The 144,179-nt window shown below is 39.5% G+C and overlaps 2 protein-coding genes and 2 pseudogenes across 2 annotated transcripts; 3 read left to right on the top strand and 1 right to left on the bottom strand.

Moving 5' to 3' along the window:
• Positions 1 to 2,161: 2,161 nt before the first annotated feature.
• CCN2 (cellular communication network factor 2) lies at positions 2,162 to 5,354 on the top strand. The gene is made up of 5 exons (XM_003255718.3): positions 2,162 to 2,430; positions 2,551 to 2,773; positions 3,000 to 3,251; positions 3,383 to 3,594; positions 3,982 to 5,354. The coding sequence occupies exons 1-5, from the start codon at positions 2,365 to 2,367 to the stop codon at positions 4,276 to 4,278; spliced, it is 1,050 nt and encodes a 349-aa protein (XP_003255766.1). The 5' UTR covers positions 2,162 to 2,364; the 3' UTR covers positions 4,279 to 5,354.
• A 52,089-nt stretch (positions 5,355 to 57,443) lies between these two features.
• Positions 57,444 to 143,105, bottom strand: ENPP1 (ectonucleotide pyrophosphatase/phosphodiesterase 1). The gene is made up of 25 exons (XM_030809691.1): positions 142,854 to 143,105; positions 103,658 to 103,730; positions 101,424 to 101,540; positions 100,270 to 100,395; positions 99,297 to 99,357; positions 96,505 to 96,602; positions 94,344 to 94,423; positions 92,560 to 92,679; positions 91,363 to 91,472; positions 88,479 to 88,544; positions 88,112 to 88,184; positions 84,917 to 85,025; positions 83,549 to 83,680; positions 80,950 to 80,981; positions 80,062 to 80,189; positions 78,762 to 78,831; positions 77,254 to 77,341; positions 75,960 to 76,129; positions 74,546 to 74,597; positions 73,114 to 73,268; positions 70,562 to 70,691; positions 69,181 to 69,261; positions 67,886 to 68,018; positions 65,661 to 65,823; positions 57,444 to 62,207 (listed from the first exon to the last, which is right to left on the bottom strand). The coding sequence occupies exons 1-25, from the start codon at positions 143,091 to 143,093 to the stop codon at positions 62,037 to 62,039; spliced, it is 2,778 nt and encodes a 925-aa protein (XP_030665551.1). The 5' UTR covers positions 143,094 to 143,105; the 3' UTR covers positions 57,444 to 62,036.
• Positions 122,911 to 125,363, top strand: LOC105739547 (annotated as a pseudogene).
• Positions 131,305 to 131,602, top strand: LOC100604494 (annotated as a pseudogene).
• Positions 143,106 to 144,179: the final 1,074 nt, after the last annotated feature.

The raw sequence follows: 144,179 nt of genomic DNA, 5'->3' as shown, positions 1-144,179 counted from the left end.
CATGAAGATGTTGGTGGTAGCTTTCAGACTCTCCTGAGGATTCAGAAATTCCCCAACCCTTCTCCCACCTACCTCACTCTGCAAGCTAGGAGAGCTCACCACCAAGCCCACATCCCACCTTAGGTGAGACTCGCACTGCACATCCCTACCCTGCCCCAGCCACCACACCTTTCCAACCATTAGTGGTAGATGTAATTGGGAGTTTAGGTCTTGAAAGGTTTCACTGTGGCTTCCCACATATTTTGGACTTTTAAAATCATCCACAAGGGAAGAAAAAGTTGAGGGCCAAGTTGCCTTTAATACACATGTGGCTATTAAGTTAACTTGGAATGTTCCTTCTTTAAATAGGAACTCTTAGGCCTCTTCTTTTTGAGGAATGCTTGGAAAGGACATTAAATAACAATGATGAAAATTCTTCCTGAGCTTCAGAGGGTGCCCCCACCCCTTTGCTGGCCATTCACACTATTGACATGCAACTACACTCTGTAACATGTGGCTGGCTTAACGAGGTAATCGTGCACAGATGATATGCTCTATGCTGAGGTTGGAGTGGTTATATTTCTTCTTGGCTATTTTTCAATAGAATGTACTGAAACTTTAAAAAGTTGATCAGTTTAAACAGGCTGTTTTCAAATGATAAATCTATAATACATTGTTTCTAAAGCCAATCTTTGCACCAGAAACAGATATGCTTATCTTGAACCCACGCTCTGAAGCATCAACAACTTAAAGGAATCTACTCATTGGTAACACCAATGTCAAATGATGCGGCATTACAGAATACGAAAATGGCATGGCCCTAGAATCACTCTCTTTATATAAAATGGGAACTGGAGTTATTAACAAAAAAGCCACTAAACAACATAGATTCCAAATGAAAGCACAGTGAATTAATTGGCTCTTTAGTGAAGCTAAGTAGCATTATATTAAGAAATGGAGATATGCTTAGGTTTATTGGCTATATTTAACATCTACACACACCCAGGGAGAATAAAACCTATTCTTTCCTTGTCTTGACCTCACTCCCTCAGGCTGCATGCTCCTTGGGTATTGAGAAGTCACAATCACTATTAATAGATGTGTGGGGAGTCACTAAAAATATATTCTTCACTGCCAATCTTAGTTCATATCCAGATACAATGGGGTACACTGCTCTTGTTATGGAATCAGACTTCTTATTTTAACAAGACAAACCAAATCCAATCCATATTTGAAGATTATAGGTTTTAATATAAGAAAATGCATTCATTTCTCAAAGACCCTAGTGAAGCTGTGTTTAAATGCTCCTAGGTGAACCCCCTTTGCATCCCAGTGTTCCCACCTTGACACCCAGAGCCCCTACCTACCCAACACAGAATCATTTGCTCTGATAGAACAATGGATCCATTTTTCTGGAAACATTGATGGCCACTCATCCCTTGTCCTTCCCTATATAAAACTCCCACATATATTAAGAGAAAACTAAGCAAGAGCTCTGGAAATCTGCCCCAGGAGACTGCATCCTGAGTCAGACCCCTGGCTTTGTTCTCTTTCTTGTCCCAAAACCGTTACCTCGAGTGACAAAAGATCAAATCTCAAATATAGAATTCAGGGTTTTACAGGTAGGCATCTTGAGGATTTCAAATGGTTAAAAGCAACTCACTCCTTTTCTGCTCTTTGGAGAGTTTCAAGAGCCTATAGCCTCTAAAAGAGAAATCATTGCTAAGGGTTGCGGGGAGAAACCTTTTCGAATTTTTTAGGAATTCCTGCTGTTTGCCTCTTCAGCTACCTACTTCCTAAAAAGGATGTATGTCAGTGGATAGAACAGGGCAAACTTATTCGAAAAAGAAATAAGAAATAATTGCCAGTGTGTTTTTAAATGATATGAATCAGTAGTGGGGCAAAGAGGATAGGGAAAAAAAATTCTATTTGGTGCTGGAAATACTGCGCTTTTTTTTTTCCTTTTTTTTTTTTTTTTTTTCTGTGAGCTGGAGTGTGCCAGCTTTTTCAGACGGAGGAATGCTGAGTGTCAAGGGGTCAGGATCAATCCGGTGTGAGTTGATGAGGCAGGAAGGTGGGGAGGAATGCGAGGAATGTCCCTGTTTGTGTAGGACTCCATTCAGCTCATTGGCGAGCCGCGGCCGCCTGGAGCGTATAAAAGCCTCGGGCCGCCCGCCCCAGCCTCACACAACAACTCTTCCCCGCTGAGAGGAGGCAGCCAGTGCGACTCCACCCTCCAGCTCGACGGCAGCCGCCCCGGCCGACAGCCCCGAGACGACAGCCCGGCGCGTCCCGGTCCCCACCTCCGACCACCGCCAGCGCTCCAGGCCCCGCCGCTTCCCGCTCGCCGCCACCGCGCCCTCCGCTCCGTCCGCAGTGCCAACCATGACCGCCGCCAACGTGGGCCCCGTCCGCGTCGCTTTCGTGCTCCTCCTCGCCCTCTACAGCCGGGTAAGCGCCGGGAGCCCCCGCTGCGGCTGCGGCCGGCGGCTGCCAGGGAGGGACTCGGGGCCCGCTGGGGAGGGCGTGCGCGCCGACCGAGCGCGGCTGACCGCCCCGTCCTCCCCGCAGAAGGCCGTCGGCCAGAACTGCAGCGGGCCGTGCCGGTGCCCGGCCGAGCCGGCGCCGCGCTGCCCGGCGGGCGTGAGCCTCGTGCTGGACGGCTGCGGCTGCTGCCGCGTCTGCGCCAAGCAGCTGGGCGAGCTGTGCACCGAACGCGACCCCTGCGACCCGCACAAGGGCCTCTTCTGTGACTTCGGCTCCCCCGCCAACCGCAAGATCGGCGTGTGCACCGGTAAGACCCGCAGCCCCCACCGCTAGGTATCCGGCCGCCTCCTCCCTCACGCCCACCCGCCCGCTGGAAAAAGAAACCGCTCGGACTGAGTTTCTTTCTCCAGCTGCTGCCAGCCCGCCCCCTGCAGCCCAGATTCCGACTCGCATCCCTGACGCTCTGGATGTGAGAGCGCCCCAATGCCTGACCTCTGCATCCCCCACCCCTCTCTTCCCTTCCTCTTCTCCAGCCAAAGATGGTGCTCCCTGCATCTTCGGTGGGACGGTGTACCGCAGCGGAGAGTCCTTCCAGAGCAGCTGCAAGTACCAGTGCACGTGCCTGGACGGGGCAGTGGGCTGCATGCCCCTGTGCAGCATGGACGTTCGTCTGCCCAGCCCTGACTGCCCCTTCCCGAGGAGGGTCAAGCTGCCCGGGAAATGCTGCGAGGAGTGGGTGTGTGACGAGCCCAAGGACCAAACCGTGGTTGGGCCTGCCCTCGCGGGTGAGTCGAGTCTTCCTCTAAGTCAGGGTCGTGATTCTCTCCCAGGGAGGGAGTCCTAACTGTGCCAAGCGAACGGGGGAAATATCTTATCCAGGCGTTTTACATGGTGTTTGTGTGCTCTGCTCTCGCAGCTTACCGACTGGAAGACACGTTTGGCCCAGACCCAACTATGATTAGAGCCAACTGCCTGGTCCAGACCACAGAGTGGAGCGCCTGTTCCAAGACCTGTGGGATGGGCATCTCCACCCGGGTTACCAATGACAACGCCTCCTGTAGGCTAGAGAAGCAGAGCCGCCTGTGCATGGTCAGGCCTTGCGAAGCTGACCTGGAAGAGAACATTAAGGTATATGTTCTGCTCCTATTAACTATTTTTCACAGGAAAAACAGTGGATAGGACCCAACTTAGAGCTCTTGCCACGCTTGTTAGTATAAGCCCGTTATCTCCAAAACTATCTAACCATTGAGCTGTTTTGCTGGAATGAGAGCTTGTGTAATAGCAACCACCAGTTTTCCACTACGAAATCTTCCACAGGGTTAGTTAATTCAAGACATTCCAAGAGAGGCCCTGGCTATTTTTGGACATAGCAAATGAGACTCAAACTTTCTCCCCTCAAAATATAAACAGAAGTCAGACAACAGAAGACTAAAACACAGAGGGTTGAAGAAAGCCACTCCCCTTGTAGAGTCGTTCATTTTTTTTTTCCTCTCTCTTTTCCCTTGTCTTCCTTAGAAGGGCAAAAAGTGCATCCGTACCCCCAAAATCTCCAAGCCTATCAAGTTTGAGCTTTCTGGCTGCACCAGCATGAAGACATACCGAGCTAAATTCTGTGGAGTATGTACCGATGGCCGATGCTGCACCCCCCACAGAACGACCACCCTGCCGGTGGAGTTCAAGTGCCCTGACGGCGAGGTCATGAAGAAGAACATGATGTTCATCAAGACCTGTGCCTGCCATTACAACTGTCCCGGAGACAATGACATCTTTGAGTCGCTGTACTACAGGAAGATGTACGGAGACATGGCATGAAGCCAGAGAGTGAGAGACATTAACTCATTAGACTGGAACTTGAACTGATTCACATCTCATTTTTACGTAAAAATGATTTCAGTAGCACAAATTATTTAAATCTGTTTTTCTAACTGGGGGAAAAGATTCCTACCCAATTCAAAACATTGTGCCATGTCAAACAGTCTATCAACCCCAGACACTGGTTTGAAGAATGTTAAGACTTGACAGTGGAACTGCATTAGTACACAGCACCAGAATGTATATTAAGGTGTGGCTTTAGGAGCAGTGGGAGGGTACCAGCAGAAAGGTTAGTATCATCAGATAGCATCTTATACGAGTAATATGCCTGCTATTTGAAGTGTAATTGAGAAGGAAAATTTTAGCGTGCTCACTGACCTGCCTGTAGCCCCAGTGACAGCTAGGATGTGCATTCTCCAGCCATCAAGAGACGGAGTCAAGTTGTTCCTTAAGTCAGAACAGCAGACTCAGCTCTGACATTCTGATTCGAATGACACTGTTCAGGAATCGGAATCCTGTCGATTTGACTGGACAGCTTGTGGCAAGTGAATTTGCCTGTAACAAGCCAGATTTTTAAAAATTTATATTGTAAATATTGTGTGTGTGTATATATATATATATATGTACAGTTATCTAAGTTAATTTAAAGTTGTTTGTGCCTTTTTATTTTTGTTTTTAATGCTTTGATATTTCAATGTTAGCCTCAATTTCTGAACACCATAGGTAGAATGTAAAGCTTGTCTGATCATCCAAAGCGTGAAATGGATACTTATATGGAAATTCTGCTCAGATAGAATGACAGTCCATCAAAACAGATTGTTTGCAAAGGTGAGGTATCAGTGTCCTTGCCAGGCTGATTTCTAGGTAGGAAATGTGGTAGCCTCACTTTTAATGAACAAATGGCCTTCATTAAAAACTGAGTGACTCTATATAGCTGATCAGTTTTTTCACCTGGAAGCGTTTGTTTCTACTTTGATATGACTGTTTTTCTGACAGTTTATTTTTTGAGAGTGTGACCAAAAGTTACATGTTTGCACCTTTCTAGTTGAAAATAAAGTGTATATTTTTTCTATAAAGGGCTTGGTTATTCATTTATCCTTCTAAACATTTCTGAGTTTTCTGAAACATAAATAGGAAGTTCTTATTAATCGTAAGATAATTCACCAATAATTTTCTAAATATCTTTTATTATTCTATATATTAATTGATTATTCCATAGAATTTTTATGTAAACATACTTCACACTGAATCAAGTATCACAGACTTGCAGGCATGCACACCGCATTGACTACACAGCCATTTTTTTTGTTATCTTCACAGAACTTTATAGACACTTTAAATTCAATTCTCTCTAGATTACTTCAGTCTCCATTAACCCTGTTGTGTTACACTTGGTCCTTTTGGCATTTGTACCTCTCTGGCCATTATAGGTTAATTTCCAACCCTTCACATCACAAACTAGTCTATGTGCCTTGCACGTGGAAAATGTTTAAATTTTTTAAAAAATTTATGCTCTAGGTCTATTTCTGAACTTCATTACCTTGCTGTTAAATCTGAAAATTATGAAATGAAATCCTCATTTAAATGGAGCTATTTCATACGTCTTGTTTTGTATAATTCTGTTTTTGGTTGCCATGATAACCAATGACAAATAGATGGCATAAATAGAAAAGGGAGGATGAGCAAATCTTCCTTTCATTAACATTAATAGAAATTTATTTTGAAAGTAATTCCTCCATTTGCCCAAGTCTTTGGCTTTATCAGACTTCCAGATTAATGGATCCTACCTTACCAAGTGGTTTATACATGAGAAAACGGAATTGTTCAAGAAGCCTCGTGTGGAAACAATATTGTACCTACCCAGGTAGATTTTTACTAAAGAGTGAACCAAAGTGAATGGTAAACAAAAGAAATACACCAAAGGCAACTAGAACCTTCTCCACATGAGGATAGCTGAGGATTCTAGGGAAAAAAAAAATTGCAGACAGACTAACCTTTCCCAAGGTAATTAGCAACGTTGTAGTGCCAGTGTCATTTGGACAGACAAAAATACACCTGAAAATAAAGACTAGCTTTACAAACAACCGTCCACACCACAAACCAAAGGGAAAACTTCCCGTGTTCAGAATGTGAAAATTTATGGTCCAAACACTGGGCTTTAAGGATACACCCGCATCTGTATATAGCAGTGCTGCTAGGAGCAGCAGCCCACCTCCAAATAAATGTGCATGTACACATACACATAGGCACGCACACAGAGTACACTGTTAGTTCACACCTCCTTTCTGTCAATTAATTCCTAACTGCAAAGATGAAGGGCCATGCAAGACAAATGAGCCTGACTGTACTGAATTAGAGCATTCTAGAAATATAGAAATAGCAGGAAAAGCATAGATTTCACATTTTCCAAATAGCCACAGAAAAAGAAAAGTCACTAGATTGCAAAACAAAAATCCCACAGGTAATATTTATATGAAAATTAGATGGCAATGCACACTTTCACCCCCCAAATATAGGAGGTAGGTGGTGCCAAATCATCAACCACTGTAAGATCTGCACTGTGTCAGCACGTGTGTGAGAAAAGCAGAGAAATAACAAGGTATCTGATGCTTCTGAGAACATGAGAGCTCTCAGTCAGCAGGTAGTCACTAGATATATAGAAGGCCAGGCTGAGAGCAGCTGTTGAACCTAGTAGGGGTTTGGCCTAGCACTCCAACAAAGCTTACAAGCCAGGGTTCCATCCCAGGAGAAGACCCTCACACTCTTGAAAGTGGAATCTAAACTGAGCAGGTCACCAGACAGATGTTTCTCAAAAGAAGACACCCAAATGGCCAACAAGTATATGAAAAAATGCTCAGCATTACTAACCATCAGGGAAATGCAAATCAAAACCACAATGAGCTATCACTTCACACCTGTTAAAATGGCTACTATCGAAAAAACAAAAGATAACAAAACTGTCAGCAAAGATGTGGAGGAAAAAAAACCCTTGTGCATTGTTGGTGGGAATGTAAATTAGTACAGCCATTATGAAAAACAGAAAGTTCCATAAAAAATTAAGAATACAATTACTATATGATCTAGCAATCCCACTACTGGGTATACACACAATGAAAAAGAAGTCAGTATGTTGAAAAGATATCTGCACCTCCATGTTCATTGCAGCACTATCCACAATAGCTAAGTTGCAGAATCAACCTAAGTGGCCATCAAGAGATGGATGGATAAAGAAGATGAGGTATATCTACACAATGGAGTACTATTCATTAAAAAAGAAGGGAATCCTGTCATTTGTGACAACATGGATGAACCTAGAGTACATTACGTTAAGTGAAATAAGCCAGGTAACAGAAAGAGAAATATAACACTATCTCACTCATATGTGGAATCTAAAAGGTTGACCTCACAGAAGTAGAGAGTAGAATGATGGTTACTAGGGGATTGGGGTTAGGGAGGAAAGTTGGGGAGATGTTAGTCAAAAAATATAAAATTTCAATTAGGTAATAAGAATAAGTTCAAGAGATCTGTTTTACAATGCGATGACTCTAGTTAATGATACATTGTGTTCTTGAAAAATGCTAAGAGAATGGTTGTAAAGTGTTCTTAGCACAAAAAACGCTAACTATATGAGGTAATGCATATGTTAATTAGCTAGATTTAGTCATGCCACAATGTATATATACTTCAGAACATCATGTTTTACATGTAAGTTATGACTTTATCTGTCAGTATAAAATAAAATAAAAATTGAGTGGGGTCAGGGACAACAGAGACATTAAAGGATTTAGATTAAAATGAGGAGGGAAACAGAGGTTCAAAATCTCAGAAGGTAAACTGCAATATTTTTAATGCTGCATGAAAACAATAAAAGAGGGAGGTCTGTGAATTCAGAAAATTAAACCAAACCTCCTTCCTGAGCAAACTTTAGTAAAACTAATTTTATATAAATTAAGAAAACAAAATTATTGAAGCCAAATCCCTACAAAGTCACTATATTTAAAAAAAGAAAATATAGAATAACTTTTCTGCGGATAATAAAAAAGGTGAGAAATACATATCTACAAAACACAGCAAAATTATAACCTACTATTTCAAAAGTTTAAGAAAATGATGTTGGATATAAATGATATTAATAGTAAGGAAATGACTAATGACATAAAATAGCAACATAAATCAGAATTAGTAAAACTTAAAAACATAGTTTCAGAAATCAACAGAGATTTAGAAATAAAGGAACTATATCAAACTAGAAGGAGCATAAGAGTGAATAAACTCTTAACAGATAAGAAAAAAATGTTTAAATATAAAAGAAGAAATAAAAATGTTTCAATAAAAAGTAATAAATATTGTGGACAGGCAAAGAAAATCCAATATGTGGAGGGTAGAAATTCTTAAAGAGGAAAAAAAAATCCTAAAAGCTATAAGTCAAAAAAAAACTTCACTAGAATAAAAAAGTATTTGAAAGCACATGTTGAAAGGGTGTGCCATGTGCCTAAACAAATCAACCAACACCAAAACACATTCTAGTAAAACTGCTGGAGTTTAAAGAAAAGGGAAAAGCTATTTGAACATGAAGACAAAAAGAACATGAGCCTTATAAATAAAAAGAAAATTAGCTCATCATTAGATTTTTTTTACAGTAATACTTTATGACAGAAAAAAATGGAATAACTTATTTAAGATACTTAAGGAAAGAAAATGAGAGTCAAGAAACTTTTATCCTCTAAAACTGACTTTCAAGAATGACTTGATTCTTGAAATCAAACCTTGAATGACTAGGTTCATCCATGTTGTCACAAATGACAGGATTCCCTTCTTTTTTAATGAATAGGACTCCATTGTGTATATATACCTCATCTTCTTTACCCATCCATCTGTTGATGGACACTTAGGTTGATTCCGTAACTTAGCTACTGTGGATAGTGCCGCAATGAACATGAAAGACACAGACAAACTGTTAAAAACATACAAGAACTCAGGGCATATTGTTCCTGTGAGCCCTTCCTGAGGAACCTACTAGCAAACAAGCTCAAACAACACAAACGTCTGAGAGATACTAACCTAAGGACTGTAGTGAGAATTGAATATAGCTCACCTTTAGAACTAAGACTGAGTGAAGGTTAAAAAGGAGAAAGTACCGTATACAGTGCAAAAAGTAGAACATTTCTGCATGTTTATTAGCATATATGTATTGGCATATATATTTATTTGCATATATATTAGATAATAAGGAAGTTAACAAATGCCATCAAGAGCAAATCAAAAGGATTAGGGAAACAAAGTGAAGCCAGGCACAAAAGCATACAGAGCAGGGATATCTGCTCTGACAGCATAGAGTACAACCATACAAAGTGGAAGAGAGAATGGAGATAGCATATGCCTTCCCCACCAAAAACAATTTAACTGCTTTTAGTGATAGTGGTGGTATTAATATTGTTATTCCGGGAATGTTAGGTGTGGAATGTGTAAGAAAGCAAATTAGCCATCATGAATAGTCTAACTCTATCCCCAGCATTCATGAGTACTGAAATTTTCAGTGAGAAAGTCAGAAATTAGAGAAATAATGGAAAACTGCTAAGTAAAGTTCTGTAGTCCAGAATTTGAACTGGAAATATAAGCATAAATTCATGAGGTATTTCCTCTTTTAAAACACACACACACACACACACACTTTTTTTTCCCCTACATCTGCCTACAGAAGAGGCTTAGTTAGAGTGACAACTCAAGACCAGTGAATATCCCTAGGCCCAGATTTTACTCTTGAAATACCACTTTCCACTAAAGACACTGGGACTTCTTAGAGAATGAGTGATTCCAAGTCTGGGGCAAGAAATGTGTAAGATAAATTCATTTATGTTTAGAATATCTTTTCACATTAAATAATAAGGAAGTTAACAGATGCCATTAAGATCATATGAAAAAAAACTCTGGAGACAAATTGAAGAGACTCCTACTAAAGATGACACAATTGAGTTTTAATAAGAACGAGAAAGGCAGTACCTTAGGCCTATTGACTATGCTTACCTTCATTAATTTATAATGATCGTTAAAGAAGAACAACTGGCCAGGTGTGGTGGCTCACACCCACTTTGGGATCCCAGCACTTTGCGAGGCCGAGGTGGGTGGATCACCTGAGGTCAGGAGTTCGAGACCAGCCTGGCCAACATGGCAAAACCCCGTCTCTACTAAAAATACAAAAATTAGCCAGGCGAGGTGGTACATGCCTGTAGACCCAGCTACTCGGGACACTGAGGCACGAGAATCGGTTAAACCTGGGAGGCAGAGGTTGCAGTGAGCCAAGATCACGCCACTGCACTCCAGCCTGGGGGACAGAGCAAGACTCCATCTCAAAAATAATAATAACAATGAATAAAAAATAAAAAAGAAGAACTAATTGGTAACTTTCTGGGAGTGATAAGGAACTAATTCAGTATACACAAAATATAATTTTTTCTGATGACTTCAGTGTCATTTCGTGTGTGTTTGTATTACACATCTCTCAGTGCCTCAGAAAAGACAGGCTGAATCTCTACCAACCCCCAACATCACCTAAAGATGGCTTTTTCTAAAAAAAATAAATCTTTTAGTCAATAGTGCTCATCTCATGATGGTTAGTCTAAAGTAATTTTCTATTTCTTTTAATAATTTTTAAACTTTTTCAAATTTTTTGAAATGAACATACATTATAAGAAAGAGATTTTTTAAAAAAACAAATATTCCATCTCACTAAAAAAACAGCAAGGAATATGTGAAAAAGTGTTCAAGTATTTTATGATTTTCCTTTAGATGAAACAATACACAATACATAAATAAGTAAATAACTTAGCTATTCAAACCACTATATCTTAATTAGCCACGTGCCTAGGAGTACGTGCAACACACATCGAATCTCTAGGGAATGCACATATTCATTGTATATTCAGTGTTGTCTTTTACTCTATTTCTCTATACCATAAATAAAATAAAATGGTGAACGATTTTCCTCTGTATAACTATTCCTTACTCATGAATCATACTAATTATATATAGACTGTTTCTAAGACTAAGAACAAAATAAACAAATTAAAATGTATTCTTAAAATACTGCCAGATTCTAAACCTAAATATAGGATTTGAAGCAATAGACATGTAGACGCATCTTCTATATTACATGTTTAAAAGATAGTCAAAGAAGAGTTAGTAAGAAATGAGGAGCATCACTGATTAATTAGAATTTGCATCGCAAGAATATAAAACATTTACATTAGATCAACAAATTCTAACACAATTTTTGTCAGCAAGTTAACATGTATAATTTAGATAACTACAATAACTTTTAGTCTTTGGTATATATTCAAGAGAAGTGAGCAAAAGACATACAAAATTCTCAAAGCAGTTTCATCCATCCAAAAACTGAAAGTAAAAATCTGAATTCTGTAAACAGAAAAATTGATAGAGTATAGAATATTTTTATAATGGAACAATATACATCAATTAAAAAGTGCATTTCCCCAAAACATGTTTTTTTGCATATTTTGAAATGGCCCTGCAAAGTTCTTCTTTGTGGGGGACAATTTGCACCTCTAAAGAATCTCTATTAATATAGCTAGATCTTTTTTCCTCCAGACTCTCCCAATCCTAAAGAGATGAACTAAGATCTGAATAGGAAACATTTGTCGCTTCTTGTCTCTACGGGCAGCCACTATAAGACTTCAAAAGAACTTGGGTTTCCACAGTGTTTATCTTAACCTGAACATTCCCTTTCTATCTACCCCAGGTCTTTTTTTTTTTTTTTTTTTTTTTTTTTTGATACAAAGTCTCTCTCTGTCGCCCAGGCTGGAGTGCAGTGGCGTGATCTCGACTCACTGCAACCTCCGCCTCCCAGGTTCAAGTGATTCTCCTGCCTCAGCCTCCCGAGTAGCTGGGATTACAGGCATGCACTACCACACCACGCTAATTTTTTGTATTTTTAGTAGAGACGGGGTTTCACCATGTTGCCCAGGCTGGTCTTGAACTTCTGAGCTCCGGTGATCTGCCCGCCTCAGCCTCCCAAAGTGCTAGGGTTATAGGCGTGAGCCACCGCGCCCAGCCTCTATCCCAAGTCTTGAGACAAATTCAACCAACTGTTAACCAGAAAATGTTTAAATTCACCTATAACCTGGAAGCCTCCCCTTCCCCCCACCACCCACCCCACATCTAGACCAAAGCAATGTATTTCTTAAATGGATTTGATTGATGTCTCATGCTTCTCTAAAATGTATAAAACCAAGCTGCACCCAGACCACCTTGGGCATATGTTCTCAGGACCTCCTGAGGGCTGTGTCATGGGCCATGGTCACTCATATTTGGCTCAAAATAAATCTCTTATATATATATAAAAAAGCACTATTATGGTGAGTGAAAGAAGTCAGGCACAAAAGCATACACACTGCATAATGTCATCTATATGAGATTCAAGAGCAAGCAAAACTAAATAGTGATAAAGGCAGGGTAGTGGTTACTTTGGAGGTGGGGGGCATGAGAGAACTTGGCACACGTTATTAAATCTATATTATATTTCAATTAAAAAGTTTAAAAATTAAATATATTCAAGCACTTTTTTTTTTTACTTTAAGTTCTGGGATACACGTGCAGAATGTGCAGATTTGTTACATAGGTATTTGTGCCATAGTGGTTTGCTGCACCTATCAACCCGTCATCTAGATTTTAAGCCCTGCATACATTAGGTATTTGTCCTAATGTTTTCCCTTTCCTTGGCCCCCACCCCCACAACAGGCCCCCATGTGTGATGTTCCCCTCCCTGTGTCCATGTGTTCTCATTGTTCAACCCCCACTTATGAATGAGAACATGCGGTGTTTGGTTTTCTGTTCCTGGGTTAGTTTGCTGAGAATGATGGCTTTCAGCTTCATCCATGTCCCTCCAAAAGACATGAACTCATTCTTTTTTATGGATGCATAGTATTCCATGATGTATATGTGCCACATTTTCTTTAGCACTTTTTAAAAAGAATTTTGCCAAAACATTAAAAGTGATTATCTAGGAGTTATCTTTTTCATCTTTATTATATTCCATACTTTCCAAATAATTTACAAAGAGTAGTTATTTCTTGTAATTAGAAAAAAAAACCTTATTTTTAAATATTTAAAATGAGTTCCTGAAAAATAACACATAATGTTCATTACAAGTTTCATTGCATAGTTCTACAGCAGCATATAAATGTGAGATTGGAAGGACTATTTAATGAGGATAGAAACTCAAAAATAGAAGTACCTATAAGAAGAAATTGCCTCAAAATGTACGAATGTCTGGGAGTCACTGAATTTCCCTTTTAACATCCAATGTGTACTCATGTCAATTTTCATTTAAATCTGAGAGGATGGCTTGCTGTCTTTCAACATTCACATATTTATTAACTTATCAGCAAGTTTATTCATTAAGTCATAGTTCCAAAATAAAACTAATGAATAGAAACTGTTGAAACTATATATATATATATATATATATGTAATGGGACTCAATCAACATCATTTAACTGTAGAGCATGACAAGATTTTAAGGTTTCTGGAGTCCCATGAGGAAAATAACATCTCACTATGTATGTTCCACTTCAGCAATAAGGATTATCAACACATTACATCATGTGTGCATGCACTACAGCAGGATACTGACAGGCAAATAAATAGAAAATACCACCTTTATGAAAAGCAAAAATTGCTCTTATTTACTCTGCCTTTACCTAGTTAAAAGAAAAATACAAAAACTAACAAAACCGAAAACTAGAGACACTAGTTCATGAAATATACTGGAACAGGGCAGGAGAAGCCAAAAGAAGGGAAGAGATAACACTTTCAGTCATTTTTACTCACATGTGAATAAATATTTTAAAGTAAATTCAGCTTTTTTTTTAAGTTACTCTGCATAGACTCACTTTCATACAAGAAACTAGGTTTGATGAATGTCACTTATGGCATGAGGTCCCTTCCCTGCAAAAGCTGGGCTATAAATACTGTAGTAATTACATTTTTAGTCCAAGATGCAATAAAGATGAAGAGAATCATAATAATAAGGCCCATGAATCTAACTGATTGAGGACCATTTTGTATTCATTGTCTTGTATTTTCAAATAACCTGCAGTCTATCATAATCTTTATAAAAACAATACACAAAAACGTGTAAAGTGTTCCAATATAACTGCTTCTGTGCTCCATTAAAAAATTGGAATTTAGAAAATACAGACATGTAACACAAACCACATGTAATCCAAGAGTCAAAAAAGCAATTTGAATCAGGAAATTTTGATCAACATTTTGAACTTAAAAATCTTCATTCACCAACAATGTTGACTGTTCTCCATTTTTCAATCCAAATGTATACTTGGGATGGAAGCCCTTTAAAATAGAAATACTTAGCATTAAAAAGGAAAAGATAAATTGCCATTCTTTTAGTCTTTTTAAAAATGTTCTTTTATGTCATTCCAGAGGGATTTATTTTTTAATGAGAATAGGCCCAACTCCTTATTTTTCTCCCCAATCTGAATTCCTCCCTAGCTAAATTCTTTCTGATCTGTGTCATCCTTGTTCAGTATTTGTTATACCCTCTCTAGGGAGGTATCATCAAACTCTAAAAATGACATTAAATCCAAGGGCTTAGGAAATATTTTCTACAACATAAGACTGGTTTGTGTGTGATTTTTTTTTGCATTTTATTTATTTGTTTGTTTTTAACCTTTAACCCTAATTTGGGCTGATGACTCCCACTGTGAAGATTATTTTATGTCACTCATAATTTTAAACTCAGGATTATTAGGCAAGCTTTCATATTTATGTTAAGGAGCCCTGGGAGGTCTGGGCTATTTTCCAGGACTCTGTTTACATAGATGCCTCAATCTGAATATCCGGATGTGGTTAGAGAAAGGAGGCATGTGGAGCATTAGCCAATGCCATGCTTCCCTTGCTTTTGCTATTTGGGGGAAGAAGTTATGTGCTTTCTAGTGTGACCTTTGGAAGACAACTTATAGGGAGGACAGGAGCTCTGCCTGAGCACTGGGAATGTACGTTCCTGTGTTTGGCCTTGGTGAACAGCAAAAGAAAGTGGGAAAGACAACAAGAAATGGGACCCTGGATGATATGACACATATTCGTAGTTCACTCATAACATTCCTTGTTGGCGTTCATCCTTTTTAGTTTGAGTCTGTCAATTTTCTATCTGTGGTATTAGTCTTTCTGTTGTACTGACCCTAACATGGTAGTTTAGTGACCACCAATATGCAGAAGTTGCTCAGCTAACCGGAGTACATAGAGGACCTCCTTGATGAGAAAACACTCACCAATATTTCAAGCCTGAAGCCCGGAATGCCTGTCAATGGGACTTTTCTACCAGAGGTATGAATAGTAACCGATGGAGATAAGAAAGGACTTTGAAAAAACAGTGTGGCATTCTAACTGATCCCCAGGGCTTCGTGAGGAGCCTATTGAGACCTGGCTTGAGGGTGCTGCTAGAAATCAAATGCTCCCTCTAGCTATTGAAGAAATCCAGACGTTTTGAGAGAAGGTGTTTGGGATTGAGGTCCTTTAAAGTTGAACATTTTAGAATTCCCTGAATGAGATCCTAGGGGAATGGAAGTCATTAATCACTTGGAGCAGCATTCACCAGCAGGAAGATCTGCAGGGAGGTGCTGCTGGTGGTAAGGACCCAGGCCAATAGGAGTGGCTGCTAGAAGCTGCTGCTATGGAAACCCATGCTAATTACTGTTGGAAGGAGCAACCAATGGAACCTGCCATGGCCAGGAGCAACAGCCAAGAGACTCTACTGGGAGATGTTTGAAAGCACCATTGGGTGTATCTAAAAGAGCTCGGTCAGGGGATCATCTGCTTGAAGAATCTTTAGGGTGGAGGGTGTTATTTTGGTTCTGTTGAAACATGCTTAGGTGAATCATCTTTGATTTTGGAGAAAAAGAAAAAGACTATTGGTCTTATTACCCTCCACACTAAGACAGCATCATAATTTCCCTCAAAACCAGCTTCTCTGTGTGATTCTGCATTTCTATTACCTGCAGTACTAATCTACTTGTTACCCAAATAGAAACACCCCATTGCCAATGAATCCTCCATTTCCCTTTTTCAGTTTTAATAAAAGTTAGATTTTATTTCATTACAAATCTATCTTGAGGAAAATATAAATTATAAAAGATCATAGACATTCTTTCAATAAAGGCAATTAACCGATTAATTCAAACACCTGTGGTATTGGGTTGCCATTAGTAGTAACAGTAGTCAAATTTTTTAAAAGCCAGATTAAAATAGAGATTTTATTCAAAAAGGCCACAGCTGGCCCTTGAAGAACATGGGTTTCAACTGCACAAATCCACTTATTCATGAATTTTTTTCAATAATAGTTACGCCAAGGGACAGCAAGACCAACCCCTACTCTTTTCTCTTCTCCTCAGCCTGCCCATCATGAAGACAAGGAGGATGAAGACCTTTATGATGATCTACTCCCATTTAATAAGTAATAAATATATTTTCTCTTCCATATAATGTTCTTAATAGCATTTTTTCACTTTATTTTCTCTTACTTTACTATAAGAATTCAGTGTCAAATATATATAACACACAAAATATGTGTTAATCTATTGTTTGTGTTATTGGTAAAGCTTCCAGTCAACAGTTGGCTAGTAGTAGTTAAGTTTATGGTGAGTCAAAAATTTTATGTGAATTTTTAACTGTGCAAGGGGTCAGCACCCCTAACCCCTGTGTTTTTCAAGGATCAACTGCATTGCAATATGGGGAAGGGGACTTTGAAATAGGGAGAATACTCTATTGCAGAAGTGGTAAAGTCTAAATGTCGAACAGAAAAAGACCTTTCTTTTATAAGGAGAAGTAAATAGGGCTAGCAGGAAGTTTGTGAGAGAGTGGGGCAAGCAAATGGAGGTAGGCAGATGGCATGAGAGTGACTTTGACAGTAAATTTTAATTCTCTTTGGTCACCAGATTCTTGGAGTGAGCCATTGAGAAGATATTCTGTAACTTAGCACTTGCTGAAAACCTTGGGAATAAGATAAAGTTCTGGGGCCTTTAGGGAGAAGCCTGACTAACATTTGGTCAAGCCAAGTCAATGGGTAAGTAATGAGCAATTGTGAGGGCTTGGGCATAGCACAACTCATGGTTTTAATGCCTGTATAGATATACACAGACATAAATATAGAATGGGTTTATATATGCACCTAGCTGTATGTGTATTTTCTGTCAACTGAGCTGTGATCAATCCTAGGTGATGTCACACCCCAGAGCAATTAACATATGTAGAACCCAAATTTGAATAATGTCCAATAAAAGGAACTAGGGCTTTTTGGAAAAATGGCTGATTTCACAGCTCAGGCAGAGAAAATACAAGATAAACCTGCAAAAACTTGTGGCACCAGCAAGTAAGAAATTGCTGAAAAAATGTTAGTTTCATACTGAAAAGACAACTTGAAGGAGCTCCCAATAATTAAACCCGAGACAATTTAAGCAAAAAAAAAAATAGTAATGAGTCACAAATATCAGAATAACTCCATTTCTTTTTCACCAACCCTCAAATATTTGAACTTCAATTTAGAGATTCATTTATATAAAAAGTGGTCTCAGATACAGTCATGGGCCCTCTGTCCCTCCACCCACACATGTTTTGGGGAGTTTTATCTCCCAAAATATTGGAGAAAAATTTACTTGCTCTTCCAGCAGTGGGAGGAGGAAAGTAACCATTTTGAAATACATCTGAGTACTCTTCTTAGCAGGGCCCATCCTCGGGAGAAAGTATTTTACTAGAGCTTAACTTCTGGGTGTTTTGTCAGAGTCTAACCTATTTAACGTGGGTTTCTTACAGACAGTAATTAGTTGGGTCTTGATTTTTTGTTTGTTTGTTTTTCTTTGAGACAGGGTCTCCCTATGTTGCACAGGCTGGTCATGAACTCCTAGGCTTAATATCCTCTGCGCAAAGTATCCCAAGTAGCTGGGGTTACACAAGTGCACCACCACGGCTGGTATGTTTTTAATCTACTCTGACAAGCTCTGTCTTTTAATTGGCGTATTTAGACCACTGACATCTACAGTGATTATCGATATAGTTGGCTTAATATCTACCATATTTGTTACTGTTTTCTATGTGTTGCCCTTGTTCTTTGTTTCTTCTTGTGTTCCACAGGGCTTTTGTCTTTTGTGGCATTAATTGAGCATTTTACATGATTCCATTTTCTCTCCTTTCTTAGCATATCAATTCTACTTTTTTAAAAACTTTTTTTTAACGGTTGCCCTAGAATTTGCAATACACATTTACAACAAACCCAAGTTCACTTTCTTTCTTTCTTTTTTTTTTCTTGAGACAGAATCTCGCTCTGTCACCCAGGCTGGAGTGTGGTGGTGCAATCCCGGCTCACTGCAACCTCCGCCTCCCACGTTCAAGCAATTCTCCTGCCTCAGCCTCCTGAGTAGCTGGGACTACAGGTACCTGCCACCACACTGTGCTAATTTTTGTATTTTTAGTAGAGATGGGGTTTCACTATATTGGCTAGGCTGGTCTCGAACTCCTGACCTTGTGATCCACCCACCTCAGCCTCCCAAAGTGCTGGGATTACAGGCTTGAGCCACTGCACCCGGCCCAGCCAGGTTCACTTTCATATAACACTATACAGCTTCATGGATAGTACAAGTACTTTGCAACAACAAGTAATCTGAATTCCTCCCTCTTGTCCTTTGTATCATTGTTGTCATTCATTTCACTTATACATAAGCATGCATATATATATATATATCTACACAGAGAGATATACGTAAACGTACATAACTGCCCTAAAATATAGGGTTTATTAGTTAAAAAGTAGTCTCAGGCTGTAGTACTAACAAAGCAACTGGTGGGAGGAAATGCAAACCATCTCTGGAGGAACTTACCCTCATCTCATATCCCACCTCCTTCCTCTTGTACATCTAGTTCCTAAGGGTTGAAGGGAGCTCCTGGAGGGATGCAGAAGCAGGTTTCTCTTACGTATCCGGTCACATGTAACTGGGAAGGAAGTCATCCCTGGTTTCACTTGGGCTGATGCGGCTGCTGCTAATGGCTCCTACCAATGGGACTGTGAAAATGTTGTGCCTAGTTTCCTTGGGTTGGTGATCAACTTTCTTCCTGCCTCTTCAATCACTGGGAAACCCTTCCCAGAGGGACAGTCATGCCTCTCTTTAGCCCCACAATCTATCCAGACAGCCAAGTGTGGCTTCCTAAGGGGTGCTGATCACTGGCTAGTCCTATCACTCCTGCCCTTCTAACCCCTCATATGCTTCAGTTAGCAGTAGATACCAAAGTCTTCTTCCCTTTTTTCTCAGAGAGCTTCCTGAAAGTGAGACTGAGTTGGACTTTCCCCATCTTATTCCCAGGCACGAGGTCCCTTCTTGCCCTGATGGTGGAAGTTACCACTGCAGGCCATCCTTTCTTCAGAAATGTCTAGACAAAAAGCAATCGCCAGTCTTTATTCACATATTCACATAACTCCAAACTCAGAAAATCTAAATCATCTCCAACTTTCCATTTCCATAATTCTCATTACAGGCCTCACTATTTTTGACAGCAAAGTGTGTATAAGTTGGTTTCATTAGTTTTCCTGTTCCACCCTGATTCTCCTTATTCTCCTTCTTAATTACTGTTGCCAGATTAATATCTCTGGTCACATAAGTTTGTTGCTCAAAAAAAAAATCTTAAATGGCTTCTTAACTATTATCAAGATAAATACTAACTTTTCTGTGTGGTATCGAAGACTTTCTGCAAAATAGCCTCGAAGGAACTACAAGAATCTCAAATTACTCTTGGACATACCTTTTATGCAAAAACCAAACTGGACTTACTCATATTTCCTAAATAGTTTCCACATGTAACTTCACTTAATCTAGTCTCTCTGCCTGAAAAATTCTTTCCTTGATCTGTTCATAATGTGTGTGTGTGTATATGTATATATATAAGCACATATACATTTATATCTAAGTCAACTTCACTCATCATTTAAAGCCCTTCCCAGAAGTCACTTCCATGATTTTTGAATACTACCCTGAATCCCATAACCTCCTAGCAGCCCTCTTTCCTTTAAGATGCCCTAACCAATACTGTTCATACTTTATTTTATCATTTATATCAGTTTTACCCATATTCTAGTTTTTTGCCGTCCATAGTAGCCGATAGACAAATGTGGCTATTACATTTAAATGAATTAAAATTAAGTACAGTGTAAAAGTCAGCCTCTCTGTCACAGTAGCAATATTTCAAACACTCAGTAGTGACATGTGGCTAGTGGCTTCCATACTAGACAGCATGGATATAGAACATTTCCATCATCACCAAAAGTGACATTTGAAAGCACTGTTCTGGTTGTTTATTGAAGTTACTTTATTCCTCCTTCTTTCAGCTCCAGTTAACAAGGAGAGAGTGTTAACAGATGAGGCTGGGAGGGTTGAGGAAGTCTAGGTCATAGGGACCTTGTAAACTCTGCTGAGGTTTAGTTTTAAACATAAGGAAGCTGTGCATGGTGGCTCATGCCTGTAATCCCAGCACTTTGGGAGGCCGAGGAGGGCGGATAACCTGAGCTCAGGAGTTCGAGACCAGCCTGGCTGACATGGTAAAACTCCCTCTCTACTAAAAATACAAAAATTAGCCACGTGTGGAGATGCATGCCTGTAGTCCCAGCTATTAGGGAGGCTGAGGCAGGAGAACTGCTTGAACCTGGGAGGCAGAGGTTGCAGTGGGCCGAAATCATGCCACTGCACTCCAGTCTGGGTGACAGAGGAAGACTCCCTCTCAATAAATAAATAAATAACATAATGAGAGGTCACGGGAGGATTTAGATGTTAGAAAGATCATTCTGGCTGCTGAATTGAGAAAGGACAGTAGAGGAGCAAGAGGGAGGAGGGAGACTGGGGAGGCTACTGGAGAAGTCCAGGAGAGGCGCATGGTGACACAGGTAGGAGCTGTGTTGGTGGAGGTAGACAGAGTGGTCAGATTCCGTGCATATTCTGCACACAGGACTTGCTGATAGGTTGGCTGGAGGATATTAACAGGAAAAAAAGTATATCACCCCAGCTTTTTGCCTAAATGAATGGATAAACTGTGGTTCTGTTATCTGGCATTGGAAAGACTAGGGAAGAAGTAGATTAATTTTTCTGAGGAGAGAGGTTTTATATTTCAGCATGTGAAAGTGTTATATCTAGAAACAAATTATTTGATTCTGGGGCTGCTACTCTCTATAGGCTTGCTACCATGAAGGCTGTCACCTTTCCTCCTGGATCCCAAGCATTTGCAAAAGCCACCACCTTGACACTCAGTAGACCATTTTAATTTGAGGTCAGGCGAACTTTGGAAGAAAAAGAGCCTCCTAAAGTCATCAGTTCTGACTCTTATTACAAAGAGAGAGAAAAGCTAAAGACCCAGAGAAGCAGGAATATCTATATTATTCTATGCATGTTGTGGACATCTGTTGCTTGTTTTTATAACCTGACTTCCAGTCTGATAACTGTACTTAATCTCTCTCTAGTGCAGGGATTGGCAAACTATGGCCTGTCATCTGAATCTGGCCTGCTCTCTGATTTTGTAAATAAAGTTTTCTTGGTACACAGTCATGCCCTTTTTAAAAAAAAAATGTAGTATCCATGGCTGCTTTTGAGCTACAGTGGCAGAATTGAGTGACAGATTGTATGGCCCACAAAGGCTAAAAATATTTACTATGGGGCCCTTTTCAGGACAAAAATTGCTGATCTTTGCTCTGGTGGAACTGTTATTCCCCAAGTTTCAGCCCATGTGCTTTGGGTAAAGCTGACCCCACTCACGGCCTCTAAGGCTTGCCTGGGCTAAATCAGTCTGCACATTCATTCCCACTGTCATGAGTGATGGGTTCAGAGGTAAGTGTTAGCCTCTGCTTGTCTAAACCATGAAAGCTCAAGAGTTTTGTTGGGACTTCTGTGACAAAGATTGCAGCTTTTTGTGCTGGTTCTGAATCCAGAAAATTCTAGCTCTGGAAGTGCCAATAGTCACCTTGGAACAGCTTATCTGAGGCTGAAGGTAACACACAGGAGAAAGAAGAGTTATGCAGAGATACAGAAAGTACTAAATCCTGGTGATATGTCTTCAGCTTCTTTATCCATCTCTGTCACAGTAGCAATATTTCAAGCACTCAATAGTGACATGTGGCTAGTGGCTTCCATACTAGACAGCACAAATATAGAACATGTTCAACACCAAAAGTGAGATTTGAAAGCACTGTTCTGGTCGTTTATTTTATTATCACTTTTTTTTTGAGACAGGGTCTAGCTCTGCTGCCCAGGCTGGAGTACAGTGGCATGATCTCAGCTCACTGCAAATTCCGCCTCCCGGGTTCAAGCAATTCTCATACCTCAGCCTCCCCAGCAGCTAGGATTACAGGCGCCCGCCACCACGCCTGTAGTTATTACAACTAATTTTTGTATTTTTAGTAGAGATGGGGTTTCACCATGTTGGCCAGGCTGATCTCGAACTCCTGAGGTCAAATGATCAGCCTACCTTGGCCTCCCAAAGTGCTGGGATCACAGGAGTGAGCCACTGTGCCTGGCCCGTTCTGGTTGTTTATTGAAATTACCTTATGCCTCCTCCACATGGGATAATATGGAAATGTTCAGAATAGTGCAATAATCCCAAGCTTCCAAAGAAAGACAATCTCTCTGTTTAAAGTTTCATTGCCTGGTCAGATCGTTGCACTAAGAACACTTAAAAGTAGCATTCAATCAATCAATCAATCAGTCAATCAAAATAAACCAGAAACAACAACAGCAACAACAAAATCTTAGCAATTTCTACTTTTCTATAATTAATAAAAGGTTGTGTTCTTCTGAGTCAAGTTACTTCATTTAAGCTCAGAGAAGAAAGAACAGATTCACACCATATGGAAATAAGCAGTGTGTTAAATGAAGCCTTTGGGAACTGAATTGATTTATTTTATGCTGATTTTCCATGAAGTGCAGAAAGTACCTTGCAAAGAATTCCTAACACTAGCAAAATTGGCAACAAGAATATTTCACACTTGTAATTGAAAAATGCAAATTGCCTACCTCAGTAAATCCCAGGAGGTGTCATTAGGGACAAATAAGTAACATTATTGGACACTCAAATACCTCTATGACTTCACTCCCAGCATCCTGACATGGAACCTTGTGACATCGTGACAAGGATTAACTTTATGTTAACTCTCTAATTCTGTTAAAGTGCTAGTTACTGTAAGGTATGCACAACACTATTCTAGGAGAGTGGAACATGCTGGTTTTTGTTTTGTTTTGTTTTGTTTTTTGCTGATTAATGCAAAAAGCCCCATTTTCAAATTGAATCAATAGAAGAACTACCAGGGAGCTTTCCTCCTGAACAACTCTATTAATCAGCGTTCCTGTAGAAACAAACAGCCCCCAAATCACAGTGGCTTGTAACAACGAATGTTTATTTTCTTGCACAATTACATGTTGGCAGTTGTACCTCTGTTGCTGTGGCTTTACTCTTTGCACCTTCTCACTCCAGGAACCAAGCTCAAAGAGTAGCCCCTAGTGGGGACATACCATCATTCTTGAGGCAGAGGGAAGAAAGTAAGATGCAGAGCCAAATCACACAACTCCCCTTCAAGCTGCTGCTTGGCTGTGGCATTGTACACTTCCAATGGCTGAAGCAAGTTACACGGCCAACCTGACCTGGTGCAGAAAGTGTATGCTGCCAAAGGGGGGTGCTCTGCAAGGAACATGGCAACGGGTGGAAATGCATGATTATCTCACAGGGCCGAGAATGAATCCTTGGAAGAGCAATGCAATCTACCACAAGACCAAATTTGTAAAACCACCTTAAGTGTATCCGTCCCCCAATAGACTATACCAAATTTCATCTTTTTAAATTTTAAATTGACACAGCATTTTGTTACGTTGCCCAGGCTGGTATCAAACACCTGGGCTCAAGTAATCTTCCTGCCTTGGCCTCCCAGATTGCTGGATTACAAGGGTGAGCCACTGCTCCTGGCCACACCAAATTTTATAAGGATAAGTATTCGATCCTATGTTCAATTCTACTCTTATGTAGAATTGAACAGCCTATTCTTCCACCATGTACAAAGACTTAACCCATGTTCTCTTTTTTCCAGACTATAGGACCAACCCACTAGGTAGCATCATCTGTAATCCTCCCAGGAATATCTGCATATTCAAATAAATGAAAGAATGGAAAGGCTAATGAAGCTGCCAAAATTCTTATTTTTTTTTAGGTGGAATTTTGCTCTTGTCCCCAGGCTGGAGTGCAATGGCACCATCTCGGCTCACTGCAGCCTCTGCCTCCCGGGCTCAAGCGATTCTCCTGCCTCAGCATCCTGAGTACCTGGGATTACAGGCATGCACCATGCCTGGCTAGTTTTTGTATTTTCAGTAGAGACAGGGTTTCACTATGTAGGCCAGGCTGGTCTCGAACTCCAGACCTCAGGTGATTTATCTGCCTCGGCCTCCCAAAGTGCTGAGATTACAGGAGTGAGCCACTGCACCCGGCGATGCCAAAATTCTTACTGCTAGAAATTCATATGTTCCACTGACTCTTTTTGACACACCATGCTAGCTACAATGTGCAATTGTCCTGTCCGGGAAATGGAACGGCCAGGTATGGATCGGTGGAAAGGGGTTTTCAGTGTCATTTTAAGGCCTTAATAAGCTCTGAGAATTCTTACTATGGAAGTTCCTCTCTACAGCATATTAAAAAATCAAAACAAACCCCCATCCCACATTAAATATAATTCAAGACTGCAATTTTTTGAAAGGATGTTTATAATTTTGCTTTTGAAATTATTTGCTTACAAGTGGCATTTGATTTATGATTAGCTATGATTTGTTAGCTATCATCACCATGTATACTTAGGAATTCTTTCAAAGTAAGAAATCCCAACTTCCAAAATTATTTTCGAATATAATGAAATCAGTATGCATCCTAAATTTTACAATTAATACAGTTGACATAGTGTTATAGTCATAAGATTTTAATTTAACATTTATTACTTTCAATTTTCCCATTTCTGATATTATTTTGAGCCTACGCATTATTTTTTCAGGACTCAGTCATTTCATGGCCCTCTGAAAAGCCTCTGTGCCTATACTGCCCAAGGAATAAAATAGCCCCAACGATGCATTATCCCAAAACTATTCCAGATGAGAAAAAATGCATCCCAAAAATGGATCTCAGAAATAGAACCTTAAGAAGAAACTAAAATAAAAAGTCATTTTGCAAAGGCCAAAGAATAGAAGCCATGTGTGAGATAGCAGGACAAAAGCTAGAAACTTGAAATTAAAACTGAGGAACAGGAGTGAAGGGGAGAAAGCAAGTGAAAGGATGCTTAAGTAGTAAGCAGCAAACATTGCACCCCTGTGGCCTCATGGAAGTGGAGCCTGTTGAAGAGCTTGATTTTAAGTATTACACATTTTTAACGTGATCTGGAGCCAAAAATATGCCTTCATTTTCTCGCTCCAAATAACTGCTCCCCCGACTCCAGAACTCTTGCCCTGACACCATTCTTTCTCTAGTTTTCCGAGAGGCCTCTTAGCTCCCAGTCCAGACTCCTTGCATGCTGCCTTCCCTGAGTGGGTCTTAGAGGTTCCTCCTTAGACAATGGGCTGTCCTGAACTGATCTACCAATTAAGAGTCTCTGACTCTTATCCCAGAAAAGCCTGTATTTTTTCAGATGTGTTTCTCTCCTCTTGATTTGATTTGTCTAAAGCAAATTGTCACCCCAGTTGTTAAGGCAGATTCCTTCCTTAAGGCAAGTTGCACTTCTGCTCCCAAGATTCAAAATGAAGTCTTGCTATCACTCTTTTATACTTATACTTCTAACCCCATTACTCTTAGAGTCAGGTGACCTCAGTGATTAAAGGATTTCTCTGACTGTGATGGAGCATCTCAGTCCTTTGACTTTTCCCATTTCCCACCGAATTCATGTTTTCAGTCTGAAGGCCACTAAGTTTTAGGTTTTGAAGCATAGACAATTGTTATATCATCAGTAAAATTATTTCCATAGGTTCTAATGATAAAATCAGATCTCTCTTCATTCAATCTCAGAAAGAGAAATTCTGGAATCTAATTACTGCTTTTTTTTGTGAGTTTCATTGTTGCTGTTGTTGTTTTTTTATTTTTAGTAATAGTGGCCTGATAGATGAGAAGCAAAAGTGTAAGTCTGACCTTCAAGCCTAACCTCGTCCCATCTTCTTCACGGAATGAGCAGGCAAGACACAAGCAGTCTCCGATCATGGAACCATTGAGGAGCTGCTCGTTCATGGTAAAGAGCTCTTGGGGAAAGAAGTATCACCAGCGGAGCCCTGGCTGCCCGCCACAATCTCGGGAGGGTTAGGAGAGAAGTTGAGGTGATTGAGCAGAACACGTCACAAAAGAGGCTGATGGAGAAAGAGGCCTGTGGTTGAGTGTGCTGGATGCCCCAGCACACCTGCTCACTTCTGACCTGATGGTATTTGCTGGTAACAGTATACGACAGCGTGAGTGCCATCCCTGGAATTACAGCGTGTGCCATAAGTGTCATTGCTCACACGGGGCCTGACACAGGGAACTGAGCCTGATGACAGAAATGATGTTGAAAGCAAGACAAGCTGGCAGGAACCGGAAAAGCCATCCTCTGGATCTATACGTGAAAATGCAATTTGAGATGCTATGGAAATCCTTTACCACTGCAATATCCAGAGCCGTCGCCACTAGCCACACATTGTTACTGAGCATTTGAAATGTGTCTAGTGCAACTAAGGAACTAACTTTTAAACTTTATTTAATTTGAATTTATTTAACTTTAAAAAGCAATACTCTGTTCAGTTATTGAAAAAGTTTAATATATGACTAGAATAACTTAAGTATATGACTATGTTTTCAGTCATAAATTTCATAAAATCTGTACATAAATCAGATATTTTCAATGGAAATTTAGTATCCGAGTTGAGATGTGCTTTCAAAGACTAAGTATAAAAAAGTGTAAAATATATCAATTTTATAATGATTATACATTGAAATAACAACATTGTATTGGGCTTAAATAAAATATATCACTTTTAGTATGCAGCATTAACATATTATTAATATAGTACTAAAACATATTATTAATAGATTAATTAATATATATTTAAATATAAATATACTAAACATTTGTATATCTTATGTAAAATATATAACTATATAAATGTATAAAGTAATATATTTAAGAATATATTAATGTATCATTGAAACGAATTTTACCTGTTTCGTTTTAGTTTTTTAATGGGACTCCTGAAAATTTTTCAATTATATATATGACTCATGTATTTCTTCTTTTTTTTTTTTAAGACAGAGTTTTGCTCTTGTTGCCCAGGCTGGAATACAATGGCATGATCTCGGCTCACCGCAACCCCCGCCTCCTGAGTTCACACCATTCTCCTGCCTCAGCCTCCTGAGTAGCTGGGATTACAGGCGCCCGCCACCATACCTAGCTAATTTATTTTGTATTTTTAGTAGAGACGGGGTTTCACCATGTTGGCCAGGCTGGTCTTGAACTCTTGACCTCAGGTGATCTGCCTACCTCGGCCTCCCCAAGCACTGGGATTACAGGAGTGAGCCACCGTGCCCAGCATGACTCATGTATTTCTATTGAACAGCAGCACTCTATTACACGTTGGTGTATATATATACATTTAAATTGTTTAATAAATATAATTTTAATGGTTAAATACTGTACAAACTATTTGATAACCATTTTTTCCACTTCTCAATATGTCAAGAACATCTTGCCATAGCAATAGATAATCATCTACAACCTTGCAAAGACTAAAATGAATGAGAGATCCTTATTTGCCAGTATGAACTTATTGCTGAGCAAATTATTTGTGTTGGACCTCCATTCCTTAATTAGAACACCTCCTAAAATACTGAGGGCAGAGCAGAGAGGTAGCAGGTAGGAGAGCCCTGGACCATGCAATGAGATGTGTTTCCAAAAATCTAAGTACAGACTTGGATGAAAGGAGTATTTAAGAGCTAAACTTTTCATATTACATCTGCCCTAGTTGTAGTAACAATAAGAGACAATCATCTGTCAATAGCTTCTGTGGGCTATTCTCTCATTCAGGCTTATGCTCAAGCAATAAATACCATTTTTAGGAGGTGACTGCATAGTTGACAAACCATACAGCATGCACAGACTGCCTCTAAGCAACCAATACAAAACAGATTGATGAGACTTGCTGTACTTCAAGTCTTGTAAGAGAACAGGCAGTAATAAACTCTCAAAATAGATTCTCTAATAAAATTTTTCCTTAAATGTCAACTTTTGAACTTCAGCTCAACTATAGCAAATCTGTATTTCTCATACTTAAAGAATAATTATTCTTAGATGGAAATATACTGTATTTGATATATTGAACATACTGGCGCAAAAAGACTAAATTATTTCACAAATTTTCAGATCCCAAAGGAATAGTTAATGGCACCAATACTCCTTGCACAGTAAAAATTGTCTAGAGACAATATTCATCATCAACGCTACTTCTCAGAGATGCAGCATGGTATTGGGAAAAAATTACGGGTTTCTAGTGTTTCAACAACCTGCATTTAAATCCTGGATTCGCATTTACCAGTTGTGTGATCTTAGAATGTAATTTAACCTTCCTAAACCTTTCCCCATCTTAAAAGGAAGCAGTAATAAATGCCCTGTATGTCAATGTAAATATCAACATTTAGTATTTCATTCAATGGATCCTTTGAAGCATTTATTTTGTGCTAGGTACATAGTAGCTCATATATAAGTGCTAAGTAAAAATTCTTTTTTTTTCTTTTCCCCTTGATGTTACTTAAACATCTAACCCAGCTACATTGGAGAACACACAGGTAAAAAAGCAGAGATAGGAAGAAAATAAAAATAAAACATGACCTGCCATAAAAGACTAATGGGATTATATACAGTTTGTTTTTTTTTCCCTCCTCATTTCACTTGCCCCTAGTGATTTTGTTTCAAAAGACATCGCAATGGAAGTCCACTGCAATAGAATCATTTGCTCTTTCTTTTGTATTACACTGACATCGTGTGGCCATCTGAAGACGTCTCTAGAAATTGACAACTGTCATTCCCAGATTTTTAACCTTCAGCTGCAGAGATGCCATATGAGTAGTTGAATCTCTACATTTAAGAACCAAATTACAAAACAAGTCCCTTTTGGAGGCTTAAAACATATTATATACATAGATAATTCTAAGAATACAGATTAGTTGAATAATTTGACATATTATTCTATTGTGGTTTAGATAGTTAATAAAATATTTTTTTGTTTGTTTGTTTGTTTTAGGGAGACAAGGTCTCACCCTGCCACCCAGACTGGAGTGCAATAGCATGATCATAGGTCACCACAGCCCCAAATTCCTGGGCTTAAGCTATCCTCCTGCCTCAGCCTCTGAACTAGCTAGGACTATAGTTACATACCATCATGACTGGCTAATTTTTTTTTTTTGAGACAGGGTCTTGCTATGTTGTCCTGGACTGGTCTCAAACTCCTGGCCTCAAGAAATCCTTGAGCCTCAGCCTCCCAAAGTGCTGGGATTATAGATGTGAGCCACTGCTGTCAGTCCATTAGTCTTGATTTACACTTCAGTAATTTTCTTTTGTAATTTGGAGACAAAACTTTACAAACATTTTTGTAGGCCTTTAAAACTTTATATCCATAAGCACTGTATCTGGAGTTCCTAATAGATGAAATATTGTTTTATGACAGGGCTTCCCAAATCATCAGAATCCTTGGCATAGGGTTTGTTAAACAAAGATTGGTGGTCTCCATCCTCAGCGTTTTTGACTCTGTAGGTCTGAGGTGGGATCTGAAAATTTGCATTTTTAACAAACTTCCTGGTGATGCTGATACTCCTGGTCGCAGCACTACATTTGAGAACCACTGGTGTTGTGTTTGCAACTGCTAGGATTCAGAGCAGACCATGAGTGAGGTGAATTCCACTTAGAGGAGCAAGGGTATGTGCAGCTGTATAGGAGATATTTGATTTTTACCTCAAACTGCTTATCATGTGGCAAGAGGTACTGTCCGAAAGACATGGTGGTGGTGCAGCAGGCAGTGGAGTTCCAGTTTTTCTATTAATTTGTAGAAATCCCCTGGGAAGGTCATTGCCCCTCTCTGGGGTTCAGTGCTGCCTGCATAGAGTGGGTTTTGAGGATCAAAAAATTATGAGATAGCAGGGCACTGTATCCATGAGAGTTAATACTTTATCGGTATTAAATGAGAAGTGAAAATAATGTGGAAGCATAATATTCTTGAAATAAATATATGTAGTCTAAATACTAATGCAATGCAAGAGAACAGGAAAACCTAAGTGAGAAAGAAGTGGTTTGGCACACCATTAGCTAAGGCTAAAAGGCCCTCAGGACCAGCTACTCTCCCATAGCTTCACATTACAATTGCTAAAAACCTGGAGTGAACTTTTTTTTTTCTTTTTTTAAGACTGTAACCTTATTTTACAAATAAGAGTACCAGCACGGATGAAATTGCAGTTACAAACAACTGGCATCTGAACCCAGCAAGACCCATGTCCAACAGCGACACGTTGTGGCAATGACTTAGATAGCTGCACTGAGGGACAAGACTCCAATGCTCTCTGTCTGGGGCTTGGAAGAGGACCAACTCCCTTTATATTGAATAATCCTGAGGAGTTCTTCAATAATTTGGGGGAGAAAGTAAGACCTTAAAAGAGAGACACTGGATTCTTGCATAAAGAATAAAATCCATGCATCTGGATTTTTTTAAATTACACAGAAAAATTGTGACCATATTTGTATATTAAAAATCAGTAATATGGGTCATGCGTGTAATATAATATTTGTTTCTGCTGTGGGAGAGTCAAGCAGGACTCAGTCTTCTGTATCTAGATCTGTAAAGGGCTCCAATAATCAGAGAAGGAGCAGCTGTCACTGGTCCTACTCTGTTGTTAAATATAACTATGGGTGCTAAGGACTGCGTGAATGAATAACCTCAGGTGTTAAGAATTTCCCAGATGGATTTATGTTTCTGAGCTGTAGATAAACTGAACATTCTCTCACTACAAACCTAGAAACTGTGGGTAAAATATAGCCAACATTATTTTAAATGCATTGTTGAGCTCTCAAGAAAAAAGAGGAATTCTATAGGGCCTTCAAATAATAATAAATTTAAAACTATGACTATGAGTGCCAAATAACACGGAGGCCACCTTGGGAGGGAGGAGGGTTTCCAGTCCCAGTAACCGAAAGCCTGAAGTTTTAGCACCCATATGAGCACACAATGCAAAACACTGAACCCAGCTGATGAAGCTGAAACTACAACCATCACCCCATGACCACCCCCCAATAAAGCCAGAACAGTTACTGAAGCAAAACCTCATTGAAGGGGTGGGTTAGAAAAAATCCACTCACTAGCACAAGGAGAAAGAGTTTCATCTGTTTGGATAGGAAAACAATTTTCCCCACCATTTATATATGTGAGTCTTCCCATAAAACTGCTTGAGGTTTGAAACAGCACTACCTATATAGTCTGAGAACCCCCAAGCCGGGAGATTAATATAAAAGTTAGTCCCAATATACAAATATCTCTAGGGTGTCTGACTAAATCAAACTAGAAACCTCTTCAGAGGGGCATAGCTCCAAATCAGGTCATAGAGGATTTCTACAGATGAAGCCTAAGATGAGTTTGCGATTCAAAATTACAAAACATAATTTAAAATAATCATCCATGAGAGAATGTTGGGATACAAAAGCAGGAATTGTAGACCACACCCCAAGAGTTAATAGAAAGGAGGAGCAGAACATCAGTTAGGGATGGGGATGGGATAAGGAATAGGTCTCCACTCCATTCAAGTAGAAATGACTGCTAGTGGCTCTCCAGAGCTCTGTGTTGAGAATATTCTGAGGCCATGTCCAGGCTCCATGGGAAAGCTTCATTGTCATATTTAGTGTTCTCTTCCTATTAGAAAAATGTGTTTTTTTTCTCCCTTTATTTGTCAATCTTCTCAGACAAATGAAAACAATTTACTTTACCCAAAGCACTAAAAAGAAAAAAAAAAATCGACACACATATTTATCTGTGTGTCTTCCCTCCCTGCCCTCACCAGCACCTGTGACTGTTCTTGAACCATAGAAGGCACTCACCTGATTTTTATTTTTATTTTTAATTTTTGTGGGTACATAGTAGGTGTACATATTGATGAGGTACATGAGATGTTTTGGTACAGGCATTCAATGGTAACTAAGCACAGAATGGAGAATGGGTTATCCATCCCCTCAAGCATTTATCTATTGAGTTACAAATCATTCAATTACACTCTCTAAGCTATTTTAAAACACACAGTTATTATTGACTATAGTCACCCTGTTATGCTATCATATAGTAGGTCTTATTCATTCTTTCTTTCTATTTTTTTGTACCCATTAACCATCTCCACCTCCCCGCCAGCCCCCCACTACCGTTCCCAGCCTCTGGTGGCCATTCTTCTACTATCTATGTCCATGAGTTCAATTGTTTTTATTTTTAGATCCCACAAATAAATGAAAACATGCAATGTTTTTCTTTCTGTGCCTGACTTATTTCATGTAATATAATGATCTCCACTTTCATTCATGTTGTTTCAAGCGACTGGATCTCATTCTTTTTTATGGCTAAATAGTATTCCCTTGTGTATCTGTACCACATTTTCTTTATCCATTCATCTGTTGATGGACACTTAGGTTGCTCTCAAATCTTAGCTATCGTAAACAGTGCTGCCACAAACATAGGAGTGCAAATATCTCTTCAATATACTGATTTCCTTTCTTTTGCATATATATCCAGCAAAAGTGGGATTGCTGGATAATATGGTAACTCAATTTCTAGTTTTTTGAGGAAACTGAAAACTGTTCTCCACACTGTTTGCACTAATTTACATTCCCATCAACAGTATACAAGTGTTCCCTTTTCTCTACATCACCACCAGCATTTTTTATTGTCTGTCTTTTAGATATAGGCCATTTTAACGGGGGTGACATGATATCTGATTATAGTTTTGACTTGTATTTATCTGATGATTAATGTTGAGCACCTTTTCATAAGCATGTTTGCCATTTATATGTCTTTTTATAACTTTTATTTTAAGTCCAAGGGTACATGTGTAGGTTTGTTACATAGGTAAACTTGTGTTATGGGGATTTATTGTACAGATTGTTTAGTCACTCAAGTATTAAACCTAGTACCCATTAGCTATTATTCCTGATGCTCTCCCTCCTCCTATCCCCTACCCTTCGACAGGCCCCAGTAAATGTTGTTCCTTCACATGTGTCCATGTGTCCATGTGTTTTTGTCAGGTTTGTCGAAGATCAGATAGTTGTAGGTGTGTGTCATCATTTCTGGGTTCTCTATTCTCTTTCATTGGTCTATGTGTCTGTTTTTGTACCAGTACCATGCTGTTTTGGTTACTGTAGTCCTGTAGTATTGTTTGAAGTTGGGTAGCATGATGCTTCCAGCTTTGTTCTTTTTGCTTAGGATTTCCTTGGCTATTCAGGCTCTTTTTTGGTTCCATATGAACTTTAAAATAGTTTTCCCTAGTTTTGTGAAGAATATCAATTGTAGTTTAATAGGAATAGCATTGAATCTATAAATTGCTTTGGGCAATATGGCCATTTTTATGATATTGATTCTTCCTATCCATGAGCATTGCATGCTCTTCCATTTGCTTGTATCATCTTTGATTATTTTGAGCAGTGTTTCGTAGTTCTCCTCATAGAGATCTTTCACCTCTATGCTGAAGACTGGGTGCAGGGTCCTGCTGGATGTGGTGTTGGCTTGGGGGCAGGGCACTGGCGTGAGCAGGTCTGGACACCTTCTCTGTGCCCCGCAAGCAGGAGTGATCACTCAGGGTGGGAGGAAGGTCCACTGTTCTCTGCACAGTGTTAGCACAAGGGCCAGGTGTTGAGGTGGGGGTAGGGGTGGAGCTGGCTGGCTCTGTGCCCACCAAAGCTCTGTCTTCAATGGCAGCCAGAAGGGGCAGGGGGACAGACTACACTCCCATGCACTGGCAGGGCAAGGAAGGCAAAACCTGCCTGTGCAGACTTGTGCCAGCAAAGAGATGTGAGGAGTTTCCTGGGCCTAGGGAAGCTGCAGTGTGGGGAGGGGGTGGATGGGCTGGTGTGTGGCCTAGGGGCAAGCTTGCTGGAGCTCTCCACCAGTCGGATACCATCTGCCAGCACAGAAGCTATGGTGTGGCCTCCAGGGCACCCAAGACTGCCCTGCAAGCAGGTCTGGCCAGGCTGGGACCCCAGAAAGGCCAGCAGACCAAGGGGTGCTTGGGTCAAATCAGCCCTGTCTGATGGACAAGACCACCCTGCAGAGTTCAGGATGGACAGTTCTCCTAGGGCTAAAGTCTCCTATGGGAGCAAGTCAGGCCTGGGGAGATGGCCGTCCCTGGCTGTGCTCCACTGCAGGTGCTCCCACATCAAACCCTCCTGGCTCCACATCAGCTTGCTTGCCCTCCCACGACTTCTCTAAGGAGCTCTTCTTGCCAACTTGAGTGTCCATGGTGATCAAGAGATCTTCTCCTGCGGGGGTTCCAGAGGCCCGTGGAGAGAGCAGGTTGCTCCTTGCCAGTTCAGTTCACTCATTCTCCTGGAGCTGTTGTGGTCCAAAAATTAGTCCCAGTGAGCAATATCCCCAGGCAGCATTCCCAGGTTTCTTCCCCTCCAGCCCAGTTTCTGTGTCTTCCCTCCATCCACTCTCAGTGCCTTCCCTCTGAGGATCTGTTAGAAGCATGCCAGTTATCTGGGTCCCTCTGTGGGAGCTGCTCCACCTGGCTGTGTCTATCTGGCTATGTCTAGCCAGCTATATTGCATTCCCCCACTTGCCCCCATATCCGTATGTCTTCTTTTGAGAAATGTCTATTTAGATCCATTGCCCTGTATTTTAATCAAATTATTAGATTTTTTCCTATAGAGTTGTTTGAGCTCCTTATATATTCTGGTTATTAATCCTTTGCCAGATGTTGATTGGTAGATCAGCTTTCATGAAACAAACCTTCTCTTCCTCTTTGCTAAGCTACCTGTCTTCCTGAAATCCTCGGCCTGAGTAGTGACACCAGCTGGTTAGAGGCATCAAAGGCAGCAATCAGCCCTCAGAGGACAGTCCCAGTGGGACACAGGAAGTCAGCTAATGAAAGGGCTGGCCACTGAACCTCCTCATATGCCACTTAAAAGCCACTATTTTTACTCTTTGCAAGATATTTTCCACTTCAAAGCTGCTGCCTTTCCTCCCTTGATATACCCTTACTTTCCAATTAAATTTCAGGCATGCTTTCTTCCAGTTTCAAGCCAAAATTCCCTCTGAAAAGCTATCTCTCCAAACATGGTTTTATGAGGAAAGCTAACAGACCTGAACTGTGGGGTGTTGAGGGCACCTTTGATATGGCCCAGAGCACAGACAGCCCTGTCTCCTCCAGGGTGCACTGCCAAACAGACAACTACTTTAAATAGACAGAACTCCACCTCTGCCAGCCTTGCCCTCCTCCCCTTCGCAACCCACATCCAAAATCTCTATCATCCACACTCCTGTTTGGTCTGGACAAGGGAGTGACTTTGACAAGGCTCTCAGAATATTCTTCATGAACGCCAGCATTCCTCTTTGTGGTCTGGTTAACCACAGTAGATGAGTTTAGTTTCTCCTTTTCACAGAATTATAGAAGTTAGTGGACATATGCAAGACTGTAGAGATCTGATTACTTAAAGTGGCAGAATCAAAAGGAAAAGGAGAAAACAGCTTCACAGAGAAAATGGCATTTGAGCAAGACCCTAAAGGCAACATGAAAGGCCGCCCATGAGGAGGCCATCACAAAGGAGGAGAAAGAAGATGTGAGGTGGATATGGGGCAAACCAAGGGCCACAGCTTGAGAAAAATCTAGCAAATACCATGAAGATGCATAATAAAAAAGTAATGTTAATAGGTTGCTTGGGGTCAGATCATGGAATAAAAAAGAACTGGAAAGTTATTCTGTGGTAAAAACAGAAACCACAACCATTTAATAAGCATCTATCTACCATGTGCCAAAATCTACCATAGCCACTGAGGTTACCATGAAGTCTCAGACACGGGCCTCAAAGTCCCCTCTAGGAACACAGAGGCTAATGTCTAGCCACTAGGTTCTTGAGAAACACATGTTATAAAATAAGAGTATTTTACCCTGTGACAGAAACAAAGTGCTTTAGGAAACCAGAGGCAAGGGAAGAAAAGGTGATGGTGGGAGAGTGGCCAAGTTCAGCGTCACTGCAGGGGAAGAACAATTTGAACTGAGCTTTGTAGAGGGAGATAATGAAAGGTTTGGGAATTGATGGTGTATTAGTCTGTTTTCACGTTGCTATAAATAACTACCTGAGACTGGGTAATTTATGAAGAAAAGAGGTTTAATTGACTCACAGTTCTGCAGACTTAACAGGAAACATGACTGAGAGGCCTCAGGAAACTTACTGTATTAGTCTCTTTTTGCACCACTAATAAAGACATACCCAAGATTGGGTAATTTATAAAGAAAGGAGGTTTAATTGGCTTATAGTTCCACGTGGCTGGAGAGGCCTCACAATCATGGCAGAAGGCAAAAAACACATCTTACATGGTGGTAGATAAGAGAGAATAAGAGCCAATCAAAAGTGGAAATCCCTTATAGAATCATCAGATCTCATGAGGCTTATTCACTACCTCAAGAACAGTAAGGAGGTAACCGCCCCATGATTCAGTTATCTCCCACTGGGTTCCTCCCACAACTTGTGGGAATTATGGGAGCTACAATTCAAGATGAGATTTGGGTGAGGACATGGCCAAACCTAATCACTTACAGTCATGGCGGAAGGTGAAGGGGAAGCAAGCACCTCTTCACATGGTGGCATGAGAGAGCGAGAGAGCTAAGGGGGAAGTGCCACACACTTTTAAACCATCAGATCTCATGAGAACTCACTCAGTATGATGAGAACAGCAAGAGGGAAATCCACCCCATGCTCCAATCACCTGCCACCAGGCCCCTCCTCCAAGTCGACATGAGATTTGGGCAGGGACACAAATCCAAACAGTACCAGATGGGATATATGGGCAGGAAAAGGGATGTTGTTCAGGGAGAAAGCAAGTGTGCTTAGATCAGTGTAATATTAATAAATATTGAATAAACAGCTGGAGGTGAGGGGAGATCTTCATTAGTAGAATTACACGACTTCTATTGTAAATGCTACCATTGTGGATAATTTCAAACTACCAATGTGAAGTTAACCAGCTTGCAAAACCTCTGACAATTTATCAATGGACTCTTCTAAGTAGGTGAAGGCTGGCCCCTGCACACCACTGCTTGGTTTGAATATGCTGAATATGCTGAATTCAAGGTGACTAGTAAGAACTACAGGTCTGTTGATCCACTGAGAAGCTGAGCCAAAGCAGGATCTTCAAAGACTCAATGGTCTGCTGTATTTGGGGAAGATGGCGCTGAGTAGGTAGCCTCCAGGTCTTATGGCCCTATTCAACTGAAGCAGCTCTGCTGTAAAATCTGTTTACGCTCAAACAGTATGCACCACTTCACCAGTTTAGAGGCACCCAATAAAACAGTATTACAGTTGATATCCAAATTGAAAGCTAAATTCAGATTCGCGGAATGCTGAAGAGTTAATCCTTCCAAGTAGCCCTGAGTATACTCAAGTCTCTTCGGCTGATGCTTGTTACCATATTTCTCGTAATCGCTTACTGCCACCTGCTGGGCAAAGAGATGTAGCACTCAAGGACAAATTGCATCTCAAGAACAAATTTAACCCTAAGCAGCTGTAACATCCAGTTCTTGGTCCTGCGGTGTCACTACAGTTGTTAAGACAGAAGCTGTTAAAAAATGACAGTCTAGACAGTTCAGAGAAATGTCCCCAGTGGCAGCTGCAGCCATTGCCAGTCATTCTGAGAGCTTCCACGTGACCGGTGAAGGTCCCATTGATTGGCCCAGACTTCAGTGATCCCTGAGGTACAAGGGAGGGCATTTCTCCCCATATGATGCTCCTCTCAGTGTTCAAAGATCCCAATGGACACTCCAACACCCAAGCCAACGTCTTGGTTCCCCAAAAATTCCCATGGCATCTGCATATCTAGTTCATGGGCACTCCTTACATCAAATACCCCTAACATTTCCTAAACTAAAAATATCCAAGGATGATACTTCACTGAGATCTAATATTTAAAAGACTTTGCATTGTCTATTATACAAAAACATAATTACAAGAGCTAAATATAGTTGCTGACTTACTTTTCTTACTTCACAAGGAAGAGGACTTCATTATGAGAAGAAAGAAAAAACACTCAGGGCCGGGCGCGGTGGCTCAAGCCTGTAATCCCAGCGCTTTGGGAGGCCGAGGCGGGCGGATCACGAGGTCAGGAGATCGAGACCATCCTGGCTAACACGGTGAAACCCCGTCTCTCCTAAAAATACAAAAAATTAGCCGGGCGAGGTGGTGGGCGCCTGTAGTCCCAGCTACGCAGGAGGCTGAGGCAGGAGAATGGCGTGAACCCGGGGAGCGGAGCCTGCAGTGAGCCGAAATCGCACCACTGCAGTCCAGCCTGGATGAAAGAGCGAGACTCCTTCTCAAAAAAAAAAAAAAACACTCAAAAGAAGGCACAAAAGATATTTTAAAGTTATTGATGAACTAATTATTAATGTAATCACCACTTTCCATATGATTACAACAAGGTGAAATTTATAGCTATTTATGAACATGCTAATATGGGTATTAAAAATTTTTACCAGGAGTGAAATTTTTCTTTGTATTATTTATTATTTTTTCTAGGTGTGTGTGTGTGTGTTTTAATAACTACTATTTAGTATGAATCTTTTGTGAGTCACCTGCTCAACATCACATGTGCTATGGTTTAAATGTGTATCCCAAAAGGCATGTATTAGAAACTTAATCCCTAATGCAACAGTGTTAAGAGGTGAGACCATTAAAGAGGTAGTTAGGCCAGGAGGGCTCCACCTTCACGAGGGGATCAAGGCCATTATCTAGGGAGCTGGTTTGTTATAAAAGGACAAGGTTAGTTCATTCCTCTCTCACTTGCCCTCTCTTCACCTTCCTCTATGGGATGACATAGCACAAAAGCCCTCATTAGCGTTGGCACCATGATATTGGACTTTTCAGCCTCCAGAAATGTGAGCCAATAAAAATTTCTGTTTCTTATTAAAAATTAAAATAAAATAACTACTATTTAATACAAAAATAGAAACTTCGTAAACATAACAACTAACATTCTGATTTAACTTGATTGAGAAAAATTAAATAAAGTGGAGTTTCTTGCACCTTAGAGTGGTGGACAAATTCAGATGTTATATTTGTTTCTAAAAACAGAGAATACTAATATCAACCCCCCCAAAAGAAAACCCTACAGCTAACATCATTCTTCAGGATGAAAGACACTGCATTCTTGCTAGAATCAGGAACAAGGCAAAAATGTCCACTCAGCACCGCTTTTCAGCATGGTATTAGAAGTTCTAGCCAGTGCAATAAAGCAAGGAAAGGAAATAAATGGTATGCATATTGGAAAGAGAAAAATAAAACTGTCCCTTTTTGTAGAGAGCATGATTGTCTATCTGCAAAAGTCCCAAGGAATCCACCAAAACACCCTCCTAGAACAAACATTAATTGTATTTCTACATACTAGCAATGGAAATGTGGAAGGTAAAATTTTAGATACAGTAGCATTTACAATTGCTAAAAATATTCTTGAGTGTGAATCTAATAAAAACATGCCGAAAACTACAAAACAGCAATGAAAGAAATAAAAAATCTAAATGAATGGAGAGACATACTGTGGTCATGGATCAGACAACTCAACACTGTTAAGATGTCAGTTCTCCCCAAATTGATATATAGGTTTATTGCAATTACCAGCACAATCCCAGCAAGAAATTTTGTTGACAAGGACAAAGACAAGATTATTCTAAAATTTGTATGGTCCTGGGCACAGTGGCTCTTGCTTGTAATCCCAACACTTTGGGAGACCAAGCTGGGAGGATGCTTGAGCCCAGGAGTTCAAGACTAGCCTTGGCAAAGTAGGAAGACCCTGTTTACTTATTTATTTATTTATTTATTTATTTAGAGACAGAGTCTCGCTGTCTCCCAGGCTGGAGTGCAGTGGCGCCATCTCGGCTTGCTACAATCTCCCACCTCCCAGGTTCAAGCAATTCTCCTGCCTCAGCCTCCCGAGTAGCTGGGACTACAGGTGCATGCCGCCATGCCCTATTAATTTTTTGTATTTTAGTAGAGACGGTGTTTCACCATGTTGCCCAGGCTGGTCTTGAACTCCTGAGTTCAGAAAATCCACCCGCCTTGGCCTCCCAAATTGCTAGGATTACAGGGAACTGCGCCCAGAGCAAGACCCTGTTTCTAAGAATTAAAAAAAAAAAAAAAAATTAGCCGGGTGTGGTGGTCCACACCTGTGGTCCCAGTCACTCAGGAGACTGAGGCAGGAGAATCTCCTGATCCTGGGAGGCTGAGGCTGCAGTGAACAGTGATCATGCCACCACACTCCAGCCTGGGTGATAGAGTGAGAACTTGTTTCAAAAATAAAATAAGATAAAATGTATATGGAAAGGCAAAGGAACTAGAATAGCTAAAAACAATTTTGAAAAAGATGAATCAAGTGGGAAGACTCACTCTACCCAATTTCAAGACTTACTTTGCTGACACAATAAACAAGTTACATGGTATTGATGGAGGGACAGTGACATAAATCAATAGAACAGGATAAAGAACCCAGAAGTACACCCAGGAAAATACACTGAACTGAGTCTTAACAAAGGTCAAAAAGTATTGTAATGGAGGAAAGATAGCCTTTTCAATATATTGTCCTGCAGCTATTGTATATTCACAGGTAAAAATGTGAACCTTGACCTAAATCTCACACATTATATAAAAATTAACTCAAATTTTTGAATCATACATTTTAAAGTAAAATGTAAACTATAAAACGTTAGAAGAAATCATAGGCAAACATTTTCAGGACCTGGGGTTTGATGAAGAGTTCTTAGACATGACACCAAAAGCATACTTCATAAAAGAAAAAAAAATGATAAATTAAACTTCATCCAAATTAAAAGTGTTTGTCCTGCAGAAGACCCAGTAAAGATGTGAAAAGACAAGCTGCAGACTAAGAGGAAATATTTGCAAACCACATATCTGATAAAGGAGTCATGTCTAGAATTTATAAGCACTCTCAATCTGCAACAGTAAAAAGTTAAACTATTCACTTAGAAAATAGGCAAAAGACGTGAGGAAGTATTTCACCAGAAAGCATATATAAATGTCAAATAAGCACACGAAAACATATGCAACATCTAATCCAATTGTGAAATGCAAATTAGGATCACTATGAGCTATCACTGCATGCCTATCAAATCAAATCAATGAAAAATAATGACAATAATGTAAAATAATGCCGGTGAGAATATGGAAACACTAGATGTTTCACACATCGCGGATGGTGATGTTAAGTGTTATGGCCACTCTGAAAAATTGTTTGGCAGTTTCTCAAAAAGAACTAAACATTCACTTACTAATCAACCTAGCAATCATCCTCCTGGACATTTAACTCAGAGAAATGCAACTTTAAGTCCATAAAAGAACCTGCATATAGTTGTTCATAGCAGTGTCATACGTAACAGATAAGAACTGGAAATAACTGAAAATGTCCTACAATAGGTGAGTGATTCAACAAACTGTGTACCTCCAAACTAGAAATATAACTCGGCAGTAAAAAAGCAATAAACTATTGATACACTCAGCAACTTGGCTTGATTACAGGAAAGTGTACTAATTGGGGGGAATAAAGTCAATCTCAAAGGGTCACATACTGCATGATTTCATTTATATAACATTGAAGCTACAAGCTATTACAGGTACAAGCTTAGTTTATTCTCTGCATTAGATTTGCATGATTTACTTGTCTATGTCTCTTTATTAGATGTCATCTCCTGTGCCAATGTCATCCTTTAATAGATGAACATTTGCCAGGGTTTAACGATGCTAGAGGGAGGAGGTTAGTAGTATTGTAAAGCGGTAGCCTTGGAAGATCCCTGTGGTAATGAAATAGCTATATATCTTGATTGAAGTGGTGCTTATCAAATCTAAACATATGGTAAAAGGACATAGAATTATGCATACGCTTTTTATCACTGTCAATCAACTCCCTGGTTTTGATGATGTAATCACTGGGGAAACCAGGTAAAGGATATACAGAACCTCTGTACTATCCATCTCTGCAATTTCCTGTGAATTTGTAATTATTTCAAAATGAAAGTCTTTTTTAAAAAAAATCCAACTAACAAAAATAGAGAGAGGATGTGCTTTGACAATTAATATATTTATGTGCTATGCATGATCGAATTACCTCTTCTTGGTAAATTCAAAGGGCAAGAAGGCCAGGCGTGGTGGTTCACGCCTGTAATCCCAGCACTTTGAGGGGCTGAGGCAGGTGGATCACCTGAGGTCAGGAGGTTGAGACCAGCCTTGCCAACATAGTGAAACCCCGTCTGTACTAAAACCACAAAAATTAGCCGGGTGTGGTGGCAGGTGCCTGTAATCCCAGCTACTCAGGAGACTGAGGCAGAAGAATCGCTTGAACCCAGGAGAGGGAAGTTTGCAGTGACCCGACGTGCCACTGCACTCCAGCCTGGGCAACAGAGCGAGACTCAGTCTCAAAAAATAAAATAATTAAATTTTAAAAAAGACAGGAATCCAATATATTAATTATACTCCTGCTGAATCCCTTTACTGCTTCCTTTATGCCCCAATTCTTATACTCTAGTACATAGATGGTTTCTGTTACACTTACAACTCTTTACTAAATTTGATTTAATGATGTACATGTCTATATCCCTCTGTCAGGTATCAAACCTGGGTCCGCACAAATGTCATCTTTGAAATCCCAGTGTTTAGCACAACAGTGCATATTAAGAGTTAAATACAGGTTGGTGAATGAATGAGCTATAGTCAAATAAGTCGTACATTCATTTTAAGAAGTGGAAGAATTGGATTTAATCATTCCACAATGTATACACATATCAAAACTTTACATTGTACACCATAAATATATACAATCTGTCATTTGTCAATTAAAATATTTAAAAGAAATAGATGGAAGAATGTATAAGTGAATGACTTCAGATAATAGCTATGGGAGTTTGGTGTCTTTCTAGGAAATATTTTGATGAATGAAAGCACCTACATTTTAATGACAAGAGCATCTTACTGAGAACGTTCTCTCTCTAGCTGTCCTGGTTCCTTCCCCAAACTGAACAATTCCAAGACTTGCCAGCAGGGGGAGAGCAACTCTTTAGAGATGGCCTCTAACTGTATACTACTCTGCAGCTGTAGGAGTTTGCTATGTTCAATTTTGTCTGATATATAGAGTTAACAATGTTTCTAAAGTAACAATTGTATTTATTGCTGTTGTTTTTAGTATTGCTGTGAAACATAGTCATAAAAAAACTTGTAAATTCTCCATCTACAATCAGGATTTACCATTTATGCTGTCAACACGTCCTCTTCTTCCTCCTCATTAAAAAAAAAAATTGTGGTTAACCACAATTTAAAAAAAACCCACATAACGTAAAATTTACCATGTTAAACACTTGTAATTATGTGGTTTAGTGGTGTTAACATTGTTGCGCAACAGATCCCTAGAACTGTTTCATCTTTTAAAAGTGAAAATCTACAGCCATTAAACAACTCCCTATTCTCCCAGCTCCTCCTAAGCACCATTCTACTTCCCATTCTAGAAATTTGAGTTCTTTGGATGCCTCATGTAAGTGGAATCATACATTGTCTTTTTTGTGAATGGCTTATTTTACTTAGCATAATGTCATCAAGGTTTATCTATGTTGTAGCATATGTGAGATCTTCCTTCTTTTTTAAGGCTGAATAATATTCCATAAATATCCCACATTTTATGTATTCGTTTATCTGTCAATGGCCACTTGGGTTGTCTCCACCCCCTGGTTACTGTGAACAATGCTGTGAACATGGGTATGCATCTACTACGTCCTTTGAAGTATGGAATCAATATGCACACCCAAATGACCTTTGCCCCAATTCTTTTTTTTTTTTTTTTTTTTTTTTGAGGCAGAGTTTCACTCTTTTTGCCCAGGCTGGAGTGCAGTGGTATGATCTTGTCTCACCGCAACTTCCTCCTCCCGAGTTCAAGCGACTCTCCTGCCTCAGCCTCCCATGTAGTTGGGATTACAGGCATGTGCCACCACACTCGGCTAATTTTGTATTTTCAGTACAGATGGGGTTTCTCCATGTTGGTCAGGCTGGTCTCGAACTCCCAACCTCAGATGATCCACCCACCTCGGCCTCCCAAAGTGCTGGGATTACAGGCGAGAGCCACCATGCCCGACCTCCAATTCTTTATTTTATTTTTTTGAAACAGGGTCTCACTCTGTTGCCCAAACTGGAGTGCAGTGGTATGATCATGGCTCACTGCAGCCTCAAACTCCTGGGCTCAAGGGATCCTCCCACCTCAGCCTCCTGAGTAAGTGGGACTACAGGTGCACACCCCTATGTATGGCTAATTTGTTTTTGTATCTTTTGTAGACATGGAGTCTTGCTTTGGGGCTTAGGCTGTGTCTCAATTACTAACTTTACAAACAACTGATGGAAAGAAGTAAAACTGGACCTATTATTCTCTGAAATGTTAGATTTATGTCAATTGTATTTCTCAAAGTGTAGACCACTAGCCTCAGAATTACCTAGTGTGTATTTATAAGGAAGAGTACAGACTGTCGTGAGAGTGATGGGCAGGATTCTACCTGTCAGCAGGGTTTACTGAGTTTTATAGACAGTAAGGCTAGAGAACCACAGCCTCAAGCCAAGTTTCCCCAAGCAAACCATAATTAGGTTCATCCAATCCAGGGGAGAGAGGCCAAAGTGGGTTTAAAATGACACATTGCATTATACGAATGAGCATAGCAGAAGAGTGGCTTATACTCCCTCTTAATTGAAGAAACATCTAAACCTCCTGAAATAAACAGGAGATTCTGAATGCGACAAGCAGAGCCAGAATTGGCTCTGAACTCTGACCCCCAGCTTTTCAGAACCCTGATTTTTCTCACTAATTCCCTCAAAGATGAAGATAAGCAAATTGACTATATAGGTTTACCTATTCCTTTTCCTGACTACTTTGGGATGGAAATCAGTTGTCTTATTTAGCTAATGCTGCATAACAAATCATATGTTGATTTATTGGCTTTGCACAATTTCCTATTTTTCACGATTCTGTGGCTTGTCTGGGCTCATATAAGTTGTTCTTCTTATGGGCTTTTCTGGGGTTTCTTGTGCCGCAGCAGTCATCTGGCAGCTCTATTGGGATTGGAGGGCATAAAATGGCCTTACTCTCTCATATGGGGCCTTGGTGCTGGCTGTGAGCCTGGACCTCTCTACTGGATAGTCTCTCATCATTCAAGTAGTTTAACCTGAGCTTTTTTTCATAGTGGTAGGAGCTCCATTTTTGGAACCTAAAGCAGAAGCTGCAAACCTCCTAAGGATGCCTTATAAAATGCAAAATGTCACTTCTGCCACATTCTATTGGCCAAAGCAAGTCCCAAGGCTAGCCTACATTCAGAGGATGCGGAAACAGGCTCTGCCTGTTGATAGGGGGAGCAGCAAAGTCACTTTGCAAAGGAGCATGCAGGATGGAAAGATAAAACAATCGCTACGGAAAATGGTAACTTGATGGGAAAACCGGTGAAACAAGGAAAGGGAAAACAAGGACAGGTACAGTGGCATGCACCTGTAGTCCCAGCTACTTGGGAGGCTGAAGCAGGAGGATTACTTGAGCACAGGAAAAAAGTAATAGAAAACAGAGTTGACAGAGATGTGATATCTCCTGGGTAGGCGATAAATAAATGGGCCAAAGTATAACAGCACTCAACACAGGAATTATTTATACCTCAAATGAAGAGGAACTTCCTATGAGACACAATTCCAGAAGAGGAAAACAGCTCAGATATCACAGAAAGTCTGAGGACAACCTCAATCCATCCTTTCTTCTACTCCCAACCTTCCTTTTGGCTTCAGAAAAGTTGATAAGCTACAAAATGTTCCTCCCTGACACTGTAGCTTAAAGGAAGAAACAAATAACTCAGACACAATTTGGAAGATGGTCACCTATCCATCTCAGAGTAAAATAGAATGTCGATCGTGAATAACATAAAAAGAAATGGCATTAAACTCAGTAAATATGCTACAGGGTTAAAACAAGGAAACAGAGGAAGAGAGGAAACAAGGAAGAATGGAATAAAAGAAGGAAGGAGGGAAGAAAGAAATGGAGGGAGAGAGGAAGGGAGAAAGGAAAGGCTCATTCCACCTGCTCCACTTAGAAGAAAATATAGGCGATAAAAAATGAGAATAAACACTGAAAAAATGTTTCATGTTATATAACCGGTTGATAGGAAGGAATACAAATCCAATAAATAAAAAGAAGCTCAAAGAAAAGACAATAAAACAATAGAAGGAGATTTTAAAACAGGGAATAGCAGGTCCCAAAAAATAAAAATATAGAAATAATAAACTACAAATAGCAGGTAATAAAATAAGCATTGATAAAAAATGAAATCAATGGTACATATAGGAATGTTTGAGATAATCACAGTGATGAAAAATATTTTTAAAAGAGATTAATGCAATAATCAAGAAGCTAACAAAGAAGGCAGAATGTTAACTGTCATGGGTTGCATGGATGCTTGTTATTTTCTTCCTTATACTTCACAGTATTTTTTTTTAATTTTCAAAATAAAAATAAAATCTGTCCATTAGAAAATCTCTATTGTTTTTAAAAGGGAGGTTATGGGAGGTGGGAGGTGTTGGGAGGTGGTCAGAAACTGATATATAAAAAAGGGAGAGCTTAGTAAGGAAATAAAGACAGAAAATATAAACCAAGTACTATTAGTCCTGTCCCACAGTAAAAAGAGAAGGCTGAGAGAGCCAGAGGGAACAAAAGGAATGGGGTAAAGACAATAGAAAAATGGAAGGACTACAGCATATTCAAGAAGAGAGACGGAAGCAGTACAGAGGTGGGAATTACAGGTGTGGGTGTGTGTGCGGTGTGTGTGTGTGATTTGAGAAACAAAGCCTTGTGGGAAGTGAGGCGTCAGGTCTGAAAGAAAAAGAGTTACACTTCCTCTATGAGGGACTAGAAAGAATGTCAACTGTTGTGAACTCAGAAATGCTTGAAAGTGGAAAGGAAGATGATTAAAAAGCAAATGTCTTGTGCAGTGCAGCAGAATTCAAGCCAGAATAACTGGTTTATGTTAGGCAACAGGGGTACCTTAATGGCGCCGGTTCTGGGTTCTTCTCCCCTCCTTGACCGGGCACTGTCTGAACCCGCCAAAGGAGGGCCAATCAGAAAGAAGCATCTCCCGCCTTCCCTTGGGCCCGCCCCACGTAGGCCCAAGGGATATAAAACCCAGCACACCAGCGGCTCTCTCTCTCTCTCTCTTCTCTTCTCTTCCTTCTCCGCTCGATACCTCCAATAAAGATCTCTTGACCGCCACCGGTGTAGTCTGATCCTTGCCCGGCCTCTTTCATTGGTGCCGTGACTCGGATCAGGACTCCCCACTTCCTCTCAGTGGGACCGGTCCAGACCCCGGCCGGTCTTTGCCCATTTTCCTGTTCGCCGACCTCTCCACCCAACACCGGCCTCATCTCGGTAAGTCTCCCCTCCTGGTGTCCAACACCAGCCGACCAACTCCCGTCTCAGCCGCCCGCTCTCGGCCACCGTAAATCTTACTCTAGACTCGGCCTGCAGGGAACGGAGTTTTCTCCCTCTCCTCCTCGCGTCTCCCGCCTGGGCCCCCCTTCCCTTTCTCGTCTCAAAAGTCCTGGTAGCAGGTGGCCCACGGTCCTCGGCCATAGTCGGCCCCTCAGTCCTTTCACTTTGGTGACGACCGAACCGGAAGCTCTGAGTCACGTCGCAGTGTTCGGCTATTAGGGGCCGCCCTACTTAGCCCTCACTGCATATCCTCTTGTAGCCCCGCAATGGGAGGCTCCGCATCCCTGCCGGCCGACTCTCCCCTACTATGCCTCCTAAACAATTTGTCAGCCCTAGGCTTAGCGGCAGACTTCAAACCAAAACATCTAATTAAATACTGCACATAAGACTGGCCCACTTACCCCTTAGATAACCAAAACAAGTGACCCCCTTATGGATCCCTCGATCCTGGTATCCTCCAGGATCTCTTTAACTATTGTGAGCAAACAGGAAAATGGGCAGAGGTCCCGTACCTCCACGGGTTTTTCCTCCTAAAGGCCCTCAAACTGTCACCCTCCCCGAACCCCCTCATTCCTTCCACTCCTGACTTTGATCCCGCTGATGAGCCCCCGCCAAATCACCATCCACATCCCTTCCCCCTGGCTGCCGCCCAGCCCGCAAGGGCCCCTCCCCCAGCGGCAGCCTCACCTCCTTCCGCCAACCCCGGCCTTCCTTCCCCGTCCTCTCCAACCTCTCCTACTTCCTTTCCTCCACCTTTCAGCCCTCCTACTACTCGCTCCAGATCTCACCTCCCTGTCCTCACTCCTCTGCGAGAAGTAGCAGGGGCAGAAGGCATCATTCGCATCCATGTCCCCTTTTCTATGGCTGATCTTTCACAAATCGAAAAACGCTTAGGCTCCTATACCTCCAACCCCGCTTCATATATCAAAGAATTCCAGTATCTTCTCCAAGCTTACAGCCTCACCTTTCACGATATTTACATGATCCTCTCTAACACCCTTCTCTCTGAGGAGCGCCGGCGAGTCTGGGAGCAAGCCCACACTTATGCAGACCAGGTCCACCAAACAACCCCAGCCCTGCCCATAGGGGCGCAAGCAGTCCTCGAGCAAGAGCCTAACTGGGATTACAACACCCAAATTGGCGTCGCTGCCCGGGACCACTTCGCCACCTGTTTAATAACCGGGCTGCGTAAAGCAGCCCAAAAGGCAGTCAACTTTGAAAAACTTCACGAAATCATACCAGAGAAACATGAAAATCCATCCGCCTTTCTTGACCGCCTTACACAGGCACTCCAACAATATACCAACATAGACCCAGAAGCCCCTGATGGCAGGCAGCTTCTCATGTCCCATTTTTTCACGCAAAGCTTCCCAGACATTAGAGCCAAATTAAAGAAGCTAGACAGAGGTGCCTCCACCCTGCAGACCGAGATTCTGGCCACCGCCTTCAAGGTATACTATAACCGTGACAAGCAGGCGAGGAGGCAAAAGTGTCAAATGCTGGCTCAAGCTCTCCGAGCCCCTCCTCAGCCAGCTATAAACACTGGTAACCGTAAGCCACCATTTGCCCACCATCAGCCCCCTGGGCCCTGCTTCAAGTGTGGCAAAGAAGGGCATTGGGTCCGTGAGTGTCCCAATCCCAGGCCTCCACACAAGCCATGTCCAAAATGCCACCAGCCCGGTCACTGGGCCGTCGACTGCCCCAACTCCTGAAGGGGGGTTGGGCCAGACCCCGTCCCCGCCCCCGACCTCTTAGGACTGGCCATTGATGATTGACGGAGCCCTGGGACTCCCCCCCACCAACGCACACTATCACTGCACAGGAGCCCAGGGTGCCTCTCACAGTAGATGGACGCCTCGTCACCTTCCTCCTCGATATAGGAGCTACTTTCTTGGTTCTGCGGGAATTTTGGGGTGTCACTTCCACTTCCGGCCCTCCTATAGTCGGGGTAGGAGGCCAAACCATGCGCCCAAGAACTACCCCACTTTTATCCTGCTCCTTCTCAGGTCACCTCTTCTCTCATAGGTTTTTAGTTATGCCCCAGTGCCCCCTTCCCCTATTAGGAAGAGATATCCTTTCCAAGTTTAGAGCAGCCATCACTTTTAATCCCATAGCTCTCCCAGACTCAGCCTCCCTCCTCGCCCTAGTTGCCAACTCAACTGACCAACCCCACACTCCGTCTTCCTTGTCCCTATCTGTCAACCCCACAGTCTGGGACACTGCCACCCCCTCACTGGCTCACTGCCCTATCACCCACAATCTTCCGGGAAAGTCGAGTGGACCAACCGCACACTCAAAGAGACCCTCACCAAGCTATCCTTAGAATTGCATCTAGACTGGGTGAAATTACTCCCCACAGCCTTATTCAGGCTTCGAGTTCTCCCAAAGAAACCCACCCTCATGTCTCCTTTTGAAGTCATGTATGGTCATCCAGCACTTCCTCCTGGCGTTAATCCCACCTCCCCACTGATCCCATGACACATTAATTATCCCCTCTTGTCCTTCATCCATTGCCAGCTTTGGAAAAGGCAGGAAGGCCTCCAACCAGACACTAATAACATACAGACTACCTTCCCCCTCACGCCCGGTGGCTGGGTATTTTATTCACCACCCGGGCACACCGATTCAATAATTCTGGCCCCAAAATGGAAAGGGCCCCTCCAAATCATACTATGCACCCCCACTGCCGCTAGACTCCAGGAATCTCCAGGACAACTAAACCCCTGGCTTCATATTTCCAGGTTAAAGCCAGCCACCAACCCGGATCAGACAAGAAGCCCACCGGCCCCACACCATCCTACAAAATATACTTGCACACCTGTGCCAAACAGCCCACTCAAAATCTGCATCTCTAAAACACCTTCTCTTCCCCCCATTCCAGAAACATAGACTCTCCCCACAACCCTACTACCTGTTCACCATCAAAGAAACCTACACTACCAACAGGAGAACACACAAACCCCCTTCATATACTACACCACCAAAAACAATGCCTCGTCCCGGGCCATTCACATCTCCAACCCATCCAGTTCCATTTGGGGCCAGTCAGCCACAGGAGGTTTATACCCAAGCTATGCCTGGTCCTACCCAGCACAAACCCTAACCATCACCCGCACACTCAACACCATCTCCATACACTACTTCTCTCAAGTTTCACTTCTATGTGCAAACCTTAACAGACCTCCTCTTACCGCCTCCCATATCTTTTCACCTTCCTCCACCACTGAACCCCCTTCACAGCCCTATTACCTTTTCACAGTCAAAGCCCCCTCTTGCTGCCATCACCTTATCCGAGTCAAGGCCTGCCAATAACTCCTCTGCTCCCACTACTAACTTCATCGTTTCCATCTCTAACCAAACCTTTAACCAGCTTCTCCTCAGAAATTACCAACTTTTAGCAACCTGTGAAGACGCAGAGGACTCCAGAGACGGCCTCACACCCTTCTAATACGTCAACGACCAATACGCCAGTCAGCCGACACCAGTCAGATAAGATCTACCATAACAACCCCTCATCCAGCATCCCTCATCCAGCCATTTCCAGGGTCGAGTCTGCCAAACACCCTAAATAACTATCATTCTCTTTTCCTTCTGGGCTAAACCTAGGTCCAATGCCCAATGTCTCGGTTCCACCAGTTCCTAGACGACCTCCTCACGGACAGCTGGCTCATCGCAGACCCCTCCCTGCCCCTTGGCTGGCTCACGGCTTTGGGCGACCTATACCTACAAGGAACATTCATAGACTTCACACCCGAGGAAGTGTTCATATGTAGCGCCCTACCTACTTGGCCTTATACTCCTACTGTGCCCTGTCCACAACCCTCACAGTCCTCCCATACCCCTCCCCCACAATGCCCCTGTTCAGCAGGAAGTAGCCAGATGAACTACAATGCCCATTTCCCCACTTCTTAAAAAACAAGAAAGGGAGGAATGTTAGGCGACAAGGGTGCCTTAATGGCGCTGGTTCTGGGTTCTTCTCCCCTCCTTGACCGGGCACTGTCTGAACCCGCCAAAGGAGGGCCAATCAGAAAGAAGCATCTCCTGCCTTCCCTTGGGCCTGCCCCACGTAGGCCCAAGGGATATAAAACCCAGCACACCAGCGGCTCTCTCTCTTCTCTTCTCTTCTCTTCTCTTCTCTTCTCTTCTCTTCTCTTCTCTTCTCTTCCTTCTCCGCTCGATACCTCCAATAAAGATCTCTTGACTGCGACCAATGTAGTCTGATCCTTGCCCGGCCTCTTTCAGTTTAGAATGCAACTACTGATGGAATAGAACTGAATGAAAGAACAGGAACATTTTCAATGTGCTTTCAGAGGGGACAATATAATGTATTGTTTAAATATATGAGTTTTACCAAGTCCTGGGTTCAAATTCTTCCTTGGATAATGTAAATTATTTGGCACAATGTCTGGAACAAAACCCAGTAAATGATAGCTATGATTATTTTTATATTTGTATTTGATCTATTTCAGAGATGTCTTGGTTATCACAATATTGCTGATTCATTGGGTCTATGAAAATTTATGTTCCATATTTCAGTTTCACTGTCAACTATCTGTCAGACACCTGATGGATGGGATAATTTTGTTTACCTCTAATACACTTCACTACTACCTTAGCCAATGTTAAACTCCATTGCCCTGAATTTCAAAGATAGGAGGGAGGGTGAGAAAATGTCTCTCTTCTTTGGTGAAGTGTGTGAAAGTTGCCCAAAATCTATTTGTTCCAGATGTCCCAGGGTGTTTGCTACTGGGGTAGTAAAACCAGTAGCACTGATATGCTTTTCCTCACAGCAGAAGGTGTTACCTGGAGTTGAGGGATGGAGAACCAAGAGGCACTACCCTGCGTCTCCACCTTTGCCAGTGAATGTTTATGATAGCTTGTCGCTGGAGAAACACTATGTGCTTTGTGAGAGGTTTTCATTTGAGATGTCAAAACTGAAAAGCTCGTGCTTTCCCTTCAGCTCACCAGGCAGCAGACTTTCCACAGGACAGATTAACTGAAACAATTGTGAATGGCTCTTGAAAAGTATTCTTATTCTTTTATTATTATTTTTAAAAATTCTGCTTTGGGCACTAGGAGGATATCTATAAATAAACTCTTTCAAAAAATATCCTATTGAAAGTGTCTTCTAGCACTTGAAAACTAGGGAGGCAAAGAATAATTACTGTGAAATTGTCCTCTGGCTGTATTTCTGTAACTTGTTATTCCTTAGCTGTCTTAAGTGGATGTTTGGCATGATTGTACCTTTGGTATTCATTCATCTGGACATTTTTTACTGAGCAACTCCGATGTGCCAGACATGATGCTAGAAATAACAGATGGTTTTGGAGACATGACTGATAGGGTTTGGGTGTTTTTTTCCCCTCCAAATCTCATGTTGAAATGTGATATTCGATGCCAGAGTTGGGCCTGGTGGGAGGTGTTTTGGTCATGGGGGTGGATCCCTCATGAATGGCTCTGTCCTTGTGCTAATGAATTCTCACCTTATGAGTTCACACAAGACCTAGTGTTTAAAAGAGCCTGACACCTCCTCCCTCTCTCTCTTGCTCCACTCTCTTGCCATGTGACATGCTGGCTCACCCTTTGCCTTCTGCCATGATTGGAAGCTTTCTGGGGCCTCACAAGAAGCCAAGCAGATGCTGGTGCCATGCTTACATAGCCTGCAGAACTGTGAAGCAAATAAATCTCTTTTCTTTTTAGATTACCCAGTTGTGGGTATTCCTGTATAGCAATGCAAACAGACAAACACAATGACCATAAACACATGAAAAGGAAACTATCTCTGTAAGAAATATATGCCAACTTGGTTTGGGTCTGTGTCCCCACCCAACGCTCATGTCAAATTGTAATTCTGTTAGAGGAGGGGCTGGAGGGGAGGTGACTGGATCATAGGGGCAGACTTCCCCTTCTTGTTCTTATGATAATAAGTGAGTTCTTATGAGATCTGGTTTGAAAGTATGTATCCCATCCCCTTATGCTCTTGCCCTCTCCTGCTGGCCGTGTGAATACATGCTTCCTTCCCCTTCACCTTCTGCCATGATTGTAAGTTTCCTGAGGCCTCTCGAGAAGCAGAAGCCTGTGCAGCCTGCAGAACTGTGAGCCAATTAAACAACCCCTTTTCTTTATAAATTACCCAGTCTCAGGTATATCTTTACAGCAGTGTGAGAATGGACTAATACAGATGCTAAAATGCCAAATGAGAGTTACAGAGTTACAGTCACTGAAAAAAACAATCCCACAGTATTGAGCTGTCACCCGGTGAAACTGCCTTTGCAAAGATTATGACAGTGAGAGAAATCTAACATGGCTGACTCTATCTTGCTTCTGGCCTCACAGGCTCACTGTCTTCAACTCAATCCAGTGAAGCAAATTTGTGACTTCCTCAATTGTCCCTATAGATAATGTCACTGTTGTAGAACCTAAGATTGATCTTTTGATACATTTTTCTGATTTTTGCATTCTAGCAACTGACTTCACCTGGACCCATGACTCATGACTTAACCAGTCCTGTGGTCTCCCACTCAGAGGTGGACTCATTGCATGAGGACTGTTTTCACACCCCTATAATTGCCTCCCCAACCAATCAGCAGTACCCATTCCCCAGTCCCATGCCTACCAAGCTATCCTTGAAAAACCCTATCCTCTGAGCCATGTAACTGATTAACATTAACTAAATGCTTTCTTTACTACAATGTCACACAATCTCAGTGAACTGGTTTTGTCTAGTCAATGGGCAGGAAGAACCCATCAGGTGATTACACTTGTGAAACAGTACACTTGGGACACATAAATCTCATCAGGGTTGCAGTTTTCAGGAATATGCTCAAAGTATACAGTCTAAGCAAATGTAACTGATGTTAACCTAAAAGAAGAAACTGAGGCAAACTTAACATAAGCAGAGTTTATTTGGGCCAGTTTTGAGAATTGTAACCCAGAGGCATGGATTCAAGTTTGCCCTGAATGTGTGCTCCAATTAGCAGCAGTTACAAGTGAGTTTTTAAAGGAAAAAAGAGGCAGTTCCTAAATTGTTTACCAAGAAGTTACATCAACATAACATAAGCTTGCTATACATTGTTACAACATAACTTGCTATACATTGTTCTTTGCATCACAAACTCCAGGCATGTGAGGATAATGAGTGAGGCAGCTAATAAGGAACGAAATTACTTTAAACAATTGCCCCTAGGCATGGGGGAAGGTGGGTGGTAAGAATAGAGTCTCACACTCACATCTCTCTGGGCCTAATAAATTCTACATGCCTCACACAGCTCAGGCTGCCCTGAGCTATTTTTCTTTTCTCACAGGATCACAGGCTGGGAAATGTTTAGGTGGCGCAGCTTCTCTGGGCTTCCCAGTTTCCTTAAGAGGTTGGTGTTCTCTGTAGATCCCACCAGGTCCCTGGAAACCCCAAGTGGAAGCTAACAATCCTCTTATACCTTTAACCACACCACCTTGAAATTATTTTATTTCATGTTAAGCTTGCAAAGACTGCTTTTAGCAAGTTGTGTATTTGGATTTGGAGTCTGGGTCCTGGGTAAAATTTCTTAATAGGCCACAGTGCCATCTAACAACACTGTGTATGGGTTATGGAATAATCAACTGCATTACACATCTGTAGTTGTATTGCAACCATAATACATAACTAGACTGAGGGCATGTACTGTCTGTTACCACCGACGCTGGGAAAGTCTGACCACAGAAACAATGGATCCTAAGGATATGGCTTTGGGCTGGACCTTGAAATAAAGGTAAAACATTGACAAGAGAGCACCAAGGGGGCAGGCATCCCATCTGCCCTGTTCTCCAACTTACCCCTAATGCCTGACACAGAGTAAGCTCAGCTTTGAAATCTACTGTCAACCCTGCGCTGGGCAAATCTATTCCAGTGCCAATGTCTTAAAGTGTGCTGTTGAGTAAACCTGCAGAGATAGCTTATGAACAAGTACACAGACAAAAGACCCATAGATTTACCATCTTGTTTCTGTTTGGACCTTAATACAAGTGGTTAACTCTCCAGACAGTGACATTGTGTCAAGATATAAAATATAACAGAGAATCCAAAATTGTAGGTGTCATCAGAAATTTTTTTTTTTTTTTTTTTTTTTTTTTAAGATGGAGTCTTGCTCTGTCACCCAGGCTGGAGTGCAGTGGCGCCATCTCGGCTCAGTGCAAGCTCCGCCTCCTGGATTCATGCCATTCTCCTGCCTCAGCCTCCCGAGCAGCTGGGACTACAGGCGCCCGGCTAATTTTGTGTGTGTGTGTGTGTGTGTGTTTTTAGTAGAGATGGGGTTTCACCGTGTTAGCCAGGATGGTCTTGATCTCCTGACCTGGTGATCCACCTCCCTTGGCCTCCCAAAGTGCTGGGATTACAGATGTGAGCCACCGCGCCCAGCCGGTGATTTTTTAAACTATAAAAATTTGAGCAAGATCCATTCATTGGACTGAGAAAATTTCAGTCTAATTTAAAATCCTTTAGAATTTTTAGTTAAGTTATAAACTTTCGGTTCGGAGATGCCTGTTTTATTTCCTTTATGTCACAGCCAGCACAATGCCATCTAAGTAAATGCATACATTTTTTAACAGTAAAAAATATCTAAACATTGTGGGGCAAAATTATGAGACACTGTATGAGACACTGCAAAAAATTTATTTCCTATATATTTCTTCAATTATTTTGTATCTCTACTATGTGAAAGCCAAAGTATATTCCATTCTGAGTTCTGAATTTCTGATATATCATTTAAAATACGTCATTTTAATTGAAATCCTAAAACTATCCCTTGAATCGAGAATTTACAGGCAAGTAAAAAGTTAAATTTAAAACAACAGCATCGAGTAGGATGAAAGAGGCTTCTTTTATGTTCCTTCCTTTTGACATCCCATGAGTATAATGCCTCTTCCAAGGATTCTTCCATTTCTAGTAGATTAAAATGTATTTCACGTATCTATGTTTTCTGGTATGAATATGATTTCTAGTAAACATTTTTTTTGTTCAGTCACTATAATGGAGAGGATAAATACAAAAATTTCACATTAAAAGAATCTATAGAAGTTCCAAGTCTGGTTCCAGACCATTCTAAATACTAAAGAATACATATGCCTGTTATTTGTTTTTACCTGGAAGTATGATTAAATATAATTAAAAGACCAAGAACAAGGATATAGGTCACAGATCAGAAGTGTTTACTCTATGAACCTGAAATGAACTTTGGATTTTTTTGCCTTTCAGCATTACAGCTGTGGTTAACTGTCAACAACCCTTGGACTCAGTTTCATGTCTGCAGAGAAGCACCATCGCCCATGACCCTACCCATCCTCCACACAGAAAGCCACAAAAGAAAGCAGCCAGAGTTCTGTACGTATGTTTTATTTGAACATCCACATTTCTTAGCTTAGGGACAATTATATTCTGTACACTTTTCTTCTCTCTCTCTTACAATATTTAGACTGGCCAAAAACCAGGGAAAATGGTCTTGGACTGCAGTCATTATAAAATTTTACTTAATGCTTATGATAGCACTCGTGATAAGCTTCAGCATGAAGTGTAATCACCACATTCAGTTTCAAAGTTCAAATGCCCATTCCTATGATGGGTAAACACCTACCATAGTGCAAAGAAGGAGAGTGATTGTGGGTAATGACAGAGGAGGAAAAGTGAAGGGGGTAACAGCTTCTCCCAGAGGAGGGGGTGGTCCCTGTTCCATGCCCATCTTGTCTCCTTAAACAGGAACGGCCAACAGGCCTAACAGTCCTTGTACTCTACACAGCTACTTCCCCTGCTGGAACATGAGCATCTGCCTTCTTCTCCCTAAGGTTTGTCCTCTTTCATCTGATTTTTGGAAACGTTTTTAAGTTCTGCCAGGTTCTTTGTTCTTTCATTAATGAACTGATAGAAATTTTCTATGGAAGTTACTTACCTCACTTAAGAAGTACACAGTGGCTCTCGCCTATAATCCTAGCACTTTGGGAGGCCAAGGCAGGGGGATTGTCTGAGCTCAGATCAAGATCAGCCTTAGCAACACAGTGAAACGCCGTCTCTACTAAAATACAAAAAGCTGGGTGTGGCATGCGCCTATAATCCCAGCTACTCAGGAGGCTGAGGCAGGAGAATTGCTAGAACCCGGGAGGTGGAGGTTGCAGTGAGCCAAGATCGTGCCACAGCAGTCCAGCCTGGGACACAGAGCAAGACTCCGTCTCAAAAAAAAAAAAAAAAGTACTGACGTGAGGCATGACAGTAGACATCAGGATAGGCTGGACGCAGTGGCTCAAGCTTGTAATCCCAGCACTTTGGGAGGCTGAGGAGGGCGGATCACGAGGTCAGGAGATCGAGACCATCCTGGCTAACATGGTGAAACCCCGTTCTCTACTAAAAATACAAAAAATTAGCCAGGCGTGATGGTGGGTGCCTGTAGTCCCAGCTACTCGGGAGGCTGAGCCAGGAGAATGGTGTGAACTTAGGAGGCGGAGCTTGCAGTGAGCCGAGATCTCGCCACTGCACTCCAGCCTGGGCGACAGAGCATCTCAAAAAAAAAAAGAAAAGAAAAAAGAAATCAGGATAAATAAAGGTTTCACTTTGCATTTGAAAAGCTAAGAAAAGCCTTTATTGGAGAAAGTAGGATAAAGATATTTCCATATATGTTCATGGGAATTTACCATTCAAATTTACCATTCAAACTGAGGGAGTAGAGATCAGTCACTTTTGCCATCTTATCTGTTTAAAACTCTTTCAAGAAAAGAAAAGAAATGAGGAGTCTCTTTCAAGAAAAGAAAAAAAGGAATACTGTGTAAGAACCACAGAAAAAAAGCTAAGTAGGAGCAGATGTGAGTGCTCTTTCCTTAACAGTCAGCATAGAATGTAGAGACTGACAGTTTCCTTAAGAACAGATTATTATAACAAAGCAAGAAAAAGTATGTGTACATAAGTTGGTCACAGTGACACTTGTAGAAAATTTAAGTAGCTGTAAATGGGAAAATGTCAAAAATGTTCCATCCAAGGAATGTTAGAAGGTCCCTTCTTTGCCTTGCTCATCTGAAAAGTTCCAATTCACCCTACAAGCCTTAGCCCCAAGGCTGGGAAGCCACTGCCTCTACTACCAAGAAGCATCCAGTGTTTCTTTTGTGCTGCCTGGCACCCCTCCTGTGGCTTCATGATAACATCTATCACTCTTTAGGGATCATTTACACTTCTGCTGCCTCTTCTCCCTAAGACAGAGAAAATTGTCACTTGTTCTTTTTTGTATTCTTGGTGTCCTGCAAAGGGAACAGACATCTATCCATTTAATTAAGCTCTGCTAAGATACTTTGAGTTAAATTGTGTATGTTTGTGTGCTGGAAAAATATATAAAAATCAGTGAGACACTTCTACAAAGACAGAGTATATAAAAATCCTGGATATTAAAACACAGCAAGACTCTGAATAGTAGACAGAAAATAGGCTAGGAACATTGGGGCCCAAGGAACAACACTGTGATGAGTTCCCTACATTTTCTTTTCAGCTCATATATTTCCAACTTGGAGCTGAAAAAGTCAGCAACCTGGAAATGTCAACAAATGCAGTGGGAAAAAAAGCCCTAAGAGTCCTGCTCTCTCCTACCAAAGGACCAGAAAAGGGTAGCCAAGCAAAGGTAAAAAAGGCTGTACTGCAACCAAACACCATGGAAAAAACCATGGCCCCACCCACACCAGCAAATGCTGAGTGGGGAGTCCAGACTTACACTCTCACCAAGCTGTAAAGAGGTGCCCCAACTCCCCAACTTTTGTATTCTTGGTATCCAGCAAAGGGAACACACATCTATCCATTTAATTAAGCTCTGCTAAGATGCTTTGAGTTAAATTGTGTATGTTTGTGTGCTGGAAGAATACAACTCCAGAGTGGTGTTGGAGAAGGCTGTGTAGGCTACTGGGAATTTCATTCCCACCTGGTGTAATGAAGCTCTTCCTGTTCACTCCTATCCCATAGCATTAGTGGAGATTCCTAGGGTACTGCAAAAGGTGCCCTGCACATCCCAGCCAGGGAGGAATCAATAAAGACCTAATGGGAAACTGAATTCTCACCTTGCCCAGTAGTAACGAGGGGACCCTGTAACTCAGTCTCAAGGGAGGCTGACTGAGGAACCTGGACTTCTAGCCACACCTGGTAATAATGAGGCAGTGCTCCTAATTCCCCTGCTGTGGTGGTATCAGAGAAAAGTTGGCTAAAGCAGAAGGTTTAAATAAGACCCACAGTCTCATAACATAATACGTAAAAATATCCAGGTTTCAATAAAAAATCATTCCACACACCAAGAAACAGGAAAATGTTTCTGAATGGAAAAAAGACCATCAGTAGATGCAAACAATGAGGTGACAGATGTTGGAATTATCTGATCAGGATTTTACAGCAGCCATCATAAAAATGCTTCAACAAGCAAGTATAAACACACTTGAAACAAATGAAAATGTAGAAAGTCTCAGCAAAGAGACAGAAATTCTCAGCAAATAGAAGATATAAAGAAAAACCAAATGGAAAATTTTAGAAATAAAACATACAATAACTAAAATATAATAATCAGGAATAAATGGGCTCAACAGCAGAACAGATTAGACAGAAGAATCAGTGAGCTTCGAGACGGAAGAATAGAAATTACCTAATCTCAACAACAGAGAGAAGCAGGCTGAAAAAAATATATACAGAGCTTCAGGAAACTGCAGGACTAAAAAAAAAAAAAAGAAAAAGAAACTTCCTAAATTATTAAAGAATTTTGAATTGCAAATTGTATTTTCCAAAAGTCTTTGCAGCTGGCCCTTAGGCTGTTAAAGAATGGTCATACGAAGGACATATAAAAATCTTTGGTATACTGATATTATACCTAAATTGGACCTACATAGCCTAAAAGTTAATGCAGTCTTTGAAGGTTCACAGGTAGGGACAAAAAGGTACAGTCAAGGTAGTAAAGAAATCAAGTTCATTGTGTCATTTATCATGTCCACCAAGAAGATGTGAGGTGATTGGTGACATGTTCTCTTCAAACTATGGAACTTCAAAATGAACCACTCAATGGAAAACAGCTCTGCTGCTGGTAGGGTAAGTCTTCTGCACAGAAAGAAACATTCCAAGCATCTCAATAAAAAATGGCACCTTGCATGCACTGACTGATGCTCTGAAGTTTCGCCAAGATAAGGTACAATTTTAACAGTCTAAAGGGCCACATTTGAAGGCATTTTAAACCTATGTTAATTACCAGTGAGCAGGATGGGAATATTTTTCTTTTTTTTTAATACAAAGTAAGATTTTATAATAGGTAAATATATTCAAAGATTGTCTCTCAAAGTTGAACTCGTTTGAACCATTAAATCTAAAGAAATCCAATTAAAAAATTAAAAAAACACACACAAGATTAATAATTTGGATTTTGAGGGGATATATGGCAAAGATTGAAACAAGGTCTCAGAAGTATTTTGGCTTCTGCTAATTTTTGTTTTTTGATTAAAATGAAAAGAAATGAAACTCCAAGTTAAACGATATCCAGAACCACTTTAAAATTCTCGTAAAGACAGTCACATAACATGGGCTACCCCAATCCTACTATAAGTCTACTGTTTGCCCAATGCCATCAGGGTTTATTACCAATAGTAAGATTCAGATATCTGGTATCCAGACAATGTTCACAGCTACTTCTCCTTTAAGAGAAGCAGAAAGGCAGTTTTAGGTATGGTCTGTCTTTACTCCCCCGAACTTGATCAATGTATACAATGCTTACACATTCAAATATGTGCAAGATTCAACAGGAACACTCTCCACTGCTGTGCTGAGTACGCAAGTTTCCCTGAGATGTCCGCATCACCGAGGGCTCCGTTCTAACTCTGGTCGACAGTTTCTGAACAATGCAATAGTGTAGATAGAGGACTATATAAAATATAAGGTTCTCTCAGAAAGATTCATGGTGTTTGGGGATAAAAAATGTATCAGTCTTCTTGGCTAAAGGTTGGCAAATGTGTTTTCAACTTTAAAATGTCTGAAACTGGCTCTTTTCTTTGTTGATAGAAGCTGAGTCCGGTGATGTGCTCAACATCTGTGATCCGTGCTCTGTGTAACATTAACAATTCTTCAACCCATGAGGATTCATGCTTCCCATGCTAGGAGAATAGGAAATATAAAAGAAAAGTTACCAAGAGAACACTCAGTTCACTTCTATAAGTGCTCCATCTCCCCAGTTTAATCATTTATGAGATTTCAGCTCTGAAGTGGAACATGCCACATGATTTGTTAGGCATCATCTCTCCTCTTGAGTAGCTTTCCTTCTAATACATATCATGCGTGTTTGTTTAATTAGATGCATCAAGTTTGGGAAAAAGAAACTATACCTGGAACAGATGGTCCTGCATTACACAGGTTTAAGAAACTTCAATGGTGTGGGGTTAAAAAAAATGGGAAAACAGAAATTACATGGCATAGGAAAGAATATGAGAATAATGTAAAGAATCTCACTCAGAATGCCTATTATTAAAAAGTCAAAAAACAACAGATGCTAGCAAGGTTGGGGAGAAAAAAGAACGCTTTTACACTGTTGGTGGGAGTGTAAATTAGTTCAACCACTGTGGAAGGCAGTGTGGCAATTCCTCAAAGACCTAGAGGCAGAAATACCATTTGATCTAGCAATCCCATTACTGGGTATATACCCATAGGAATATAAATCATTCTATTAAACAGATACATGCACACATATGTTCAGTGCAGCACTATTCACAATAGGAAAGACATGGAATCAACTTAAATGCCCATCAATGATAGACTGAATCAAGAAAATGTGGTAAACACACACCATGGAATACTACGGTGTATATGGTCAATGATAGACTAAATAAAGAAAATGTGGTACATGTATACCATGGAATACTATGCAGCAATAAAAGATCATGTCCTTTGCAGGGACATGGATGGAGCTGGAAGCCATTATCCTTAGCAAACTAATGGAGGAACAGAAAACCAAACCCTCATGTTCTCAATTATAAGAGGGAGCTGAAGGATGAGAACACACAGACACATGTGGGGGAACAACATACACTGGGGCCTGTTGGAGGGCAGGGGGTGGGAGGAGAGAGAACATCAGAAAGAATAGCTAATGGATGGTGGGCTTCATACCTGGGTGATGGGATGATCTGTGCAGCAAACAACCATGGCACATATTTACCCATGCAACAAATATGCACATCCTGCACATGTACCCCTGAACTTAAAATAAAAGTTGGAAATTTTTTAAAAAGAGGCTGGTTCTGTGACTAGCTTATCAGGTAAACTAAGCAAAGTTATTTAACATAAATCTTGATTCCTTTATCTGTATCCTCCTCATCGGGTTATTTTGAGGATCAAACATAATGATGTATGCAAATGTACTACACAAATACTAGTTTTTATGAGAATGTGTTACCTACAAAGATGCATGAAGAAGCCCACGTAGGCCAAAGCCACATGCTAAGAATCGTGGAGCAGAAAGAGGGAACAGTTCTGGGTCCCTAATGGTACAGTTGACCCAAAGCGCCATCCCAGGACTGTGTGCAGCTGGACTTGCTCTTCCATGAGGAATCCCTGACTTGCTTAAGCCACTGCAAAGGGGTTTCTGTTATTTGCTGCAGAACCCTACTCTAATTGATACATTCAATGACAATATAATCTCTCAAAAGAAATAAAGTAATGAAGCAGGGAACAGCTGCATGTATCCAAGGATGCCCACAAAACTGACAACTTTCAGCAGAGTCAGATAATCATCAGGCAACCAACTAGTTAAAGTCTTGCTATTCTGTATTTAATTCTGAAGAATAAGGCAAAAAATAACTTAATGAGAACTGTGTTCTCTAGGAACAAGTAATTCTGAAACTTTATCATAGAAACAATTAAGGAGAGACATATCTTCATGAATTTTAACAATATATAGAAAGACTACTACCATCAGGGATGGCAAACGGATCATTGTATTCCACTCTTGGGCCCAGAGAAGAGCTCACTATTTTGTTCACTGCTGTGTCCTCAGTACCTGGAGCACCTGATTATAAATATCAAAGGAATGAACGGCTGAATCAAAATAATAGTGAATGAATGAGTGAATATAGCACTCTTTCTTGCTGAGCTCATACTGGGTCTCAAGATCCTAACTCCAGGTACCTACCACCCATTCGTTGGGACTGGTATGAAAGCTACATCTTTTTGCAGATTCAGGTCTAAACTTACCTGGTGTCACTTCAATGGGAAAAAAAAAAAAAGGAAATGTGGGAAGTACTCTGAAAGAAAAATATTTTCGCTCACCATAAGGGAAAACTTAAAAATTGCTAAAATAGGCCAGGCGCAGTGGCCCATGACTGTAACCCCCACACTTTGGGAGGCTAAGGCCGGCAGATCACCTGAGGTCAGGAGGTAGAGAACAGCCTGGCCAACACGGCGAAACCCCATCTCCACTAAAAATACAAAAATTAGCTGGGCATGGGTGGCAGGTGCCTGTAATCCCAGCTACTTGGGAGGCTGAGGCAGGAGAATCGCTTGAGCCCGGGAAGCGGAGGTTGCAGTGAGCCGAGATCACGCCACTGCCCACCAGCCTGGGCGACAGAGCAAGACTCCAAAAAAAAAAGGCCGGGCGCAGTGGCTCACACCTGTAATCCCAGCACTTTCGAAGGACAAGGCAGGCAGATCATGAGGTCAGGAGATCGAGACCACCCTGGCTAACACAGTGAAACCCCGTCTCTACTAAAAAAAAAAATACAAAAATATTAGCCGGGTGTGGTGGCGGGCGCCTGTAGTCCCAGCTACTTGGGAGGCTGAGGCAGGAGAATGGTGTGAACCCGGAAGGCGGAGCTTGCAGTGAGCCAAGATCGCGCCACTGCACTCCAGCCTGGGAGCCAAAGTGAGACTCTGTCTCAAAAAAAAAAAAATTGCTAAAATGTTATGCAGTCTTCACGTCCCAATCTAAAATGTAGATTTTTAAAATTCTGAGCAAATAAGATAATATAAAACAATTATTCCCAAACACACTGGGATGACAATAGGATAAGAAAGGGAAAGATTTTTTATAATTAAGTGATACACAGAAAATTTGAAATGTTGTCTAACAACTTTAATTTATAACAGTGCTGACACTTTGAAATTATAAATCCAGTTTTGAAATAAGAGAAAATCCATACTTCAGATAAACCTAGACTTTAGTGGTTAAGCCATACAAAGTTTGATTCTGATCTGATTTTTAGTATCTTTACCAGACAAAGGGGCCAGGCAGGGTGGCTCACACCTGTAATCTCAGCACTTTGGGAGGCCAAGACAGGAGGATCATTTAAGGGCAGGAGTTCAAGACCAGCCTGGGCAACATAGCAAGACCCTATCTCTAAAAAAAAAAAAGAAAATGAAAAATAAAAGCAGAAAAGGGTAGTCTTCCCCAAAGATATGTCATCTTAAAAGATCAAATTTAAAAGCATCCTGTAATTTCAAAGTCCATGTGTATTCAAGAGTTGTGCTTTCTCTCACTGTAATGTCAGATGTGTGACACAAATAAATATGCATATGTCCAGATTTTCGACATACAAAGTAAATATACAAAAGCTACTTACCACACAGCTCTCACTGTTATCAGTCCTGTGAGGCAAAATGAAAGCTAAGGTGTCTATGTTTTCACAGTGCAAAGGAGTCTGAGATGTATCTTTACAGCTCGTTAGCACAATAAAGAAGTGAGTTGGAATCAAAATTTCTTGGTTACGGATGACTCTTCTTTTTCTGTAAAATATGCCAATATTCATTTTAAGAAAGAAATAACTATCTTCCTTTTGATAAATATTTCAGTAGAGCATGCTTTTAATACACATAAAAATCAAATTCAAACAAATAATTAAATATAAGAAGCTAGTAATCACAATACCTCAACATACTCTGCCAGATTGAGAGTAATAATTAGAAGACAGGCAGATAAACACACCCCAAATAATTTTTATTTTCTGTAGAAATTTAATGACTTTTAGAATTCTTTTAGTTCTACCTAAAGACACTGAAATTGAAACACTAAAGAACAGAAAATGTCATTTTTGAACACCTACGACCAAGAGTGTAAACCATTACTGATAGTCTTAACTTCTAGGCCATTATAGACAAATAGTGGGCAGAGAAAGAACTGGTTAGGAATTTTCTATTCCAGCCCCTTCAGAGAGGACATGTTGTCATGAATTGTTTGTTCTAACTGGATTTTCTTCCTTAATAACTTAATTTTTAAACTGCAGTATATTACCAAAGATGTCCCAAACATCTTCACCTCATAGTCATTCTCCTATTTTAAGGCTGTGTTTGTTTTTTCAACATCTTTCAAAATTTAAGGCAGTGGAATCATTGTTTTCAAATATCACCTTATGTAGAAACATAATCTATAAAACAGATTTAAACAAAGGGCTCTGGGTGAAGCCGTGGGTAGGAAGCATATGCAGTTCTCTTCTTTATCCTCTCCAGTGCTACAGCTTCTAAGGCAGCTTTATGCCTCAAGGGAAAGTAAAAAACTGTAACTTTACAAACTGATGTGCTCTCCGATGTATTTTGTAAGTCACATATATCTCAGTCAGCCTGGGAGAGTAGGAAAGTTCTGAGAGGGGCTGAATCTCAGTGGAATCTCAGTCTTTTTCCTACGGACTTAACAGCAAAATTGCTTCCCAAACTATTGTAATTATTGTTTTAATAAAGATCAACCAGTTTCCAAAATGTTCTCTCCCTCTCTTTTTTTAAAAAAGCGCCACTGATGGTTTCCTTCAGACAGTTGCTTTTTATCATGCCCCTCCAGCCACAGTTGGGTAAAAGCCATAACATTCACCCAAGGCCACCAGACTCCAAGCACTACAGCTTTATAACCCTATTCATTCCTAGACTCAGGGTATCTGTAGCCACACCATAGAGTTCTTCATCTTCTGACTGAAAATATATTAAGATCATACCTTAACAATTACCCACAGAGAGATCTTAAATGAGTTCAGCATTTAAACTGAGCTCAAAATCTAGAACTAGAAATACCATTTGACCCAGCCATCCCATTACTGGGTATATACCCAAAGGATTATAAATCATGCTGCTATAAAGACACATGCACACGTATGTTTACTGCAGCACTATTCACAATAACAAAGACTTGGAACCAACCCAAATGTCCAACAATGATAGACTGGATTAAGAAAATGTGGCACATATACACCATGGAATACTATGCAGCCATAAAAAAGGATGAGTTCATGTCCTTTGTAGGGACATGGATGAAGCTGGAAACCATCATTCTCAGCAAACTATCACAAGGATGAAAAACTAAACACCACATGTTCTCACTCATAGGTGGGAATTGAACAATGAGAACACTTGGACACAGGAAGGGGAACATCACACACCAGGGACTGTTGTGGGGTGGGGGGAGGAGGGAGGGATAGCATTAGGAGATATACCTAATGCTAAATGAGGAGTTAATGGGTGCAGCACACCAACATGGCACATGTATACATATGTAACAAACCTGCATGTTGTGCACATGTACCCTAAAACTTAAAGTATAATAATAATAAAATAAAATAAATTATTCAACTGAACTGAATGGGTGAGAAACACTACTTGTTTACCTAAAAATATTTTACTGAACATTGAGCAAAACATCAAAATTAATCAGATATTTCAAGAGGCTTCCTGTGTAGTCAGAGGTGTCATACACATAAACATACGACACTGGATAAAAAAAGGTCCTGTTGACTCAACTGGATGGTAATCCCATTTTTACTGGATGGTAATTCCTATTTTTAAGAGTAATGAAATACGTTCTTACTGCCTCAGAATCTCTAAGGAATCATAACGTCCATCATAATCAAAGTCAAACACAGGACCACTGACGACATTGACACCATTTCTTTCTTCAGCATACTTTCGCAGTAGGGTGTCATGAAAGTAGCGCCATATAACTGAAACAAGACAGAAGCCAGTGTAGTTTCAAAAGAACAAGGTACCATGTTGACATGTGAAATAAATTAACACCATGATTCAAAATTAGCATTTATAGTAAATAAAGTCAAGTTTGGCTTCAGTCTTTGTTTTGTTTTGTTTTGTTTTTTGTTTAGAGACAGAGTCTTACTATATCACCCAGGCTAGAGTGCAGTGGCACAATCATGGCTCACTGCAGCCTCAAACTCTTGGGGTCAAGAGATGCTCCTGCCTCAGTCTCCAGAATAGCTAGGACTACAGGTGCACATCACCATGCCTCGCTAATTAAAATTTTTTGTAGAGACTAGAGACCAGGTCTCACCGTTTCCCAGGCTGATCTTGAACTCCTGGCCTCAAGCAGTCCTTCTGAGTTGGCCTCCCCAAAGTGCTGGGACTGCAAGCATGAACCACCACACCCAGCCTTGGCTCTAACCTTAGTGTGAGGCCAAAAATTCATTGTTCAGCTTTGGCCTTTGAAAGGACTCACAGACAAACGTTGAACCCAGCTCTCTTTGAGGCATCCCTGAACAAGTACATCATGCTGAAATTGTGATCATGTCACCATTAAGCATAGCAACATCGCAAACATAAACAAGGCATATAATTCAGATTTCCTATTAATATCTGAATATTAACTTTGAAATATTCACAAGTATTCTAGATATAGAGTAAAAACTCCTTATATGCTTATATTTTGATATTCTATACATCAATTTAAGTAACTATATTTTTATTCCTGTAAAAGTCAAATGCTGCAATAGTTAATGATGATGTAAAATCTATTCATTTGAAAACACAGAAAATTATCAAGAACTTCCAAAAAGTCAAATAAGGAAGCCGAATGAAGGTTAATACAAGTGTTAGCAGACTGTATTAGCTGGATAACTTTAGGAAGCGCATCATACACTTTCTCACCAAAAATGTTTGCAAACAATTAAATACAAAGCAGAATGGATACTGGAATATATGATAATTCTAATATTTGTAGAATTTTTGTGTACTAGTATTCTCAAAGTTAAACCTTTAAGAATGTATTTGGTATTAATTCATTTAATTTAGACCATAAGTCCTATTACATATGAATTATGCCTATATGTGCAAAAATTCATTAAAATTATCAAATATAGAGTTAACATTTTTTACCTTGAAAACTCTGGTACATTGGCACTATATTTGTAGTAAGCAAAGCTTCAGAATATATTCCACTTGAATTTTTATTTAGTTCTACAAAGAGAAAACAGGACAACTTTTTTCATTCTTCACAAATAACATAGGAAATTATAGTTTCTCATGGTGAGGGGAGCATTTTTTAAAATTAGCTGAGTACCATCTTAAACCTGTAAAACTTTCCCAAGTACAGGGTCAAGGGAAAATGTAACGTGTTTGGTCAAGCCCTTTACAAAAATAAAATATTTAAGTCTTTTCAAGATGAGCATGTCAAAGAAACATAAACTTTAACAACAAGAGCCCGAAATTAAACATATTCAAACTTTATTGCCCTTATTTCAACTAAAAGGAATTGTGTTGACAATCTTCTTTCCTTACACTTTTTCACAGTGAAAAGAAAAAAGAGAACATCTGGCTCCAGAACAACACCTGCTACCCAGAAAAAACATCACAGGATGTCTGTCTCGAAACACCGTACAAGGCTTCTCTGTATGAATTTGAGGCTTGGACCTGGTCTATTTTTATAATGCAATAGCCAAGTTCTGACTTCAGACACATACTCTGGGAACTGAACTGGATGCTGATGGTAGTTGAGCACCTGGAGCTTTCTGATTTTTGCCTTTTAAGGCCGGCCCCAAAATGGCTTCTCATCAACATACAAATTTGCCATTTCAAAAAATAGAATACTTAGCTTCAAAAAAGCCATTCCCTAGAGGTTCTGGATCAGTGAAAAAGCAAGCATACGTAAGCCTCTACCTTTACCTACTTCTCTGACAAACGCATTTTCTTTTTAAACAACAAAGTTAGATCTCCTTCCTAAGAACCTTGATATACTCTTCCAACTTGATATATATATTCCAACTTCACAATATTCTCTAATTGTTTAAAACAAATGCAGAAAGGAACCATGAAGTGTTCTGCTTACCATATCTGCACTAAATCAACTACCCTCCCAACAAAAAGAAAATTTTATAAAATTTAAATTTTAGATGATTAAAATTTTTCCCTTGGTAGTTATAGACCAAATCCACAATTTTTCACCAATAAATAAACAAAGCTATACATATATATAGCTTTATATATATAATATATATTATGTATTATATATTATATATTATATATAATATATATTATGTATTATATATAAAATATATAATATATAATACATTATGTATTATATATTATATATAATGCATATTATGTATTTATATATTATATATAATACATATTATGTATTAATATATATTATGTATTATATATTATATATAATGTATGGTAGGATTTATAAACAAGAAAGAAAACAAACAGGAGGAGAAGAGGATAAGAAAAGGGAAGGTCAGGAGAGGAAGAAACTTACGTGGTGGGGAGAGGAACCCGTAACTCACTTTGGTGTTATTTTTATAGAATGAACATTTATGGACAGGACTAAGAGAAATTCTAAAGTCCTGGTAGAGACAGTTGGAGAAGTCTTCCGTAGAGAAACCGTCCTGAAGAACGAAATGAAAAGAATTCTCAGATATCAGGCACAGAGAAGAAAATTGCTTTATTAATATTTAAAAGTGAACTACATCATAAAATTATGAAGCTCTAGCTGTCAGCTCATGTCCTTCCCTATTTTTCCATTTTCCTACTAGTATATTCATCTTTTTTCTAACTAAAGTGTAAAAATGCTTTACAATATTAAAGATACTAATTGTCATATTTGTGCAAATATTTTCAGATTCTGCTATGCTAATATGAAATAATGTTTAGAACGTTTTTATCTACACAATTTTAAACTTTTATTTATTTATTTATTTATTTTTAAGATGGAGTCTCGCTCTGTCACCTAGGCTAGAGTGCAGTGGCGCAATCTTGGCTCACTACAACTCTGCCCCCCAGGTTCAAGCGATTCTCCTGCCTCAGCTTCCCCAGTAGCTGGGACTACAGGCATCTGCTACCACGCCTGGCTAATTTTTGTGTTTTTAGTAGAGATGGGGTTTCACCATGTTTTAAGGCTGGTCTTGAGCTCCTGACCTCAGGTGCTCCACCCGCCGGAGACCCCTCAAAGTGCTGGGATTACAGGTGTGACCCACCACGCCTGTCTAATTTTTTGTATTTTTAGTAGAGACAAGGTTTCACCATGTTAGTCAGGATGGTCTCGATCTCCTGACCTCATGATCCGCCCACCTCAGCCTCCCAAAGTGCTGGGATTACAGGCATGAGCCACCACGCCTGTCTAATTTTTGTATTTTTAGTAGAGACGAGGTTTCACCATGTTAGTCAGGATGGTCTCAATCTCCTGACCTCGTGATCCGCCCACCTCAGCCTCCCAAAGTGCTGGGATTACAGGCGTGAGCCACTGCGCCTGGTCAATTTTAAGCTTTTATATAGTAAAATGTTGATTTTTAGAGATCTGAGTCTATCTTCCATAGCCAACCACACTGCCAAAAGTTGCTGGAGCAAAGGAGGACAGTCACTGAACAGCAATGTAAAAACCTCAAGCATTGCGATGACTGTAAAGTCATAATTTTAATTATATAAGAAAACTGAAAATGGAATCAAGGAACACCATAATTAAGGTATAAATATTAATAAATAGGACGGGGTGCCTATAAAAAATGGTGTAGACTGATCAGTTACAAAGTCAAAATTTTTTTTAAGTGTTTGGTGTTTGAGGACAGTATTGAAAAATTTTAAAAATCAAAGTTCAAGGAACTTTATATAAATATATGTATTATATATTTGTAACATAGGAATTATATAGAAACAGACATATCCCTATTGTTTTATTTGGCTGTCTCGCTGATTAGTAAAAATAATTTTATTTTTTAAATGAAACCGCTGCCCTCCACTATGCTCTCTCAAATCCCTTTGTTGTTCCCTTAGGGCATCCTGTACCTTGCCAGTCACTTTCAGTTTCAGCTCAGTTTAAAATTTCAATTCCACATAAGATCAAAATCTCAACTTCCCCCTTCTCTCTTTCCAGCACCATCTCCTTCACCATTCCTCCTTCTACCAGAGCACCCAGGGGGCCATGAGTGAGGGGGAAGGCTGCTCTTATTCTGGGATATTTGCCCTCACTCCTTTCAAGGCCTAACTCCTCTGGCGTTGGTGGTGGGCAGGATTCTGGCCTCTCCCTGGTTTGGGCTCATGTCTTCCTATAGATGGTACATGCAATGATGTTACTGAGCTTTAATGGCTTTGCCAGTGAGGGCCCCCTTAGATTTGGACAGCTGAGGGAAATACTTGTTCTCACATAGCCATGTATTTAGAAATGGGTAACTGTGACTGATCCTAAGGCTGATTTCATGCAATTACAAATTGGAATAATAAATATTAAAACTGGGGTCGGGGAGGCAAAAGAGAATTCTTTTCTTTTTTCTTTTTTTTTTTTTTTGAGATGGAGTCTCACTCTGTCGCCCAGGCTGGAGTGCAGTGGAGCCATCTTGGCTCACTGCAAGCTCTGCCTCCCAGGTTCACACCATTCTCCTGCCTCAGCCTCCTGAGTAGCTGGGGCTACAGGCGCCCGCCACCACGCCTGGCTAATTTTTTTGTATTTTTAGTAGAGATGGGGTTTCACCTTGTTAGCCAGGATGGTCTCGATTTCCTGACCTCGTGATCTGCCCGCCTCGGCCTCCTAAAGTGCTGGGATTACAGGCGTGAGCCACTGCGCCCGGCCCAAAAGAGAATTCTTTACTGCAAAACCCTCATTTCATAGAAGAAATTTGGTCTGAGTTCTCAAAGTCATGCACCTGCTCAGTGGCAGAGCTTGAACTGGAAGTGAATTTTTCTGACTCCCTGTTCAGTGTTCCTCTAATGCGGGAACTGAGTATAAAACCAAGGTGAACAGTGAGAAACTATGCATTTAATGTTCTGCTTAATCATTAATTTGAAATAGCCACACATAAAGAGGTGACAAATACTTGCATTTCTGTCCACGGTATACGATGTCCAAAGGGGCATTAAGATGTCTTGGCTGTATCCGCTCATAAACTGGTGCTGGGAAAGAAGACAGATGGTGTTTTTCTTCTGGAGAACTCTGGGTCTTCCATAGGGTAAAGTTTCATGCTTAATAATCTTCTCTTGGATCATAGGATGAAAATAAATGTAGTTATTGTGCATTATATGATAATATATAGTGTGATACACTCATCTAATCCTTTCCTCTACTTAATCATATTGAAGATTTACTTTTAACTATTAAAAAAAACTGATGACAAAGGGTAGAAGCATAAACAAGAAGACAAGTGAGGTTCACTGTTATTTTTGCCTATAAAGAGACTGAAATCAATGTAATATCAAGATACCATGAGGACACTATATGAAATTGCTAAATATTCCAGTTAATTCAAAGTTATATTATCAAAACTTCTTAAGCACTATTTTAATTACTTATTCTTTAGGACACACTCTAGAAAGCAATTTTTTTTAATGATATGTGTACTTGGAAAGCAGAAGTTCAGAATTGAAATTATGAGACTAAACTAAATAAAACAGTAACAATACAGATATTATTTATTGCCCTTTTTCCAAATGTCAAGTGCTTGGTACACGTCATATAACTAATTTTTACATTTCCCTATGAATTAAGGTTATACACCAATTTTACAGATGAGGAAACAGCAGCTGACAGGGAATACTTTTTCCATGAACATATAGTACCTAAGCTATATTCAAACTTGGATCTACTCTATTCTGAAAGTGCCATCATTCACCACAATACTTTGCCACCTTGGAGATATCAAAGATTTTCCTAACTCCAGCATTTACCTAGGGATTTTATAGAGACAAGCTTATATCAGAATTAATGCAGAATTTATCTCTTCTAGCAGAAAAAAATGTGTGCCAAGTAACTTAAGGCTGAGAGAGTGTATTATAGTTACTCCAAACATTCAAGTCATAAGTGAAAAATTTCATCAGTTGTCTGTATATCCTTGATTGTTGGTCAAAAGTGATGCAGAAATAACTTTAGATCAATAAATCAATATATAACCTTGTATGATTAACTAAGAACCAGGTGAGATAGAAACTTAGGTACTTCAAATGGGAATCTGAGTCTCTATTATCAACTTATAGAAATCATCAAAAATTTTAGAACACCTCCATCATGTTCATAAAGTGTGATTCGGCTTCCACTAAATACATTACATACAATATCCACTGCAAAATATCTCTTCTTTCCTTATGCCTGTCTAAACTGTCAAACAAAGAAACCTCTGTGTTTCATCAAGTGGTCCTTCAGAACTCCCTTTATTTTATTGGTTATTCTTAAATAATACCCCTAAGCCAGTTCTCTGCATTTCAGACTGATGAGAAAACGCTTGCTTCACATTCCGAGCTTGAGGGTAGCATGCCTTACCTTCTGCCATGGTCAGATTGAACTGTGTCTGAAAATCCTCAATTGGCAAAATCTAAAAAAGGTTATAAAATTATTTTTAAGGACTGAGAGACATGTTTTAAATTTTGTAACATAGAACCACTATAGATTGATTATTCCAACACAGAACAAAGATCATTTACAATAGTCTTGTATTAGTGGGTTTTTTTTTTCCCTTTAAAGGCAAGAGTCTTGCTCTTTCACCCAGGCTGGTGTGCAGTGGTGTAATCATGACTCACTGCAGCCTTGGCCTACTGGGCTCAAGCAATCCTCCCACCTCAGGCTCCCAAGTAAATGAGACTCCAGGCGTATGCCGCCATGCCCAGCTAATTTTTTTAGTTTTTTGTACAGACAGGGTCTCACTATGTTGCCCAGTCTGGTCTTGAACTCCTGGTCTCAAGCAATCCTCTCATCTCGGCCTCCCAAAGTACTGGGATTACAGGTGTGGTACACCATGCCTGGATAGAAGTTACATTTTTGATGAAAAGGACAGAAAGAGAGGAATGACAGTTGCAAAAGACAAAATTGTTAGTATAAGCACCACACCAGTAATTAAACAATAAGAATATGATTGCTGCTTTATAATTCTCATCTATATACCCCAACAGTCTTTCTTCTACTCTAACTCAAGTCTAAAACAAAATGTAAAGCATAAAATAAACTACTCTCCAAATTGCTATATATATATATATATATATATATATTTTTTTTTTTTTTTTGAGACAGGGTCTCGCCCTGTTGCCCAGGCTGGAATGCAATGGTGAGATCTTGGCTCACTGCAACCTCCACCTCCCGGGTTCAAATGATTCTCCTGCCTCAGCCTCCCGAGTAGCTGGGGGATTACAGGTGCCCTTATGGATGTTATCAATTTTGTTCATAACTTATCTAGTATTTTATCTTTTTATAATAATGATATATTAACATGGAAGTAAAAAAGGACAGTGTAATATATTCATTTCATACCAAGAAATCTTTTTTCTCCCTACATTTAAACAACCTGAATTGTATTTTTAAAAAGGTACATTGTGATTGGTTTACTATGTGCTCATGACCTCACTGCTAGAGTTAACAGCACAGATTCCCGAATTCAGGATGCTCAAGAACTGAACTAGACTTCTCCACACCTGCACCCAAGTCAACTAACTAGACTTCACCACACCTGCACCCAAGTCAAGTCACAGCTCCAAGGAATTAAAAATAGAGCGGAAAATGCAAAAGCTAGAAAGAGAAAAGATATATTACAAAAGATCTGCATGTGCCCCTAGAATTAAAACATATGTTTACCTACCCCCACTCCTAAATTCTAATTTGAATATTAAGTATTTTTACAGCTCATGCTATGCAGAGGGTGCTATCAAAACATACATACTGGACCAAACTTCTTGACGATACTTACCGAAGGGTTACATGAGCAGCCAAGGTTATCTCTGGGGTTTCTTGTGAAGGGGCACTGTACCAGGGGGTGCACTTCTTTGGGATGCTTTGGCGTATAAACAGGATTCTTTAGAAGGTGGTTAAGACTTCCATGAGTTCCGTTATTAGGAGCCGGTGTCAAATTCAGTAAATCTGTATAATTTCAAGATGGTAGAGTTACTCAGATGTTTCAAATCAAACAAATAGTAGACTTGTGCTATGATCTTTACTTTTTTAAAACCAAATACATGAGTCCTTTACTCTTTAACTAAAATAAAAGTATAAAACTCTCTTGGGTTTTAGAGTATTTAAGACTAGGTTATTTTTAATAGAAATACTGATATGTATGCTGTATTTCACTACAAAATTTCTGATATTTAAAGCATACAATAACTACAGTTACCACCTGTTGAATGCATATTTTATGCCAATCATGGTGCTAACATATTTTCTTATTTATTCCCCAAAACAATTTTATAAGTTATCATCAATATTTGGTAGAGGAGTAATCAAAGTGTTTTACCCAAGTCTCAAAGTTACTAACTAAATCATCTAGAATTCAAAACCAGTTTTGTCTGAGTCTAAGACTCATGCTCTTAAATGTAATAACAGCAAAACTTATGTAGTAAGCACTTACTATATGCCAGGTGCTGTTTTAAGTATTTTAGGATATATTAACTCATTTAAACTATATAGACTCCCACTAAAAGAATTATACTTAAGACATATTTAAGGTTTTGCAAATGCCTAGGACCATTATCAGAATAAGAAACTAATATTTAAAACACAATGCTTCACCATAAAAAGACTACTTCAGAAGGTACAAAGTAAACCAAGAATCTCCCTAATGGGTCCTCCTTCATTTCTATAACCTTGACATTGACCTACATTCAACCATTATGGATACCAGAAGTTCCACAAGTTTTGTCCACCTTTCACTGCCCTCAATCTCTTTTTTCTGGCTTCTATCACTGCTCTGAGTCAAGAATCAAATCACTAAGCCGAGGGCCTAGCAAAGTGCTGGGCACTGGGGGTGTGCAGACCACCCTGCTGCGAGTGGTGTACTTTAACCAGCAAGCAGCCTAGTGGAACAAACAGATAAATAATAAGATGACATGTTCCCCACATTTCTTCAGTGCGTCTGAGTCAGGAAGAAGGTAAAAATCTGTCTTGCCTCACCATCATCTCCACAAAGTTGCCTACAATGTGACCTGCTTTTGATAATCCTATTTCAGGCCTATTTTCAGAAGGGAAAAAAGCCACCTGTTCACACTTACCACACATTAAGTTATAGACTTCAATGTTTTCAAAGGTGTCAACCTCAATGCCATGCTTGAATCCAGGTCCATAGCCAACAAAGAGGGCCTAGATGGCCAGAAAGGGAAGTTTATCAGTGCATGTCAGCTGTCTACAGGTTGGTCCAAAAAATTCTGTTATCCATATTGTACATATACAAACTGGTTATGATAAGATAAGAGGAAAACTACCATGCTCAGTGGACTTTGTGGGAAATATAGTTTTAACCCTATCACACACATAATCTAAGGACATCTAGGATAGGTCTCTTAGTTTTATTACAATTCTTGATTTTGACAATCAGAACAGAATGAATGATAACATTTTTTTTCATCTATGACATGCAATATAAACCTCACCCTGCCCACCTTACACAGAGCTGCAGGGATCAAATTAAATAATTATTGTAAGTTTATTTTGAAAATGTTAAAGTGCTGGGTAAATGTAAGATATTATCCTTCTCAGAACATAAGTATGATACTTTCTTATCTATTATATCACTGGCTTTCTTCAACTGTAAAGCAATATTCTCAACAGAGCACAAAAATATGAAAAATAATTATTAGAAATATAATAGGAGATATGTCATATGTTTATGAAACATGAATATAAAATTTTATTAATTTTTTAACTTTTATGAATTTAGGGGTATGAGTACAGTTATGTTACATGCATATATTGCATAGTGGTGAAGTCTGAGCTTTTAGTGTTACCCCTCACCAGAATAGTGTACATTGTACCTAATAAGTGGTATTTCATTCCTCACACTCCTCCCACCCTCCCACCTTTGGGGAGTCTCCAGTGTCTATTATTCCACTCTGTATGTCTGTGTTTGCCTACTGTTTAGCAAAAGTGAGAACATGTGGTTTTTTGCTTTTTGTTTGAGTTATTTCACTAAGGATAACGGCCTCCAATTCCATCCATGTTGCTGCAAAGGACATGATTTCAGTCCTTTTTATGGCTGAGTTGTATTCCATGGTATGTGTGTGTATATATATATCTCACATTTTTAATCCAATCATCCACTTATAAATATTTAGGTTGATTCCATGACTACTTCTGTGAATAGTGCTGCGATAAACATACGAGTGCAGGTGTCTGTTTGATAAAATGATTATTTTTTTTTTCCTTTGGGTAGATACCCAGTAGTGGGATTGCTAGATAAGGGGTAGTTTCATTTTTATTTCTTTGAGAAATCTCTATACAGTGATCCATAGAGGTTGTACTAATTTACATTCCCTTCGACAGTGTATAAATGTTCCCTTTTCTCCACATCCTTACCACATCCGTTTTTTGACTTTTTAGTAATAGCCAATGAATATAAAACTTTAACAAAATTCTTTAATGTTCAAAGAAAAATAGCTTTATGAAAGTATGTTTCATTAATTCTCATTCAAGACATATAATCACAGTCTGTTTTCAAGTCTAAAACTTTGTATATCATTTTTTCTTTAGATTTAATCCAATTAAGTATAATAGGTTTACTCACTTGCATATTTGAAAATATATTGTCAGAGCCGTGAAATCCACTTCCACAATATTTCCTTTCTGAGGGATTCCTAATGTTGACATATATTAATTAAAAATGTAAAGTCCTTTCATAAAACATAATTGATAATCATAACATTATTTTCATTGATAAAAAGTATGTAACTATTTTGTTAAACCAACGCAACGGTAAATAAAACCACCTGCCTTTGAAAAGCATTAAGAAGTCACCTCTATCTTTTATTTCATGGACAGATAAACTATACGCAATACAGTAGACAGAAGAAAAACCACTAGCATAAAGACAGAAGTGGTTTTGAACATTGGCTGTGTGATTAACTACCTGTGAGTTTACATAGATTTAACTGTCTTCTTTGATTTCAATTTCTCATGTCAGTTATTTGTAAAAATTCAATGATGTAGCCTAAAGAAATGCTTGCAACATGGTGTTTAGATATTTACTAAATATTAGTTCTCTCATGAAGATAGGACCATTTCTCCTTTCATATATATATATATATATATTTTTTTTTGAAAACTGAAAGCCCAGCTCTCCAATAAGAGTGGAGACAGTATAATCCTGTTTACTGAATTTTGGTTCACTGCTTAGGTTTTGCTTGACAGGGGTATGTATCATGACTAGCTTCTTGGCAACCACCAAAACAGTTAATGAACAAGTTGTGAGATATTAACACTATTAACCATCCAAATAATTTGCCAAATACACCAATAAACTAAAGTTATTGATGGATAAGTATAAGAAGAATGAAAAAACAACTGTGTATAATGAAGATAGTTACTCATTATTATAAAGTAAAGTGCTTTTACCAACTGTTGGCTGGGCTTTGGAGGCACAATTAGACATACTGTAATGTGCAGAAGACATGAAACGGCAAGTGGTAACAAATGCAGATTATAAGAAGTAATCAATATGGATATGAAAAGCCAGAACAATGGTTCTTAGCCAAGGATGGTCTGGGTGATCCTTCCTCCCCAGGGGACTTTTGGCAATGCTGAGGGACATTTTTGGTTGTCACATTAGAGAAGAAGTGCTACTTTCATCTAGGGGGGAGAAGTAAAGGATCCTTGTCAAATATCCCACAATGTGCAGGACAGCTCTCCACAACAAAGAATTATCTAACTCAAACATCCATAGGCCAACATTAGAAATCCTGGGTTAGAGTGAAGAGAATCATACTTATACAGTTTTCACATAACAATATTGTTAGAAAGGGCCCAATGGTTACCCTGAATCACTAACCGATCAGGCTAAGTTTACCTGGGAGACTGTCAGAACTTACAATGCAAGTTGCCACTGCGGGTCCAAATAGAATGTCAAGGGCTCAATTCTATCACTCTTAGCAAAGTGCAAACGCTTAGGTAAGAAATGTTTCAGGTAAGGTTTGAAGTGCTGGTTTGGTTCCCGGCACTGAAATTGCAAACAGTAAAGAAAAACTATTATTTCCCTAATATCTAAAGTGTCAACTTTTCTTGAAATTGCTTTCTAACTTCATATGAAAATTTTTTTCACAAACATTTCATCAGCCGGCCCAATAAGTCAGATGAAAAAAACAGCTAAAAGTTCTTACCGCTTATATAATGTACAAAGTAAATCTTCCAAACTACTTGAAATATTTAGAGGAAATCATAATTATTACTGCATAAAAGCCCCAGAACTCAGTGTCACTAGATTATATTCAAGTTACCACAAATGGTTCTATTTTCAAACATCCTTGTAAGTGCAATTCTAAGAGTTTTCTTGCAGACTTAAAATGTATGAGTATAAAATGTAGTATAGATAATTCAGCACTAGCATAGAAACTTATTTTTTTAAGGCATAAAAAAAGACTGGAAGGAAATATATCATAATGCTAATGGTGTTTATGGTGGTACAGCTACAAGGTTTTTCCTTCTACTTTAAAAATTATTTCTTGTAAATAGTTTTAAAATTATTTCTTCTTCTCATATAAATTTTATAATGCCAATAGATAAATTCTTAAAAATTTTTCAAACCTGGATTATTGGGATACAACCTTAAAGATCTTTAAACTACACAGCATTTCCATGTTGGCCCAGATTACTAAAATATTCTAATCCTTCAATCCCAATAATAGATGCTGAAACTTTTCTCTCAATATGTATTATACAAAACTAAAAATATCTAGATAATGGAAAATAAAGATACTCACAGAAAGATTTCGGGCAATGCCTTCATAGTTAACTGGAGGGGAAAAAACATAAGAATTAATAGTCGATTGTATAATATAATTAAAACATATTACAAAAATATAGAATGTCAGATGCGAACTCTATATTTAAATACCAAGGCAGGTTTTAAAGAGTTCATTTAAGTCATTACATTGTAGCCACTGAAAGGAATTAGACAGACCTTTAGGGATCACCCTGTAATGACACCCATGATATAGTGTCATATTGTTAAAGGGAAAGACAAGTTACAGAACATCTATCTATCCATCCATCTGTTAACCCACATATCCATTCATCCATCTAACTAACCATCCACCTGTCCAACCATCTTTCCATCCAGTTAGTAACCAATATCCATCCATCCCTCAAAGTATCTATCCATCTAGATCTGGTATGGTTTCACTGGGTAAAAATAAAAACTGTATGTGTTTTGTAAGGCTGTTTTGTACCTCTAGTTCCCTAGGAAATGCTCAACAACAAAAATAATTATTCAAATATCTCAATTATCTGGGAAGACATAATCCAAGCTTAACAACGGTTGTTTCCAGAGAGGGGAAATGAGTTGTCAAGTAGGAGGACTTCAGGTGGGAAGCTGTTTCTTTTTACTTTGTATACTTCAATATTCAATGATAGTTCTAGAATTTTCAAATAAGAGGGGTATAAGGAAACTTCAAAGAGAAGGCAAGTAGACTAATTTAAAAACTGCATTTGTATAGCATGCCCATGGATTTACTTAGGATACTTTCTACTACAAATCAATAACTGTCTAGCTTCCTAAATTTTATTTTAGCCAAACATTACATAAATTTGAGAAAATTATCCAGACAAGAGTATACATTTTATATACATATATTTTATATATTTATGTAAAGTGACATACATATATAGTTTTTGCTTTAATTTGGGAAACTTGAGGGCCTGAGATAAGGGTATGGTACAGCTTAGCTATCCCATCCCAAACATCTCTGGAGACTGCTATTGCCTGTAGAGCTTTTTTTTTTTTTTTTAGATGGAGTCTCTCTCTGTCACCAGGCTGGAGTGCAGTGGCACAATCTCAGCTCACTGCAACCTCTGCCTCCCAGGTTCAAGCGATTCTCCTGCCTCAGCCTCCCCAGCAGCTGAGACTACAGGCACGTGCCACCACGCTCGGATAATTTTTGTATTTTTCGTAGAGACAGGTTTCACCATGTTGGCCAGGATGGTCTTGATCTCTCAACCTTGTGATCCACCCGCCTCGGCCTCCCAAAGTGCTGGAATTACACGCGTGAGCCACCATCGCGCCCAGTCTATCTGTATAGTTTTTATAACAGGTTTTATAACAGTCATGTACTACTTTTCTAAATTTAAAAAATACGAATTAAAACTTGGTATTAGGCATACGCAGCCTGTGCTTTGTGACACTGTGTAAATATATCTGCATAACCATTTTCCTGCAGTGAAATCTATTTTCTTCATTAATAGTCAATAGTATCTATCTATTGAAACATATCTTACCAAATAGCCCAACCTAACCCAATTCCGGTAATTGTCAGAAAAGCTTATTTTCTTTCTGTTTCCAAGTTCACTAACTATATCAAAAAGACAAACAAAATTTGCTCTACACATCTGAAAGTTATAATGGATGGTAATCAAAAAGAGAGGGAGGTAACGGAGGTGGAAACAGTTAAGAAATACACTTGACTGGCAAAAGAATAAATATTTTAAAATATCTTTTGGCAGTTTGTGTTCCACATGTGGTCAAGAGAAATGTGAAATTGATTCTTCCCTATGTAAAAGATACATTCTTTATTGTTTCTGAAATGGTTTAAGGGAGGACAGGAATCAATTGCCTATACAATTAATCATTTCTGCCAGCATTCCTCCTCACAACAGAATATTAATCCCAAACTAAGTAATTTTAATGGAGTGTCATTAATTAAACTTGAATAAATGTAGTTGGATTTCTCTCTTAAACATTTTTTCTAGTATAATCTTTATCCTGACACACAAGTAAAACACACACTTCAACATAAAATTGCACTAAGCTCATCAAATATTATGCTAAGTGCATGAATAACCAATAGGTAAGTTGTGTTCTCGCATCCAGTCCCATAAAATCCATTTGTGTACAAAAGCTCTGCATTGGAGATTTAATCATAAAAAAATTAACTCTGATTCCATTTAGTTTAGAGATATAGTGATTTAAAGGAAGGTGTTCTTTTTTTTTTTTTTTTTGACACCAAGTCTCACTCGGTTGCCCAGGCTGTAGTACAGTGGCATGATCTTAGCTCACCGCAACCTCCGCCTCCTGGGTTCAAGCGGTTCTTGTGCCTCAGCCTCCGGAGTAGCTGGGATTACAGGCAGCCGCCACCAAGCCAGGCTAATTTTTGTATTTTTAGTATAGATATAGCATAGTATCGTATATGTATTTTTAGGGTTCCATCATGTTGGCCAGGCTGGTCTCGAACTCCTGACCTCAGGTGATCCACCCACTTTGGCCTCCCAAAGTGCTGCGATTACAGGCGTGAGCCACTGTGCTCGGCCTAAAGGAAGGTATTCTTAATATGACCATATTCAAAGTTATCATAGAGATATACTTACATGAATAGTATTTATCTGGGACGTCAGAGGGTCTCAATCGAGCTGCAGGTCCATAGATAACTTTAATATTTTTAACATCCCCCAAATATTTATTCAGATATATGTATTTCTTACAACTGCCTTGTTCCATGCCTAGGAGAAAAAAAAAAATCCCAAAACATGCTGTAACTTTAACAAAGAATTTAATATGCAGAGCAGAACTTCTTTCACTTCCAAGGTTAAATTTGTTAAACATGGGTGTAGCACTCATATTAGTTGAACATCTGATAGATAAGACAGAATTTCAGCTGTACCTATCACTTCAGTTTTTTCAAAATCTTTTCCATCACCCAAATTTTGTTTAATGTTTCTTTTTATTTATATATTACAATATCATTATGTGAGCAAAGAAGAATGTCTTATCACATTTTTAGACTGAATGTGAAAGCCCAGTTACTTGCCCCAAACCACCTAGGATATTAACTGGGAGTGTATGTGTATGATTCACTCTCATTCCAAGACTGGAGCTTCTTTAGCATGTAACTTCTTAGGACTGCTTCTAAACACAGATTTCTATAATTATTTCTGAAGCAAAAAACAAGAACAAAAACAAAAAGAACCTATTTTCTATTTTCTGTAGGCATGCCGCTCCTATAGTCCCCAAACTGTATACAAGCGTGTTACAAAGATCACAGTAAGTAAAAGTGAAATTACAATATTATCAAAATTAATATATAATGCTTCTGAAGTCAGATTTGTCATGCTAAAGAAAATTGAAGGCTGGGCACGATGGCTAATGCCTGTAATCCCACCACTTTGGGAGGCAGCAGTGGGAGCTTGAGACCAAGAGTTTGAGACCAGCCTGCTCAACATAGCAAGATCCCATCTCTACCAAAAAAAATGTTTTTTAATTAGCCAGGTATGGTGGCACATGCCTGTAGTTCCAGCTACTCAGGAGGCTGAGGTAGGAGAATCACTTGAGCCCAGGAAGTTGAGGCTGCAGTGAGCTGTGATCATGCTACTGCATTCCAGCCTGGCTAACAGAGTGAGACTGTCTCAAAAAAAAAAAAAGAAAAGAAAATTGACGATATAATAATCAGTTCCAACCAAATCTAAAATTGTAGAGTTACACAAATTTAATGTTGAAAATATATATTTTTTAGCTATTCAAATTATTGGTGTATTGTGCTTGATAGGCACTTAGGTTTCTGTGAATTCTGTGTTTCACTTATATTTTATATTTAATGTATTTTTTTCCTAAAGACTTTCCATAAGAAACTACATTTTTAAAAAAGAATTAACTATAACATTCAGAAAAAATTGGGAACAATCAAGTAAACTTTCTTCAGCCCTTTATCCTGAAGAGTAAATAACGCAAATTCAGATTACCATGATCCGAAATAAGGATGAGGTTCAGGCATCTGTGCAAGTTCAGCTCTTTCAGACCATCCATCAGCATACCAACCATACTGTCAACCCTCTGCAAGGCTTTGATGACCTAAGAATGGGAAGCAACAACCTCATGTGATACCTCCCACACTAATGGCTCTTTATACATAAAGGTATCTCTGAAGAAAGAAAAGAAAGAAAGAAAAAGAACGAACGAAAGAAAGAAAGAAAGAAAGAAAGAAAGAAAGAAAGAAAGAAAGAAAGAAAAGAAAGAAAGAAAAAGGGCCAGTGGATGCAACTATGATGAGCTGATTCACATTAGACTAAGACAGGTCAGGGTCAGAGATACAAAGAACAGTAAATAACTGCAGATCATTAACAATGCAAGAGTCCTAGTTCTATACATGTTCAATTTTAAGTTTTGGGAATGAGATTAGCTGATCTATTCCTGAGGTCAGAATGCTACTACTTAGATTAGACCCAACTTAAGTCAAAATAATAATAGCTCAAATCTACAGTGTTTGGCCAGAAACCGGTATGTTCTTAATTACCACTTCATTTTCCACAATTAATTTCTTCTTATACTTTCTGATCATTCAAATGGTCACTGTATAAATACGTTTCCTAATTTTCAAAAATGTTCAAATTATTCATGAAATGCTTCGTATAATTCAATGTATTTAATTTTCTAAATTAGAACTCATAGGAATACAACCCACTATTTCCTTACAAACTGCATGTATTTTACATATGAATATCACAAGAACAAAGAATGGCAAATGATATTGGCAAATTGCTTTCTGGCACTCATTTTATCCTCTCTCCTTGCAAAACCATTTGAGAAAAATTCTTGTGCAGTTTTGTGTGTTTTCTGTAATGTGTGGAATCAGCTTAATCGTCATTCATTGTCAGCATATTTCACTGTAATATGAGATAAGCTCTTTCACTGTAATATGAAACAAGACAAGGTCTTTCATTCAAAGATATCCAAGCAACATGAACTGGAATTTTTAAGTATTAGGATAAAGTGGGTTTTGGTGTGCCAGTAATGTTGGAGTTTACAGAGTTTGCAAATTGATGGATATGATTTGAAAAGTAATGGGCTCAACCTTAAATGAAGACGAGTCAGAAAAGCACGTGCTCTGGCACATTGTTAGTGAATTAGAAAAGGCAGCAATGATTTTAAAATGTATGTAACCTTATAAACAAGTATAAAATGATCCTTGGATTTTTCTGTAGCCAAATTGACCCAGACACAAGTCTTGGGTATCAGTGACTTTAGTGAAAGAGTAAAAATCACACTAGCATGTAGCCAATTGTTCAAATCAAGACAACAGCTACAAGAAACTTTTCCCCTTGACCAATTATGACACATCCACATTGCTGGCATGCATTTTCCTTATCCTCCCTCTAAGCAGGAGTATTTCTGCTAAGTTGAAGGACAGAATGAAAGGAAGGCACAATGGAGTTACTAACTACAGTGGAGCTGCTGGAGATGGATTTTGATGGAAAGAATACAAAGGGTAAAAACAGACCTAGATGAGGGTCAGCTTCTCTCTTCACTCTCTTTATCTAAGGTGATAGTGATCCAAGCAGTACCTACTTTTTAAGAGGGGCAAATCTAGGGCAGACCCAGGGAAAGGGAAATGAAGGGAAGATGGTTTAGGCAGCTGTTGTAAATTCCTCTGCTGTTGCTGAATTAGGCAAGCAGCACCCTCAAAAACAGGGATCATGATAGATATGTCAGGCCAGGCTTAGTCTGAACTCTGTGCTGAAGAGTCCTTAAGGCTCACCAACTATCCAACCTAGGCTACCTGGGCGGGAGAACTGATAGGAATTTGGGAGTGAAGCCCTAGAAATTAAGAAAGAGTGTTTTTTTAATAGTCTTTGATCCCTTGGAATCACAGGGATCACAACTAGATCACAAGATATCTACGCAAGGATTCTGACAGGAGGGATACTGGCAAGACCTCTTTTCACTTTAATCATGACCCAAAATAGTCAAGATCCTTACTTTTTACTTCCTTTCATATCTTAGGTCACAGACAAAATAGATATCAGAAGGAAAGTCAACTTAGAGGTAAAAGAAAATACACTCAAATCATTTTCTTTCTCTCTCTCTTTTTTTTTTTTTTTTTTGAGACAGAGTCCTGCCCTGTCACCCAGGCTGGAGTACAGTGGTGCCATCTCGGCTCACTGCAACCTCCCCCTCCTGGGTTCAAGCAATTCTCTTGCCTCAGCCTCCTGAGTAGCTGGGATAATAGGCACACACCACCAGGCCCAGCTAATTTTTTTGTATTTTTAGTAGAGACAGGTGTTTTGCCATGTTGGCCAGGCTGGCCTCGAATTCCTGACCTCAGGTGATCCACCCGCCTCAGCCTCCCAAGGTGCTGGGATTACAGGCGTGAGCCACGGTGCCCGGCCTTCAGATCATCTTCTGTTCTAATGCTTCCTGTGTTCCAAAACACTAGGTTGTTGCAAAAGTCATTGTGTTTTTTTGCCATTAAAATGGTAACAAAAATGATATGGCCACGTGAAAACCAAAAGCAGTGTTTGCTGTTTTAAAGTGCTACACAGATTAAAAACAGCTAGGCGCTGCCTAAGTTCCTGAAAGGGTGTCAGGTCAAACGAGATGTTACACTGAAAGTGTTAGTCCATGAGCTGTTTCGTACCTCTAGTTTCCTAGGAAATACTCAACAAAAAATAATTATTCAAATATCGCTATACTTTTGATAAAATCTCCCATCCTTCTATGGGACCTGTGTTGTAAGCATGGTCTCAGGTGGCCAAAGACATATCTCCTAAGGAAGAGAGTTCACAGGAGGCTTCCTCGCTATTTGACTTATTACCCTGTATTTTCATACTGGAGGTTTAGCTGTTTACAACATTCTCAAAAAGCACTTAGTATTTAGGCCAAGGTAGGGGGTGATGGAGTGGATAAAAACTTTCAAATTGAAAATACAGAAGCTAATTCATCATCAGTTCAATTTAGCACTGTGGAAAACACAGGCTAAACAATTCTCCCAACTCTTATTTTGTTTAAAGTGCATCCTTTCATTTAGTAATATTGTGTATAATACTTGCTTTTTCCAGAAACCATAGAATCTTACAGAATGGTCTAGCAGCCTCCTTCAAAGCGAGGTTCAGTTTGGTGACTGGGTTTAATGAAATAATCACTGATAAAAATGTACTTACTTCACTGCTGACTGGTCCATATGAATGACCTGAAGAATCTGGTTCTTCTAAATACAGAGTGTAAAAGTGTGGTCTAAATCAAACAGTATCAAAATGTAATATTTTACGAACACATTGAAAAACAGAATGGAAAAAATAATTCATCAATTGATAAGGATTAAATTTTATAACACTGGGGTAACAGTTCTACTGAGAAATAATTTACAGCTTTGAAATTCTTCAAAATGTGATATGATCATTTACTAAAGAATTTATTTCGATATAAAACATCATAGCAAATAGCAAAGTTTTGTTGTAGTCTATTTTAAAATAATATATCATTTCTACAAAATTAAGTATTTATAATAGAAATTAATTGCCTACAGACCTTTCATCTTTAGGAAGCTGCAGCCACTGAAGAACAGCTAAAATCCTTTCTTCAAATGGTACTGAACTAAAATTAAGAAAAAACAAAAATAAAAGATGTCTGACAATCGTTTGGGTTTAAAATACAGTTTTTTTCATTGAAAATGTCATTAAGAGCTACTAAATGCTATTTCGCATCTATTGTGTTTGAAATCAAGGGTTTTATTTGAAAACTTAAATTTACTTTCCCAATGAAGGAATGAAAGTTAGGTTTTACACAGATAAAAGTTGCAATTGGATTGAAAACTTGGCTTGCTATCCTCTACTTGAGGATAATATTCATGGACCTGAAAACAGTAACTGCATACCACATGAATAACTCATGTGTTAATATACTTTGCAAAGCATACATCATGAAGCACTCACTCACTGATGACTCAGCACAGCTGTGAAGCAGGCACCTGAGGAGCAGATAGCAGTTCCCTATGCAGTATTTCCTGAGCAGAATTGAATATGCCTTCCTCTGGACACAGGCTTTGTTTACACACCTCTAATCAGAGTTCTTGCCCCACCCCAAGTACAATTAGTTGTGTACTCTACTAAACCTTAAAAAGCCAAGAGACCATATACTATTAATCTTTGAATCCCCCATGCGTAGTACACAAACTCTTTTTTGTTTTTTTTTGAGACAGAGTCTCACTCTGTCACCAGGCTGGAGCGCAGTGGCGTGATCTCGGTTCACTGCAATCTCCACCTCCTGGGTTTAAGCAATTCCCCTGCCTCAGCCTCCCCAGTAGCTGGGACTACAGGTGTGCACCACCACGCCTGGTTATTTATTTATTTATTTATTTTGTATTTTAGTAGAGACGGGGTTTCACGTGTTAGCCAGGTGATCTCCTGACCTCGTGATCCACCTGCCTCGGCCTCCCAAAGTGCTGGGATTACAGGAGTGAGCCACCACGCCCAGCCCATAAACTCTTAATTACTGTCCATGGAATAAAAACAGCAGCAAATAAGAAGGTGGAGAAGAGGCATTGCACTGTGCTCATGGAAACCATAAAGAACACAAACTAGCGTGAGATCACAAGGAAAATTGCTATGCATTTCGTGTCTGGGATTTAAGATATTTTCTGTTCACCCTTCTAAATGCATTGTTGTATTCATTTTGTGACAGAAATTTTATAATTTAAAAATAAATAAAATTATTTCGGTAATCTTGCTCAAATCGGCCAAAGAGGTTCTTCCATCAAAAAGTTTTTGTTTTTTCTCAATGCATCATGGATTTCAAATATCACAGAGAGGTTATTCTAATCAGTTTCTTACATTAGAAAGCATATTTACTAATTTAGAAATGGAAATCCAGAGGTACCATTAATATCTTCTTTTTAATAATATTTACAAACACAATAGATACTAAATAGCAGAGAATCATTCCTATCTGTGTCCTCTTTAATACACTCATCTTTTCCTTCTCTTCGTTCTGAAACCATCTTTGCAAAAATTGTAACTGAGGAAATTATGACAGTGACAGAGATCACACCTAACCAATTCCCTCTTGCTTCTAACCTTTAAGCTGTCCTTGTTCATTCCTGGGCATAGGCTGAACTAACCTTGGGAAGGAATTTACTTGATAGTTTAACTCCGAAACAAAGTTGGTAACAGCCCTTCCCCCACCCCGCCCAAAAAAAAACCACAGGAAAAAAAACAAACAAACACTTCTTGCCTGAGGACTGGTCTACCTTTGTAGGACTAACCAATTAGCTACAAGATCAGAAATTACAGTTTAGGGGCCATGCAGCCTCCAGCTGTAAGAGTCTGAACCTCCCCAAATTGCTCCTGGGAATAACATCACTAGTGTAAAATCTCAGATAAGTGCTTGAGATATTTAGCAGACCCTGCCCTGCACTGCATATACCAGCTGACACCACCCAGCCTGGTCATCTGGCTCAACCAGTTTTGCAATCCCAGGAACAGGAGATAGCAAGAAAAACTCACTTGACCCCCTATGATTCCATCCCCAACCCAGTGCATCAGCATTCCCCACTTCCCAAACTCCTATCTGCCAAATAGTCCTTAAAAACTTGGATCCCAAAATGCTCGGAGAGACTGATTTGAGTAATAATAAAACTCCGGTCTCCCACACAGCTGGCTCTGCATGAATTACAATTTCTCCATTGCAATTCTCCTGTCTTGATAAACCCAATCTGTCTAGGAAGTGTGCAAGGTGAACCTGTGGGGCAGTTAACAGTTCTTTTTCTTTCTAGAGTTAAGATGTGCAGTACCCACCCCTCCACTCCCAGATCTCTACCTTCACCATGACCTCATTTTTCATGCCTGCCCGAAGATCTGAACTAAACACATTATCAGTGTTTCTAGAAAGGCTCTAGAAAACACTTGTCTAGTCTTTTTTTGTTTGTTGTTTTTTTTGTTTTTGTTTTTTTTGATAGGGAGTTTCGCTCTTGTCGCCCAGGCTGGAGTGCAATGACGTGATCTCGGCTCACTGCAACCTCCGCCTCACAGGTTTAAGCGATTCTCCTGCCTCAGCCTTGTGAGTAGCTGGGATTAGAGGTGCCCGCCACCACGCCTGGCTAATTTTTGTATTTTTAGTAGAGACGGGGTTTTACCACTTTGGTCAGGCTGGTCTCAAACTCCTGACCTCAGGTGACTCACTCGCCTCAGCCTCCCAAAGTGCTGGGATTATAGGCGTGAGCCACCGCGGCCGGCCCACTTGTCTAGTTTTACTGTCCATTTACCATCTATCTAAACTCTTTGAGAAACAGTTCTTCAGTTCTCATTTCAGCCAACATATCACTCAAATGCTAAAGCTTAGGATTCGATAAAAAGGAGATTACATAAGAATAAGCTGTTCTATGTTACAGATCCTAGAAAAAATTCATCTCACTTACCCATTATACATTTTATAGATGTCTGGGAAAATTCCGTTAATTTCCACATCTGATCCAGGCCAGAAAAATGTGCCAGACTTGAGGCCTTGATACTTAGCTGTGACCCAAATCTGGAGCAGATAATGAAGGAAAATTAAGAAATCATGCAAACATTCATCTCTTAGGAAAGTATGTATTCATGCAACACCAGTGCATTCCTCTCTAGTGCTAGAATGTTTTTAAAGTCAACAAGCTTCAGCACTTAGATCACAATAATCATGTAAGATGACTCTCAAGCAGCAACAAGATATTGAATAGTCAGAGATTAACTCCCGCAGCTTTTGGAGCTATTCCCCTAATTAACGGTTTTCTCTTAAAAGAAAAAAAAAATTCACAAATATACATGTCTTTAACTTGCTGAGATATCTGTGTATGTAATTAACATTTATTAAGCACTTATTATTGCCAATCATGGTTCTCAATAGTATTCCTACAAGCATGCTACATTATGAATTCACATAATCCTCACAATAATCCTACAAAGTAGTAAACAATATTATCTACAGTAGAGATATGATAAAACGGAGGCAGAAACAGAATGATTTGTCCAAAGTCACACAGCTTTAAATGTCAGAGCTAAAATTTGAATTCATAACCTGCAAACTATTATGCTCTTTGCCCTTCTAAGAGGAATATCATGATTATTTAAATAGACCTTATATAATTATTGTGGCAATTTTTAAGAATTTTTTTTAAATTGTGGCAATTTTAAAAAGTAAATTGAAGAATTGGATAATTTTAAAAAGTAAAAAGGAGAACACAGCTTGAAAAGTAAATTGGAGATTACAATTGGAAAGAACCTCCCAAATTAGCACATGTAAATAAAACCAAGACTTTCAAAAACAACGTAGTTTTGTGTAGATCAAAGCTATTACCCCCATACTACTGCTATATGCTACTGGTAGAAGAAGAATTGATCAGAAAAGAAAAATTGCCCAGCACAACCCAAATCCACCTCTGAAATAAACTACTCTCCTTTTATGCAATTATACAAGTTATGTTTAGGATTATCAGCATTCATCTCCCTTTACAAAAGAATGGCCACAGACACACTAAATGAAATCAGTTATTAAAAGCTCTAGAGAATCTGGTTATTTTACTCTGATTGAAATAGATGAGAATCATAAACTATTTTAAGTAGAAAAACAAAGAACTCACTGGTTCTCCTTTATACCACTCAGGATTAAATTTCTCTTTACTTTTTAGTGAAAAGGAAGCATTCATTTTGGGATCATACATTTTATTGTCGATTATGCCATGAGATTCTGGATACAATCCCTAAAAAAGATAAAAAACAGATTATATGCAAGTTGTGTTTACTTAATGCTAAATAAATTCACAGAAAAAAATCATCAAAAAGAAACCGATAACTGAAGCTACATGGAATTATAATAAGTTTAAGGAAAGAAAAACAAAAATATCAGGTAATGGCAAAACACAACCACTTAAGATTTTATGTAGTATGTGTGATTTAAATTATGTAATAGGAGAAAATAAGTCAGTAATACTAAGGATAAAGATCTATATAAAAAAGGCAGCCTCGGCCGGGCCCAGTGGCTCATACTTATAATCTCAGCACTTTGGGAGGCTGAGGCAGGTGGATCACGAGGTCAAGAGATGGAGACCATCTGCCAACATGGTGAAACCCTGCAGGGAGCTGAAGGCCCGTGGGACGTGACCAACTCAGCATTCCATAGAGGCTATATGATCAAACAGCAAACTGTTTATCATGAATGCAGGATGTGGGCAAACTCACACTGCCCTGCCACCAAAAGGTCTGCTGAGGGCCTCACTCTCTGGCGCCAGGCTCCTTGAAGTTATCTACTGAGAAATCTAGCCTATTGCTCAAAGAATGTAGTCTCGCAAGCCTGCTGTGAACCAAAAGGCCAACTGACAATTAGCGGACAACCACAGCCCCCTACTCGCTATCTCTTTTGCCTAATAAATATGGAGGGCTGTGTAAAGCTCAGGGCCCTTGTCCACTAGAGGCAAGGTACCCCCTGACCCCTTCTTCCAAATACACTCTTTTGTCTTTGTCTTTTATTCCCACATTACCCCCCTCCGCCACTTTGTTCAGTCCCCCTAGGTCCGTGCAGGCTACAAAACCCCGACTCTACTAAAAATACAAAAATTAGCCGGGCGTGGTGGTGTGCACCTGTAGTCCCAGCTACTTGGGAGGCTGAGGCAGGAGAATTACTTGCACCCAGGAGGTGGAGGTTGCAGTGAGCCAAGATCGCACCACTGCACTCCAGTCTGGCGACAGCGCAAGAGTCCATCTCAAAAAAAAAAAAAAAAAGGTAGCCTCTCAAATTTTGAAAACAATGCTGTTGTCTTTTTAAATTGCTGAGTAAAGCATTTCTGCAGAACAAATTCCTAAATTCCTTTTTTGGCGAGGTCCCAGAGTAGCTTGGATCAATATAAGCTAACATACTAATTTTCTGGCTTCAATTCTAAAGCTTAGTGAGTTCTACTGTTTTATTTGACTCAAATTAAATCTGGAAACATTGAAACAAAAACAGGATTGTAATCCTATTTGGAGTCAGGCAAAGTGGCTTGCTTAAATTCATCATCAAGATGATTAGAAAGACAAGTCGTGAACACAGGAGTTTGGGAGAGTTTTTTTGGCTCAAATAAAGTAAGCCCCAAAACTAGGATACAAGAATCAGAGAATATTAACACCGAAAGGAAACCAGGAAATCGTTTCTTGAGGTCTTGAGTCATCTCTTTTCACAGATGAGAAAATGCAGATTCAGCCAGTAAAGTGACCTTTCCAAAGCCACAGCTAGTTCGTGGCAGAGCAAAGATCAGAACCTGGGTTTCCTTACTTAACTACATATTGGAAAATAAGTTGTTTTTCTTTTATCTTAAATCTATTCCCTCAAAAAATGTGACAATCCCATCTTACTTCTGCAAACAGATAGAAGTTGAAATGCAGAGCTTACGGTGACAATGCTGTAGTGATTGGGAAAAGTTTTTGTTGGATATACCGGTCTCATGTTTTTAGTATATGTTCCACATTTTTCTAGAAGGGAAAAAAATAAACATTGTTATTAAATATATCTGACAATTGGCTTACCTCATTTAGCGGTGGTACCACAGCAGTCTAAATCACGTAAAAAAAATTAGCCCAGGAGGGATTTTAATCAGATAAAAATTCAGGATGAATTATAAAGCAACACTGTGGATACAAATCCAGTGTTAAAGATGACTTCATTTTTCTTAGTCAGAAAAACATTAAAATAATTAAGCCAATTACCCATAACATTACTTCATTCAAGATGAACAAGTTATAATAAAATGATGCTTGTAAGTTCTTTGATACTACTTAGTGGTCAAATACCTAAATCATAAGAGGTAGAATAAGAAAACTGAACTAAGTCTATAAATTAAAACAAGGGTGAAGGAGTAACTGGGAAGACAGGGTCCCAGGCCATAGATCTAGAACCAGCTAACCGTGGACAAACTCAGCTGCTTTAAAGACAAAAGGCATCTTGTGGCTTCAAGTCCAAGAAAGCGCATAAGTCCGACTATTCCTGATGCCCTGCTGATCTAGTTCTGGTGCCTCATTTTTTTTCTCCTGCCTCTACTATTGAGGAGGGAACACATAACTAATGATTCCAGCGTTCAATACACCATTTGCCTAAAAATGTCCCTCAAATTGGCATGTGTCTCTATATCTTACTGCCTTCCATTAGTTCAGAATTACAGGCTACATTCCCTAATTATTCAAAGCTAGGGCTTGGGCTCGTTGTTTATGATTTATTTTAAACTTCATATACAGGTACCTCCACCTCTGAACTCTAAACTCACGGTGCCACATTTGGCACCATGGAGACAAGCTCTCCTGATAATGGTAACAAAGGGCCGTATTTAAACTTCAAAGGCCACAGGCCTGCTAGGAAGAACACAGCTTTGTCCATGCAAAGCTAAAGACTTTTTATGCAAAATATTAAAACAAAACAAAACTATCTTCTTCCATGTAGAAATTAAAAACTAAAAATTTTTCAAACTCTCCCAAAATTATCTTGGCACTTCATAAGACAAGCATAATGACATACATATGAATTTACAAAGAGTGATGTTAATGTTTAAAGCACCTCACATACTCCAATCTGGTAAGTAAGATTTTAGAATTCCAGAAAAAAGCTAAAGTAATTGTATTTACTTACTTCTATTTTAGTCCAGTATTACACTGTAGCTGCTTAAAGGTTGTTAATGTGATTTAAAACTTTGGCATCAATATTAAGAAAACACCATTCTACTATTTTATGGGGAATTTATAGAAAAATCACTTAATTAAGGCCTGATTGAGATTTAAAAAAAAAAAAAATTGGAAGAGTCCAATTCAATCCAAAGGATAATACAGAATAACTGACAAATATTCTATGTCTGTACTCGTAGTACCTCAGAAATACCTTTAGTTTTTGAAATTCTATTTCTGAAATAAAATATCTGTAAAATAAGGCCAGGCGTGGTGGCTCACGCCTGTAATCCCAGCACTTTAGGAGGCCAAGGTGGGTGGATTGCTTGAGCCCAGGAGTTAGAGACCAGCCTGAGCAACATGGCAAAACCCTGTCTCTACTAAAAACACAAAAATTAGCCAGGCGTGGTGTCATATGCTTGAAATCCCAGCTACCTGGGAGGCTGTGGCACGAGAATCACTTGAACCTGGGAGGCTGTGGCACGAGAATCACTTGAACCTGGGAGGCAGAGGTTGCAGTGAGCCAAGATCGCGACACTGCACTCCAGCCTGGGCGACACAGTGAGACTCAGTCTCAAAAATAATAATAATAATATTTGTAAAATAAATAAACAAGGGACTTTTTCACAAGGAATTCAAAATTCTGAGAAAGAATAAATACATATAAAAATGGCCAAAGGTTAAAATTCGAAGATAACTGTATTAACTTATTTTTTTGAAGGAGAGCTTCAGAGTAATCATACTATTAAAGATAAGTGCCTTACACCAGGTTCAACTACTTTGCCATAAAAAAGTTTAGTGAAACAGTTAGGTTCTGCCAGTACTTTTCCAAGAAAGACTGCCTGCCTAGTCGATCTCACTGAAATCGTGATATTCCAGCAGTAAACTCTGAAGTTACTCACTTAGTTTGCTAATAACAGGAAGAAGTCCACCCCAAGTGTGTAAATATTCTGCCCTGAATCCATCCAAAGAAAATAAGAGGGTAGGAGGCGTTTCAAACCTGGGTAATGAAAAAGAAAAAAAAATGTTTAAAGAAGCAAAGACAAGACATATCCAATGAAGATGTACTCCCTTCTTGGCACAGGTCCAGTGAAGATTTTCCACTAAGGTCTGTGTGATCTTAAGAAAACTAACTAACAAAGTCAGCAAGCATACTTACAAAGTATATTTTACATTCATTTATGTTTATATACAAGCTCTATCATTTCATAATACATATATATCATCAAATAGTATATATTAAGCATTCATATCATTTTGAGCCACCATACAGAAACACCATTCATGGTTCCTGCTGTTCCAAAAGCTAAACCAATTGCTACTAAAATATAATATTGTTTTCCCAATTTGCAGGAAAATAAACAATAAAAAACAACAGCATATAGTATTTCCATAAATATTTTTCCTGAACCATCACTTTCTGATATGGACTCTTACTACAGTAAATAGTACTTCATATAGTATATATATATTACACACTATTTTATTATTTAATTTATTTTATTATTTTATTTTTATTTTATTTTTGAGACAGGATCTCACTCTGTTGCTCAGGCTGCAGTGCAGTGGTGCTATCGCAGCCTCAACCTCCTGGGCTCAAATGATCCTTCTGCCTCACTCTCCCAAGTAGCTGGGACTACAAACATATACAACCATGCCTGGCTAATTTATTTATTTATTTATTTTTGTAGAGTTGAGGTCTCACTATGTTGCCCAGGCTGGTCTCGAACTCCTAGGCTCAAGCAATCTTCCCACCTCGGCCTCCCAAAGTGTTAGGATTACAGGTGTGAGCCACCCACCAAGCCTATATACTGTATTTAGTTTTTAGGCTTAATATATTTAAAAGATATAAATACTTAATACAAAAGTTTGAGAGATACTATATTTAAATATATAAACAACAAAGAAATAATTCAAAGCTGGGAATGATCAATGAGGTTTCAACAACACATACACACATATACAAAGAGTTAACGTGTAGTGTGGAAATTTCAAAAAGGAGGCCAAAAACCACAGAGGATGCTAATATACTTGACAAACAAGAATAGCTATGGATGATGGCCATGTGGCTATCCCAAAACGGCCACGGCTCAGAAATTTTGCAGCATCTAGTGACACATGGTAGGTGGTAGGGAACTTGTATAACACTGGATAACTGTGAGAAGACTTCCCACTGAAAGTTTACTCAGTAAATTTAAAATTTGACAGGAAATACCTTACCTTGCCTTTTTAACTCTGCCTCCTCCCACCTTACCCTCATACACAAACACAAAAGCAACCCCACAAGGAGAACATTTTTATACAGTTTTCACTAGCTACTATCTGTAACATAGCTCCATTGAGAGACTCTGTAGAACCAGTGTATACAGTGTTAAAGGTCCATATAAAACTAGTTTTATTCAATCAACAGAAATCATAAAAGCAGGTTAGTGGGCCATCACGTAAACATACTGGTAAATTATCCAGTGTAATAATAAGTGTCCTAAGTTACGATCTTCTTGTAAAGAAAGGGTTATGTTTTCCACTAAAAGATTCAATATTACAACTGAAAAATTATAAGCAATATTTAGAAGAAAAAGAAAGATTTGCAATTCACTAAGTCTAACATTCCCAGTATTCCTTGGATTTAAAAGACAGTTTAGGGTACATGAAAAGTTTTCCTTAAAAAAAGGCTCTTCTGTTGAAATTATTTGGTTGAGGTTTAGTTTTGGCTGCTGTTGCTACTGCTTACTTAAATCAAAGTACTCTTCCTTCCAAAAGAAAAAAAAGAAGACATATAACAAAAATTATATACGTGAACCAAATGAACTAAAATACAGCTTAAAAATTTTAATAGTCTGGGAAAACTATCATTTTAAAGAGGTAAAAATACATTTCTGAAGATGAATAATTCAAATGTATGAGATGGTAGACCTCAAATGGAACAAAGATAAATACACCTAACACCTTTATAAAATCTTCACCCTTTAAATTCCACACATACTCTTTTTGATGGTGTCATATATGGAAGACCTTGTACAAAATATTTGAAGGACATAAAAACCAAATATGAATTATTTTAAAAAATGTATCATCTCTCACAAACAGGTTGTTATCCCAAAAATGTATAAATGGACCAAAATACAAAAAAAAAAGAAGCCAAATTTTCTACAAGTTTAGCAGCTCTCAAAACTCCAAATAAAAGTAAAGATCCTTCCTTCCTGAAAAGGAAAATGCAAATATCTTTATCTAGCATTCTTCAATAGCAAAGACTAAATATTCATGGCCTCTCTTTTTTCTATAAATTTCCAGAATAGGGATAACTCCATAATCATCTCTGTTCCACCATTGCCAAACATAAGATCTGGCTAAAAATACAGGTTGGGCATCCCAAATCTGAAAATCTGACATCTCAAATGCTTCAAAATCCAAAAGTTTTGAGTACTGACGTGATGCTCAAAGGAAATGCTCACTGGAGCACTTGGGATTTTCAGATTTGAGATGCTCAAACTGGTATAATGCAAATATTCCAAAAACCAAAAAAATCCAAAATCCAAAAGAGTTCTCATACCAAACATTTTGGATAAAGGATACTCAACCTGTAATGTTTAATAAACCAGTGATTTCATTATTTTTATCATCTTAATTTGGAAAGAAAAAAATGATGCTGTACTTCTAAAAAGGAAAAACTTAATACCTCAGAATATAATCTTACCCTGCTGGGCACTGTGGCTCATTAATGCTCTCACATGGTTCTTCTACCCAACTTTTCTCACCTAAAATATTTTCAAGAAAATAAAATGAATTGAACACACTTAACAGTAATAAAAATTGTGATGCTTGTGAGACACATCAAGACAGATTCCAAAAACAAAGTATGTGAACAGATTGATAGATAACACAGGACATGACTCTGGAGGTGTATAATCAATAAAGAGAATTATTCTGCTTCAAAATAAGAGTTAGTTGATATCAGGAATTAAAAATGGATGCATAATTGTAAGACTAAAACATACTACTGTTTTTGTGAGAACTTGAAGGTATCTTTTCCATTTTCAAATTCCTAATATTTTCAGCCAAAATTTACAACCCTCTCCTTCTATCCACTCATCAAAATCCTTGGTATTTTGGTGTCTTAGTTCTCTCTCGTATAGAGTCAGGTTCTGTCAAGAAATTTGAAAAAATAATAATAATAATACCTGGACGAGACATCATAATAGTATCGCCTTACAAAATGCCCTCGAATCTTTCTAAACAATTTCACATTGACTCTCTCAATGCACAGCAGACAGTGTCCCCATTTACTAGGAGGGAAGCCGGGACATAAAAGTCAGCCAGGACTGTAAGAGGGATCTTTCCACAAATACAGCATCAAGTGTGCTGCTATTATCAAAATAACATGAGAGGGTGGTGGCAGGGGAATGAGTGGTTATAGATAAAATATGATTGGCTGTATGTACATAATCATAATTATGAAGCTGGGTGATGGGTATAATGTTCATTACATACTCTCTCTCCCTATGTGTATGTTTAAAAGTTTCTTTAATAAAAAGTTTTAAAATTATTTTTTTCAGCTAACATAGTTGGCCAATAGCCATGACTCCTAATATAAAAGATAACACCTATGTAAAGCCCAGCTAAGACGCTGGAAGATGCCAGGCTGCTGCAGAGCCCAACGAGCACCTGACCTTGACACACAGAACTGTAGTTGATGCAGCAGTCGCCCTGGTCCTTGCAGTCATCTGAACAGGCACAGAGGCTTCTGGTCAACCTTTTCTCACCACACCTGAATTTGTTGCAAGTCCATATATGTTCTAGAAACAAACATCAGCAAAATGTGTTTTATGTCTCAAATTCAACATGTCCAAAGGGATCACAGAATTGCTGTCTTCCTGAGTATGATCCATGAGCAACAGTGAATGATTTGACAGCTCTTAATCACTCACAGAATCTGCCACTACCATGGCCACTCTGAACTAATGGGGTAAAATATGTAGGAACCAATTATTATTATTTCACTAAAACTCCAGAATTTTGTCATTTTCAAATTTGGACGCACCTTACCACTATGCAATTCATATGCAGACTTGGCTTCTTCTACCTGCTAAAATTTAATCTAAGTCTGACTCTCAGGCCAAGGTGAGAGGATTGCTTGAGGCCAGGAGTTTGAGATCAACCTGGGCAATGTAGTGAGACTTCGTCTCTACAAACATTTTAAAAATTAGCTGGGCACAGTGGTGTGAGCCTGTAGTTCCAGCTACTTGGGAGGCTGAGGCAGGAGGATCTCTTGAGCCCAGGAGTTCAAGGTTGCAATGAGCCATGGTCGAGCAACGGCTCTCCAGCCTGGGTGACAGAACAAGTCCCTGTCTTTAAAAAATAAACACTAATGAAAAATAAATAAATCTCTCTCATTTAAAAATTATTCCATGTCATATGCAGAGAATTCCACATCTAAGAAAATTTTCATATTCTGAGTTTTATTTTTAAAAATACAGGTGGACATATAAGATCTCTTGCTGTCAAAGAACCATAATGAAAATATTTCTATATTTCAAGCAGGCTTTTAGAATTTGAATGCAAATTAGATTACAAAGGCTTTCAGCATACATTAAAAATGGACAAAGTTCTGCTATCCATAAAATGTTTAACAAAGAAATTCTGTAAATTTTTTTCTCTTAAGGAACTGTTGAAAGAAAATATAAAAGCTAATGTCAAAATGTATATGTATGCTAAATTAAAAAAAATTCAAATGAATTAGGTACATCACATAACTGAAAGACACAGAGCTTTCCTTGATCTTTTCCTAATGACCATAACTCCATTTTTCCCTGCACATCCTTACCTGGTTCTATACACGTCTCCTGGTAATCTAAACAGCAGTTTCCAAGCTCAACACACGCAGCATCACAGCGACAGTTCCCAAATGTTCTCTCAAAACAACGACCTTTGCAACTTTTAACTGAAAATATTGAACAATAAGTCAGGTGTTTCTAATCATTATATAACTCAAAGTAAACATCAACGAATACAACTAAGTTAGGTGTACACTAGGTTCAAATACCACTTTAGAAAATACAGATGGGGTAATAAAGTAACTCAAAAATCTTTTCACAAATACACACAAAAAGTGATACAAACAGAAAGTAACCTTATGTACCTGGTTTGTGATTTTTATCTCCTGATGTAGGAAATAAAGATAACTTTATTATTATTATTATTACAAACCTTACTGGGTCTGACAAGACTTAAATGATCATGGTATGATAAAATAAAAGTCAGAATAAAGGCTTGTTCTGAATATTTCATGCTATGAAAAAGTTGGCTTAAGCAGGCATGGAGTTCCCCAAAATTTCAAAATGTGGGACAAAAATTTTTTAGAAGTGATTAAGAAAGGAAAAATTACCTAGCCTGCCTCACTCTCAATCCTGGTGTAAAGAAGTAGTGGGTTTGTTCAGAACATGCTTCCTGGCATAGCTCTTCCCTCCCTGACCTGAAACACCCGTTTCACCTTTAGATCCAGCCTGGCTCCCTCCAAAAAGCTTTCCTAACTCCCCAGCTAGGCCTGATTTCCATTTTTTTTAAGCTCATATAAAACCTTGTCCTTCCCCTCAATTACTTAATTCCACTTGTAACTAGGTTATTTGGTTAATATCCCAGTTAGACGGCAAACCAGGACCACATCTGGCTTTGCCCAGCATACTGTATCCCTAAAACCCAGCCAGGTGCATGCCATATAGTTGAGATTAGCATATTTTTGCTAAATGAATAAATGGTAGACATGGGAGAAAAGTACTTTTCATGACACACAACAATTTTACTGTTGAAGTTCATTACTAGATACCTTGAATAAGCCAGGTTTCATTGGAGAGCTAGAAAATTAGGACAATGAGAAAAAAAAGAAAAAAAGGAATGCATGGAAAATAATGGACATCCAACAACAACAAAAAAGAAATAATCTTAGTTCTTGAGTTTAATGGTGTTCTGACCCAAAAAGACACTGCCATGGAATTTACCTCTCATTTGATATTGGGAAATCAGGCAATTTTAAGAAGACGAAGTAACGATAATAATTTCTAGTGTCAGAAATATGAACTTTCCCGACCTGGAGTGGGGGTCGGGGAAGTCTATTAGAATAATAGCTATTACTTGGAGCTCATTAATATGTACCTAATAATTTTTAAAAATACGATGCATACTATGTTGGGCTTGGATTAAAATTGCTATTTTTCAATTTGTATGTGTCAACTCAGGAGTGAATCACTTCATGCTAAAAAATGACATAGGTAAACACTAAACTCTGTAACTGTTTACTTCAGTTAAACTTAGATACATGTGTTCTGAATAGTTTACTGAATACATAAAATTACTACCTTTCAACAGTACATGATAGCTTAATAATCACTAACAATTTTTTAAATAATTAATATTATAATCACAGAATAGCCAGACAGAAGAACCTGTTCAATTTTCAAAGCTGAATTCTCTAGAATGACCATCAATGATTTTATTGTGAGGGGATGGGGGGGAACTACCTCAAAGACAAGATAATAACCACTACGATTTACTGTGATCCAGTTTAATCATTTATTGTAATCTTGTCAATGCTGGATAGATTTCTGCAACTGATGGAAAGAAAAAATATATCTAGAAGTTTGAAAAATATCACTATGGCTTTGAAACAACCAATGTCTGCAATTTCAGAACCTTAAGAGCACATACTGACAAGTTTCTGATTGCCCAGGGATGGTAACTGTCACCTAGTAACCTACAGGGCTGCTTCAGCAACTAACTCCTTAGGGGAAAAGAGCAGTAAAGAATGCCCTCCGAGTCCCTGGAGGAAGTCAGGGAGCACGGGCTCCAGGACAACAGCATCAGAGCCCCCGGCCATGTTTTGTAAGTAGAACTTTACATGACTAATATAACACAAGAGCTTCAAGAAGAAGGCTCAAACCAGCGTTGAATTGACAGTATCTATGGAGTACCCATATGAATAGGAGATAATGTTTACCTCAGTCACATTCTTAATAAGGCTGTGCACACACATACACACACACACACACACACACGACTAATTACCTTCTTTGGCACAGCTTGGTTTCAACCCAAATATACAACCAAGTATTGTTGTTAACACACATACTGACAATACCTGTAGGGAGAAAAGAGAAAATTACATGGTTTCTTTTTTAAAAAATATTTTATTTTATTTTTTATTTTTAGAGATAGTGTCTTACTCTGTTAGCCAGGCTAGGGTACAGTGGCATGATCATAGTTCACTGTAACCTCGAAATCCTGGCATCAAGGGATCCTCCTGCCTCAGCCTCCCAAAGTGCTGGGATTATAGGCAAGAGCCACTAGGCCTGGCCTTATATAGTTCCAAAATCCTTTTATTTCTCCAAATGTTTTATTGCTTTAAATGTTTCTAAACTTGTTGGTGCTGTTCTTTTTTCCAGTCTGGGGCTAGTCACGTAGACATGTTCACTTTTTGAAAATTCCAACTATACACTTGTGATTTGTATACATTTCTGTATTTTATACTTCACTAAGTTGACTCAAATGTCAACCAACCATTCTATACCATCCAATGTTAATGTAATTAGAAGCTCTCCCAGTTAGTATAAATGAATTAGTCATAAAAATTATAATTATTAAGGGAAAGAGAGAGAAAACTCTATTTAGAGTCTGGATTTCCTATGTATTAATCCATTAAAGGAAATATATGGAATATTATAATGCCTATTTTAACAGTTCTACACAAACCCAAACCTAATATCCTCACATGTACTGTGGCACCTTGTGGGAATGAGCCCTGAAGAGGGATAGCTGACAACCTCCCAGACCAAGTGTTACGACAAACTAGTTGTGCGATTTCAGTCAGGTCACTTAAGCTTTCTAGATACCAGTTTATTCATCTATAAAATTTAAGGGTTGGACTACGTGATCTCTAAACATCTTTCCAGTGCTAACGCTTTGCCACTTTCCCATTCTCCACTCTTCTGGTCTTTGACATTTTTAAAATAAGTTGACACACCCTACAACCCCTAAGAATCATGACAGAACTTCTGTGAGTTAGAAGACAAAGGAGTAGAATAACCCACAAAACAATCCTCAATTTTTTTTGGTGGGACAAAATTTCCTTGAAAGCTCCTTGGAATATCAGATTACAGGGCACTCCAATAAAATATTAATCAAGTCCCAATGATGCGCAAAGACTGTCATACACTGAAGGAAAAAATAAGAGATAGCTCAAGGAGTTTCTATTTGGGGAGAAGTCAAAAACAGCACATCAGTGGCCCGTATTTGGTAGGCCCTACAAACCACCTGCAAAGTTCCACAGTTGTTTAAAGAAGGAGAAAGGTTGGGGTGGTTAGGGAGAGGGAGATCAGAAAGAGTTTCCTAGAGCAAGCCTTTGGCAGGGCTCTGAATGGGGGGAAATGATGGCATGATGTTGCCAGGCGGAACTGGAGGAAGGGAAGAGAGGACAGAACACAACAAACTTCTAGGAGAAAGGGCAGCATAAAGAAGGGTTCCAGGAAGGCAGGCACATGGAAGGTGGCAGATGAATAATGAACAGCCTATCTTAGCTGAAACCAAGAAAACGCAAAGGGGAATGGACAATGGTGGAGGTATGGAAAGATGGTGTAGTATTTCTGGAAAGCTAAGGTGAAGAGATAATAGAGACAGGAGGAATGGGTGAATAGGACCAAGTGGATGGTTGGTAGAGGCTTTTATGAATTCATTCCTTCAAATGAGGAGTATCGAGTACTGACTAGGTACTGGATATTCAGTAATAAAACAGACATGACCTCTGCTCTCAAGGTGCCTACTGTCAAGAGACTGCAAAGACTTAAGAGGAAGTGAATGGTAAGGAAAGTGAGGCAGCAGGTCTTACTTCAAAATAAAATGGATAAAGGAAAGGAAGATTTTTTGCAAAGAGAGCAAAAGGTTAGCCTTCTTTAAGGATGCGAAAACGTGTGTTTTTCTTTGTGTGTGTGTGTATATTCATTAAAATAAGGAGGTATCAGAGGAACAGCTTGAACAAGTAAGTCAACAAGGGCAAATAAGCAGAACAAGGTATCAGAAAAGAATAGTAATGGATTCTCCTAAACTTCTGATGGTGGTGTAAACTGACACAACTGTATGGAAAGATAATCTCTAAAAATATCTATCAAAAACATCGCAAATGGCCAGGCGTGGTGGCTCATGCCTATAATCCCAGCACTTTGAGAGGCTGAGTTGGAGGTTCACTTGAGGCCAGGAGTTCAAGACCAGCCTGGTCAACATGGTGAAACCCCATCTCTACTAAAAATACAAAAAAATAGCCCAGCATGGTGGTGCACGCCTATAATCCCCGCTGCTCAGGGGCGCTGAGACAGGAGAATCACTTGAACCCGGGAGGCGGAGGTTGCAGTGAGCACAGATCGCACCACTGCACTCCAGCCTGGGTGACAGAGCAAGATGCTCAAAAAAAAAAAACCAAAACAAAACAACAACAAAAACTGTTTTACTGTCAATTATAAATGTATAAGAAAATAAAACATAGTAAAACATCTATATTTAGTGTATTATAATTTAAAACATTAAAAACAGGAAGAATTGGCCAGGTGCGGTGGCTCATGCCTGTAATCCCAGCACTCTGGGAGGCCAAGGTGGGTGGATCACGAGGTCAAGAGTTAAAGACCAGCCTGGCCAAGATGGTGAAACCCCGTCTCTACCAAAAATACAAAAATTAGCCAGGGCAGTGGTAGGCTCCTGTAATCCCAGCTACTTGGGAGGCTGAGGTGGAGGTTGCAGTGAGCCAAGATCGTGCCACTGCACTCCAGCCTGGGCGACAGAGTGAGACTCTGTCTCAAGAAAAAAAAAAAAAAAGCATAAAGAATTGAAATTGTATTTATCTGTAAACTTATCTAGAATAGTCCAAACAGTACTTACCTTCTTCTCATCTATCACATAACTCACAATACAAGGTGAGAATATTTTCTATGCCTTGGAGAATTGTCATATTCCATATTCCTTTCTAAGTTTAGATCAGTTTCCAATGTTTTCACATAACCTTTGCACCTTCAACATTATGAAATGTCTCCAAGAGGAAGTTTTGTGCAGTGTCACTCCCTCTGGGATATCTTCATTCTTTTTCTCACAACCACTCTCCTCATTTGTGTCAAAAAATTCAGCTTCACTAGACTCCTCTGGCTTCATATCTGGAGTCTATTGCACCATGGCAGTGTTAGCATTCCCATGGCTAGCTGTTTCTTCCACGACTCCATTTATTTTGACTTCCATTTCACTTCCAGCATTATTACCTCTTTTCTTTTCTTTACTTTCATTCTTTATCAGTTCATTCACTTTTTCAATTATCCACTTTTTGAAAATGTAATACAGGTTTACTTCTGAGAGGTAAAGCAACAGCACAACTACATGCTTTGCTGTCCGTGCATGAACTGACTAAAAGATGCCCATGGGCTAACCACTGAAAGATTTTGAAAGAAATGATGCAATTGGTCACTGACCATAATTTGCACTTGCTATTCGCACAGTGATTTGTGGATTGATGAGCTAGCAGCAAAGTTTGTACTTTATGGAATTACTCACAGTTAATATATCTTGGTAAATGAAATTAGAACTATGTTGTTGGGAGCTGGTTTTATTTAATTAAACTGTGGTAACTGAAATTGCGCACGTCAGAGAATCATGCAAAGCTAGTACTAACTGTACTCTCACAAGTTGCCAAAATAGCTGTCCAAGGGTGTTTATTTCAAAACTGTATTCATAAAACAAACAAACAAAAAAACTGGGAAGAACCTAAGCTCATTTTAAGGAAGCTGGTTGAACAAGTCATATTTTCCTTATACAATAAAATACTCTCAGGGGGTTAGCCTCAGAGATAGGCATGTCAGAAGGCTGAGAGGAAGATATATACACACACACACAAAAAAACATACATACACACACAAAACAAACTAAGGTATAGCAAAAGGAAGCTAGAAACAGCTGATGATGAGCCTCTTCAATCTTCTCGACCAAGTAAGAAGCATCTGGGTGGGAGTGTGGAAGGAATAGAGAGGGCTTAGGGCATCCCATGTGAAAGATGGCAACAAATCAGTGGGGACAACAAAGACTGTCAACAAGGGAAGAGTAAAAAGACCCTCAAGCTCTGGGAGCTCAGCTTAATCTGAAATCATGGAATATAACAAACTTGAATGGCCTGAAATTCTAGGAGTGGAAGTGGGAAAATGGGAAAAAAAAAAAGATGACACGCCCTGGGAGAGGGAAAGGTGGGGAAAGCAGAACACAAAAGGGGATAAGAGAATTAAGGCATGGGTGGAATGGCTGAAAGGGGCAGGACCAATTGGATATGGGTATTGGAGTAGAAGAACTAGATGGACAGGAAAACTACTATGGAAAGACTAGGTGGTAAGCAAGCATTTAAATGGTAACCATTGGTTTAAAATACACATGGTTTATATACAGCTCTTTATCCTCTTGTTAAGTAGCTGAAGACACATGCTGACTTTTAAAAATCACCTCTTCATTGTCAAAAAGAAGTTCTTGATTTACCTTTTATAAGATGAGGCATAGCACAGAACTGAAACAAAAGTATGACAATAGAAACGATCATTTCTCATTTACGGTCACATCCAAAAAAGACGAAATTTAGAATATCTACTACTCTGTTACAAAACACCTAATCAGAATGATTGTTAGTAGGAAATTCCCCTTCAACAATTTTCAGAGCTGTGAAACCTAATTTAGTTTGAATTTTCTTGTCAAAGCAGTTTAACTCATCAATGTCATAATCTACCATCCATTTTAATCTCCATAACAATTTAGGTATTTTTCAAATTTTCATATTTTCTAAGAAACCATAGAAAAACATCTTATCTTAGAAAACCAGAAACTGGGAGACAGAAAGTAAAAGCAAAGTTCTTGGAATATTTGGAGTTTCCTGCTTCTTTAGTTAACTAAATCATTAGTTCTTAGACATTTAGTGAGTCAAAAGAAATACTAAAAAAAAAAATTTTTTTCCCTCACTGATTCCCTCAAATACAATGGCATTAATATCACGTGTATTATTCTTTCTGTACCAGGCATTCATTGAAATATGAGTGTCCACAATGTGCAGTCCCTGCACTAAAGACCAGAGATACAAAGAAAACAACTCCTACCCTTACAGAGAAACAAAGGAAGTTGGCCGGGGGAAGCATTAGAACGAATGATTGCAATGGACTTCAGTAGAAACATGTAAAAAATGCTAACATACTAACAACACAGTGGAGAGCAGAAAAGAAAAGGCTTTCAAAAGGCTTTACAAAGAGAGATTTGGAGAAAAAGGGACCTCTCCCTCGGTCAGTAAACAAAGGTTTGAGTATCTGCAAGATGCAATGTATTGAGATTCTGTGGAGAAATACAAAAAAAAAAATTAATTTGTGGTGAAGTCCTAATGTCAGAGTTTATAAATCTAATAAAGGCAACAACAACTCTGGAATGATGCCATAGGCTGATAATAAAGATATGACATAGTTAGAAGCAACCTAAGAAATGACATAGTGGTGACCATATATACGCCACGGTGCTTCATGCAAAGCCACAGAGGTAGGGAAGACACCACCAGCCTGGGAAGGAGAAAATAACAGTAACAATCATGGCTGTCTAGTAATTCCTATGTGCTGGGCACTTTTCTAAGAGTTTTATATTAAATCATTTAATCCACACTATAACATCACAAGACAGATTATGATTAACACAGTTTAAGGAAGGTGAGCTACGGAGGTTAGTAACTTGCCAAGGACCGGGGGTTGATAAGCATCCACAGCAAGATTTGAACATAGGCAGGCAGAGTGTAAAGGAGGCAGGTAGGAGTGGGAAGGGAAGGGGCTGGAGGGAAAAGGGGGGGGGAAAGGGTCCTGAGGCAGCCTGGGGGCGGTCAGTGGAGTGTGTTCAGACACTGAAATATGAAAGTGACAGGACTGGATTTACAAATCCCAAAGTGACAGGACTGGAAGGCTATGCTATGAGGCCGGTGGGAAATGAGGCCTTGGACTTGCTGGACCCTCTTCACCGAGGAGATGCTAGCACCATGTTTCTCTAGGTCTTTCCTCACCCCTAGTTACTGCAGCTCTTACCATGCTCCATAAGATTTGCCTGTCTCTGACTAGACTGTGAGTTCCCGAGAGGCATGGATTTATTTACTCAGTCCTGTGTTTTCCACGTCTAGCATGGTGCCTTGCACAAAGTAAACATTCAACAAATAATCATTAAGCTGAACATCAGCAAGCTGTGATTTAAACATAAATGGGGAGAAACCATAAATCCCCTAATTTTCCTCATCTAAGCTGACAAAGTCAGTTTGTTAAGTGACGTTCTGTCTGCTTTACATAAAGGATACCTACAAAAAATATACACACAAAATTTTGTTTAGGAAATGGGAGATTGCTGGATGTGGTATTCCAATGTGACGGATGGTATAAAAATGCCATTTGAAATGTATCAGTTGACTACATTGCCTATTGGTCCTCTGATCTTTGACCAAAGTTGCGTGCTTTCTGAAAAAGAACTGTAAGGATTCAGACCAGCGTGGTGCTGGGAGTCTTCACGGGATTTCGTTTGCTGGAGGATGGGGTTTCGATCCTATTGAGTAAATCCAGTGCCAAGAAACTTCTACAAGAGATTCAAAGGAAGACTCAAAGACAACACATTCCTGAAGAACTTTGGAGCATTACAAAAGCTCAAAGCAGAAGTTAGAATCTCTTCTAAAAAAAAGTTCCTAAGTCCACTCAAGCAGTTGTTCATGCATGCTTGGTCTCTTATGCACCCAGTATCATTTTAGTTACACTAGATTTATCTGAAGAAGATCCTCTCAAACTGCAGTGAAACTTGGTGTGAAGCTGTTTACATAACTAGTCACATGAAAATCAGGAAAAGAGACATCCAGCACTGAACAAGCACATCACATAGGAACAAATCTCACAATCTCTCAGTGAAACACGAAAACTGAAGAAATTGACATCTGCCTGGTAGAAAGAGCTTCAAGTTCAAAATGACTTTGGTTCAAATCCCACCTTTCAATTCATTTATTCAGCATTGAACAAATATTTCTTGAGACCCTACTACATCTCAAGCACTGACCTAGTGTGGGAGAGACACCTGTGCACAAAACAACTGCAGTGGTCTCAGGCGGCTTGCATTCTTCTGATTTCTAGACAACCAGCAGCTGTGAAAGTAGGGAATATTTCAAATCCTCACTAAGCCTTATTTTTAAATCTATGAAGTGGTGATAATACCCACCTCATAAAGTTGGCAGGAGCCTTCGGCAGAATGTACAAAACATGCCTAGATTGGTGACAACGGCACAGGTTACTGAATAAATGGTAGTTCCTACTAGAAGTATCCAATCACTGAAAGGACTGGGTCCACTACAGATTCTTCCAAAGGGATAGTACAACTTTACCAATGTTTGTCAGCTGTAGGACAGCCCAGTTCCTATTTTCTTAAATGCCATAAACCAGTGCATTAACATTTTTCCTTTTTTTGTTTTAGTTCTACAGTCATCTGTTTTCAACAGTAGCTGACGACCATGCAGGAGCAAGGAATCTGAGAAGAAATACAGCATATTATTTTGCAGGAAATGATGGTACTAGACATTTTAGTTATAGGTATACAGTGGCCTTCCAGCCCATGCTACTGAAAAGGGAATCCATATAAACATGAATTTGTATTAATATATTAGAGATTTCTACAGATTCATATCTATCTGCACTTTTAATATATTGCAGCCCTAGACTGATCCAAGCATTTTGGGTACAAGTAGCTGTGAAAAATCCTAAAACAAATGCCATAAAACATCTATATTATTTGTACTTCTGGGAGTTTATACTAAGGTTAAGAAAGTATGTACAAATATGTAGATGTAAATATATACATTACAGTACTATGTATAAGAAAAAATAGACATACACATAATGTCCAAGAGTAGGAAAATAGCTAAACAAATATAGACCACTTATATAACTGTTATACAGCCATTAACAGTGATGATTTAGAAGAATATTTAATTGACATGGAAAAATGACACATTATTGGGTACAAAGAACAGATTATAAAACAGAATGGGTAATATGGTCCCAATTTTTGGTTATACATAAATGTACAGATGATGGATGGGCTTACAAGTTATTTTGTCATCTTCTTGTGTTTATATTTACTTTCCAAAGTTTCTCCAACGGACCCATGTACTTCTGGATTCAGTACACAGGACAACCACAGGACTAGTGTGGGTATTAGTGACCCAGAGTAAACTCTTCCTCATTCTGGCATTTTAGGGGTTCTCAGCATAATAGTAAGCTCCTTCTCTGCCTATTTACCTTAAGCAAACTCCAGTAAACAAATTCTGCCTGAATACTCAAAGCTCCATGAAATCTACCTAATCTCTCATCCTTAAATATAAATGAATCACCACGATTCACCAGTCACTTGAGGTAAGCCTAAAACAAAAGTCTAAGATGAACACAGAAGGGTAAAGGGGAGAGGGGAAGAGAAAAAAAATTAGAAATAAAAACACATCTTATTAAGTATATTCAATGGGATTCAAAAAGACATATACAAAACTTCACATCAAAGAGTCCTAATATCAAGTATCCAAAATAATAAATCATAGAAGAAGGCTCATACCGATTCACATCATTGTAAAATTCCAGGACAACAACAGTAAAAAGATCTTCAAGTGAAAGGCCATGCTAACTTCATCAACTAGGCTGTAAGGACGGTAAGATTAGAGTTTATTTCTCCTTGGAGGTTTTGAAGAACTCAGTGGTGAAGGTATCTGGGCCTAGAAAAATCTGTGTAAGAACTTTACTAATTTGTGGTTCAATCTCTTCATGGGTTACAGAATTACTTAGATTTTCTAATTGTTCTTGGGTCATTTTGATAAGTTGTATTTTTCCTGTAATTTTTCATTTCACCTACATTTTCAAACATATTGTTATAAAGTTGTTTATAATAACCCTTTGTTATACTTTCAATGTCTGCAGCCTCTCTATTTGTGTTCTTTTTCATTCCTGATATGATTCGCACTGCTGCCCTTTTTTTGTCTGTTTGTTTTTTGCTTAATGAGGCCAACCAGGAGTAATCTTATCTTCTCTTTTGTATGCTTATTGTTATTTTATTAATGTCTGGTCTTACTCTTATTTTTCTTTCTTTTCATATCTAGGCTTAATGTTCTGGGTTTCGCTTTTTTTTTTCTTACTGTTAATATGGATGCTTAGATTATAGCTTTTCAGACTTTTCTTTTAATATTACTATTATTCTAACTTGTAAACCCCTTAAGGCATCATTGTTTTATAAGTTCATTTAAACTTACCAAATATTTACCACTCTCTTTATGCATTTTTTCTTCTCAGCTTTCATCTGGAATCATCAGCCTAAAGTACATCTTTTAGATTTTTCCTGATAGCAGACTCTCTCAGTATTTGTTAGTCTGTACATGTCTTTGGTTTATTCTTGTTTTTGAAAGATATTTCTACTGGATATGCAAATTCCAGTTTGGCAATTATTTTCTTTTGGCACAGTGATGATATCATTACACTACCTTATGCTTTAATCATCGCCACTGAGAATCCAGTAATCAAGACTATCATCCTTTTGAAGTGAATCTGTCTTATTTTCTCCAATACCTTTAAACTTTTTTATTTTCAACTTTGTGTTCTACAATGTTATTCTGTTGTCAACATATATCTATTTTATCTATTCTACTTAAGATTCAATAAGCTACATGAATCTAAAGATTGGTGTCTTTCACTAGTTCTTGAATTGTCATTTCTTCAAATAGTGTTCAAACTTAGAAATAAGGTAAGATAGATAATAGTAACGGAAAACAGTATATTATTTTAAAAAGATCTAGAAAGCTAAAAAAAATAAAATTTCTAGAAATGAAAAATAAAATGAATAAAATTAACTCAATGATTTAAGAGCAAAAGAGACATGTAGAAGACACTAAAGATTACATATTAATGCCTGCCTATGTGATGCCTCGGAACATCTAATATGATAATTGCCTTAGAGCAGAATGCCCTACATCCTCATAATTATGTCAGCCTTGGCAATTATGGGAATAGTAATATTTATTATCTGATTAACAGGTCTCAAGATTCACAGAAATCATTATAGGAATATCTATTAACTTACAGCTGGCATAGGTTGAAAATGACAATGATAGAAGGAAGGGGAAGTAGTAAAGAAGTAATGGAAGAGTTATTTTATAAACTTTTGTTTGTTTGGTTGGTTGGGTGTTTTGTTTTTTTTTTGAGACAGAGTCTCACACTGTCACCCAGGCTGGAGTACAGTGATGACAGCTCACTGCAACCTCCACCTCCCAGGTGCAAACGATTCTCCTGCTTCAGCCTCCTGAGTGGCTGGGACTACAGGCATGCGCCACCACACCCGGCTAAGTTTTGTATTTTTAGTAGAGACGGGGTTTCACCATGTTGGCCAGGATGGTCTCAAACTCCTGACCTCAGGCGATCTGCCTGCCTTGGCCTCCCAAAGTGCTGGGATTACAGACATGACCCACTGTGTCTGGCCTTTATAAACTTTAAAGTAATTTATTAAACTACACACACACACACACACACACACACACACACACACACACACAATGACAACAGGAACCCCAAATAAGCTAGAAAACTCACTCTTGTTCTTGGTGGGCAAGGTCATTTATTACCAAACCACTGCTTGTAAAGACTGACAAGAAGCAATCAGTAGGCTAATGGCAACGTAACAGAGGGGAACCCTACTGGTTTCCTTTGCCTCTGCACAGATCCACACATAAGGTAGTCCTTGTCACTACCTGCTCAAGCCCAGCTGCTAAAGCACGTCTAGGACCTCTCTGCATGAGCTCTAAGCAAGCTAAGATCACAAGCACTTTCCCTAAAAAGGGATTCCTGCTTCTATGGATAAAAAGAATCTCTGCCCTATGGATGACAGTACTGCACTTTCCACAAACATAAAAGGAAGGATATTGGCTTTAAAATGAGTAATGTTAAGACAGAAGTCCACAAAAACATGCTTCAAAGACTTATCACAACAATTTTGTCTGACTTTCCAAGAATCCACCATCAACCCTTTTTTTTTACAATAATGATTAATGAAATTGCTGGACGTATGCCATCATGTCAAACAGTACTTGCTTCTAATTTGTGTCAGTGTCATGAATCTCATGCATTTAAAAAAACAGCAACTTCTTTTATTATTTGGTAAGTGGGGGAAATTAGTAGCAGGCTGAGTTTAATAGATTTTATCTAAGTGGATTCTAATTGTGAATAAAGAGAACAATAAGATTTTGTCTAAGTGGATGCTAATTGTGAATAAAGAGAACAGTATTCATTAAAACACACACACACACACACACACACAAACACACACGGCTGGGCGTGGTGGCTCACGCCTGTAATCCCAGCATTTTGGGAGGCTGAGGTGGGCAGATCACCTGAGGTCAGGAGTTCAAGACCAGCCTGATCAACATGGTGAAACCCTGTCTCTACTAAAAATACAAAAAATTAGCCAGGTATGGCGGCGGGTGCCTGTAATCCCAGCTACTGGGGAGGCTGAGGCAGGAGAATCGCTTGAACCCAGGAGGCGGAGGTTGCAGTAAGCTGAGATCATGCCATTGCACTCCAGCCTGGGCAGCAAGAACAAAACTCCATCTCAAAAAATAAAAAAGAAAACCACACACTCTTTTTGGGGATCTTCTGTGCTTTCTGTCACATCTTTCTTTTAAAAGAACAGAAGACAAGAGAAATAAAGTCAGAGAAGTTTGAGAAGTTTTACGATTACGACATGAGATGGAAATCCTTAAGTGGTCCCCATATGTCACTTAGGGGATCTGGGCCTTTAACCTTTCTCTAAATGAAAAATTAAGATAATCGCAAGTATAGTTTTTAACTTTCAAGTATGATATGATGTACATGAAAGAGAACACAATCCCCTAAATCTAATATAATTTAGCAGTCACTGGTAATAGAAAATGCAGCTCAAAACAATTATTTTAAATGATGAGAACACATGGACACATGAGGGGGGAACAACACACACTGGGCCTGTCAGGGGTGCAGCGAGGGAAAGCATCAGGAAGAACAGCTAATGGATGCTGGGCTTAATACCTGGGTGATGGGATGATCTGTACGGCAAACCACCATGGCACATGTTCACCTATGAAACAAACCTGCACATTTTGCACATGTACCCCTGAATTTAAAATAGAAGTTGAAGAAAAAAATAATAAAAATAAAAATAAACAATTATTTTAGATAAACATAGTATAGACTTGGTTGCACTAGTATCTTGGGCAAATAAAACTATCAGATTCTTCTCTAAACTAAAATTAGTAATCCAGAAAAAGGTATTTTAGTACCTCTGATATTTAAGCAAATAATCATTACATCATTTCTCTTTTTAATTAATTATCCTGATAAATAAGCATTTGAAGAACAGACTCAAAGAAAACTTCTATCAGTAACTCATGGGAGCTGGTAATGACAATTGACAAAATAATTTTTTTAGAAGGAAAGGTTAAAATGAAGTATCAAATTAAATGACTGGCTTAAGAAAGCAGGAATGATTCATATTTTACCAGTTAAACTGTAAGTAAATTACACATTAAAATTCCAGCCATATTCAATTAAAAATATAAGTTTGGTGAAATTGTGACCATAATCACAAAGAGACCAGTAACTCTCAATGGTTTCATATCTGAATTAAGACATGTATTACTTTTGGAGCTTTGTGATCTTGAGAAAGTTACATTATTTATGTCCCTTTATCAATAAAAATAAAGAGTTGGACTAAATATTTTCTATGGTACCTAATAAATGTAAAATGTCTACAAATTTACTTCTCTCTGGAAACTAATCATACCTTTATTTGAATAACCACTGACCCTATATCCTGTACCCTCTTCTCTTAAAGACTATTACCTCGGCTGGGTGCGGTGGCTCACGCCTGTAATCCCAGCTCTTTGGGAGGCCAAGGCAGGCAGATCACGAAGTCAGGAGTTCGAGACCAGCCTGGCCAACATGATGAAACCCCGTCTCTGCTAAAATGGTGAAACCCCATCTCTACTAAAAATACAAAAAAAAAAATTTGGCGTAGTGGCACACGCCTGTAATCCTAGCAACTCAGGGGCCTAAGGCAGGAGAACTGTTTGAACCCAGGAGGCGGAGGTTGCAGTGGGCTGAGATCACGCCACTGCACTCCAGCGTGGGCGACAGAGCGAGACTCCATCTCAGAAAAAAAAAACAAAACGACTATTACCTCAAATATGTACATACATAAGATTCTTGGTTGAACACAGGCTATTAGAATGAGAAGCTTGTCTTCAGAAGCTCCTGAAACACCAGCCCAGGAGCCTCACTTCCCCAGGCAAAGCAGAAAAGGGGTCAGAAACTCACCTGCAGCAGGCCCTTTATATTTGAAACCTTTCCTGGGTTTCTGCAAGCCCTCCAGACAGCTGATATTTCTAGGGCAATTATTCTCCTCTCCTATTATGCTCTTTCATTTTTGTTTCAATAAGTATCAAACATTTTCGAAGAAAAAGAAAACCAGCACCTATAACTTCTGCCTCAGTGGGCAAATCACTTCTTTACTAAGATCTCACCAAGTGCTTTCACAGGTCATTTCTCTCTGAAGTTAAAGGTCAAAGAATAAAACATCCATCTCATAGTATAAAGTAATGGTTTCGTTGAGCTTTGATGTTCATCTTCACTCCATGACTTGTAGACCGTCATTGAATCTTGAGACACAAGCATTTCATCAATAAGGAGAGTGACAGAAAACACCTCAACTGCACAGCAGAATCACTCTTTAAAAGGCTAAAGGGTCCCTCCTCAGATGCAGACTCCAGCCACTGGAACTTCTATTTAGATCCGCAAATAGTTAACCCCCAGAAGTAATCACAGAATTATTAAACATCCACTCCTCTGTTCTTGGTCTGATGGTTTTAACTGTCTCCTGTCTTCAGTAGGACTATCACTGTAGCAAAAATGCTGTTTTTGTGGCCTTTCTTTATCTATTGTACTGATTTACTTCAGCATCTTAAGAAAGGCAATCTATTGAGAAAAAAGATCTTGAGGAAAGTGCTTAGTAAACAAACTTTCTATCTCTTGCTTGACAACAAAATAAAATGGCAAATGGAGCAAATGTTTAAAGGTATAAAATAAAATCACCAGAAGAAAAGATGAGCAAATATTTTTACAATTTTGCTTTACAAGTATGACACAAAATCCAAAAATTATAATGGAAAAGTTGATACATTTGAGTTTATAAAAATTGAAAATTCCTGTAAAGCCAAAAAAAAAAAAAAATCCACCACATTGGGATGGGGAACTAGGATAAGACATTTTTGATATATGACAATAGATAATAGGGTATAAAAATCAAGTAGGAAAAAAACCCAATTTTTAAAAATACCAAAAGTAATAAACCAACTATTTAAAGAAAATAGCTAATAAAAATATAAAACATTCACTTTCATTAAAAAAAATCAAAGAACTACAAATCAATGAGTCCCTTTTCTACCCAACAAAATGAACAAACATTAAAAAGATTGATAATCACAAGCACTGACAAGCACCTGAGGAGAAATACTCTTTTGACACTGTCTTCACAAAGTGTTAAGTTCCTTTCTAAAAGGTCATTTCGATGAATCTACCTAAATTCAAAGTGTGCATATTTACCACTCTTGCAATTCCATTTCTATTATCTGCTAGAAATCCTCACAAAAGCATACAAAGATATGCACACAGAGATATTTATTGTAGCAGTGTTTGGAATTGCAAACACTTGCAAATAACCTAAATTTCTGTTTATAAATAATGGAGCAAATATAATAAAATTTGGTAAATCCAAACAACATAAAATCCTATCCAATTATTTTAAACTTATGTAGATCCATCACTGGAATACTTGCTCTTAAAGCCTTCAGCCTCCATGTAAGCAGTTACCCTTACACAGAGGTCACCATGCTGCGAGGAATCCCAACCATTCCGTGCACAGAGACCACCTGGGGAGGCCCTAAGACTGAATGCAGAGAGAGAAAGATGCCTGGCCAGCCCCTAAATGCCCCAGCCCTTGCTGTTCCAACTGTAAGTCACCATCTAACTGCAGCTGCATGACAGACCCTGATTCACAAAGGTCCAGTAAAGCCTTTCGTGGACTCCTGACACACCAAAAACTATGAGAGATTTTTGAGTTTACAGAGCTGATGACCAGGTGCTGAACAGAGATGAATTTATCAGGTTGATCACACAAACCAAGATGGCTCCCTGCCCACAGGAGGAAGCACGCTTGCCTTTCTCCTTCTCCCAGATCTTATGCCTAAATCATTCCCAAGGTAAAGTGCACATCTGGCCAGCTTCATTCTGAGGTAATAACCTGGTTATTCATCACTTCATTGGAGAAAGGGAGATGTCTGAAAACGAATCCACACATATAGTGCAATGGAGGCATGGGTGGTGTGATGCCCACCTTTGGGAAATGCAGAGTTCAGGCACAAAGGTTTATGTAAGCCCACTCCTAATTTGCAAGGTGGAGAAACTGACTTTTGATTATACACACTAGTTTTACATTATATAATATCAAGAAATCTGTAAGGAAAAAAAAAAACAAGTCAAGAGAACCTAAAAGCCTGGAACATCCTGTAGGGCCAGAAAGTAAGGAAGTGCTAAACATTTACAAACATACACACGTCAAAGGGTCACAGAAATTAACTGCCAAGTGGCCATGGCTGGAACGAGTTAAGCAAAAACATGAAAAACAGAGTACTGAGTTATAATTCAAAGTATAAATTAGACATTAATGACTCCATACTGAAAAAGACTGAATAAATAAATATAAGGGGGAGAACAAATTTCCAATTCAGAAGAATTCCAAATAATTTATGCAGATACTCCACCATCAGGGAGGTGGAATGTAACTCTCTACCAAAGGTACAGTATGGAAAGGGACAAAAAAAGAGTATCTTTATGGCAAAGAAACCTGAAAGAGACTACTTCAGCCAGGTAGTCAAGGTTAACATCATCAATGACAAGACCTATTAATAGCATTAATAGCAGAAACTCTTGAAATGATGTGTTAAGAATGGCACTTTACCATCTGTCATGTGCTTCCCAAAAATACGTCAGTCAAGTATAATCATGAGAAAAACATCAGACATATCCCAGTTGAAGGACATTCCACAAAATACATGACTCATACTCTTTAAAACTGTCAAGGTCATCAAAAACAAGGAAAGTCTGAGACACTTCGCCAAGAAAAGCCTAAGGAGGCCTGACAACTCAGTGTAATGTGGTATTCCTGGATGGGGTACTGGAACAAAAAAACAAAAAAAGACATTAGGGAAAAAACAAGTAATTCTGAATAAAGTATGGACTTCAGTTAATAATCATGTATCACTGTTGATTCATGAGCTGTAACAAATGGACCTTACTAATGTAAGATGTTAATGACAGAGGAATTGGGCATGGAGTATATGGAACTCTGCACAAGCTTCACAGCTTTTCTATAAATCTAAAACTATTCTCAAACAGTATGTTTATTGAAAGGAAAAAGAAAAAAGAGAAAAGAGAAACAGGCATGAATCCATATTATTCTACCAAAAAAAAATTCCATTTCATTTTTTAAAATTTTTGATCTATTTTCTTTTCTTTTTTTTTTTTTTTTTTTGAGAGATGGGCTGTCACATTGTTGCCCAGGCCGGAGTGCAGTGGCGTGATCTTGGCTCACTGCAACCTCCACCTCCCAGGCTCAAGTGATCCTCCCATCTCAGCCTCTCGAGTAGCTGGGACTACAGGTACATGCCACCATGCCCGGCTAATTTTCTGTATTTTTGGTAGAGACAGTGGTTTCATCATGTTGCCAAGGCTGGTCTTGAACTCCTGAGCTCAAGCAATCCACCCACCTCGGCCTTCCAGCATGCTGGGATTATAGGCGTGAGCCACCCAGCCTGGCCCTATTTTTTTTTATTATTGTTTTAAATGCATTTACACACTCAAACCCATATACGTATATAACTGACAAATGATTCGATATACAATTTTTGTTTCATTTTTTGCATGTAATACTATTTTGTAAACATTTTCTTATCAATAAATCTTTTAAAATATACATATTTTAATTTAGGTAGATCTACAGCCTGGGACATGGAAATATGTAAATCATAAACAGAATTAAGCTAAAAAGGCAAACTGAACTTTCACTTTTTACATTTCATCAATGTATTATTTTTTTAAATCAACAATGTGCAGACAGTGCTTTCACATCCTTTCCCTGCCTGTGATGGACACTGTGGTCAGGTGCCTGGACTCCCCTTCAGAGATAAAGGCACCACTACTCCTCCAGCTGCTGGGAGTGGTCACCTATAGGGAGTGTCTCAGCTAAAGACAGCCACTTTGCCCAAAGTCTCTCCTCCTTCCTGGGGCAGGTTGCTCCCTCCTGGACCACTCTAGAGGGTCTCACACTAGTTTAAGAAGGTCCGTAGAGTGGGCATAGCCTCCAATGAGCATCATATCCACTGAGCATTGCAGCTCACCTTCACCCTCTGCACAGCCCTACTTTCTTGCCTTGCCTTCCACAGGTGCACAGCCTCCAATGAGCATCACACCCAATGAGCACTGCAGCTCACATTAATCCTCTGTACGACCCCAATTCCTCGTCTTGCCTTCCACAGGTGCTGATCTCAAGAACATACTCTAATGAAATCCCAGGCATGCTCATTTCCATCTAACAGTCTGTTTCCCAAGAAACCCAAGTTGTGTTACTGCCTTTTCTTTTGATCTGCCAACTCAGAGAAATAACTTTGACTACTACATTTCCCAGGCTCCCAGACTCCAAGCATCAGACCAAGAGAGGCCAACAGGAAAGAGAACATTGGAGGGTGGGAGGAAAGGAGAAATCAGAATGTATCTACCTTGTCCTCCCTGCTCCGGGTGGGACCCCTGCAGTGGCTGCATCTGCCCAGGGTCCCAGCTGCTACAGCGAAGCCCTAGCTCCCAAGCTCTGGTTTCATCACCTTTTTCTTTTGCCCTTCCTGCTCTCCAGGTGGTGGCGGCTTCCTTCTGTTACTCTTCTCAGGGTTGCCTAAGGGTCCTACCACTCCCTGTTTGACCATTAGCTCTTCTAACACTTTTGGTATTTGTTTCCTATATTAAATTCTTTTGATTAAGTTACTGAGTATGAGCTCTGTTTTTCTACTTGGACTCTAAAAGTAAATAATCAGACCAAGATAGATAAATACATGGATGGATGGATAGATAGACAGACATCCCAAAGCACAATCTAAACTAAATTTAATATAGGCAAAGAACTCCCCATTTTGAGGGTTATCTTGTTTTCTAATTTTCAAATCTCTTTGATGCAAAAACATATTTTAATTAGATCTTTCTTCAGTTGGTTTAAAAAAAAGAAAAATTGTCCCCCAATCCTGAAAATAGTTGGTCTCCTTTGCAGCAACTATCAAGAAAGACATGTCGTTAAATAAAAGTAGTACTAAATTACTTTAGAAAAGAATTGTAAAGTTTAGTTCAGCTCATAAGATAGGAAAGGGAGGAAAGCAGTTTTATTAATGGTGCAGAACAGCTCTTTCTGCCCTCAGGCAGAGGACCCAACAGATGGACTGCAAGGAAAAGCCTCATGAATCTTATCCAAAAAACATAGCTTTTCCTGCCTAGGTAAGTATCTTGCCTACGCAGATAGTGGGTCAGAGACGAAAAACAAAGGGTGGAAAGAACATAATGTGCAGTTAAGTTTCTGTAATTTATTTGCTGTTTTTTTCTGAAATAATTTTTGAAACATACTCATTCGGGCACCTTGTGTTTATCCTTGAAAGATGGGCTCAGTAGAAACAAACAAAAGGACAACTAAACAGAGGATTTCTAGTAATTCTTCCTGCGGACGGGAAATGGGAGATATAAACCACCACTTAATTTCTGTAAAGGCCTAGTATTTATTCAATCACAATTACAGTGACAACTTATTTAAAATTGGTAATGGAGGGGAATGTGCGGGCCTGGGGCCCGGGGCTGGAGTCACACAGGGCTCTGGCTTGTTTTCCAGCTGCCTACTGTACCTCACTACCTGGATGGCCCACAGGTACTGAAAACGCCGTGTTTTCAATATCACACTCATTAGCCTCATCCACCATTGACCCTGTGGCCAAAGACAGGAAATTTTTCAATTTGAGACTAATTGCAGGGTTCCAGTCGGCCAGCATTCATAGGAATGAAGACAAACACAGAGATGGTATGTCTAAGAGACTTCAAAAGGTATAGATCACTTGATTGAAGCATTTCTGATTTATTTAATATTTTTTCATTATATTTCTGTCCTCCTACAAGGGAAAGTCATGATTACACTAACCGAGCTAAAATGTTTACTAGCAGACACCTTATCACATCTTAAAATCATGGTAGGATGTCTTCTGGTATTACATCATGCTGATCATGTGGACATGCTGGCTGGAGCTCTCCAGCTGACACAGAGCAGGGTTCTGTGCTGTCTTCATACAAAGTGGAATTTGACAATCACTGCACCATGCCTTGGAACATCTAAAAGCCAGCATAAAAACATCCTCTAATCCCAGGACACCACTTTCCGCTCCCACTCGGAATCCAGAACGACCTCCACTGACAGCAGTACTCCTACATCAATGCTGTCTGTTAACGAGAAACAGCTCCATTGGTTTGCAAAGTTCTTCCCCTACCTGGTGCTCTTGCACACACTCTTCTTTGCAGCCTGCAGCAACTTATGGCTTCACTACCCCAGGTACCAGCTCCAAGCTTGAGCATTTTGTGGCCATCCTTTGTAAGTGCTTCGATTCTCCATGGACCACCTGCACCCTGTCAGAAACAGTGGCCAAGCAGTCAGTGAGGCCTCTGAAACTCTCCGAGTCCAAGATTTTGCTTTCGTCCTCAGGGTGTTCAACTGACATAGATTCCAGAAAGCAGTCACTGCCCCACCCGCAGCCCGGTTTGGAGTCAGCTGGTATAGAAAGCCCAACTTCCAGTGGCCTGGACAAGAAGGAGGGGCAACAGGCCACAGCCATGTTTGAAAAAGTGAGAAGATTCCGCATGCACATGGAGCAGAAGGGCATCATTTATAGTGTGTATCTGAAGCAGATAATAGTCAAAGTCATTTTGTGCTCATCATAACTTATGTTCCATATTTTTTAACCTGCATCACTCTTTAAATTGACTGTTCAGTTGACATGTAGGCTTTTACAGGATATAAGCCTACCAGTGTGTCTATTCCTTCGCAGAAATCTTGAAGCTTCTGGCTTCATTTTATGCCATTTTGGATATACTCTACAGTCTGACCTCCTCCTACAGGCTGTGGTAGATGCTGAGGAGATCCCTGAAGCAATATTCCTTTCAGGTGTTAAGAGAAAAAAGCAACTATAGTGACATCCCTGATGTCAAGAACGACTTTGCCTTCATCCTTCATCTGGCTAATCAGTATGATCCTTTTTATTCCAGACGCTTCTCCATATTCCTATCAGAGGTCAGTGAGAACAAACTGAAACAGATCAACCTCAGTAACAAATGGACAGTTGAGAAATTGAAACGTTAGCTTGTGGAAAATGTCCAAGACAAGATAGAACTGCATCTTTTTATGCTCAACGGTCTTCCAGACAAATGTCTTTGAGTTCACTGAAATGGAGTTGCTAAGCCTGGAGCAGATCCCAGAGGTGAAGCTGTCCTCTGCCGTCTCACAGCTGGTCAACCTCAAGGATCTTCATGTGGACCATTCATCTCTGGTAGTAGACCATCCTGCACTGGCCTTTTGGAGCAGAATTTTAAAATCCTCTGCCTGAAGCATCCTGAAATGGGAAAAATCCCATGCTGGGTATTTCACCTGAAGAATCTGAAGGAACCTTATCTTTCCCCTGTGTAGGAACCTTTTCTGTCGGACACAGGGAGGCTGTGTTCTCCCTGAACAGTTCAGTACTGTGCAGTTAGAAGGCTTTCAGGACTTAAAAAATCCAAGGACCCTCTACTTGAAGAGCACTCTCTCCCAGATCCCACAAGTCATTGCAGACCTCTTGCCTTCACTGCAGAATTGTCCCTTGATAAGGAGGGAAGCAAACTGGCTGTGCTGAACAACTTGAAAATGATGGTCAATAAGAAAAGCCTAGAACTGATCAGCTGTGACCTGGAATGCATTCCATTTCAGCCTGAATAATTTGCATGAGTTAGACCTAAAAGAAAATAACCTTAAAACTGTGAAAGAGATCATTAGCTGTCAGCATCTTCAGAATCTTTCCTGCTTGAAGTTATGGCACAATAACATTACTTATATTCCTGGATAAACTGGGGCATTATCTAACCTAGAGCAGCTCTTTTGGGGACTTATTAATATTGAGAATCTGCCCTTGCAGCTTTTCCTATGCAGCAAACTACATTATTTGAATCTAAGCTATAACCACTTGACCTTCATTCCAGAAGAAATCCAGTATCTGAGTAATTTGCAGTACTGTGCTGTGACCAACAACAATAGTGAGATGCTACCAGATGGGCTGTTTCAGTGCAAAAAGCTGCAATGTTTACCTCTGGGGAAAAGTAGCTTGATGAATTTGTCCCCTCATGTGGGTGAACTGTCAAAGCTTACTCATCTGGAGCTCATTGGAAATTAGCTGGAAACACTTCCTCCCGAACTGGAAGGATATCAGTCCCTAAAACAGAGCTGTCTGATTGTTGAAGAGAATTTGCTCAATACCCTTCCTCTTCCTGTAAGATAATATTTATAGATGTACTTAGACAAATGTTGACCTAATGAAGAGACCCATGCTTCAAAATCATTTTTAAAAGTATGCTCCAGGGCTTTAAATAAGAAGTAAAATTTTCTAAGTTAATAAAGATGAAAAATGGATGACTATTATGAAAAAAATTAGTAATTAATATATGAGCTTATAATTAGAAAGGGAACAGAATTTTAGAAATGTGTCACCTCTTCATGTATATATTTAGGCTGAAATCAACTTAATCATATTCAATAATCATTTGGATAAGGAATCTTAAAATAATATTTATAAGAACATTGATATCTTAACCCTTTTAATTTCTCTTCTAGTAAATGTTTCTTGAACAAGTACTATGTACATTTTCATCATTGTTAATTGGAGAACTATCAAGGTATTTTTTAAAAACTATAATATCACAATTTTTACATGCTATCCACGAGAAGTTTTTAAGATGCTAAAAATGTTCCACAGATCTGTATTGTCAATATGAAAGTGACTAGCCGTGTGTCATTGCATAGCACTACGGATGTGGCAAGAGTGATTGAGGAAATAAACTTTTTGCTTCATTAAAATTTAATTAAATGAAATTTTAATTTAAATAGCCACATGTAGCTAGTGGTTATCATCTTGGAGTGAACACATCTACGAACTCAAAATCTAGCAGGAAAAAAAAAATTTACGAAGTGGTCAATTAACAAAACAAAACAAAACAAAAAACAGTGTACTCTTTTTTTTTCAGGCTCCCTTTGATTTGTTAGTGCCACTAAAGCTATTATAGTTTTCAGGCTCCCATTGATTTGTTTGTGCCACTAAAGCTATTATAAAATGACTTTTCCAAAAGTAAATCAGACCTTGTCATTAAGAACAAAAATAAAAAAGAAACCAAACAGAAAAATATTTCAGTGATTTACAATTGCCTTCAATTGCTTTTTTTTTTTTTTTTTTTTTTTTTTGAGACACAGTCTTGCTCTGTCACCCAGGCTGGAGTGCAGTGGCGCCATCTCGGCTCACTGCAACCTCCACCTCCCGGGTTCAAGCAATTCTGGTGCCTCAGCCTCCCGAGTAGCTGGGATTGTGTGTGTGCCACCACAACAGGCTAATTTTTGTATTTTTGGTAGACATGGGGTTTCACCATGTTGCCCAGGCTGGTCTTGAACTCTTGGCTCAAGTAATCTGCCCGCCTCAGCCTCCCAAAGTGCTGGGATTACAGGCGTGAGCCACTGCGCCTGGCCTCCAATTGCTCTTAAAACACAAACCGGCTGGGGGCGGTGGCTCACACTTGTAATCCCAGCACTCTGGGAGGCCGAGGTGGGTGAATCATGAAGTCAAGAGTTCGAGACCAGCCTGGCCAACACAGTGAAACCCCGTCTCTACTAAAACTACAAAAAATTAGCTGGGCGTGGTGGCGGGCGCCTGTAATCCCAGCTACTCGGGAGGCTGAGGCAGGAGAATCACTTGAACCTGGGAGGCAGAGGTTGCAGTGAGCCAAGATGGCGCCACTGCACTACAGCCTGGGTGACAGAGCCAGACTCCATCTCAAAAAAAAAAAAAAAAAAAAAAACCAACAATAACAAAAACCACAACAAAAATCCTGCCTGGAGATGGCTCTGGCAACATTTCCCACCTCATCCCCATTACACTCCACTCAGTGCTGCACACCAGCCATCCTGGCCTCCTCCAAGCTCTGGGATGGGCCATGTCGTCTCCTCTCCCAGGGCCTTTTCCCTGCTGCTGCCTTTTCTCATAATCCTCTTCTGCTTGCCTGTCACTTCCTAAGAAATGCCTTCTCAGACCTCCTGGAGAAGGCTAATTCCCCCTCACTATTCCCTTTCTAACCCGTACACAGCTTCTGGGCTGCACTTATTTCAGCTCCAACTTGAGATATTCTTGTGTAATTCTTTGATAAATATCTGGTCCCCTCAGATAAAACCCAAAAAACAGACAGTAAGTAAACTTTCCCTTTGACCATTTAGCCCCCAGCCTCTTGCACCAGACTGCCCACACAGTAGAAACTCTACATATTTGTTAAATAGTTACAAACCATAGCAATAACAATATTGAACCCTGATCGAGCATCTACTATCAGGCACTCTTCTCATTAGTTTATAAATATGAATCCATCTAACCCTCAAAACAAACCTATGAGGTACTATTATTATCCCCATTTAATAGGCAAGGAAGCTACGACACAGAGAAGGGACCTGCCCAAACACCCAAAGCAATTATTGGCAGAGATGCGATTTACACTCCAGCAATCTGGCTCCAGGGTCTGGCCCTTACTAAGCTCTATGGCCTCAACAGGATTCAGTAGCAATTGAGTGGTTCTGGGACAGGGAGATGGGGCCAAAGAGCATCTAAAGAATGTTTCATTTGAGAGGACACATTGAGTTGGGTCTTGGTGGGTGCCTGATGTTGGGTGAGAAAAGGAGAGGTTAAAAAAATCACTATGGGGTAGAAAACAGATATAATCTGTACAAAGTGTATTTGGAGAACTGTACAAGGCTGAGCTGAATATCACAGAAGGCGTGCTTCAGAGGTGTGGAATGCTGAAGAGAGATAGGCATCTTCAGTCTTTTTTGACTCTCTAAATGGGCAAAGTGCCATCACAGCAGCAGTTGACTGAAACATATCTGAGCCCTACAAACTCCTAAATACAAAGTATGCACATAATATTGCATGTACTATACAACATATAGGACACTGAGTCCCACTGAGGTATGGGAGCTAGGCCAGACACTCCCAAGCCAACAGATTTGCTCCCTCCTACCTCAAAGAACTGTACCCATTAAAGGAGATAAGTCTTCAGCATAGGGCCAGACAAATAGTAAACACAAATAGGTATGTATGTATTTAACAAACACACATAGCACTTACTACCAGCAAGGGTCTACTCTAAGTGGTTGACAAATATTAACTCATAAATGACTGAACACATATGTCACAGACTTTCAGCACTGCTACGAATGGATGAAACTATTCATGGTGAGCCCTACAGTGATTAACGTCTCCTGTTACCCCCAGTGTGGGAAATAAAAACTAGTCTCGGCTCAGGAGTATATATTTTCTCATTGTGTGCTGTGGCAGTCCCAGAAAAATTCTGAGCAGAAACATAATACAGAGAAGTCATTATTTTAGAAAAACTGGTAATTTAACCATGAGAAAGAGACATATGCAAGAGAGATGGAGCTGAGGAATGAATACAATGGAAAACAAACACGTACCAAAAAGCTGGAAATTCTTGGGGACTGAGAATGTCTAAAGTATGCATAGAAATAGTTTCAAAGATTACCTACTGAATTGAGGATACTAAAATAAAAGTCTCAAAATCCTACTTATGAAAAGTACATTAGAAAGCTGTCTATTAATGGTAAACTTTCATAATGGAATATAAATGAAAAAAGGCAACAGAATAATATGCACAAAGTGATCTCATCTTCGTTTTGTTTAAAAAAGTGATATGTACACATAGAAAAGTCCTGGAGGGTAAAAAACCCAAAAGCAATTTTCATTTTCTTCTTCATACTTTTTTATATTGTCTGAATTTTTTGCAATAGAAAGTATCTTTATAACAAGGGGGAAAATATTATAAGCTCTCAAAACAAATATTTTGGAACTAGAAGGAACCCATCTAATCCAACTCCTCATATTACGGTTAAGGAAACCGAAAGTCAAAGAAAGAAAGTAATTGTTCAAAGGTCACATAGCAAATGATTCTTGTGATTCAAGTTTAGACCCTTTACATGATCCCTGTCTCTGAAGACCTTTGCTTGAATCATTCCATAATACTCAATATTCTTTTTCTTTGAAAGTTTCTAAGAGATAACAAATGTATAAATACTTATATATGTCAATATTCTTCACATTTACCTCCTTTGTGCTGATTAGTAAGGTATTCAAATAAATCGTGTCCAAGCAGAGTTGTTTCCTGCTTATTTCCCCGACTAATCCAAAAGTAGATAAGACCAACAGCGTCTATTCATAACGCTCCTCAACCACACTGTTCCCACATGAATATTTCATTCACCTGTTTCCTAGTATCCCAGAGATTCTAATCGAAATGGTGCTGGGTGGCAGTTTATAGGAAGCTAGTGTGTTTGGATGATGAAGTATTATGGAATAAACTCTGGGCCAAGGACATTTAACCTGATTTTACATCACCTGAAAAAGCGTTGGTATAAGATTCCTTTGTTTTGGTTTTGTGTCAAGTAGACTGTTGATTGTTGAGAGGGGACTGCAGTGGAAACTTGGAATTGGAGAGTTCCATTGATCGTGCGATGGAAAGCACCATCTACATGATATTTTGATAGATGGATGGCTGAATTGGAAAAACATCTGAATGTTATCAGGTAACAGCAAAGACAGAAGATTGGCAAAGCTAAGGGCAATAAAGAGTAATTAAAGGACAAGCCAGTGCAGAGTAAAAGAAGGCAATTAAATTATAAGCAACACAGGAGAGCACAGGCAGGTTCCTGAAAGACAGATACGGCATACGCAAAGGGAGGAGACTATGCCGTGTTCTATACGTGCAAGAGCAATGGGGCTACTTGTATCCATGTGCCGCTGAGGTTCACGGAAGGAAAGGGGCCAAATGCAACCAGCGGTAGCACCAATTCAACCTAATGCAACCACAGTTGAGGTCATGGAGGCCCATTGAGTTTTTTCATTTTGTTTTAGGTTTCTAATCACAACATCATGTATGAAGTCAGTGGCAGAGCGAGGGTTAATTAGAATTCCCAGCTACGGAAATTCCAGATGTGGTGCCTTCTGTGCTGTCTCATAGCCTTATGGAGTGCTGGTACTCAAACTTAATTGTTCAGACAAACCTCTGAGGATCTATGAAAATGCAGATCTTGGTTTGGTAGGTCTGGGGTGGGGCCCAAGATTCTGCATTTCTTACAAATTCTAAGATGATAATGCTGATATGTCAGTCTGCAGACCACACTTTGGGTAGTAAGGATGTAAAGTGCCTTCTGAGTAAGGAAAAATAAAAAATTCTCAGTCACATTGAAGCTTATCAACAATAACAAGAAAAAACCACTTATTCAGGGCATATTATGCACCATTTTGTACACATTATGTAATTTACTTCTCCTAACACACTCTAATATGATTTTGTCTCTATGCTACAGTTGTGGTACTATTTAGGAAACATTTTTGTCTATATTCAAACAGCTAGTAACAGTACCAGGATTTAAACCTGATTTTGTCTGACTCCAAAACTATTCACCAATAAACTACAGAGATGAGATTAACAGAATTATTAATTTTGTGATCTTGGAAAGTCTCCAAACTTTCTCTGAGCCATGATTTTTTCATCTCTAACATGGGGACGGATAACAGCAGAGCCGTGGTTTGGACTAATGAGGTAGGAGATGTAGAAGTATTTTGAAATTTATAAAAGAATGTAAGGATACAATCATTGTAACTAGGTTAATTTTCACTCTCCTCTCCCTAGTTCTTGAGAGTTTGTTTGGAGGTTCTAGCAGGGGAGTGGACCTACTCATATACCCTTGACCAAAGACTGGTTCTCGTCTATGGGAAATGGTCATCTTCTTCAACCGAGCGCACATCTTCGGGAGGGACACACGTGGAGTAGTGAGGGAGGAAGGGGACACCCGCCTAGCCAGCCAGATAGCCAAATCAGCCCTGGTGATCAATGGGGTGATAGATGTCGCAGCCAGATCGCCCTCACATCCCCTAGTTCTTAAAAATATTACTGAAAATATTACTGAATGTATACCTATTTTCTAAATATTTGTAAATATATTCACAAAATTTTTCTTATCAGGATCCCATTATACTTCTAAAAGTTACTAACAACCCTAAGATGCCTTTTCAGATGATTATGGGCATTCTTCTTTAAAACCACACCAAAATTCTAAAAGTAGTAATTTCTTAAACTATGGCCAGTCACTCCGAAGCAGGGAAGGGGGGCAAGATGGTTTACATCTGGAATGGACAAGGGTTGGACAGCTGGAGTCAGTCTCCATGGAGATTATCTTTGATAACAGATTTCTTCTAGGGAATAGCTGAGTTTGTGGTTTTGCTTTTCAAAACTCTGCTTCAGCAAGATGCGAAAAAAAAAAAAAAAAAAAAAAGAAGCTATGGAAACTCATCTGATTCCAGATATGATGATGGAAGAGGGCCACCAGGGAAACTCTCCCCAAAGAATGGGTCGAATCAATCATTTGCGTGGCCTCAGTCCTCCTCCAATGGCTGGTGGTTGAGGAAGGTAAATGTCTGCTCTACGAAGCAGGCAACTGGACATGCATATTCACAGCAGAAAGAAACCATCAAGAAGTGGGGGCTGGCCATGCTGGAGCAGTAGACAAATGTGTGTGTCTAAATAGGGACTGCTCTGTGTCCTCACAGATGCATGAGGTAATGCTGGGAATTCCCTCGCAGGGAACTGGCTGACTGACATGCAGTTCCACAAATGCACATTTGTCTCATTATCTTTTTTGTATAGTTTATTAAAGTATTAATATAGTTTCAATAAGTATTTTTAGGTTGCAAAATGAACCCCTCATCTTTATATTAAATTCACAAAAAAACTGAATCTGAAGAATATAAATAAAAGGCTGTGTATTTAACATTTAGTGTCACCTTTTCAACTTCTGAAATACTGTTCATTGGTAATTTGTTCTCATTTATAAATCACATTGTATTCATTTCGATAATATGCATATATCTGTGCTCTTGAATTAATTTTTATCTCATATTTGTCTTTTGAAAAAAGTAAATTATGGCATAAAAATGGAAAAGATATTACTGAACTTTTCATACTGTTACACTAAAATCCATTAGTCTATCTTGCACTTTGAATGGAAATTATACCAATGCATAATTTTGTAACATCATCCACTCGTCCTTTGGAAAATATTGGTTCACTAAGTTCTATCATTCTTCCAAATGTTAACACGTCATTAAACAACATTAAAAAAAAAACCACATTCCTCGCTATCTTCATCAATTTTGTGTAAGGATCAGGAAGCTGTTACACTCAAATGGCAAATACAAGTTTTTCAAAATTCCAATTTTTGCTTGGAAGCTCAGATTTTATCATAGACAGCTGATAGCTTCATAGGTTTTCCTTGAAGGGACAAGCTAACATCACTCATTTTTGAGAAAATATGTCAAATAAATAAGTCTAAATAAAAAGCTTGTCAGTTCTTTCAAATAAAAATGGTGTTCTTTGAAAAAAATTAGTCCAGCTTGCAACTTAAACAACTGCACAGCTGCTTTTCCTCTAGAAAACAGTACTTCAGTATGCAGCAGATATGCTACATGCATACTTCCAATTGTGTCACATAGAATATCAAAAAGACAGGTAATCTAGGTTTCAGATTATTAAATCTGCTTCATCAAGGACTTTTTTTTTTTTTTTTTGAGACAGAGTCTCACTCTGTCACCCAGGCTGGAGTGCAGGGGCACGATCTCGGCTCACTGCAACCTCCGCCTCCTGGGTGCATGCCATTCTCCTGCCTCAGCCTCCCAAGTAGCTGGGACTACAGGCGCCCACCACCATGCCCGGCTAATTTTTTTTGTATTTTTAGTAGAAATGGCGTTTCACCGTGTTAGCCAGGATTGTCTCGATCTCCTAACCTCGTGATCCGCCCGCCTCGGCCTCCCAAAGTGCAAGGATTACAGGCGTGAGCCACCACGCTCAGCCTTATCAAGGACGTTTTTATTGCTTCATCTAAGGTGTTCTTTTTAGCGAAATGGCTTTTTTTTTTTATTGCAAGTGCATGACTACTTGTACAATTGGTGTCATTGCAATGACTTCTGCTAAGGTGCCATCCCTCCTTTAATACCACGGTGTAAAAGTCAACACAGTGAAAGGGCAAATAATGTCTTAATCTACTGAGTTTCTTTTCAATTCTCTCTCTCTAACCATAAGAGATCATCAAGACCCCCCAGATGCTTGCTAATGTCAAAAAAAGCTTTCTAAGCAGGAAGGGGATCAGGAAACACACCTTTAGGAACAAGCTACTTTCTCAAAAATATTCACCTGAAAACCAAGATAGTGATTTTTTTTAAGACTCTCAAATCAGACCTGTTATAGGATGTTTGCCAGCTAAGTCTGTGCAAAGTCCTCAAATACAGTGAGAAAATGGTCAATCCATAAATGAGAAACACTTGTGACAATTCGCTGTGACAATTTACTTCCTCCAAAACGATTTTCTTATGCATATTATACATATATATATAAAATATGGAGATACGTACATACACACGTGTGTGTGTGTGTGTGTGTGTGTGTATATATGGAGAGAGAGAAAGAGAGACAGATTGAGAGAGCGAGAGAGAGAGAGAGAGAGAGATGGGGTTTAATTATATTGCCCAGGCTGATCTTAAATTATGGCCTCAAGTGATTCTCCTGCCTTGGCCTCCTTTAGAGGCATGAGCCACCTCACACAGCCCAAAATCACTTTCTATCAAAACTCTCTATTTTTCTATTCTACTACATTTAAAAATAAGCCAAGAAGGAAACTCAAACTAAGAAGAAAAGCACAATTTCCCAAAAGTATACCTACTTTGGAAGCTCCCAGAAACAGTTGATTGTTGACTTCACACTGATCAAGTGCACTAATTTTGACTTCCACCCGGGAAAGTCTAGTCATTGAACTACCAAAGACACATATATATCTCAATATAGAGGCAATCTTTAGCATCACCACACCAGAAATTTCTTAGGTTCTAATTACATATTGTTATACTGAAGCGGGCAAAGGAGAGTTGGAAACCCAACGGCAGGCCAAGCTTAATGAATAGGATACAACATTTAGCAAATGAATGGGATGGCATTAGCTATTAGTCCATGATAAAAATCTGTAGATAAAAGTCCTTCCAGTTACCATCATAGTCTATTACTTACTAACAGTGCGGCTTTTGCCTATAAATTTAGCCCATTGTTGCTAGAAGTAGAGTAAATGAATCACCTACATCTGAATAACTTGAGGTGCTTGTTAAAAATTGTGGATTCTTTGGGTCAATTCCAAATCTAATAAATCATAATCGCTGAGATTGGAGCCTAGAAATCTGTCTTTAACACTTCCCAGGTGGTTAGGTGGTTTTTATGCACAATAATGTCTGCATGGAAACCTGACTGAATCCCTGAGTGAGCCTCCAAATCAATATTTGAGGATCAATATTGATCCTCAAAAAAAACTACCAAGTGCTACAAAAATGATTGCAACCATCTAAACTTCTACCACCTACATTTCTACCAACTCTTCTTCTAAAAACTAAAAGTAAAAAAAGGTAAAAATAATTTTTCAAAGACACCACAGATATTATCTTAATTGTAACTAAATCTCAGATAACTAGAATACTCAGAAGATAGTCTTCTCATTAATATTTAACTGAACATTCTGGTCACTCTTTTGAAAAACCTTAAATGTGTTACCACGTTGTCTTTCCTTGGTAAGTGCATAACTTAGTTTTTATCTGATGACAAGGGATTTTCGAGTTGGGTCAGAATTCTGAGTATCAGGTTTTGTTGCACAAGATTTATGCTTAGAAGAGTAATCTATGCTCGGCCCTGAGCTCATTTGCTAAAAGGTTTCTTGTTTATTTTTTCTTGTTTGGGGGATATTTTATGGTTGATGGAGGCATGCTTATTTTAACCAAAAGCAGATCTCTAATTACAAGTTGTATTCCAAATGCCTATTTGTTCCTAAGTTGTCTGGAACTTAAATGCCTCTCCCCATAGCAAGAAAAAAAAAGAAGTTATAAATCACGATAAAGTTTTCTGGCTTGTACAAAAAGGCCACAATATAGATGAAATACATTTGCTGTATCTTAAATGCCACACAAATATTTTACAATGGTATTCATCAAACTTGAGAGCAAAATTGAATATGAAACTATTTTCATTTACCTTTAATATTACTACTTAAGATAAAAAGAGTCTTTTTTTGTGGTGGCTCACGCCTGTAATCCCAGCACTTTGGGAGGCCGAGGCGGGCAGATCACTTGAGGTCAGGAGTTCGAGACCAGCCTGGCCAAAATGGCGAAACCCTGTCTCTACTAAAAGTACAAAAAAAAAAAAAAAAAAAATTAGCCAGGTGTGGTGGTGCGTGCCTGTAATCCCAGCTACTCAGGAGGCTGAGGCAGGATAACCTGATGTCGGGAGGCGGACAGAGGTTGCAGTGAGCCAAGTTCATTCCACTGCACTTCAGCCTGCACGACAAAGTAAAACTCCGTCTCAAAAAAAAAAAGGCTGATAGATAAAAATTTCTGTAAATGCTCTAGAAAGGTTAATGGCCCCCAGTTCTTTATTATACAGAACACATAAGGTCTCTCAATGTGACCACCAGGGATTTTCTTCAGAGTCATGATTAGGATATGATGGGGGCAGGAGATGACAAAACTGAGTGTCCAAAGTTAACTAAACAAGTGAAATAGAAATTAGCAAAGTGTTTTTGAAACAGTAGCTGCGTATCCCTGAGAAAGAGACAACATGGAGTGGAAACAGCTGAGCTATAAATGGTGAGAAAGAAATACCAGAACAAGATTCAAGGCAGAAGAAAGGAAGAGACAGAAAGTAATGCTGAAGAAGAGCGAAGAATCACAAACACTGAATTCAGGGTGTGGCAGCAAAGTTATCAAAACCAAAGAGGCCTTGGTGTAAGTGAAGGAGGCCCTCCTTCATATGTGCCGACTGCCACACTTGGAGTGTTTGTACCTGAGAGAATGTTCACTGACTAGATTTCTGATTCTGAATCCAAGTTATCACAGAGGCCCCGTCTGCCTTCTTCTTAGGCACCCTCACCTTAGTTGGGTACTTCTGTTCCTTCACTACCTCCTCCATCTCCCTATACCCAAATAAAATTATATCCCAGTTTTAATCTTACCCCTGAATTTATACCCAAGTGTCATCTCTATGTGGATTCCTGACCATCACAGACCCTAATGGGTCCCTGCTTGTGTATTCAGTCTTCCCATCTTCCCCTTTTCCAAATCAAAGTGTGGCTCAGTCTAACTAAAAATGCAGTACATTCATTCAAGCAATTAAAAGCTGACACTGAGTGTCAGGTACTATCCTCTGCCTAATAGTAAACACAACAGTCTTGGGTTCCTAGGAATCCTTTATGTATTTTATTAGAATATGTGAAACAAATACCATAAGGGACACAGAGAACACTTCTCTGGCCTCTTAAGATGCTCTGGTTATTATGAATTAAAATGTTCAACTATGGCTGGACAGACAACAAATTTTATAAACCAAAGGAGCAATGTCAACTCCAAGTCTGATTAAGAGCAGAGACTTAGCTTGAGCATTCTTCCTTCCATATTCTACAGTTAAGATAATCGATCATAACGGAAGGAAAAGGAAGCTAATTGAATTATAATTTTTACACCCAAATCTCAAATACTGCCAGCTTCTGCCTCTTATAAAGAACTGTTTCACAGCATATACTCAGGGCAACTTGAATCTATGCTCCTGGGTTGCATTCCTCAAACTTGGCCCAAATACAGCTCTATAATTATATTAATTTTGCCTTGGTTTTTTTTTTTCTTTAGGTCAGCAGGATTCACAGTGACTTCCCACCACCACCTGGTGTTTTTCTCTAAAATCAGTGCTTGGTACCAGCATGAACTCATTGCATTCTCCATTTTTGGAAGTCCTACCACATGTTGTGGAGATGAGGTCTCACTATGTTGCCCAGGTAGGTTGTGAACTCTTGAGCTCAAGCAATCCTCCCACATCAGCCTCCCAAAGTTCTGGGATTTCAGGCATTAGCCTCTATGCTCCGCCAGATATCTTATCTTGTGTGGTTGAAGCTGATTGAGATTGGATGGATCGGCATTTCCATTGTGCAAACCACACTCAGTCTTCCAGAGTGGAAGAATAAATAAATGGAATCATGAAAAGTTAATTGGCAAAGCTTACAGAAAGCTTTAACCTTCCCTGGCCTAAGGCTCTTCCATTTGCTTAACTTACATTCTACCCTGCTTGGAAAACATCAGCTTTCTCCTTTTGAAATAAGAATGGAAAGATCCATGCACCTGGATGAAGGAGCCTATGAACCAGCTCTCCTGAAAAGTTGTAAACTAAAAATAAAATCCAAAGCCCTCAACCAACTGAGTGGACCCACTCTCGGCCAAGGAGACCCCAGAGAAACCTCAAAAAACTGAGTTCTCAGTCAAAATAGGAAGAGAGGTCAAACGCGCCTCATTATACTCCCTCCCTTTTGGAGTTCAGGCGTAACAATTGACCAGCATTAATGTTACAATAGAAATAAGACCGCAAAAACAGTCTCTGTGGCAATAAGACATCTAGTTATAAACAAGACCTTAAGGGTATGCAAGGAGAGGGTTAAGTCATGTGTGCAAACCATCAATCTTGCTACATAGCATGCTTAACTTACAACATCTCTTTTTTTTTTTTTTTTTTTTTTTTTGAGACAGAGTCTTGCTCTGTCACCTGGGCTGCAGTGCAGTGGTGCAATCTCAGCTCACTGCAACCTCTGCCTCCCTCCGGTTCAAGCGATTCTCCTGCCTCAGCCTCCCAAGTGGTTCAGACTGCAGGCACGTACTACCATGCCCTGCTAATTTTTTTTGTATTTTTAGTAGAGAACGGGTTTCACCATGTTGGTCATTCTGGTCTTGAACTCCTGACCTCAAATGATCCCGCCTGCCTCAGCCTCCCAAAATGCTGGGATTACAGGTGTGATCCACCACACACGGCCACAACATCCCTTCCTGTTTCCTGTTGATTCCAAGTATTAGACAGAGCCTTACTCCTTTAATCAATTGCAAATTAAAGAATCTCCGCATCACTAGGCAAGGTGGCTGACGCCTGTAACACAGCACTTTGGGAGGCTGAGGTGGGTGGAACTCCCGAGCTCAGGAGTTCAAGACCAGCCTGGGCAACAAAGTGAAACCCCGTCTCTACTAAAATACAAAAAAATTAGCCAGGAGTGGTGGCGTGTACCTGTAATCCCAGCTACTCGGGAGGCTGAGACAGGAGAATCGCTTGAACCAGGGAGCGGGAGGTTGCAGTGGGCCAAGATCGCACTACTGCACTCTAGCCTGGGCGACAGAGCAAGACTGTCTCAAAAAAAAAAAAATCTCTGAATATGCTGAATAAATAACCTGTAAGCCCTTGCTTTAAGATATCCCACTTTTTCATATGGAATCAATGTATACCTTTCATGTACTGATTTACGTCTTTGCCAGTAACTCCTGCCTCCCTGAAATATATAAAAACAAACAGTAATCCAACTGCCTCAGGTGTATGTTCTCAGGACTCCTTGAGAAAGTGTTTCCCTGAGTCACAGTCACTCATCTTGGCTCAGGATAAAGCTCTTTAAAATATTTAACAGAGTTTGGTTTTTCCATTAACAAGGTGATACTCTTCATTATTGTCAAGGCCTTATAAGTTTCTCATTGAAAATTCTAAACTAATTAAGGATTCTTTTAACAGCAAGCTCTTAGGAGACAAAAACATCAAAGATCATGGTCTCCAACCTGGAAGATTTTGTTTAATAGAAAATACCATCAAATAAAGGACTCCTAGCCACGTTAGAAGGGCCAATATCAGGCTGCCCTGCCTGAGTGGACACCTTCCTCAGTGGAGATCTTCAACACTTTGTTCTTTAGACCAGGACAGGAAGTGGATTAAAATATTCATTTGGTTACCTTCAGGAATAGGAACAATCTTCATATTTGTATTTCAAGTTGTTTTGTTGATAATTGTCCTTATTTGTGTCATCTTTTTGATTCTTAAATTGATTATGCTTTGTATTTCTAGATGTCTAAAGTCTACCACAAAATTTTATAACAAAAAACTCATCGTAATAGCTAGATGCTTAGAAATAACCCAACACACCTCAACTCCAGTATAAATGAATGACCTGAGATCCCGCTGCTCTGTCCCCTTATTTTTCAATCCAATCCCTGAATTGTTGCCTACCAACTCAGCCTTGGAACCTCACTAAGTTCTTAAGTTATGGTACTTCTGCCCGTCTCATTCCCTCTGACATGGGACAAGATTATCCGGAAAGGAGCCTTCCCGGCAATGTGGGACAAACTTATATCCAAATGTTGATCTTCAGTATTTTAAGAAGAGAAAGATTTTTACTAAAAGGAGGAAATGAGAAAGAAAAATTGCTCAGAGCAGTCTGAGATATGCAAACTATGCAAAATTTATCAGGCCCAGAGTGACATGAGAATGGGACTTCAGTCACATCACTGCACCCATTCCCAGGGGCAATTCTTTAAAAGCATTTTGTTCCTGACAGCTGCCTCACCCACTATCTTCATGTTCCTGGAATGTGTGATACAAAGAACAATGTATAGCCAACCAATAGCTTGTTATTGTAACATAAATGCTTGATAAACAACTTAGGAACTGCCTCTTCCTTTTTCCTTTAAAAACCCATTTGTAACTGCTGCTAATAGCATATACTCAGGGCAACTTTTTTTTTTTTTTAAAAGAACTCTTTCACTGAAACATGAAAGTAGTCTTCAGTGACCACCACCCATACGCAAGCCCTTTACACATACACAGATACACAGATACATGTATTCATAAGTATAGCAGAAGAAAAAAATGCTTTTGAGGAGCTAACTGGAGAAATGTATTGCAATGCAGTTGAGAATTACATGACTGTAAAACCACACCAAGAAACAAGAGGGATATTTAAATACATCTCCAAGTCAATACATCTAGGTGGAAGGCTACACTTCAGTTCAAAACTTCATTTACAACCAAGGAAAGGCATCTAATATTTAACATACCTACTGACGCATGTAGAGAATAATACTTGTTTTTCCCTCTTACTGTTTTCCTCAGTTTGGCTCAGTACCTAGACACAAGCATTCCAGGGCCCAGGGCCAAAAGCCTCTAAAGCACAGCTTGGTGGCCCTCTCCTAAGATCAAACACCACAATGGGGAGAAGCCAGGGTAGGACAGAATCCTCACTTCTTCATCCATTCTCACACATCTACATCATTTTAGTTTATCTGAGAAAACTGCAGAATAATGTAAAAATTATATTGCCACTGCAACATGACTGCCTCTGCAAGGCAAGGCAACTCTTCTATTTATCCTGCTAAATTAAAACAGTGTAGCTGAGGATCATAGTGGTGGGCCTCTCCTAATCCCAACCCCAGGGTGCAATTAGTTCAATCTGTTTCTGCAGCTTTATGAAAAGTGTGCTGAGGTTTAATCTGAAAAAAAAGGAATTCTATAATTGCAGCTCCTCTCTAGAAGACATATCCCAGAGCTCTTTGATGACAATTGTCAGGTTGCTTTTGGGGCCTTTTCCCTTTGGAAGCCCATTATTTGGGGAAGTTCTCGGGGGAGAAGGGGTTGGGGGGAAAAGGTATTGAAGTAGGGAAGGGAAAGAAGAATATCAGTTTGCACTTTCAGTTCAGTAGCTAAATAGCAATTTCAACAATAAAGGGTCTCACTGTGTCACCCAGGCTGAACTGCAGTGGCACAATCACGGTTCACTGCAGCCTTAACTTTCCCTGGCTCAGCTGAACCTCCCATATCAGCCTCCCAAGTAGCTGGGACATAGACGCATGCTACCATACCCAGCTAATTTTTGTATCTTTTGTAGAGATGGGGTTTCATCGTGTTGCCCAGGCTGGTCTCAAACTCCTGGGCTCAAGCGATGGAACCGCCTCAGCTTCCCAAAGTGCTGGGATAATAGGTCTGAGTCACCGCACCAGGTCCGTTTGGTAACATTTGTATGTTAATGTCTCACAGTGTTCCATCAGAAGATATGAAGTAAGAATTTTTTCCAATTCAACAGATGCAAAAGACCCCAATTAATGAATTAAAAAGGTCCATAATAGTCCTACTTGTGGAAGTAAGTCCTAGGACCCTTCTATGTCAAATGCCCAGAGTAGCATCATCACACAGAATGCTGTTTGACCAGTTGACTGTAGCTCTCAAAGACTGGACAGCTTGTTCCAAAAGTAGACCTTTACTGATATCTGTTGTGGATGTATAAGTAAACGAGCAAGAAAAATTTAAAAACTGAATTTTGCAATTGGAAAACCTGTAAAGATTTATAGGCATGTAGAAATGGCTTTACACTAGAGTTACACAGATTCCACATACAATTATCGACTACCTCATCGTGTGTGAAACACCTCAAGGTATTAATACTAAACAATTTAAGTGATCAGGTTGTAAAAGCTAAGGTCTTCCATTAACAAAATTTTAAAAAGGTGACTCAAGAGCTAAGTTCTCATCAATATTTTGTTATTATGGACTCAAACAGTGTTATAAGATGCAAAATTTTATCTTGAGATGCAAACAACGTGTGGCTTGGGGTACTTATTCTTTGAACCTTAGGATTCTTTTTAAGTACTAAGTATACGGCACCATCTCTTAAGTCTAGGAAGATTGATTCCTCAAAGTATAGCATCTCCACGATATCCCAAATACAGTGAAAATGGAAATGCATACAAAATGAAAGGAGACTTCAAAAATTAGAAATTTTTCTATAAAGCATTGTTCAATCATATGTAAGGGGATATATTTTAGGGTACACTATACATAGAAATCTGTAATTTCCATATAATACAATAAAAATGATTCTATTTCCTTGCTGTTTTCAATTTACTTCCCTACATACATTCTTCAGTTTGATTTTCACAATAATCCCATGCAATGCACAAGGGAGTTGATGTTGTCCCATTTTCACACATTAGAAATTGAGGTTTGGGGACAGTTACGCAAGGCCTCAGCAATTAATAACAGCCAGGAATCCAGGCCTTCTCTCAATCAGCACTTCCCACCATGAATTCAGAATAAAAGCCAACCCCCACATTTCATAAAGTTGACTGTGGGTCCTGCAGCTGTCATAGCAAAATAGCAGAGGAGTAATAGGTAGCTTTTGTTAGCAACACAAACCGTGTAGCCTATGGTTAGAAGAGTGGGCAAAGAATCATAAAGGTTTCTTCAGTCACATAATTTGAATATCCATGGAATTTCTGAGCAACTGCAAGGAAATTCCAAAACGGAGCGAAAGGGAAAAAGTGTTCCCTAGAGTTCCTAATAAAACTTAAAGAGCTCTGCTAACTCTTCAACTGCAACCAGTTAACCCAAGTGAAGTCACGTATACTGCGCCCAGAGCCCCCCAAAGGAAGCAACACATTGATGCACCTTCTTAAGACCAACAACTTTCGCGTTTGACATTTTTCTCCTCTAAAAACCCGTAATCTCCTGGGGCAGGGGGTCGAGTATTTCTAAGGATGACCGTTTTGAACAGCCTGCTTTCATAGGCATCCGTAATTCAAGTGAGAGTGAACCATCCTGCCCTGCCAAGGTACCTGGCAGGGGCGGCGGTGTGGGGCACTTGCAAAGGCTGCGGAGGAGAGCGCGCGGGCGAAGAAGCACTCCCGGACCATGCCTCTCTCCGGTGCCCGGTGCTGACTGCGCTGCGAGCGCAGGAGCTCGGGGCCGCCCTCCCGGTCCTCCCAGCCCTCCCGGGCGCCGGGGCCTGGCCGCGGACCTACCAGCGAGAGTACTTTATAGGTGTTGGGGTCCTTGGCGGTGCGGGCGCGCGCCGCCTTCTCCAGCGGTTCCTCCCCCACGTCCATGGGGGCCAGCAAGGACGCGGCCGCCTGCGGGTCCCCGGGCGCCTCGGCAGCGTGGCTGCTGCCCCTATCGCGGCCGTTCCCCGCCGGGCCCTCCCGGGGAGCGCGCCCGCCCTCGCCGCCGCGGCCCCCGCCCCCCGCGCAGCCATCGCGCTCCATCGTGGCCCCGGGCGCTCCGGCCCCGCCGCCCGGCCGCGCCTTTAATAGGCCCCGCGCCGCCCGCCCCGCCCCTCCCCTCCCCGCCGCGCCCGCCCCTCGCGGTCAGACCTTCGGCTCCCCGCCCTACACCCGGCTCTCGCAGTCAGGGCAAAGCGACTCAACGCCCCGGATTATTTGGCTTCCTGTCTGATTTCGGGCACTCTGTGTGTGGGTTATTTTGGGTCCCTTACGTGGGCGTGTCTTAAACTTCCCCCCAAGCCGTCCCCTCCCCGCGCCCCGGCCACCCTCCCGACACTTGCAGGAATCGCCCTGCGTGGCCTCGCGGCGCGGGCTGGACTGGAATTGCAGCGTGTGGTCTGCAGAGGGCATGAGATCATGAGGCCCCAAAATAGAGCGGGGAGGAGGAGAAGGATGCAGCCTCTGATGCCGGTCCGGCTTCTCAAAGGCGGGAGAGAGTGGAGTCTTGGGGTTGACCTGTGAGTTTCTGGATGGAAATGCAAATGAAGCATGGAGGAAGGCGACTTTCTGTTTCTCCCCCTCTGAGCCCTGTCCCCCACTACCTAAGGTACTCAGAGAGAAATCGTCCACTTAAAATACGTGGGTTTACATACACTGAACACACATGTAAGGGATGTTTCGTTTCCCTCGGTTTTATGTGGTTTCTGGAGTTTTCTCGCTATTGTTTTTATGTATATTTGCTTATTTTTCTAGACTTTCTGTATTGAAGGTTTCAGGAGTTGGTGTTGCCCTCTCCTGAGGTTGACACTGATACCTAGCAATATCAAAAGTGTTAATGCAATCTGCAATACTTTGATAAGCCTTATTTTTCAACTAGGACGCTAACAGTGAGCTGATTCTTGGTGGGTTTTGTTTTACCTTTGATTCTGGAACTTGTACATTTTCTGGCTCATCAGTTAGCAAAATCACCAGTGTGTAGTGAAGTGAGACAGAGGGAAACCAATGACTTTGAACTACTTTGCAATACCCAGGACTGACTTCACGTACCAAGGAAAACAATTAATTTTGGATACATTTTGAATACATGAATATATACAGATGTTTACAGATGAGAATGAATGTTTAACA

The sequence above is a fragment of the Nomascus leucogenys genome, chromosome 3 (genome assembly GCF_006542625.1).
Source record: "Nomascus leucogenys isolate Asia chromosome 3, Asia_NLE_v1, whole genome shotgun sequence".
NCBI lineage: Eukaryota > Metazoa > Chordata > Mammalia > Primates > Hylobatidae > Nomascus > Nomascus leucogenys.
Note: the sequence above shows the minus strand (reverse complement) of the source record. Positions and strands in the feature narration are given on the sequence as shown.

Bases quoted from the DNA above. Each gene is read 5' to 3' on its own strand.
- CCN2 (XM_003255718.3), top strand. From the start codon at position 2,365: ATGACCGCCGCCAACGTGGGCCCCGTCCGCGTCGCTTTCGTGCTCCTC. The intron at 2,774-2,999 runs GTAAGACCCGCA...CCTCTTCTCCAG, and splicing joins CAAGATCGGCGTGTGCACCG to CCAAAGATGGTGCTCCCTGC. The intron at 3,252-3,382 runs GTGAGTCGAGTC...CTGCTCTCGCAG, and splicing joins GGTTGGGCCTGCCCTCGCGG to CTTACCGACTGGAAGACACG.
- ENPP1 (XM_030809691.1), bottom strand. From the start codon at position 143,093: ATGGAGCGCGATGGCTGCGCGGGGGGCGGGGGCCGCGGCGGCGAGGGC. The intron at 100,396-101,423 runs GTAAGGATGTGC...GTTTGTTTCTAG, and splicing joins GGAGACGTGTATAGAACCAG to AACATATATGGACTTGCAAC. The intron at 76,130-77,253 runs GTAAGTGTGAAC...GAAATTATACAG, and splicing joins AGTCTATAACTTAATGTGTG to ATTTACTGAATTTGACACCG.